Source organism: Cervus canadensis, chromosome 10 (assembly GCF_019320065.1).
Source record: "Cervus canadensis isolate Bull #8, Minnesota chromosome 10, ASM1932006v1, whole genome shotgun sequence".
NCBI classification, from domain to species: Eukaryota; Metazoa; Chordata; class Mammalia; order Artiodactyla; family Cervidae; genus Cervus; species Cervus canadensis.
Genome location: NC_057395.1, coordinates 13,283,195 through 13,427,373, shown reverse-complemented (window position 1 = coordinate 13,427,373; position 144,179 = coordinate 13,283,195). Strand labels below are relative to the sequence as shown.

Here is a 144,179-nt window from a genome sequence, read left to right as displayed (position 1 = left end):
CTCAGATAGACAGCAGGCCCCAAACCTCCATGTGTTCACCAACCCGGAAGCTCTCCGAACACGTCCCTTTTGAATCTTTGTGGAGGCTTCACCCCATAGTCATGCTTGACTGAATCAGTAGCCACTGGCCTTCCAGAGACCGGGGGGGGGGGGGGGGGGGGGGGGGGGGGGGGGGGGGGGGGGGGGTTGGGCAGGAGAGGGCTGGGACTGATAGTGCACAGCTGGCTCTTCTGGTCACCAGTCCCATCCTTGGTGTTTTCCAAAAGTTCCTTCATTAACATAACAAAAGACACCTTTGGAGCTCTCATCCTTTAGGAAATTCCAAGGGTTTGGGGGCTCTGTGCCAGGAATAGTATCCAAGATCAAATGAATGTTTCTTACTAAAAATCATAATATCACACAAGGCAAAGGGGAAATAAGATTAGAGATAGAACTAAGATTGCCAATCAACCAATTTTAAACTATCTAAAGGCTGAAAGTGAAGAGGAACTAAAGAGCCTCTTGATGAGGGTGAAAGAGAAGGGCGAAAAAAAGCAGGCTTAAAATTCAACATTCAAAAAACTAAAATCATGGAATCTGGTTCTAACACTTCATGGCAAATAGGTGGGGAAAAAGTGGAAATAGTAATAGATTTTATTTTCTTGGGCTCCAAAATCACCATGGACAGTGCCTGCAGGCATGAAATTAAAAAACACTTACTCCTTGGAAGAAGAGCTATGATAGCATGTTAAACCTAGACAGCATGGACCGACAGTCCCAACCGTCTAGTACACAGCTGGCAGAGACAGCATTCTGCTGACAAAGGTCTGCAGCGTCAAAGCTATGGTTTTTCCAGTAGTCATATATGGATGTGAGAGTTGGACCATAAAGAAGGCTGAGTGCCAAAAAACTGATGCTTTTGAACTATGGTGCTGAAGAAGGTACTCTTGGGAGTTCCTTAGACTGCAAGGAGACCAAAGCAGTCAATCCTAAAGGATATCAACCCTGAATATTCACTGGATGGACTGATGTTGAAGCCGAAGCTCCAATACTTTGGCCACCTGATGCGATGAGCTGACTCACTGGAAAAGACCCTGATGCTGGGAAAGACTGAGGACAGGAGGAGAAGGGGGGACAGGAGATGAGGTGGTTGGATGGCATTATCAACTTAATGGGCATGACTTTGAGCAAATTCCGGGAGACAGTGAAGGACAGGGAAGCCTGGCTTGCTGCAGTCCAAGGGGTTGCAAGTTCCCAGGTCACACAGATGCCACAGTTTTACGGGCCATGCTTTCGGAACTAGGGTTATCAAGAAGGGGGTTGTTGACTCTAAACAGGAGTCCCTCCGTTATGGTCTGCAGTAACAGATTCATTCATTAAAGTATTTCTACAGGAGGGTTTATATTGGAAAGATGCAGTCAAGAAGACAAAAACAGCTAACACAGCCAACCTCTGTCTTATGCTGTGTGGTCTACCAAGAGGAGAAGTCACTTCTCCCGAGGAGAAGTCACTCAGCCTAAGTCTACCTTTGCAGTCGTCAGACATGACTTAGCGACTGAACAGTGAACAACAATCGAAGGTTGCTCTGATGGGATCAATGTCATCAGTATATGGGTGCTAAGTCACTTCAGGCTTGTCCAACTCTTTTCAACACTCTGGACCATGGCCTTCCAGGCTCCTCTGTCCATGGGATTCTCCAGGCAAGAATACTGGAATGGGTTGCCAGGCTCTCCTTCAGGGGATCTTCCCAAATGTTATCAGAAGAGTTCTTGAATATGGAAAAGGGAATCAAAAGCATTAGAATAATGCTATGTGAGAAAGACTGGAATGATTATTGCTGGCTTTGAAGATGGGAAAGGGAATGGGGCTGGGGCATGAACCAAAGAGTGTGAGTCACCTCCAGAAGTAGGAAAAGGCAGGAAAACTGATTCTCCCTTAGAGCCCCCAAAACGGAACACTGCCCTGCTGACACCTTGATTTTAGCCCAATGAGACCCATTTCATACAACAGAATTGTAACATTATCAGTGTGTGCTGTTTAAAGCCACTAAGTTGTAGGAATGTGTCACAGCAACAACAGGAAACTGATAGACCATCTGCCTTCCAGGTTAAAGATGGCTTCCAAAAAAACTGCAGAACCTCCTCGGGGGCCACAGCCATAATTCTTTTCTGATTCACTCAGTTTTGACTCCCCTGCCCTGTCTTTGAAATGTCCTGCCATTCTTTCTGGCTGTCACCAGGGTCCTCTGTGTTTTCCCTGACCCTCTTTTTACTCAGATCAACTGCAGTCAGATCTCAAGTGCCATCACATTCTTCTGGACTCAATACAAAACTCACACCAACCACAGAGAATATTTTCAAGCTTAGAAGTGTTCATTTCCCTTGCATTTTACAGTTTGCTATGTCCAGCTTCCTTTTTGGCTTCCCCTTCCATTTTTATATTCTGTTTAATTTGAAATTTTGCAGACACAATGTTCCGTGATGATAGCAATAAAAAATGAAATCCAGATGGCTTTATGACGATTGGAAGAAAATTTCCAACTTCTCTGGACAAGATACATTAAGATCAAAGGCACAGAGTGATGACGTCAGTATCACCAAGGCCCCAAATAACTTCACATGCATTTACTCACATACTCATTTATTCATTTAACTGTATATTAACAAATATTGACTGCTGACCGTGTGCCAAGAACTGCTCTAGGAGCTGGGGCTTCATCTGTGATAAAGGTCTCAGCCCTTGTGAAACTTACATTCTGGTCCAGGAAGGCAAGCAGTAAACTAAACAAGTAAATAATATGATGTGATGAAGATGGAATAATCAATGAGAAAAAAAAGAGCAGGATATTTGGGATAGAGTGTGCTCAGTCGTGTCTGACTCTCTTGTGACCCTGTGGACTGTGGCCCACCAAGCTCCTCTGTCCATGGATTTTCCAGGCAAGAATACTGGAGGGGGTTGCCATTTTCTTATCCAGAGGATCTTCCCAACCCCAGAATGAAACCCACCTGTCCTGCATTAACCCGTGGATTCTTTACCACAGAAGCACCAGGGAAGCCAAAGGACTGTTTTTATCACTCAGGAAATTCCAAGTGTTTTAGGAGCTCTGTTCAGAGAGAGGACAAAGACCAAGTATATACTACTTATTAAAACTCACCATATGACAAGAGCCGTTACATGGCTTTAAGACCAAGAGTGACAGGACCTTACAATGTTTTAAATGGACTGTTCTAGTTGCTGAGGCTCAGCTACAGAGCAGTGTTGGAGGAGCAGGGACCCTATTGATGAGGCGATTTTACAAATCTCGATGAGCACTGGCGGCCACGGGTGCCGGGGCGGTGGCAGTGGACAAGGTAAAAGGTGGTCAGATTCCAGTTTTATTTTGAAGGTGGGGCCAACACAGCTTCATCTTAGAACACATGTGTGTCCTATGAGGAAAAGAAGGGTAAAAGAGGATGCCAAACTTCCTTGGAAGGATGGCATTTTCAGCCATTGACTGTGGAAGGAAGACTCTATAGGGGAGGGGAAGATCAGAAGGTCAAGTTGGGAGGGATTCGCTTTGCTCCGTCCAGTAGATATCCTGGCTTACCAGGTGGTGCTAGTGGTAAAGAACCCACCTGCCATTGCAGGAGGCATAAGAGACCCAAGTTCGCTCCCTGGGTTGGGAAGATCCCCTGAAGGAGGAAATGGCAACCCACTCCTGCCATTCTTACCTGAAGAATCCCATGGACAGAGAGCCTGGTGGGGTGCAGTCCCTGGGGTCACAAATAGTAGGTGTGACTGAGGCGACTGAGCACAGCACAGTAGATATCCAAGAGACGTTACCATCTCGGCAGTAGGGTTTACAAGTCTAGAGTTCAGGAGACACTTCTGAGCTGGAAATACATCACGGAGAGTCAAAAACATAGTTCCTACTTAAAGTCATGGGAATAAAGATGAGACCACCTATGAGAGAGGGTGAAGATAAAGGAAGCTGTCAAAACCTGAGCTTGATGGCATTCAGCATTAAAGAAGGCAAGGAGATGAGGAAGAACGCAGGAAGAAGACTGAGAAGGAGTTGATGGGCTAGGAGGAAAAGCAGTAGTGTGTGGAGACCTAAAAGCCAAGTGAGGAAATGTTCCCAGGATAGATTTAGCAGCCCCGGAGGTCCTTGGTTCACCTTGGCTGGAGCAATTTCTTGGAATGCTCGAGGCAAAGCCTAATGTGAGTTGGTCCAGAAAGAATGAAGGGATGGAGCCAAAGCAAAAACAATACCCAGTTGTGGATGGGACGGGTGATAGAAGCAAGGTCTGATGCAGAAAGAACAATATTGCATAGGAACCTGGAATATTAGGTCCATGAATCAAGGCAAATTGGAAGTGGTCAAACAGGAGATGACAAGAGTGAATGTCGACAGTCTAGGAATCAGTGAACTAAAATGGACTGGAATGGGTGAATTTAACTCAGATGACCATTATATCTACTACTGTGGGCAGGAATCCCTTAGAAGAAATGGAGTAGCCATCATGATCAACAAAAGAGTCTGAAATGCAGTACTTGGATGCAATCTAAAAAACGACAGAATGATCTCTGTTCGTTTCCAAGGCAAACCATTCAATATCACGGTAATCCAAGCCTATGCCCCAACCAGTAATGCTGAAGAAGCTGAAGTTGAATGATTCTATGAAGACCTACAAGACCTTTTAGAACTAACACCCAAAAAAGATGTCCTTTTCATTATAGGGGACTGGAATGCAAAAGTAGGAAGTCAAGAAACACCTGGAGTAACAGGCAAATTTGGCCTTGGAGTACGGAATGAAGCAGGGCAAAGGCTAATAGAGTTTTGCCAAGAGAATGCACTGGTCATAGCAAACACCCTCTTCCAACAACACAAGAAGAGACTCTATACATGGACATCACCAGATGGTCGACACCAAAATCAGATTGGTTACATTCTTTGCAGCCAAAGATGGAGAAGCTCTATTCAGTCAGCAAAAATAAGACTGGGAGCTGACTGTGGCTCAGATCATGAACTCCTTATTGCCAAATTCAGACTTAAACTGAAGAAAGTAGGGATAACCACTAGACCGTTCAAGTAAGACCTAAATCAAATCCCTTATGACTATACAGTGGAAGTGAGAAATAGATTGAAGGGACTAGATCTGCTAAATAGACAGCCTGATGAACTATGGACAGAGGTTCATGACATTGTACAGGAGACAGGGATGAAGACCATCCCCATGGAAAAGAAATGCAAAAAGGCAAACTGGTTGTCTGAGGAGGCCTTACAAGTAGCTGTGAAATGAAGAGAAGTGAAAAGCAAAGGAAAAAAGGAAAGATATTCCCATCTGAATGCAGAGTTCCAAAGAATAGCCAGGAGAGATAAGAAAGCCTTCCTCAGTGATCAATGCAAAGAAATAGAGGAAAACAACAGAATGGGAAAGACTAGAGATCTCTTCAAGAAAATTAGAGATACCAAGGGAACATTTCACGCAAAGATGGGCTCAATAAAGGACAGAAATGGTATGGACCTAACAGAAATAGAGGATATTAAGAAGAGGTGGCAAGAATACACAGAAGAACTGTACAAAAAGGATCTTCACGACCCAGATAAGTACGATGGTGTGATCACTCACCTAGAGCCAGACATGCTGGTATGTGAAGTCAAGTGGGCCTTAGAAAGCATCACTATGAACAAAGCTACCGGATGTGATGGAATTCCAGTTGAGCTATTTCAAATCCTGAAAGATGATGCTGTGAAAGAGATGCACTCAATATGCCAGCAAATTTGGAAAATTCAGCAATGGCCACAGGACTGGAAAAGGTCAGTTTTCATTCCAATCCCTAAGAAAGGCAATCCCAATGAATGCTCAAACTACCACACAATTGCACTCATCTCACACGCTAGTAAGGTAATGCTCAAAATTCTCCAAACCAGGCTTCAGCAATACGTGAACCGAGAACTTCCAGATGTTCAAGCTGGTTTTAGAAAAGGCAGAGGAACCAGAGATGAAATTGCCAACATCTGCTGGATCATTGAAAAAGCAACAGAGTTCCAGAAAAACATCTATTTCTGCTTTATTGACTACGCCAAAGCCTTCTACTGTATGGATCACAAGAAACTGTGGAAAAATTCTGAAAGAGATGGGAATACCAGACCACCTGACCTGCCTCTTGAGAAACCTGTATGCAGGTCAGGAAGCAACAGTTAGAACTGGACATGGAACAACAGACTTGTTCCAAATAGGAAAAGGAGTACGTCAAGGCTGTATATTGTCACCCTGCTTATTTAACTTATGTACAGAGTACATCATGAGAAACGCTGGGCTGGAAGAAGCACAAGCTAGAATCAAGATTGCTGGGAGAAATATCAATAACCTCAGATATGCAGATGACACAACCCTTATGGCAGAAAGTGAAGAGAAACTAAAAAGCCTCTTGATGAAAGTGAAAGAGGAGAGTGAAGAAGTTGGCTTAAAGCTTAACATTCAGAAAACTAAGATCATGGCATCTGGTCCCATCACCTCATGGGAAACAGATGGGGAGACAGTGGAAATAGTGTCAGACTTATTTTGGGGGGCTCCAAAATCACTGCAGATGCTGATTGCAGACATGAAATTAAAAGATGCTTACTTCTTGGAAGGAAAGTTATGACCAACATAGATAGCATATTAAAAAGCAGAGACATTACTTTGCCAAAAAATGTCCATCTAGTTAAGGCTATGGTTTTTCCAGTGGTCATGTATGGATGTGAGAGTTGGACTGTGAAGAAAGCTGAGCGCAGAAGAATTGATGCTTTTGAACTGTAGTGTTGGAGACGACTCTTGAGAGTCCCTTGGACTGCAAGGAGATCCAACCAGTCCATCCTAAAGGAGATCAGTCCTGGGTGTTCATTGGAAGGACTGATGTTGAAGCTGAAACTCCAATACTTTGGCCACCTGATGGGAAGAGTTGACTCATTTGAAAAGACCCTGATGCTGGGAAGGATTGGGGGCAGGAGGAGCAGGGGATGACAGAGGATGAGATGGCTGGATGGCATCACCAACTTGATGGGCATGAGTTTGAGTAAACTCCGGGAGTTTATGATGGACAGGGAGGCCTGGTGTGCTGCAATTCATGGGGTCACAAAGAGTCAGACACGACTGAGTGACTGAACTGGGAGGAAAACATGGCCAGTTCTTTAGAAAGAGTTTTGTTTATCCAAACTCAAGTGAACAAAGAAAGAAGCTATAGCAAGAGAAGTGAGGTCACAAAGATGGTGGTTTTACAGTAGGAAAAATACCAGCATGAGGAAGTGTACTGATGGGAGAGCTCCATTGGACAGGGAGAAATTGCTGGTGTCGGAGCAGAGGGCAGAACTGACGGAGCTCTGTTCTTGAACAGGAGATGCTATAGACCAGTATTTTCCAAGTTTGGGTGTGTGTCAAGATCCCCTAGAGGGCCTGTGACAATACACATTGCTGATTCACTCCCCACCCTCACAGTGTCTGATTCTGAGATGCAATCTGAGAGTTTGCATTTCTAAGTTCCCAGGTCACACTGATGCCGCAGTTTTACGGGCCATGCTTTTGGAACTAGGGTTATCAAGAAGGGGGTTGTTGACTCTAAACAGGAGTCCCTCGATTAGGCTGCAGTAACAGATTCATTCATTAAAGTATTTCTACATGAGGGTCTATATTGGAAAGATGCAGTCAAGAAGACAAAAACAGCTAACACAGCCAACCTCTGTCTTAGGCTGTGTGGCCTACCAAGAGAAGAAGTCACTCAGCCCAAGTCTACCTTTGCAGGCACACTACATTCACCTCCGCTTTTCTGATGTCCCGCCTAGTAGAAACGTTTGGTTCACAAGATCACCGCCTTGACACAATTGGAACGACTAGGCGGCCTCTTCTGGCTGAGTTTCTGCAGCATTCCTGGGAGCCCCAGGTGCCTCATGCCCCCCACCAGCTCTTTCCGATGCGTGTTCCATAACATCGCAAAGCAGTTTAACTCAGTTTGATTGTGTTGTTTTGCCGGCCAGCATTTGGAATTGCGATTAGCTGGGGGCCAAGCCAAAAAATCTCAAGATGCCAGAGTCTTGAATTTTTTTTTTTCTTTTTGTCCTGCAGTGTTGTTCATCAATTGCCAGAAACAGCCACTAGCAACTGATATTTCCATAGCGTTTTTTCTCTTTTTTCTCACTGAGGAGATGAGTATAGCAATATATGTTTAGAATGTGACAATGGCAACTTCCTTCTGTGTCCCTCTCTGGGGTTTAAAACCCTTTTGTATCCAATTTATTACACCCACTATAAACACAAGGAAATTGAGGCTCACAGAGAGTAAGCTAGGACTCCAGGTCTTTGAATTCTAATTTTTAAAAAAATACACAGCCCTTTATAAGATTAAGATGCACAACAATGATTTGACTTACTTATATTGCAAAATTATTATCACAATAAACTTAGTTAATATCCATCATCTCATAAATACAAAGGGAAAAAAGAGAGAAAGGAGAGGGGGGAAAAGTTGTTTTCCTTGTGATGAGAACTTTTAGGATTTACTCTGTTAGCCATACAAGAGTGTTAACTGTAGTTGTCATCTTGTACATTATATCCATAGCACTTATTTCTCTTATAATTAGATATCTGTACCAATTCCCCCACCCATCTCCTTATATCTCTGGTAACCAAAAATCTGATCTCTTTTCCTATGATTTAGTTTTGGGGAGTTTGTGTGTGTGTGTGTTTTATAGATTCCACAAGTATTTATCTTTGATTTATTTCACTTAGCATAATGCCCTCAAGATGCATCCATGATTTTGCAAGTGGCAGGATTTCCTTCTTTTTTGATGGCTGAATAAGAACATTTTCTTTATCCATTCACCCCTAGATGAACACAGGTTGTTCTTATGTCTTGGCTATTGTATATAATGCTGCAATTAACATAGGGGTGCAGATAGCTCTTCGACAGTGATTTCATTCCTTCAGATAAATATACAAAAGTGGAAGTCTGGATGTTACGATAGTTCTATTTAAAAATACAAAATCTTATAATCTGAATCATTAATTTTTTGAAAGTTAAAAACACAAAAATCTTATCATTTGAATCATTCCCTTGAGCACCAGTGCTGATTTTCATATTGTCCTACCCCTTACTTAAGCCAAAGAGCCCCTTATGAAGGTACACTAAACTTGTATTGAAAAATTTGGTCCCTTCTAGAGAGATAGTGCTAATGTAGGTCTACAGGAAAAAAGATTTTTCCCCCGAAATTATGAATCTTATTAACACTGTTTGTTAATATAGCTTGATTTCATTTAATGAATTATATCATTTTCAGAGGCAAAAATGCTCCCACACCTTAACAGGTTATAAAGCCTTAGAAATAAATTTAAAAGTTTGCTGTGTTTGAAAGTGACTGTATTTCAAATGAGTTGTTTGTACCAGTCAGATATTTTGGTTGCAAACAAGGGAAAGATTGAAAGCAGAAAAGAAATTCATTAGAAATTAGTTGATTGCTCATAGAATTGACAAGAAATTTGGAAAATGAGCAACAGTCAATGGAGGCTCGGCTTGCAAAATTGCAACCAAAATCTTACTGCAGGAAGAGTCTGTGGTTATGATGTCTCTCTCACTGGTCACTCCTTGCTACCACCAAAGACGTTAAATTTAAAGTTCCCCTTCTTCTCTGTATCACTGGCTCCAGATTCAAAAGTGTGAGAGAAGGATAGCACCTGACTGGCTGAGTCAGATCACGTGGCTCTGTTATTGCTATTGGGAAGGGGAGCGATCACAGAGGAATTGCTGCTGCTGCTGCTGCTAAGTCACTTCAGTCGTGTCCGACTCTGTGCGACCCCATAGACGGCAGCCCACCAGGCTCCCCCGTCCCTGGGATTCTCCAGGCAAGAACACTGGAGTGGGTTGCCATTTCCTTCTTCAATGCATGAAAGTGAAAAGTGAAAGTGAAGTCGCTCAGTCGTGTCCAGAGAGAGGAATTCAGTCAGTTAAGTTCTGTTCAGTCGCTCAGTTGTGTCCGACTCTTTGCAACCCCATGAACTACAGCACACAAGGTCTCCCTGTCCATCACCAACTCCCGGAGTCTACTCAAACCCATATCCACCTAGTCAGTGATGCCATCCAGCCATCTCATCCTCTGTCGTCCCCTGCTCCTCCTGCCCCCAATCCTTCCCAGCATCAGGGTCTTGTTCAAATGAGTCAACTCTTCCCATCAGGTGGCCAAAGTACTGGAGTTTCAGCTTCAACATCAGTCCTTCCAATGAACACCCAGGACTGATCTCCTTTAGGATGGACTGGTTGGATCTCCTTGCAGTCCAAGGGACTCTCAAGAGTCTTCACCAACACCACAGTTCAAAAGCATCAATTTTTCGGCGCTCAGCTTTCTTCACAGTCCAACTCTCACATCCATACATGACCACTGGAGAAACCATAGCCTTGACCAGACAGACCTTTGTTGGCAAAGTAATGTCTCTGCTTTTTAATATGCTGTCAAAGTTGGTCATAACTTGCCTTCCAAGGAGTAAGCGTCTTTTAATTTCATGGCTGCAGTCACCATCTGCAGTGATTTGGGAGCCCCCAAAAATAAAGTCTGCCACTGTTTCCACTGTCTCCCCATCTATTTCCCAAGAAGTGATGGGACCAGATGCCATGATTTTAGTTTTCTGAATTTCTAATTTTAGTTGGCTTTAAGCCAACTTTTTCACTGTCCTCTTTCACTTTAATCAAGAGGCTTTTTAGTTCATCTTCACTTTCTACCTCCCACCAAAATCCACACAATGACAAATTTTAGAGGTAAAATTTAAGAATGTATTCATTTCTAGGAAGAAAAGAGGCCCCTGCGTCAATCAGCTATTGTTGAAATAATGCCGTGTAACAATAACAAACCAGTCAGTCCTAAAGGAATCAACTCTGAATATTCATTGGAAGGACTGATGCTAAAGCTGAAGCTCCAAAATTTTGGCTACCTGATATAAAGAGCTCATTAGAAAAGACCCTGATGCTGGGAAAGACTGAGGGCAGGAGGAGAAGGGGACAACAGAGGATGAGATGGTTGGATGGTGTCACTGACTCAATGGACATGAATTTGAACAAACTCTGGGAGATAGTGAAGGACAGGGAAGCCTGGCGTGCTGCAGTTCATGGGGTTACAAAGCGTCAGACACAACTCAGCCACTGAACAATATAGCAACAACAAAAATTCAACAACCAAAAAATATATAATGAATACTTATTTTTCACAATCTTGGTCTGCTAATTGGGCTGGGGAAATTCTGATCCAGGTTGTGAATTTGCTTATTGTGGCCCCAGGTTGCAGGTCATGTTCAGGACTTCACATGTTTCTCATTCTAGAAACAATAGCTACCTGGGATGTACCCCATGGAGATGGCAAAAGCACAGGAGACCAAGTCAAATCATGCAAGCACATTTAAAGCCTCTGCTTGTACAAAAACAAACATAGATCAGTGAACACAATAAAAAGCCCGGAAGTAAACCCACACACTTATGACTAATCTATGACAAAGGAGGCAAAAATATACAATGGAGAAAAAGCAGTGTCTTCAAAAAATTGTGCTGGGAGAGTTGGACAGCTACCAGTAAATCAATGAAATTGGAACATTCTCTCACACTATATACAAAAATAAACTCAAAATGGATTAAAGACCTAAATATAAGACATGACACCATAACACTCCTGGAAGAAAACAAAGGCAAAACATTCTCAGACATGAATTGTAGCAATATTTTCTTAGATCAGTCTCCCAAGGCAAAAGAAATAAAAGCAAAAATAAGCAAATGGGACCTAATCAAAGTTAAAAGCTTTTGTACAGCAAAGGAAACCATTGGCAAAACAAAAAGGCAATCTATTGAATGGGAGAAAGTATTTGCATATGATGCTACCGGCTAGGGCTTAAAATCCAAAACACACAAACAGCTCATACAACTCAACACTGAAAAAGCAAACAACCCAATCAAAAAATGGTCAGAAAACCTAAATAGACATTTCTCTAAGGAAAACATACAGATGGTCAACAGGCACATAAAAAGGTGGTCAATGCAGAAAAACTAAAATGACTTTGTAAGCAATTATATTCCAATTAAAAATAAGGAAAGATGATCAACATTACTGATTATAAGAGAATTTAAATCAAAATCACAATGAGGTAGCATGTCACCCTGGTCAGAATGGCTATTTCAAAAAATCTGCAAATAATAGATGTTGGAGAGGATGTGCAAAAACGGGAAACTTTGTACACCCTTGATGTGAATATAAATTGGCCAACTTGGAAATCAGTATAGAGGTTCCTTAAAAAACTAAAAATGGGGCTACCATATGATTCAGCAATCCTACTCCTGGGTATATATCAAGAAAAAAAGAAAATTTTAATTGGAAAACATATGTGGGTGCATACTAACTCACTTCAGTTGTGTCCAACTCTTTGCAAATGTATGGACTATAGCCCACCAGTCTTCTCTCTCCATGGGATTCTCCAGGCAAGGATACTGGAGTGGATTGCCATGTTGTCCTCCAGGGGATCTCCCCGACCCAGGGATTTAACCCACGTTTCCTGGGGCTCCTGCATTGCAGGCAGATTCTTTACCACTGAGCCACCAGGGAAGCTCCAACATGAAAACATACATGCACCACAATGTAAATAGCAGCTCTATTTACAATTGCCAAGACGTGGAAACAACCCATGTCCATCAACAGATGATTGGCTTCAGAAGATGTGGTATTTACATATACAACGGAATATTGCTCAGCCATAAAAAAGAATGAACCGTTGCCATGTGCAATGACATTGATGGGCCTAAAGAATATTATAATTAGTGAAGTAAGTCAGATGTGCTAAATCGCTTCAGTGACATCTGACTGTTTTGCAACCCTATGGACTGTAGTCCATCAGGCTCCTCTGTCCTTGGGATTCTCCAGACAAGAATACTGGAGTGGGTTGCCACACCCTCCTCCAGGGGATTTTCCCGACCCAGGAATCAAACTCACATCTCTTACATCTGCTTCATTAGCAGGCAGGTTCTTTACCGTTAGCACCACCTGGGTAGCCCAGTAAGTCAGACAAAGAAAGACAAATATCCAATTATGTCACTTTTTGTTGTTCAGTCGCTCAGTCATGTCCAACTCTTTGTAACCCCATGGACTGCAGCACGCCAGGCTTCCCTGTCCTTCACCATCTCCTAGAGCTTGCTCAAACTCAGTCCATTGAGTTGGTGATGCCATCCAATCTTCTCATCCTCTGTCCCTTCAATCTTTTGTCCCTCCTCCTGCCTTCAATCTTTTCCAGCATCAGGGTCTTTTCTAATGAGTCAGCTTTTCACATCAGGTGGCCAAAGTATTGGAGCTTCAGCTTCAGCATCATATATGTCACTTATATGTGGAATTTTAAAAATAATACAAGTGAATCTATACACAAAACAGAAACTCAGAGTCACAGAAAACAAACTTATGTTTGCCAGAGGGGGGGTGGGGAGGAAGGAAGAATTAGGAGTATAGAATTAATCAATACTAACTACTATTAATAAAATAAATAAGCAATAAGAACTTATTGTATAGCACAAGGAATTATATTCAGTATTTCATAATGAGCTATAATGGAATATAACCATAAGAAACTGAATCACTGTGCTGTACATCTGAAACTAATACAGTATTTTAAGTCAACTATATTTCAATAAAAAGAAAAAATTTTAAATACCTCTGTGCCAACCTACTCCAGTATTCTTTCCTGGAAAATTCCATGAACAGAGGAACCTGGTGGGCTACGGTCCACGAGGTATCTAAGAGTTGGCCACAACTGAGCGCACACACACACACTGCAGGTATATCTGTTAACACTTCATTGGCCAAAGTCTCATGGCCAAGTTCAAAATTGATGGATGGGTGGTATACTTTGTCTATTCTGATGGGAGGCATTGGAAAGTTGCCTGGCAAATGCATCAATATAAAAAGCTTATTATAAACAGTAAAGAATGAAGAATAATGATATAACCAACCTCAGGCCCTCTAGGCTATAAAAGAAGGATCAAGACTGGTGAGGCTTTGACTTAAGCAAAGGGTGGGGCCATGTTGGAAACCATCATTGCCTTTCAAGGGAATGTTACAGATGATAATGCTTTTAGATTACGGGTTACACCAAACCCTGGATGCGACCTGCGGTTGGAGTATCCAGCAAGCCTCAGTGGGAAGAAGACTTTTAAGGCTAGTTAGTTGTCTTTTCTTTCTTTCTTTTTTCTATTCCCAACATCTTTCTTATTCCCTAGAATCATGCAAAGTCAAAGTCTACAGGTGATGGCAAAAAAGACTGAGGTCATGGACCTGAGTCAAGAGGTCATGGACTGAGAAGAGAAGAGGAGAAAGGAAGAAGGGAGGAGAATACAAGGACTAGAAGAGGAAATTTAAGGGAATTCACTATCAGAAGGTAGAAAAAAGGTAAAAGCAGAGATGATCCGTAGTATAGCCCACTGCTGAGGTGGAAATTCAAGTAGAGGCCTCACACACAAAGCTTGCATCTCTCTCCTGTAAATGTCCGGAGGGTATCTTACCCTCCACTCCTGTCAATGCCCCGTTCTGGGACAGGAAGTCCTCCAAACAAGTTTCTGAATTCAGGCTTTTTTTTTTTTGGTCATACATTGATATGAATCAGCCATAGATTTACACGTATTCCCCATCCCGATTTGCTCCTGGCCTCCTTTTCCAGTTGCGCAGTATGAATCAGAATCGTAGTCAATGGTTCTGAGAAACAAAACTTCTTATACTTCTTTTACTTGGAGAAAGAAAGAAACAGTGCAGTGATTTTTCTGATGCATTTCAGAGTAATCTTCATGTTAACTCAGTCAGAAAGTAATCTGATTTTCTCTGAGAGGAGAACATTATCTTCTGTGTTAAAGGGGAAAAAAACCACACCAAGATCAATAGATTCCAGGGTCACAAGCTACTACAAATGTTCCCATTTTTAAAAAGAATTTGTTCTGACCTCACCTCTAAGGGACTCAGCATATGTGTCTTGGGCTGATTTTCCATTTGTTAATTAAAAGTTCCTTGTCAGCAGTATTTATCATTATTATTATTGGTGAGTGAATCACCGTCTTTTCCCACCAAATCTATTTTCCATGCTCACCCATTCTAAATGCTGGCTTACAGCTCCCTCGTGGGTGCCAAAACAACCCACTCAGATGTGCCATCTGCATTTCTGGGTCAAATCTTTTTGCTCTCCAAGCTGACTTAAAGTCTTATTTGAACAACTGCCTGCTTTTAAAATATTCTGGATTGACATCTGTCTTACTCGCAAACCAAAACATTTTTTGAGTTCTTCCAAGACCAGCTCAGAGACCCTTAATGAGGCATCATAAAAGAAATAGATCTGCCTTCAGTTTGGCATCTTCTAGGGTAGAATTGTGAATTTCAAGTTTGCAAATGCATGACTTTCCAAGGCTGTGCTGTAGATCTATATCTTCTCTGTATTCATGAAATATCATGACAGTGTAAATTCTAATCAATGCATTAATAAAGTGCCACACCAAACCTCTTATTTATTTTTTAAGTAGATAAATTTTAACCCTTTTCATTTTGAAATAATTTCTAACTTTCAAAAACATTGCAGAAATATTTCAAAAATGCTTTTTTAGCCTTCATCCAGCTTCCTTAAATGTTGACAATTTATGTGACCACAAAGCAATGATCAAAATCAGAAAATTAGCATTGCTTCAATACTATAATGTATCTTATTCAGTTTTTTCTTTTTAATTTATTTTTTATTGAAGGATACTTGCTTTACAGAATTTTGTTGTTTTCTGTCAAACCTCAGCATGAATCAGGCATAGGTACACATATATCCCCTCCCTTTTGAACCTCACTCCCATCTCCCTGCTCATCCCACCCCTCTAGGTTGACACAGAGTCCTTGTTTGAGTTTCCTGAGACATACAGCAAATTCCTGTTGGCTATCTATTTTACACATGGTGATGTAAGTTTCCATGTTACTCTCTCCATACATCTCACCCTCTCCTCCCCTCTTCCCATGTCCATAAGTCTGTTCTCTATGTCTCTTTCTCCAGTGCTGCCCTGTAAATAAATTCTTCAGGACCATTTTTCTAGATTCTGTATATATGCGTTAGAACATGATATTTATCTTTCTCTTTCTGACTCACTTCATTCTGTATAATAGGTTCTAGGTTCATCCACCTCATCAGAACTGACTCTAATGCATTCCTTTTTATGACTGAGTAATATTCCATTGTGTATATGTCCCACAATGTCTTTATCCATTCATCTGTTGATGGACATCTAGGTTGCTTCTGTGTTCTAGCTGTTGTAAATAGTGCTTCAGTGAACAATGGGATACATGTGTCTTTTTCAATTTTGGTTTCCTCAGGGTATATGCCTAGGAGTGGGATTGCTGGGTCATATGGTGGTTTTATTCCTAGTTTTTAAAGGAATCTCCATACCAGATGGAGTGGCTGTATCAATTTACATTCCCACCAACAGGGCAAGAGCGTTCCCTTTTCTCCACACCCTCTCCAGCATTTATTGTTTATAGACTTTTTGATGATGGCCATTCTGACTGGTGTGAGGTGATATCTCATTGTGGTTTTGATTTGCATTTCTCTAATAGTGATGTGGAGCATCTTTTCATATGTTTGTTAGCCATCTATATGTCTTCTTTGGAGAAATGTTTGTTTAGGTCTTTTCTCCACTTTTTGATTGGGTTGTTTGTTTTTCTGGCATTGAGTTGTATGAGCTGTTTGTATATTTTGGAAATTAATCCTTGTCAGCTGTTTCATTTGCTATTATTTTCTCCCATTCTGAGGGTTGTCTTTTCACATTGCTTATAGTTTTCTTTGCTGTATAAAAGCTTTTAAGTTTAATCAGGTCCCACTTGTTTATTTTTGTTTTTATCTCCGTATAACATATCTTATTCAGTTTTGCTAATTGTCCCCCTCATCTCCTTTTTCTGGTTCAAGTTCCAGTCCAGGGCCATATTTGCATTCAGTTGTTATGTCTCCTTAGTCTGCTTCAGTTCAGAACAGTTATGAGTCTTTCTTTATCTTTCAGACAGTTACTGAATCTTTATCTTTCAGGACTTTGGCAATTTTGAAGAGTCAGTTATTTGGGGGCCAGTTAGTTTGTAGAATACCCCTCAAATCAGGAAATCTATTTTTTAATTAATTAATCTGGCAGACATTTATTAAGTGTTAGCTGGGGAACCAGCAGACACTATCCTGACTTTCAGGAGATTTGTGAAGTTTTTTATTTATTTATTATTATTATTATTTTATTTATTTATTTTTGGTTGTGTGGGGTCTTTGTTGCTGCTTGGGCTTTTCTCTAGCTGTGGCGAGTGGGGGCTACTCTCTAGCCTGTGGTTCACGAGCTTGTCATTTCAGTCGCTTCTCTTGTTGCAGAGCACAGGCTTCGGAGCACAGGCTTAGTTGCTCCGAGGCATGTGCGATCTTTCTGGATCAGGGACTGAACCCATGCCTCCTGTATTGGCAGGATGATTCTTTACCGCTGAGCCACCAGGGAAGCCTGGAAAATCTATTTTTGTGTGTTTTTTGCTTTTTTGCCTGTGCTGGGTCTTCGCTGCTGCACCCAGGCTTTCTCTAGCTGTGGTGTGAGGGCGTCTCACTGGCGGCTTCTGTTGCTGTGGAGCACAGGTTTCAGGGTGCTGGGGCTTCAGTAGTTGCAGCATGTAGGCGCAGTAGTTGTGGGGCATAGGCTTAGTTGCCCTGGGGCAAGTGGGATCTTCCCAGACCAGCGATGGAACCCACGTCCCCTGCATGGGCAAGTGGATTCTTACTCATTGGACCATCAGGGAAGTCGTTAAATCTAATCTTAAAGTACTGCCTCTCCCTTTCATACTTCTCCAACCCAGATTCTGGAAGGGTATTAGGGTTCTGCTCTTGTGAGCAAACATGTGCTAAGGGAAACTTGGTGAAACTATGCCAAATAAATATTTATTTCTTCTACTCATTAGGGACATCCTGAAATACAGAGTCTCATGCTACTGATTTCATAAAGCTTATATGATTCAGTCTGAAATTTGGTCATCATTTTCAAGGAAGCCATCAAGTAGAATTTAATTAATTGCAAACAACAGAAGAAGCAAACTCAAGTTTTTAAGGCCATAGAGAAGATGTATTGGCCCATGTAACCGAGAAAGCTGGAGCTAGGCTGAACTTCAGGCAAGAGCTTCCTGGCCCAGGACTTCTAAGGTCTTTTTCCTAAACTCTATCTCCCTCTGTTTGGGTTCATCCCAAGGCTGATTCTCTCTTTGGTCAAAGAGTGGTTACCAATAGCAACTGGTGTGACATGCTCTTTTATCTACATCCAGAAAACTACTGAACATTGTCTCTAGCTCAGTCACTCAGGCTAGAATATGGAATGCACTGATTGCCTTAAGCCAATCGTAGCTCACCTCTGGAGCTGAGAGTTAAACTGCGGTCACCATTTCACATGTGGGGTGCTGTTGGGGAGATGGAGAAATGGGCAGGGCATATGCAGGTAACTGTGTCCACCCCAAGCTGGAATCCTTAGAAGCAGAAGCGCAGTTTAGTGTCTTTATGGGGAAGGGAGACTCTGCACAGGTGTGTTCCAATAGATGCTCAATCAGTGCTAAGATAGTCTCAGTGAGAATGTCAGAAAGAACATTCTGGAAGAAAGCAGGCATGGTAACTGAGTGATACTGGTTTTCATTGCTGCTTGCATATGGTCCTATTGGCTCATTCGGTAAAGCATCCACCTGCAATGTGGGAGACTCGGGTTCAATCCCTGGGTTGGAAAGATCCCGTAGAGGAGGGCATGGCAACCCACTCCAGTGTGCTTAACTGGAGAATCCCCTTGGGCAGAAGAGACTGTCAGGCTTCAGTTCGTGGGGTCACAAAGAGTCAGACACGACTGAGTAGCTAAGCACACATGCACACACACATATAACACTCTTTCGTAGCTATTTCAACCCATGCAAGCTCAGGTGTGTTCTGCACATGGCATACGGGATAATGGTGGTCACCAAGTGAAAAATGGGATCCTTGGACAGGTAGGTTTGAGAGCTGTTTTCTGTATCAAACATACCTATGTATCCTCTCACATCTTCTTGGCCCACTATTTTATTCCAGCCATTGCCATGGCAACTCCACTGTGGGCATGTAACTCACTTCAGTCACATCGTGTGTTTTCTGCTTCATAGTTCTTTTCACCACCTGACATGACACATGTTATTTATTTACTGGTTTATGCTCTCTCCTTTCAGTAGAAGGTAAGTCCTATGATTATTTCCATGTGTGTCAGTCAGTCAGTTCAGTCGCTCAGTCATGTCCAACTCTTTGCAACCCCATGAACCACAGCACACCAGGCCTCCCTGTCCATCACCAACTCCTGGAGTCCATCCAAACCCATGTCCATCGAATCAACGATGCCATCCAACCATCTCATCCTCTGTCATCCCCTTCTCCTCCTGTCCCCAATCCTTCCCAGCATCAGGGTCTTTTCCAGTGAGTCAACTCTTCACATGAGGTGGCCAAAGCATTGGAGGTTCAGCTTCAACATCAGTCCTTCCAATGAACACCCAGAGCTGATCTCCTTTAGGATGGACTGGTTGGATCTCCTTGCAGTCCAAGGGACTCTCAAGAGTCTTCTCCAACACCACAGTTCAAAAGCATCAATTCTTTGGCACTCAGCTTTCCTTATAGTCCAACTCTCACATCCATACATGACCACTGGAAAAACCAGAGCCTTGACTAGATGGACATTTTTTGGCAAAGTAATGTCTCTGCTTTTTAATATGCTATCTAGGTTGTTCATAACTTTCCTTCCAAGAAGTAAGCGTCTTTTAATTTCATGGCTGCAATACCATCTGCATTGATTTTGGAGCCCCCCCAAAATAAAGTCTGCCTCTGTTTCCACTGTTTCCCCATCTATCTGCCATGAAGTGATGGGACCGGATGCCATGATCTTAGTTTTCTGAATGTTGAGCTTTAAGTCAACTTTTTCACTCTCCTCTTTCACTTTCATCAAGAGACTTTTTAGTTCCTCTTCACTCTCTGCCATAAGGGTGGTGTCATCTGCATATCTGAGGTTATTGACATTTCTCCCAGCAATCTTGATTCCAGGTTGTGCTTCCTCCAGCCCAGCGTTTCTCATGATGTACTCTGCATATAAGTTAAATAAGCAGGGTGACAATATACAGCCTTGACGTACTCCTTTTCCTGTTTGGAACCAGTCTGTTGTCCCACGTCCAGTTCTAACTGTTGCTTCCTGACCTGCATACAGGTTTCTCAAGAGACAGGTCAGGTGGTCTGGTATTCCCATCTCTTTCAGAATTTTTTCAGTTTCTTGTGATCCACACAGTCGAAGGCTTTGGCGTAGTCAATAAAGCAGAAATAGATGTTTTTCTGGAACTCTCTTGCTTTTTCAATGATCCAGAGGATGTTGGCAATTTGATCTCTGGTTCCTCTGCCTTTTCTAAAACCAGCTTGAACATCTGGAAGTTCTCGGTTCACGTATTGCTGAAGCCTGGCTTGGAGAATTTTGGGCATTACTTTACTAGCGTGTGAGATGAGTGCAATTGTGCGGTAGTTTGAGCATTCTTTCGTATTGCCTTTCTTTGGGATTGGAATGAAAACTGGCCTTTTCCAGTGCTCTGGCCACTGCTGAGTTTTCCAAATTTGCTGGCATATTCAGTGCAGCACTTTCACAGCATCATCTTTCAGGATTTGAAATAGCTCAACTGGAATTCCATCACCTCCACTAGCTTTGTTCATAGTGATGCTTTCTAAGGCCCACTTGACTTCACATTCCATGATGTCTGGCTCTAGGTGAGTGATCACACCATCGTGATTATCTGGGTCGTGAAAATCTTTTTTTGTATAGTTCTTCTGTGTATTCTTGCCACCTCTTCTTAATATCTTCTGCTTCTGTTAGGTCCCTACCATTTCTGTATGTAAAGTATTCCATGTATGTAAGAATGTGAATTCTGTGAATATTTATTTGAGTGTAGCTGTGTGTTAGTCACTGTTGTAATTAAATGTTTCATTCACTGCACCCCCTGTACCTACAACAGTGATTAACACATGGCAGTGCTCAATAAATATTTGTTAATTTAATCAAAACTATGCAAAGAGAGTGATCAGATTATGGACCAGAGATAGATGAACCACTTGTGGTATTCCTGGACTTTGCAGTTGCATGCTTTCATTATAAATAACTTTCATTTTTGATCGGGCTAGGAATTGGGTTTTTAGGAGGAACTGGCAACTGAAAGAATCCCAATATACTATGGAACGAAATGTCTCTAAATTTTATCCCCTTGTAGCAAAATGGGAAACCTATTACTATCTGCCCAGCCTACCTTACAGACCTGTTAACATTTGTGTACCTCAGTTGAATTACTACACATGGAAGCACCTGGCTGACTTCAACATACTTCTGCCATGTGTGATATTGTGATCCACAGTTGCTAAGTTGCTTCAGGTGTGTCCAACTGTGTGTGACCCCATAGACAGCAGCCCACCAAGCTCTCCTGTCCTGGGAGTCTCCAGGCAAGAATACCAGAGTGGGTTGCCAGTTCCTTCTCCATGTGATCCACTACTAGGTAAATAATAGAATCCTAGTATTAAAAGAAAAGTTAGACTGGGAAACTATATTACTTACAAGTTATCAGAAAATCTGTTCTGGCAGTTCAAAGTTCTCATCTAGGGACAGGATTCTACCCAGCTCCACTGAGTAAACTTACAGGGATAAAGGAGAACCAAGAATAAAACTGTTCGACAAGTTAAAAAGGAAAAGAAAAGGAGCAAATGGTGGGGGCTAAGGGGCTTGCAGATAACCATGCCCAGACCCCTTCTTTTTATAGATGAGGCCAAGAAAACATCAATGTTTTGTTCAAGGTTACATAGCTACTTCAGTGGCAGGATCAAGACCAGAAACCTAAGCCTCTTGGCTTCCAATCCCATAGTCTTTCCAATACCACAAATTCACAATTTTCTTCTTCTGAAGTTTTTCTCTGTGTTTTTCCTTCTTCTAAATTTTTGGAGATAAAGCATAGTTTTGGGGATCAAACTTGAAGTCTTCTCCATTTTAATATTTGACCAATGGAAGAATTTTCAGACAGAAGAAGGAGAGAGAGAGGAGGAAATTCTTCTTCCAGTATTCCAGAGCATTCCTGCCCAAGAAAATCTCAATAGCTGAGGCCGTTGGCTGCCACCTCTGTTCAAAGGCCTGAGACTCTTTCTTCCAAAGTCTCTTGGCTCTGAGAGCTTTAAATTACACTGGTCTTTTATTAATTCCTGAAGGTCTTTTCACAAACATTGAACTAGGTAATAAAAGAAGATCAACTTTCAAAAGGAAAGGAGAAAACATCCACACAACTCTATGAAATGTGAGGAGTGCACACACGGGAGTGGGATGTTTGAAGACGGGGTCCACTCTTTATGGAGCCACTTCTAGGATCACGATCAGCCCTCAATATAATGGTGAAAGTGTTGACACAAGCATTGGCACCTGGCCTCTGTCTCCTGTGACCTTTCTGCAGCCACCATCATGGTCTTGCTCTCTCTATTCCTACTCCTGGCTCTCAATCTCATCACACATCTTGAGATGGGAAAGAAATGTCAAGTTGGGACTTCCCTTATGGTCCAGCAGTTAGGAATTTGCCTGCCAATAAATGGGGCACAGGTTCAATCCCTGCTCTGGGAGGATCCCACATGCCACAGGTCAACTAAGCCTGTAGGCCACAACTACTGAGCCCCCTTGCTGTAACTACTGAGCCCACTTGCTGTGACTACTGAAGCTCTCATGCCCTAGAGCCTGGTGCTCTGCAACAAGAGAAGCCATTGCAAAAAAAAAAGAGAGAGAGAGATAGAGAAAGAGAGAGAGAAAAACCACCTCAGTGAGAACCTGCACACTGCAATGACGAGTAGCCCCTGCTCACTGCAACTAGAGAAAGCCCTAGCATAGCAACAAAGACCCAGCACAGCCAAAAATAAATAAATTTCTAAAATAATAAAATTTAGAAATGTCTTGTTGGCAGTGGCATGCAGAGATCTGAAGCTCAGAGATATACTTGGGGGTCACTCAAGCCTTACAGATTTTCCCAGTAGAGGAAGCTAGGTCACCCCAGCTTCTTCTAGGGGCAGCTCCCATCCAGTGACTAATGGCTGCCAGAGCACGATGGCCAGGCCATCTCAGCTTGACTCAGGACAACTCTGAAGACCCGCTCTAACTTCTGCCCTGCCTCTGGACTGGCTGAGTCTGTCATTAGCCCCACACCGCTCAACTTCTCCCTCTGTCCACATATGCTTCTTTACCTCCCTTTCCTCAGGGGTTGATACACAGGACACTCCCCAGTCAACATCCTGCCCATCAAACTACATCTCAGAGTCCACTCTACAGGGAACCCAACTTGCAGAACACTCCCTTGCCCCATTCTTGCTTCATCTGTGCTTCTGGGTTCCCTATTTCTTGACTTGCTGATGGAACCTCTTACCAATTTTTCAACAATTAGCTTGACCATGTGTTCTTCTGTTCCAGGTTTTCCAGAACCTGCCAGTTCAGCTGTTCTCTGTTGGTCTCAGCACTAGGAAACACCTTCCAGTCACTTGTTAAATCCTACTAGCTGAGGCTTTGTTTGTGGGGACCCAGATGTTCATTCCTTGGGACAGGGTGAAGACCATATCCCCTGTTTGGGATGGATGAGCAGAGAATGTACAGTGCTAGCATCCTAAAAGAGCCATTGGGTCCACTGAAGTGGGATAAAAATAACCACAATCCAAGACAGAAGATGTGACAACATGCAAGTACACAGGCACGGCTTGAAATCCTGTGATTAGACTCTGAACCATGAAGCCACGGCTGAAATACCAGAGGAAGCCCTAAAACTGTGAGGTCTCAGATGAAATTTGATAGAAAATAAAATTTTATATTTATCCCCAGGTGTCTGCTTTTTGCCTAAATTCGTTTGAATTTCTGAGCTTATCACCATTCCTCAACTTGTAGATATACATATATACTCATTGTGCTGTACTATCATTTATTTATCTTTAATATTTAATTATTTTAAATTAATTTAAAATTTGTCCGCAAGTAATTTACTTTCTCAGCTGAGTTACAATGTCTTGTCTACCACTTCTGTGGATTCGTTTCTGGAAATAAATATTTAACGTGCTTAATGAATAAATATACACAGAAGAGAATGGCCAGATCATCATGCCAATAGCATGGTTTGAGTTTCTGAATCCAGCTGAACCTGAAGACCTCCCCCCCGAGGTTTTTAGTGACAGTCATCACATGTTCCCTGTTTGGCTCGTGCCAGTTGGAGGTGTGTTTTCAATAAAAGAACTTGTAGTTAGAACTCTGGCACACCACGTGACTTTGGGGAAAGTCGTTAAATGTCCTTGAACTTGTTTCCCAAGTAGCAAAAGGGTAAAACCCTGTCTACCTCAACGGAAGTAGATGCTGTCATATTCCCTCGAGCATTACAGGTTCCCTCAAGCTACAGGTTCACCTGAATTCCAACTGCTAGCATTTCAGTATCTTTGCCAGAAGTCTTCTTAACAAGACCAGTTTCTGCCGCATCTACTCGCCGGAGCAGCAAGTATACAATTTCCCCAGCTCCCTCAGTCCTGGCGTGGGGCGGGGCCGGGGCGGGGCCGGGGCGGGGCGTGGGGAATCCCTGTGACGTAGTTTCCTGTGCTGTCCTCAGAAGTTCCCCAGAGAGGTTAAGCTTCCGCTGGACACAGAGGTAACCTGCCTAGCCACGGACTCACCCTTCCTTTTCTTCCCTGTCTCCCTTCCCTGCACGCCCATCAGCATTTCCTGTGATCTCATCCCGGATAGACTGCTAACACTCAGATTCCTGTCCCAATGTTACGCCTCAGTCGTGTCCAACTCTTTGTGACCCCAAGAACTGTAGCCCGCCAGGCTCCTCTGTCCACGGATTTCTCCAGGCAAGAATACTGGAGTGGGTAACCATTCCCTTCTCCAGGGGATCTTCCCCAGCCAGGGATTGAATCAGGGTCTCCTGAATTACAGGCAGATTCTTTACTGTCTGAACCACTAGGGAAGCTCCTCCTTTCCCAGAGAGCGTCTACATGAAGACAGTTACCTTTCCAACACTGGCAAACTCGTATCTCTCAGGGTGATTTGTCTGTGACTAGGACTCTAGTGAATTTTGATTGGCTGAAGTGGTTTGAAAGTATTAGTCACTCAGTCATGTCCGACTCTTTGAGATCCCATGCACTGTAGCCCACCAGGCTCCTCTGTCCATGGGATTCTACAGGCAGGAGTACTGGAGTGGGTTGCCATTCCCTTCTCCAGGGGATCTTTCTGACCCAGGGATTGAACCTGGCTCTCCTGAATTGCAGGCAGATTCTTTACCATCTGAGCCACCAGGGAAGTAGTTTAAGTAAACAATGAAGCACATTTGCAAACATAAAAGCTGTGATAAACACTCTCACCCTGAAGCCACGTTAAGCTCTTCATTTTATTCTATACACAATTATGTGTCTTTTAAAGATAACACTCCCAGGGAACTTCCCTCAAGGTCCAGGAGTTAAGAATTCATGCTTCCAATGAAGGGGACCTGGGTTCAATCCCTGGTGGGAGAACTAAGATCCCACATGCTGTGTGGCGTGGCCAAAAAAAATATGTCTGTATCCTAAAGATAACTCTCCAAAAGTGTCCTCTTCAATGGATTCTTAAGATAAAAGGATAAGGGAATTCTACACATGCTGTCTTACTTTAAAAACAGCTGAAAGTATGTGTACATTTATAGAATCAATTACATGCACCACATTAATGTGACTGAAGCTGGAATCTATTCCCACATGACAAGCAAGAATCCCACAGAACTGTGCTGGGTGAAAAAGTATTTACTGTGGCTTAGAGAGGCTCTTGCACAAGGTTCTCATCTTGGGAGGATGAGAAATGAAACGTCTCTTAATGAGCCAGTCCGCAAGTTTAAAAACTAACCGCACCTAACGTGAGACGGTGAGTAGCAGCTGCAGCCGTCAGAGGACTCGAGAGGTGCTCCCAGTGCGGGAAGACTGCCAGCCCCCCGGTCCTCCGGCTGGGGAGCATTACTGGTGCTGTCATCCTCAAAAGCAGAGGACAGGGAACACAGTCCAAAGAAGAACCAGAAATGCGGGCAGACAGGGCTGGTGGTTTGACTAGCAGGTTCCTCCACTTAGGGACTGGAGCAGGGCCATCACGTCCTGTTTCCTGTGCTGGTGGCCCCCAGTGCTCATCTTGGCAGTGACCCATCACTTGCAGAGCTCTTTCAGATGTCTGGGAATTTTCCTCTCTTCCCACAACCTTCTCACCCTTCCCCCATTCCATTAATCATACCCCAAACCACATCATCGAGGGTCCGCTTAACCTCTGCGTTACAATTTATGAATTGTTTCAGACCTACTTTTGCTTCTACCCCAGTTTCCACTATTATTCAGAGAATCATAGAATATCATAGTTGTAGGCCTCCTTAAAAACAAAATAGTACTGTGAATGCATATGTGTGTACGTATATAAATACACACACAGGACTTCCCGGGTGGTCCAGTGATTAAGAATCCGCCTGCCAATTTACAGCACACAGGTTCGATCCCTGGTGTGGGATGATCCCACATGCCTTGGAGCAGCTAAGCCCACGTGCCACAACTACTGAGACCCTGCTCTGGAGCCTATCCTCTGCAGCAAGAGAAGCCACTGCAATGAGAAGCCCATGCCCCACAGCAAGGAGTAGTCCCCGCTGGCCTCAACTACAGAAAGCCCACATGCAGCAATGGAGACACAGAACAGCCAAAAGTAAGCAAACACACACACATTTACCAGGTAGGTGCACGGATAACAGATAGAAGTAGATGATGGTCGATAGGCAGAAAATAAGCAAATGTGGTAAGAACTTTAAAGTGTTTTATTTTACTTTTGTCCAGTGTTATTGAGATATGATAGACATATAGCTTTCATAAGTTCAGGTGTTACAATGAATTGCTTTGATACACTTATATGCTGCAAGATGATTACCACCAAAGCTTTAGCCAACATATCCATCACATCACATACTTACCTTTTTTGTGTAAAGTGGTGAGGACATTTAAGATCTGTAGTAACTCTCCATTACACAATACAGAATTACTAACTATAGGCACCATGCTGCAGTTTAGATCCCTAGGACTTATTCACCTTATGACTGGAAGTCTATACCCTTTGACCAACATTTCCCCATTTTCCCAGCCCCTGGTAATTACCACCCTACTCTCTGAGTTCACAATTGCAGTAACATTTGAACCATTGGGGAATGTTGGTATGTGAAAGTTATTTATATTATTCTTGCAACCTTACTCTGACATTATTTCAAGGCTAAAAAATTTTTCTAAAACAAGGCAAACCAACAATAAGCACACTACTATAATTATGATTCCAGTAAGCAGTAACTTTTATTATTAAAAACCTAATTTTTAAGGTAGAACACCCAAAAGCTATTTTAAAAAGCTTTCTTTAAAAAAAAATAATTTACTTATTTGCTTTTGGCTGTGCTGCTCTTTGTGGCTTTGAAGGGCTTTCTCTAGATGCAACGAGCAGGGGTACTCTGTTGCAGTGTACGGGCTTCTCATCGCAGTGGTTTTTCTTCTTGCAGAGCATGGGCTTTAGGCACAGGTAGTTGTGGTGCACAGACTTAGTTGCTCCTAGGCATGTGGGATCTTTCTGGACCAGAATCCAAACTGTGTCCCCTGCATTGGCAGATAGATTCTTATCCACTGCACCACCAGGGAAGTCCCTTAAAAGGCTTTCTTCTCTCCTCCCCCCACTTTTTTTTTTTTCATTTTTACTGAGGTGAAATTCACATGACATGAAAATAACCATTGCAAAGTGAATAACTCAGTGGCATTTTGTACTTTGACACTGTTGTACCAGCACCACCTCTGTCCAGTTCAGAGTGCTTCATCATCCCAAAAGGAAACCCAGTGACTATTAAGCGGTAACTCTCCATCTCATCCTTCTCTTGGCCTCTGAATGCCTCTATAAATTTGCCTATTCTGGATATTTCATATAAACGAAGTCATTCAATGTGTGTCCTCTTATGTCTGGCTTACTTCATTTAGCATAATGGTTTTGAGGTTCATCCGTGTTGTGGCATGTATCAATAGGTCATTTTTATGGCTAAATAATATTCCATTGTATAGTTATATCACAATTTGTTTATCCATTCATCTGTTGAGAAATCTTTGTGCTCTTTCCACCTTTTGGCAGTTGAATAGTGCTGTTATGAACATGGATGTGTATGTGTTAATAATAGAAAACCTAAATTCTTCATGTTTTTAATGTTTATTGATAGACATTATAAGTTCATGCCTGAAGTACATCTAAGCTTAGACTTTTTGGATATACAAGTCATTTCTCTTTTGTGTGTGAGTTAGATTGGGTTTGGTTTCCGTCAACTTGGAAGAATCCTGACTGCTACAAACTTTAAAATATCTCTCAAAATGTTTTTTGGATCTATGGGGTTAGGGGGAAATCTGTTCATTAAGAATACCTTTTTGAAACATGGCCAAGTAAAATTTTCTGAAGTTCAGCACTCTTCTGTACCCAAGAAGCTTGAAATGAATAAGAATCTGAAATATTTCTGAACTAGAAGAATGATCTCAGTTTAGCACAAAACATTCCTGAACTGTATCTGCCACCGCAACAGGATAATCATAACACAGAGCTTTTGAATCAGAAGCTTTTTGCATGTGCCAGATTTAAAGAAATTCATAGCACTGTGTTCGTGAAAGAATTAGAACTTTAAAAACCATCTCTCTCTTAAATCACTGGATAATCATTTTTAGCAACTCATGTGAACAGAAGTCCTCAAACACAAATGCTGTTCTTTATTTCTTCTCTCAACATTTGCTTCCTGCCATCCATCTTTCAGCTCTTGCGGTCATAGGAACTTCAGATTTTCTTTTCAGAAGTCTTCTAGGAATTGCCTTTGACTTACTTGATGAAATCCTCACCGCATACACTTCTTCAGAAGAACATGGTTTCATCTGATTTCTGTTGAAGAAAAATTGAGCAATTGGAGAATTTATCTGCTGACAACCTTAAAAGGAGGTCTCATCACCTTCAGTTCATTTTGATCTTGGGGTTCTTGACTCACCAGGTTTATGAGGATGCAAATATGGTGTGAGTTCTGTCAGGTTCCCTCCATAACATGGTGGATCAGCAGTGGAGTTTGTATCTCCTTCTGCCCCTTGAATCTGTTTCCTCTCCTGTTCTTCCCTCAAGGCTACTCTGGATTGAGCCAATCAAATACCCAATTCCCAGAAATGTGATCATGGTAGAAGACGTTCTAATTCAGTCTGACTTGTTCACTTGAACTGAGGTGAATTGAGGAATCATCAGTCATTGGATACGGTCAGTGAACGTGAGTAAAAGGAGAGGAGAAGACAGAAAGGATGGGGAGGAGCAGGGCAAGAGGGATAGGGAGTTAAAGAGACAAAGAGAAAGAAAGGGAGGGAAGGAAGAGAGAGATTTTCTTGGTTTATATGACTGAAAAGACAGAGGAATCTATCTTCAGGTAAGGCTTGATCAAGTGGATCAATGACCTCCCCAAGGACAAGACTTTTCTGCATCTCTTCTCTATCTATGACAAGATCAAGATGATCACCACAAAGGCTCAGAGCTGTATGCTTTTTTTCTTTCACCCAAAAGGGACGAGATCCAGAATTTCTGTTTGAAAGCCCCCCGAGTCTTGCTGATTGGATGGACATAGGCCACATGTTCACCCCTGCATCAGTTACTGCAGCGAGCAGGGAGATGAGCGGGATAGACTACGTTCATTGGATGAGTCTAGGTCATGTGTCCCGCCCATAGAAACAGCAGAGATCGGCACCCCCAGATCCATGTAGGTCCCTGGTAGAAACTTGGGACTACAGGCAAATGGGCAAGTGGGCAAGAGGGAAGTGGGAATGGAATCAAATAATGTACACCATATTCCTCTTTCTGTTTGGGCAGACAACTTCACATCGTGATAATTTCTCCTTCTTAATATCCGTTGGCTTCTGCTACTTATAGCCAAAGAATGTTAACTAAAGGCATCCTCTTGGAATAGTGAAGAGAGAAAAACAGTGGCCTAACCTTCAGAGAGAGATTGGACACTTAGCTTACACAAGAGGACAGTAATAGAGTTGGGGTGGCTCTGCCCACCAGCTCACTCCCCACTGGAGATGCCAAAGTGAGCAGCTCTTCCCCCAGCCCATCTTTGTTCTGTCTTTCCTCCCAAGGTATGACTATATCACCAGGCATTATATGATTCTAGTGTACATCTCATTAAGATGGCCCCGCACCAGCCCCTGCTATAACCTGTACTCAACAAAAGGAACAGAATGGCTGGAGAAAGAACCAGCACAGCAGCGCGTATTGTGTAGGTCAGTCTCCAGTGTGGCTTGTTTCTGGAGGGTTTTCAAAGGCAACTTTGCTAAAGGACTTTCAAGGAACGTTTCTGTAAAAAACAGTTTTTCAAAAGACGTTTCGCTGGTTTATTAAACTGGACTCCATCATACCCAGGCAGATAACTATCACCCACGAGAAGCTAATGAAGCTGACCAGTGGGAGGGATAGAATATCACTGTGTCTACAAACATGACAGTTTGCTGGTTTGGCTCATATTGAGCAGTTATTAAAATGGGTCTCAGTACTTTGCGCACGGTTAGACCTTAATGAATATTGTGACATGGTATGGCTGATTTAGACAAAACAATCATGCCTGGTAATGTATCTTGGTGAGGTAGTCTAGACCCGGCATGCTTGAATGCTGTTTGGGGGCATTTCATGGTGGTTTAGTGCACAGAGAGAGGTGTCCTAACTTCTAATACCACTTCTGCCATGAACTATTTGTGTGATCTGGGGGAAATTACATAAGTTCTCCGAGTCTCAGGTTTCCCCCATGGTGAAATGGGAAGAAAAATGCTTACTCTACTTGTTTTTCAGAGTTATTAAAAATCAGTGGCCTGTGCTCTCTTGGGCAGCAGCGTGGTGTCTTTTAGGGAAGAATGGATGCTATACAGAAGGAAAACTATTCAGATGGAAAAAAATTGTTGGTGCCTCCGGAGACATTCAGTGAACAGTTTATCCTGCCTAATGCACCCTTGGATGTTGAAATAGAACCCAGTACAAAAGTACAACCCACCGGTAAGCACAAAGTCTCCAGAACTCCACAGAAATCCTAATGAAGATGGTATTTCTACTTCTGTATTGCCAACCCCCAACTTATGATCTTTGACCCAAAAAGCTCAGGAAAGGTATAAATTAAGAAAAATAGTCTCTGCTCTCCAGAGCAAAGCCTAATGCTAAATCAAACAATGAAAGAGACTTTGAGAGCCAAACACCCAGCTCCAGATTTTCCAAGCAGAAAAAGTAAATATAATGGGACCTACTTATGGTAAGTTTGGACATTGTGATATATAGTGATGTGGAATGAGGCTTAGGTTGTTCCAAGCAGAGCTGAGGTCTGCGGTTATTGAATCCCTTCTCCTGGTAAAGTTGTTTCACAATTTAAACATTAGGAAGTATCTTTTCTGCATCAGCCTAAATCCTGTCCTCAGGTTGCTTCTCTCAAGGATCTGGCAAGGCTTGTGAAGCTACAGACTTGTCTTCTGTTCATTACAGCGGTTGCTTTATCACTGTCCATTCCTCTGAAGGATGTAGCTAAAAAAAAAAAAAAAAAGGTATCTCCAGGAACCTAGCATATCCCCTCTTGGTACCTACCTAGCAGAAAGACTTCCCTGGCAGTCCAGTGGCTGAGACTCTGAGCTTTGAATGCAAGGAGAGCAGGCTCAATCCCTGGTTGGGGAACTAGGATCCCACATGCCATGGGACATGGCTGAGAAAATACTAAAAAAGAAAGATACTGTCATGCATGTCCACCACAGACAAACAAAAAGTGCTTAGAGCTGGACTGTTTGTAATAGCCCTAACGTGGAAACAGGTAGGTATTTAAATTAACTTTCCAACTTTCTTCATTATTATTTCAGCATCTGAAAACTATAGGAAATTAGATTGGTTGTACAGATCCAAGGAGACTGAGAATTCTGTCAAAGGGAAAGTTTTAACCATTCCTAGAATGACTAACAATCCGTGTGTGTGTGTGAAAAGGGGGTATTTTCAGTAAACCCACATGTGACGGGTGAATTGCCAGCAAAGTTGTTAAGAAATGACACAAGAACTTCCCAGATTGCCCAGTGGTTAAGACTCTGCACTTCCACTGCAAGGGGTGTGGGTTTGATCCCTGGTCCAGGAACTAAGATCCCACATGCTTTGAGGTGCACCTTCAAAAAATTATGGCAGGACAAAAATAAAATTATATTTTTTAAAAAGAAGTGACACCACTCAGCTGTCTCATGACACAGGGCGTAGAAGGGAACAGAAATCTCCCCAAGCTAACTCAAGGAAAGGTGGAGTTATGTAAGGATCCCAGGGAAACTTGAGGGGCTCAACTAGAGGAAAGACAATTGGCAGCCACGTTCTTCTTGTCTCCAGAGGTTCATGGTGTCTCATCATTGTCACTTTCTGTCTGTTCTGTTCTGTCTCATTTCTCTCCGATGCTCAGTTCTCTCCAATTGCTTGTTAGGTAGCCAGTCAACCCACACGATGGCTTTGGGCTGAGCCTATGTGACCTTCCAGTCTGGCTAATTAACTTTATTTCTCTCTCCCTGGAGATGCTTTTTTAGACACTCAATAAATATTAACTGACTTGGTAGACACTCAATAAAAGTAAATACCCATGAATCACTTGGTAGACACTTAATAAATATTAATTTTCTTTTCCCCTTCAGAGAATGAACACCATTGGAGTAGAAAAGAATGTTTGTTTGATAGTGAGTTCATGAAGCAATATTCTTTTCCCTGCCCTCCACATATGTAAGGTAGAGAAAATACTTCCAGTTGGGTAAAGTACCCTTCTGGAAAGACCTCAGAAATTCTGACCGATTTGGCAAATCTACAAGATTGAACCAGGTAACTATTGTTTCTTAAATCAACATACTCTGTGGCCATGAGAAGGTGTTTATTTTCATATCCCCAAAGTTGCAATTTATGATTTTATTATATAGTAAAAGAAAGAATAATAAAACCCATTCAGCCTCCACCTGGCTGTGGATGAGGGCAATGGATGACTTTTCTGTTACCTCTGCTATAAAGAAGTCTAAATCTTGATTGGGAGCTGAAGTGACACATAACCTAAATGCTCAACTCCCTTGTGATGAAGCTGGAAATAGGATCAGATCAGTGACCTTTAGCATACATTCCAGAAGTGACACATATGACAATTTCCGCTGGCCCACAGACTAGCTCTATAGGGTAAATGCCTGTAGAATCGTCTGTGTTTGTCCGCACCACACCCACTCCCATCCCATCCATTCTCCACTCTTCCCTCCCCTGTTCTGTGCCTGGCAACCTGGCCCCTGCTGACCAGAGTTCTTTGTAAGTGACATTTCTGGTTGGGTTTTGACAGAGGGAGCCCCTGGCAGTGTGGCCCTTAGACCCAGGCAACAGGGGCCAGCCCTGGGCCCGATGTTTTGTATAGCAACATAGGCCACAGACAAATGCAATAAATAAATAAGTAAATATATATATAAAGTAAATAAATAAAGTAAATATATATATATAAAGATTAAAAGACACATGGGGGACTTAACTGGTGGTCTAGTGGCTAAGACTCTGTCCTCCCACTGCAGGGGACCTGGGTTTGAGCCTTGGTCAGGGAACTGCCTCATGCCTCGGAGCAACTAGGCTTGCAGTCCACAAGATGCAACAAAAGATCCTGTATACTGCAACTAAGACCAGATGTAGCCTAATAAATACATAAATAATTATTATTTTTTAAAAAAGACACACTTTTGTGTGTGTGCACTTTTGTTTCTTGGGAGAGAACACTACCATCAGAGCAGACAATGCTCAGTGGGCAGGAGAACTTAATGGTTGAGACCTTAGGTGAGAAAAAAGACATTAGCATGCTAAATTCTTCCCCTTTCAGAAGTGCAATGGGTTTTAGAATAATGAAGTATTGTTTTCTGGTGGTGCTAGGTGTCCATTTCCTTGTTTCTTTTTTGGTTGTTTTAATTCAGGCTCTGTGTATTTAGTATTTACAACACTGTCACCTGTTGGCCAAGGAAGGCTGTGTGTATGCAGTCCAGATGTCACCTGAGTGAGCTATGAAACTGATTCTCTACATTTGGCAACTGGATGAACATCAAATGCTAAGATGGTAAATAGATTTGTGTTATAAAACTATTTTTAAAGGTTCTATTAAACTTAAAAATGCTTAGATTTTGAAATGTAATAATTTTGGAAGGTTCTAGAACAAAAAGTTTTTGAAGGAAAATATGAAAAATAATTTAAAAGTTTTTACAATTACTTTGCAAGTCTTATGAAACTTTGCTGAAATGTTAAGTACAACACAATTGTATTTTAGCTTTAATCTTTTCACCTTTATTATCAACAAAACAGGAATTATGTGATATCTAGATAATAGAACATAGTGATTTTGCTGAATCAAGATAGAATTTAATTTTATGGACTATATATAGGGAATACTTTATAAATTGATTGTGTCTTTATTATTCATCCAAACTTTGCTGGCCATAAAAAGCCAATCATATGTCATCATAATTAAATGTAGTTTTCTTTAATATTTTGTTGACTTTCAATTACATAAAAAACACAGGTTTGCGTATGTTTTCAATTATGTGGTTATAAAGGTATATTTGTTGTTTTAGAGCAAGTTGTAAACTTTGGTGTTGTGGGCCAGACAGTTTCTGTTACAACTCTTACTGAGTGGAGTGTTAAGTAGCCACAGATAACATGTGAAAGAGTGGGCAGAGGTGTGTTCCAAAAACACCAAGGCAGGCAGGCTGCTGGGTTGGGTCTGCCGGCTGTGATTTGCAGATCGCTGTGTTTTCCCAGTAGTCATGTATGGATGTGAGAGTTGGACCATAAAGAAAACTGAGTGCCAAAGAATTGATGCTTTTGAACTGTGGTGTTGGAGAAGACTCTTGAGAGTCCCTTGCAGCAAGGAGATCCAACCAGTCCATCCTAAAGGAAATCAGTCCTGAACATTCATTGGAAGGACTGATGCTGAAGCTGAAACTCCAATATTTGACCACCTGATGCGAAGAACTGACTCATTGGAAAAGAACCTGATGCTCAGAAAGATTGAAGGTGGGAGGAGAAGGGGATGACAGAGAATGAGATGGTTGGATGGCATCACCACCTCAATGGACATGAGTTTGAGCATGCTCTGGGAGTTGGTGATGGACAGGGAACTGAACTGAACTGTGTTAGAGGAAGCAGACTGTGTGAGACTCTAAAATGGAAGTTTGTGTGCAGAAAGTTTACTGCAGTGGGGTAGGACTCGGCAGGAAGAGAACTTGAACTGGGTGTAGTCACAGTAGACTCCTCAGCTGACCCATCGGGAAGCCAGCCCTCAGGGTTGGCCCTGTAGTCTTGCCCCAGCTCAGGGCAAAGCGGCCTGGCCTTTATACCTCCACATGCCCTGGGTGGAGTGGACCTCCACTGCGAAGTGTGACCCTAGACAGGGCATCTCCCTTCAACAGAGGGCAGTGCCCAGAGGGGGACCCCACTGTTGACTGTCAGTACCTCATCCTCCCAGAATCAGTGCCTCCATCTTAAGGAGAGATGTGATGGTTAATTTTCTGTGCTATTTGTTGAGTCACAGTGCCCAGACACTTTCTTGTGGAATGTTTTATTTTGTGTTGTTGGTCCCAGTACATGGCACGTGAGACCTCAAGTCCCCAACCAGGGATCAAACCCACACCCCCTGCCCTGGCAGGTGGAGTCTTAACCACTGGGCCATTGGTGTCCAGATACTAAGTCAACCTTTGTTCTGGATGTTTCTGTGAAAATGTGTGTGGATGAGGCTAACACTTAAATCGCTGGACTTTGAGTGAAGCACATGACCCCCCCACCCTCATAACATAGGTGGGCCTATGCAATCAGGTGAAGGCTTGAACAGAAGAAAAGGCTGACTCACCTGAGCAAGGGGGAAACCTGCCAGCAGACAGCCTTCAGATTTAAGTCATAGCTTCCCTGTTCCTCGGGTCTGCTGCCTGATGGCCCGCCCTGCAGACTGTGAACTTCTCAACCTCCACAGTCAAATGACTAATTCCCTAACATACATTTCTCTATTATATACATACATCCTATTGGTTCTGGAGAACCCTGGCTAAAAGAAGAGATCTCGATGATGCACCAGGATGTTTACTGTGACTGTCAAAACAGGAGGACAGAACACACGTAGTGTGTAATCTTGCTTTGCAACTTTTAAATATTCAAGTATGTGGCACGTGGGCTCTGAGAAATGGAGTATTTCCTGCCATATCAGTAAACAAGGGATGTCACAGTCATCAGTGACTGCAACCGCCGTGGAGGGTGAGTGAAGTGGTGAGCCCTGAGAGGACTCAGGAAGGAAAGAATACCCGCCATCCAGCGGCCCTCAGATGGCAGCTATTCTCCGCGGTGAGCCCCAAGGGGACTCAGGATGTGAAAACACAAGATACTGGTCCCAGATGGATTAGGTACATGTCAAAGGAATGATTTCAGTGAGCCCAGACTCTTGTATCTTCCCATACATAAAAAAGTGCTAAATTCCTTAACTTGGTATATCAGGTTTTCCTTTAATTAACGATAATCTTTTGACATTCAGATTACCTGCCCGTTTTTGCAAAACTTCTGTATAACCTGGTTATCCCCTGGGCTTCTCAGAGCAGCTACCTCAGGATTACTTGAGATGCTGCCTCCCAAGCTTAAAGTCCTAAAAATTCCTGCCAAATAAAACATAACTCTCAACTTCTAGGTCATGAATATTTTTTAAGTCTACAGCCTGATGGCATGGTCTCCTGTCCGATGGCGCTCTTGAGCAGCTCACTAAGATCTGTAACTAACTGTAGGTATCTCTTTTAAATTCCATGTTCTCTGGTATCAGTTTGGTCGCTTGAAATCATCATGATGAGGGTATTTCCAGTAGAGGAGTCAGCAAACACTACACATCCAGGCTGGTTGTGTAAATGGTTGTTAATCATGAACCTGTCTGTAAGGGGCTGGGTTCCGCAAGTGTTAGGAGCAGGCTTGCCTCTACACTAGCAGTTCACCAAAAACGGAAAGTCCCTGCTGCATGGCTTCCTCTGTCCTGAGTTCCTGTAACTCCGCTTCCTTCCCACAACCCTCCAGAAAATGGCAGGTCACAGCTCCCCACGGCTGCCCTGCTCTGAGTGCATTCCCACTCCTGACTGTCCCGTGGTGAGGAGGCCCTGCCCTGCAGACTCCTCCGCTGAACCGTCTGAGACAAATCGTTTCCTTCTGGGACCTCAGTGGCACAAAAGGGGGCCGGCAACTCTGGCCCCATGCTCACCCTAAGGTTCAATGCCATCTCTCCCGCCATTTCCAGTTTCCATCGTTTGCACCAACAGCTGATAACCTGTTCCATTTCTTATCTTCTCTCCTTTATACCTTGTCCATTCTCTACTCCTTCCAAAAGACATAGGAAATAGGGTGAAATCCCAGAATCAGTCTCCAAGTCACATGTCAAGGGACATTTCACAGCTAGGTGTTTTGTCCCTCAGTCACCTTGGTTATTAAAAATGTGTGTCAGTGTTGCTCAGTGAGGTTAATTTTGAAATCCCCAACTGTATAAAAGGAAGACAAAAGCCAACTGTCAAAATTAATTGGAAACAATGTGTTTAATTTCAGAAGGCGAGAGTGATAGAAATCACATGGAGCTGTTCATCTCTGGCTCATCTCTTTGAATTGTTTTAAGAATCAAAACCTCTTGTGGTTTTGACTCATCTCACATTTCTGCATGTCTGACATACACATTCAGTAATAGGTCTGGGCTTAGGGCAAGAGCCAGGGGCTGTGGGTGGGGAGTGGGCCTATAGACCCTGCGCCCTACCTGGACCATGGAACTGGTGGAGAGGCCTCTGTCTGGAACATACCAGATCAAGATGTTCTTGACCTTTTAAAAATATATATATAGTTTTTATGATATTTTGACCAGACCACGTGGCATGTGATATCTTTGTTCCCTAAACAGGGATTAAACTCACACCCCCTGCATTGGAAGCGTGGAGTCTTAACCATTAGATGACCAGGGACGTCCCTGTTCTTGAACTTTTTTCCTGCTATGGCCTCCTGAAGCTTATGGACCTTTCCCAGAAGAATGGTTTTAAATATAATAAAATCACTTTAAAATATATTTAAGTAAAAAAAAGGTTGGGGCGGGGGCTTCCCTGGTAACTCAGATGGTAAAGAATATGCTTGCAATGCAGGAAACCCAGGTTTGATCCTTAGGTCGGGAAGATCCCCTAGAGAAGGGAATGGCAACCCACTCCAGTATTCCTCCTTGGAGAGTTCTAGGGACAGAGGAACCAGGCAGGCTACAGTCCATGGGGTTGCAAAGAGTCAGACACGACTGAGCGACTAACACACAGACACACACAAGTACAAAAAACATCACCACAATAGCTCTGGAGTTTGGGAAGGTTTTCAGGTTGCCTCTGTGCTTCCAGCCCCTCTGGTCACACTGTTTCCCTAAGTCTGCATCAGTGACTCTACACACAACACAGTGTTGGTGAGCTTTAATCAAAAACAACATAGAATAACTGCTGTCATCTTTTTCATTTTTTTTTTAATGACCTATTCTTTTTCTCTTGGAAGGAAGGAAAGGGGGGAAGCAGAAAGAAAGAAAGAAGGAAAGAAAGTAAACCAGGGGTTATTGGTTGGTTTGCTCAGCCCTTCTTCCTTCTCCTGCTGGAAATAGACCCAAACTTCACCCACCTGCCCTCAGCCCCAGTGAGTGAGGGACAGAGCCCACGAGAGTGGAATAGATGGACCCACCTGACCCAAGCTGAACCAATCATATATTCTATTCCAGAAAATTGCCCATTGAGTTGGGTTGTCAAGATGTAGAACAGTTGCTTCTAAGACAACTAGGAGCAGCATTCTTGGGATAAATTTCCAAGCCACTGCTGACGGAGATTGCTAGAAGCACCTGGGTCCATCATTTGGAAAGTTTAGCTCTTCCTTTGAATCCACGAGCTAAGCATTATTCTGTCAATAAACCTCTTCCTTTGCTTGTAACCCAGGAACACTGACCCAGAAATGACTTCTGGCTTTGCTGAACACTAATGTGGAGGAAATCAGCATAATCTGAAGAGGGAGAAGACCAGGGGAGCGTCTCTCCAGGGTGTCAAAGTGGAAAGACAGGATCTCAGGACAGTCAATCACAGCGAATCTTTGAAGAGGCCTTCCAGCCCCAGCCATCTGTCTTCCAAGCCCCCAAGTTGCAGCAGCCAAATTGAGAATACCAAGGAGCCTGGGAAAGCTATTTTTGACATACTTTCGAAGTATTAAGTTTAACTGTAGTAGAGGCCTTGGCCATTATTTAGTCCATTTTAGTAGGTTTTAGATTTAAAATGTAAAGCTTTTTCTTTTTTTTTTAAGTTTGTCCACCCCACACAGTTTGCAGGATCTTAGTTCCCCTACCAGGAATGGAACCCAGTCCGAAGGAGTGAAAGTGCCAAGTCCTAAGCACTGAACCTCGAGGAAATCCCCATAAAGCTGCTGCTGCTTCTTTTTTCCCCTTATCTTGTACCATCTAACAATACAAAGATCTTAAATAAGTCTGACCAGCAGTTTCACATTTGGATTCACATAAAATCATTTCCAGAGGCATTGGTGTGTTTTTGTTTTGTTTCTTGATGTGGACCATTTTTAAAGTCTTTATTGAATGTTTACAATACTGCTTCTGTTTGTGTTTTGGTTTTTTGGCTGTGAGGCATGTGGGATCTTATCTCCCCAACCAGGGATCAAACTGGTGGCCCCTGAATTGAAAGGTGAAGTCTTAATCACTGGCTGACCAGGCAAACCCACAGGCATTGGTTTAAATCAATGGCAAAACCATGCTCCCAATCCAGGGAAACTCCAAGAAAAGATTTACCAAACTTATGTCAAAATGGATTGATTTGGAGAGGTGAGGGGGGTTGGTGGGGGGATGGATGGATTATTTTCTGGAATGTAATAATAATAATAAAATGAATAAGAGCTAAGACTTCCTAAACAATCAGTGTGTGTCAGGCAATGTTCAAGAGGCTATTTCAAGCATCATTTTATTTAATCCTTAAAAGCACAGTATTGTGAGTAACACTATATTGAAGCTGAAAAATCAAGACTGAAGAGGTTAAATTGCTAGCTCTAAATCACCTGTTAGTAGTAAGTGGCAGAGCTGAGATTGAAAACCAGATTTCCCGACTCTATATATACACTATTAATGCTATGTATAAAATGGATGGGCTTCCCAGGTGGTGCTAGTGGTAAAAAACCTGCTTGTCAATTCGGGAGACATAAGAGGTTTGATCCCTGGGTGGGGAAGATCCTCTGGAGGAGGGCAGAGCAACCCACTGCAGTATTCTTGCCTGGAGAACCCCATGGACAGAGGTCCACACAAATGAAGCCACTCAGCATGCACATGCACACGTAAAAATGGATAACTAACGAGAGCCTACTGTGTAGCTCAGGGAACTCTGCTCGGTGCTGTGTGAGGACCTAAGTGGGAAGGAAACCCGAAGAGGAGGGGATATGTGTGTATGTGTAGCTGGTTCACTTTGCTGAATGGCAGAAACCGACACAACCTTGTAAGCGACTGTATGCCGATAAAAAAATCAGTTAAAAAGATAAATCCTATACTCTTAACCAGGACGTTAGTTCCTACATATCCATTGCTGTGGACACCCTCATTATTTGTCTTGGGTCCTAAACCTAACTGCTGGCCTGGTCAGAGTCCTGTTTTTCCCAGCCTTTGTGCACTGCACGGCAATGATGTAGTGGTGGGAGCCCACCATAGTGTAACACAGCCCCTCATTCAAGATTGCCACAATAGGAAGGATACAGTCTGATGTGATAGCAGTAGACATCCTACAAGTAGGCCATCAAAAGAAAATAATTAATATAAACAATAATAATAAAATGTGCATAACTTTTAACATCAAGTTCGGGAGGAGGGATGAATTGGGAGATTGAGGTTGGCATATACACATTACTATAAACAAAATATATAACTAATAAAGACCTACTGTATAGCACAGGGAACTCTGCTCAATGCTCTGTAATGGCCTATATGGGAATAGAATCTTAAAAAGACTGGATTTATGTATATATATATAACTGATTCATTTTGCTGTACGGAAGAAATGAACACAGCATTATAAATCAACTATACTCCAATAAAAATTTTTTTAAATTAAATAGGCAATGCCAAAAAATTTAATTAAGTTCTCAGGGGAGGAAGAGAGTTTCCTTGCAGATACATACAAAAAGACCAGGATGAGAAAGTGTACTGAGTCACAAAGGGTGGAGGTTGGGGCAATGAAGCATCTCAGTCCAACTGGACGGGCTAGGTCACGCTGCCAAACAATTAACTCCCAGCTAGTGGCTTAAAATAAGGTTTCTTTTTCACATGAACCCTGAACATCTAAGTGCTATGAATCAATGAAGAAACATTGGTGACTTTCTCATTTTATATTAGGTTGATGCAAAAGTAATTTCGGTTTTGCAACTGTTGAACTTCGCCATTTGATATTGGAACACATTCTTAAATAAATGTGGTATGTTTACACTTCATTTTAATGCACATTTCTTTTTTTATGCACATTTCTTGCTTTATGTTTTTGTCAATGAATTGTTACTTGCTGTTTATTTTTTATGTATTTTAGACTATTGAAATGATGTTAGACAAAAGGCAAATTTGAGCAATTTTCTTATTGGAGTTTAAAATGGGTCATAAAGCAGCAGAAACAACTTGCAACCTCAGCAATGCATTTGGCCCAGGAACTGCTAGTGAACATACAGTGTGGTGGTGGTTCAAGAAGTTTTGCAAAGGAGACTAGAGACTGGAAGATGAGGCGCGCAGTGACTGGCCATTGGAAGTTGACAACAACCAACTGAGAGGATCATCAAAGCTGATCCTCTTACAGCTACTTGAGAAGTTGCCCAAGAACTCAATGCTGATCATTCTATGTTCATTTGGCGTTTGAAGCAAACTGGAAAGGTGGAAAACCTCGATAAGCGGGTGCCTCATGAGGTGACCACAAATCAAAACAATCATGGTTTTGAAGTGTAGTCTTATCTTATCCTATGAAGCAACAAAGAACCATTTGTCAACGGGATTGTGATGAGTGACAAAGTGGATTTTATATGACAACCAGTGACAACAAGCTCAGTGGTTGGACCAAGAAGCAGCTCCGAAGCACTTACCAAAGCCAAAAGCTTCCTGGTCTCTGGTGATCTACTGCTGGTCTGGTCCACGACAGCTTTCTGAACACCGGTGAAGCCACGACATCTGAGAAGCATGCTCAGCAAGTCAATGAGGTGCACCGAAACCTGCAATGCCTGCAGCCAGAACTGGTCCACAGAAAGGGCCCCGTTCTTCTCTGCAGCAATGCCTGGCCACAGGTCACACAACCAACACTTCAAAAGCTGAGTGAATTGTGCTACAAAGTTTTGCTTCATCCACCATACTCACCTGAACTCTTGCCAACCACTCCTTCAAGCATTGCAACAATTTGTTGCAGGGAAAATGCTTCCACAACCGGTAGGAGGCAGAAAATTCTTTCCAAGAGTTCATCAAATTCTGAAGCATGGATTTTTAGGCTGTGGAAATAAGCACATTTATTTCTCATTGGCAAAAATGTATTGATTATACTGGTTCCTGTTTTGATCAATAAAGATGTGTTTGAGACTAGTTCTAATGATTTAAAACTCAAGGTCCAAAACCTTGAATGATTACTTTTGCACAAATCTAGTAGTACTGAAAAACAACCCAAATAAATTTAAAAATATATATTGTACAGGAAAAATAAAATTAAACAATCTGTCAAGGTTAGTTCTTTTTTGTCCAGGACAGGGAATCGGATAAAACATCGTGGTGTCCAATGTTCAAAGCTGTACTATTTACAGTAGCCAAGACATGGATACAACCTAACTGTCCACTGAGAGATGAATGGATAAAGATGTGGCACATATACGCAATGGGATATTACTCAGCCTTAAAAAATCACCAAATAATACCATTTGCAGCAACGTGAATGCAGCTAGAGATTATCATGAAGTAACTCAGAAAGAGAAAGACAAATGCTATATGCTATCACTTACATGTGGAGTCTAAAATATGGTACAGATGAACCTATCTACAAAATAGAAACAGACTCATAAACATAGAGAACAAACATATGCTTACCAAAGGGGAAGGGGGAGGAATAAATTAGGAGTATGGGATTAACATATACACTCTACTACATAAACAGAGAATAGATAACCAACATGAACCTACTGTATTGTACAGACAACCATACCTAATATCTTGTAATAACCTATAATGGAAGAGAATGCAAAAAAAAGAGTAAATATAAATATATATGTATGTATAACTGAATCACTTTGATGTATACCTGAAATCAACACTACATTGCAAATAAAGTATATTTCAATAAAAATTAACAACAACAAAAAACATCATGGGGAAATACTGTCTATGATCATTGGAATGGGATTTTTCTGGAATGCAGCAGTCATTACACTGTCTGCAGCCTAGGGTTCCATGTTGGATACCTCTTTGAAGTCTTGGATTCTTATTGTATTTCACATATGTAGTCCCTGGCCCTCCCCACTTCCCCAAAGAGGAAAAGAGACAAATAACTAAAAGGATTAATTAAGAAATACTGATGGGTTACTAAAAAAATCCAACAGTTCAAAGTCAGTGACCCATGATGTCATTGGTACAGTGGACATCCACTGGAGCAATTCCTTAATTCTTTTTTTGGAAACTGGCTCTCATTGACCATGGTTGATGGGTGAGGAGGGAACACAAGCTGGGCCGATCACATTGTCTCTCTGGAAATTTAGAACTCAGACTATTTAAAAAATAATTTTGAAAAAATTCTTTATTTGAAACAATCTCAAACTTACAGAAAATTTTGCAAGACAGTACAAAGATATTTGTTGATCCCTAAATTGTGTGACAGCAGGCTCCTGACATGATGCCTCAACACCTAAAGTCATGCTCTTCACTGAATTTCAGTCATCGAAAGCAGGAAATTAACACTGATAACTGCTACCAGTTCATCCTCAGGCCACTCAAGTTCTTCCAACATTCCATTTCCTTTATAGTTATAGGGTCCAGTTAAGAATTATGACATTTCCCTTTATTAGAGTTTGGAATTTTAAAAGTGATATATGGCCTTCCCGGGTGGCTCAGTGGTAAAGAATCCGCCTGTAATGCAGGAGAATCCTTGGGTTGGGAAAATTCCCTGGAGAAGGAAATGGCTACCCACTCCAGTATTCTTGCCTCGGAAATACCATGGAGAGAGGAGCTTGGTGGGCTACAGTTCATGGGGATGCAAAAGAGTTGGAAAGACTGAATGACTAAAGAACAACAAAAGTGACATATAGTAAAACAAAGCCATAGACAAAGGTTTCCAGAGGAAAGTCTTCCCCAGAGGTACTTCCTGTTATCAGCATCTTGTGCATACTTCTTTTAGTCTATTAAGTTCCTCTTAGCACCTGAAAAACTAAGATCAGGTGTTGAAGTTCCTCTGTTAAGAATGTTATTTGTTTGCTTTTGGCCTTGCCTCATGGCTTGTGGGATCTTACTCTCCTAACCAGGGACTGAACCTGGGTTCCCCGCAGAGTAAGGGCAGAACCCTAACCACCAGACCGCCAGGGAATTCCAGCCCTTTAAGAATGTTGAATACCTGTTAGAACTTTCCATCAAGACAAAGGTTAAAGAAAAGAAGATTTCAGTTTTCCTTCCCTCTTTATAGGCATTGAGGATCCTTATTGTTTAGTGCTTTCAAGTGCTTGGAACTTAGAACATTTTTAGACTATCATATAAGTCATAACTGTGTAAAATTGCTTCTGTCTTCAGTTTAGTTCAGTTTACTTGCACAGTCTTGTCCGACTCTCTGCAACACCATGGACTGCAGCACGCCAAGCCTCCCTGTCCATCACCAACTCCCAGAGCATGCTTAAACTCATGTTCATCAAGTAGGTGATGCCATCCAACCATTTCATTCCCTGTCGTCCCTTCTCCTACTGACTTCAGACTTCCCCAGCATTAGAGTCTTCCAGTGAGTCAGTCCTTTGCATCAGGTGGCCAGAGTATTGGAGTTTCAGCTTCAGCATCAGTCCTTCCAATGAATATTCAGGACTGATTTCCTTTAGGATGCACTGGTTGGATCTCCTTGCTGTCCAAGGAACTCTCAAGAGTCTTCTCCAACACCACAATTCAAAAACATCAATCCTTCGGTACACAGCTTTCTTTATAGTCCAACTCTCACATGCATACATGACTACTGGAAAAACCAAAGCTTTAAGCAGACAAAGTACTTTGTTGGCAAAGTACTGTCTCTGCTTTTTAATATGCTATCTAGGTTGGTCATACTTTTCTTTGAAGGAGCAACTGTCTTTTAATTTCGTAGCTGCAGTCACCATCAAAAAATAAAGTCTGACACTGTTTCCACTGTTTCCCCATCTATTTGCCATGAAGTGATGGGACCAGATGCCATGATCTTAGTTTTCTGAATGTTGAGCTTTAAGCCAGCTTTTTCACTCTCCTCTTTCACTTTCATCAAGAGGCTCCTTAGTTCCTCTTCACTTTCTGCAAATAGGGTGGTGTCATCTGTGTATCTGAGGTTATTGATATTTCTCCCAGCAATCTTGATTCCAGCTTGTGCTTCATCCAGCATTTCACATGATGTACTCTGCATATAAGTTAAATAAGCAGGGTGATAATGTACAGCCTTGACATACTCCTTTCCCAATTTGGAAACAGTCTGGTGTCCCATGTCTGTTTCTAACTGTTGCTTCTTGACCTGAATACAGATTTCTCAAGAACCAGGTCAGGTGGTCTGGTATTCCCATCTCTTGAAGAATTTTCCACAGTTTCCTGTGATCTACACAGTCAAAGGCTTTGGCATGGTCAATAAAGCAGAAGTAGATGTTTTTCTGGAATTCTCTTGCTTTTATGATGATCCATCAGATGTTGGTAATTTGATCTCTGGTTCCTCTGCCTTTTCTAAATCCAGCTTGAGCATCTAGAAGTTCATGGTTCATGTACTGTTGAAGCCTGGTTTGGAGAAATTTGAGCATTATTTTACTAGTGTGTGAGATGAGTGCAATTGTATGGTTGTTTGAACATTCTTTGGCATTGCCTTTCTTTGGGATTGGGATGAAAACTGACCGTTTCCAGTCCTGTGGCCACTGCTGAGTTTTCCAGATTTGCTGGTATATTGAGTGCAGCACTTTCACAACATCATCTTTCAGGGTTTGAAATAGCTCAACTGGAACTCCATCACCTCCACTAGCTTTGTTCGTAGTGATGCTTTCTAAGGCCCACTTGACTTCACCTTCTAGGATGTCTGGCTCTAGGTGAGTGATCACACCATCATGGTTATCTGGGTCATGAAGATCTTTTTGGTACAGTTCTTCTGTGTATTCTTGCCACCTCTTCTTAATATCTTCTGCTTCTGTTAGGTCCATACCATTTCTGTCCTTTATTGAGCCCATCTTTGCATGAAATGTTCCCTTGGTATCTCTAATTTCCTTGAAGAGATCTCTAGTCTTTTCCATTCTTTTGCTTTCCTCTAGTTCTTTGCATTGATCACTGAGGAAGGCTTTTTAATCTCTCCTTGCTATTCTTTGGAACTCTGCATTCAAATGGGTGTATCTTTCCTTTTCTCCTTTTCCCCTTTAGCTTCTCTTCTTTTCACAGCTATTTATAAGGCTTCCTCCGACACCCATTTTGCCTTTTTGAATTTCTTTATCTTGGGGATGGTCTTGATCACTGTCTCCTGTACAATGTCACGGACTTCTGTCCATAGTTCTTCAGGCACTCTGTCTATCAGATCTCATCCCATGACTCTGTCACTTCCACCGTATAATCATAAGGGATTTGATTTAGGTCATACCTGAATGGTCTAGTGGTTTCCCCTCCTTTCTTCAATTTAAGTCTGAATTTTGCAATGAGGAGTTCATGATCTGAGCCACAGTCAGCTTCCAGTCTTGTTTTTGCTGACTGTATAGAGCTTCTCCATCTTTGGCTGCAAAGAATATAACCAATCTGATTTCAGTATTGACCATCTGGTGATGTCCATGCATAGAGTCTTTTCTTGTGTTGTTGGAAGAGGGTCTTTGCTATGACCAGTGTGTTCCCTTGGCAAAACTCTATCAGTCTTAGCCCTGCTTCATTCTGTACTCCAAGGCCAAATTTGCCTGTTACTCCAGTTATTTCTTGAATTTCTACTTTTGTATTCTAGTTCCCTATAATGAAAATTATATCTTATTTGGGTGTTAGTTCTATAAGGTCTTGTAGGTCTTCACAGAACCATCCAATTTTAGCTTCTTCAGCATTACTGGCTGGGGCATAGACTTGTATTACTGTGATATTGAATGGTTTGCCTTAGAAATGAACAGAGATCATTCTGTCATTTTTGAGGTTGCATACAAGTACTGCATTTTGGATCTTTTCTTGACGATGATGGCTACTCCATTTCTTCTAAGGGATTCATGCCACTGTAGAAGATATAATGGTCATCTGAATTAAATTCACCCATTCCAGTCCATTTTAGTTCGCTGATCCCTAAAATGTCAATGTTCACTCTTGCCATCTCCTGTTTGAGCACTTTCACTTTGCCTTGATTCATGGACCTAACATTCCAGGTTCCTATGCAATATTGCTCTTTATAGCATTGGACTTTACTTTCCTCACCAGTCACATCCACAACTGGGTGTTGCTTTTGCTTTGGCTCCATCTCTTCCTTCTTTCTGGAGTTATTTCTCCACTCTTTTCCAGTAGCATATTGGGCACCTATGGACCTGGGGAGTTCATCTTTCAGTGTCATAACTTTTTGCCATTTCATACTGTTCCTGGGGTTCTCAAGGCAAGAATACTGAAGTGGTTTGCCATTCCGTTCTCCAGTGGACCACGTTTTGTCAGAACTCTCCACCATGACCCATCCATCTTGGGTGGCCCCACATGGCATGGCTCATATTTTCATTGAGTTAGACAAAGCTGTGGTCCATGTGATCAGTATGATTAGTTTTCTGTGATTGTGATTAGTTTTCTTTAATTGTCTTGGTTGGTATATAATATTCACAAGGAGATTTACTAAGCTGTGTTTAATTTTTTACCTTACATAACTGTATATAAATATATTTTTTAATTATAATTATATAAAATGTATGTAACCAGGGCTTCCCTGGTGGCTCAGAATCTGCCTGCAACCCCAGTTTGATCTCTGGATTGGGAAGATCTTCTGGAGGACGGCATGGTAACCAGCTCCAGTATTCTTGCCTGGAAAATTCCACGGACAGAGGAGCCTGGTGGGGTACAACACATAGCATCACAAAGAGTCGGACACAACTGAGCGACTAACACTTTCACTTTTCACTTAATTCAACAGATGAGTTATCTTCGTTTTAATAGTATCACGACAAAAAGTTCCAAATTCATCCCTGAATCTTAAATATAAGGCAAAATTCTCTTCTTCTTCCACATAAAAATTGGACCTATAACTTAAAACGTGGAAACTATGATGGTGTCATCTTATTCCTCTTGTTCAGTGGGCTAAGGAGATTGGCCTATTGGTGTCAATGTGAGTAAAACAAGGCTAATAGAAGAAAACAGGAGTAAAACAGGGTTTCTGAGGACATTGCATAGTTCCTATTTGCAGCCTTTTCCTGAGAACTAACTGCCTTTTGCTTTGGATTCAGTTCTGTGAGATCCCACAGGACCTTTATCATAAAAATCCACCCTCACATCTTTTAAAGTTTTTGCTTGAGGTAGTTTGAATTGTTTTATGTTTCTTGCAACATTCCTAAGGCAATGGTCAGGGGATTGAGGTTCATTTGAATCCAAAGAAATCTGAAGGATCACAACACCTGGGTGGTTTCTGATACTGCTGGGGCCCTCCAGAAGAACCGTAAAATTGTCCTAGAACAAAGCTTTATAACAGATCCAAATGGAAGAACATACATAAATCCAGTTGTTGTTTTCAGAGTTTTTCTTTCATCAAATGATGAACTGCTGTCAGATTAAGCTTTTTCTTTTAGAGTCATTCCACTCTAACTTAAATGTCTTTCCTAACTGATTCTTGGTTCAATGATTTTTCCAAAAGGATTTAAAATATTTAATGTACTTTATTGGCCATTTCTTGCCTTATTCATCAGATGAGCTTCTTGAAACATGATAGAGTACATTATTTTTTACTAGTCTGAGAGAAAAGATACTTCTGATTAAGTTCAGATTTTAGTAAAAAGGGTTAAAAAACTCATGACCAGCTAAAGACAAGATCACGAGTAGTATGAAGGATAATGACTCAATTTTAATTTTAAAAAATTCATGGAAACAGCTCATAACCCCAAAGCTGGCATTTCTCACAACTTTCCTCAACACAATATAATCTTAGTCTATTTGCTTTGGCATTGTCATACAGCATGAAGTTCTCATCTCTACATTTTCACAAATTTTGGGTAATGTATAATCCATACTTTAGGCTGAGCACAGACTCTCATTCACACTCTCATTTTCCCGTGTGCCTGATTCTGGTTACTCTTGGCAACTCCTTTTTCATAAACTTTTCAAGGAAGTAATAATGTGAACCCATAGATGCTGAATATAGAGTTTGTAACTCTAATGTCAGTGGGGTTTGTGGAACAAAGGGTCTCAGTTGCCGTCCAAGAGTTTTGTCTAACTTCTCTTGACTCATGTCCATATCCAGAAATCTTGGAAACTTACATGATTGAGCATCCTGTTTTGGCCCTCTCAAGCTGCGAGTACTCTGACTATAATTAAATATCAAGTTTCCTTAAGAATATGGAGAAATGATCTGCAAAGCAGGGCAAAATAGTCATAAAGACTATGGCCCAGGACTGCTTGTTGTTCTGTTAAGATATAGGTAGAACAGCAAGTAACAGACTTGAGAAAATACATTATTGTTTAGTCAATCAGTCATGTCTGACTCTGTGAGCCCATGGACTGCAACATACCAGCTTCCCTGTCCTTAACTATCTCCTGGAGTTTGCTCAAACTCATGTCCATTGAGTAGATGATGCCATCTTATCCTCTGCTGTCCTCTTCTCCTGCCTTCAATATTTCCCAGCATCAGGGTCTTCTCCAGTGAGTTGGCTCTTCGCATCAGGTGGCCAAAATGTTGGAGCTTCAGCTTCAGCATCAGTCCTTTCAATGAATATTCAGGACTGATTTCCTTTAGGATTCACTGGTATGATCTCCTTGCTGTCCCAAGGATTCTCAAGAGGCTTCTCCAGCACCACAGTTCGAAAGTGTCAATTCTTCATCACTCAGCCTTCTTTATGGTCCAACTCTCATATCCATTGTTACATAGTTATCTCAAAAAAGACAGTCCATGGGTGATATGGTGGCTGTGCACCACAAAGTCCTCAGGGATCCTGGGTCCTTCCAGCTAACTATCCACTAGTTATCAGTCTACATAATGAAATTATTAGTAGTACATAATTTTATTATTATGATTAAATTATTTCTACATAATGAATTTAATATTATTTCTAAAAAATGGAGTTTTGTACTCAGGATCCAATATGGCTGCTGTAACTTAAAGCATTACATCTTCATTCCAGGCAGTCAGGTAGAAGGAGAGAAGGGAAGGGGCAAAACTAGTCTGCTAACATCAAAGGAAGGTCCCTAGAAGCTGTCATCTGCTTCCAAAAGGCTGCAAAGAAGGTTGGGTAAAATTGTTTTATTCTGGAAAGCCCTATGGTCAACATGGAAGATGGAAAGAACGCATATTTAGAAACAACCATTAGTTTTACCCACAGTCACTGAAAGTCCCTTGAGGAGCATGTATAACCTTTTTTATTGGTCTCATCTTCTTAATGATCCTATCGACTATGGTCTAACTGCTGGTATAGAGTTTTCTTCACTGATTTGGGCTGTTGCTTATACTCATGCTTGCAAAGGCTACAGACTCAGGTGATCTCAAATAATGGAGCACTTACTATAATTGCAATATATATATTACAACTAATACAATTGTATATTACAATTATATTAATGTGCAGGGGAAGGTTTTCATGAAGTGGCTGGTGAGGCAAGCCTCATTTTCCAAAAATGGCTGCGACCACATTTTTGGACATGCATACTCTTCGAAGACTTTGCCACTCTCTTCTTTAAGAGGTGGAGTTTATAACCCCTCACGTGGGAAGACCTGTTCAACCACCTCGGTGAGTTAAGTATGGATGGCAGGCATGACACTCTGTGACATCAGAGTCTAGATCAGAAAAAGTGAGAGCCTCCATCTTGATCACCTTTGGAACCCAGCTCCCATGCTCCTAATCAACAGCTGGCCCTAACTTGCAAGTCACTGAAGGAGGCATTTTGGAAGCAAATCCACTAGTTCTCAGCTAAGGGGATGTGGAGAATACACGAGCCTTCTCCATTGAGCCCTCTGGACACTGAGTATTTTTAAGAAAATAAATGATTATGGTTGTTTTAAATTGCAAAGTTTGAGGGCGATTTGTTATAAAGCAATAGGTCACCAGAATGGTCAGGATCTTCCCTTATAGCTCAGTCGGTAAAGAATCTGCCTGCAATGCAGGAGACCCGGGTTCAACTCCTGGGTCAGGAAGATCCCCTGGAGAAGGAAATGGCAACTCACTCCAGTATTCTTGCCTGGAGAATCCCATGGACAGAGGACCCTGGCAGGCTATAGTCTATGGGGTCACAAGAGTCGGACACGACTTAGTGACTAAACCACCACCACCGTGGTCAGGAATCAAGAAAATTTGCATGATCTTGGAGAGTGAAAGTTAGGCCTCATGAGCATGGGAATGTAGATTTAGGAATGGGAGGACTGGAAATTCCCTGGTGGTCCAATGATTAGGACTCCATGCCTTTGCTTTCACTGCCAAGGGTGAGGCTTCAACCAATGGTCATGGAACTGAGTTCCTACAAGTTGTGGCTAAAAAAAAAAAAAAAAAAGGAATAGAGGGATCATTCAGGACCCAATATTGTTCAGGTGAGATTCTCTTTGTATCCTTGAGTGTCAGCATCCAATCAGGAGAAAGAAAGAAAGAATTTGAACAAGGCAAGTTTAAATAATCACTGTAACAGGGTATTAGAGGAACTAGTCATTGTTGTTTAGTTGCTAAGTCATGTTTGACTCTTGCAACCCTGTGGACTGTGGCTGCCAGGCTCCTCTGTCCATAGGATTTCCCAGGCAAGAATACTGGAGTGGCTTGCCATTTCCTTCTCCAGGGGATCTTCCCATCCTAGGGATTGAACACTTGGCTCCTGCTTGACAGTGACTTCAGTTCAGTTGCTCAGTCGTGTCTGATTCTTTGTGACCCCATGAACTTCAATATGCCGGGCTACCCTGTTCATCACCAACTCCTGGAGCTTGCTCAAACTCATGTCCATCAAGTCAGTGATTCTATCCAACCATCTCATCCTCTGTCATCCCCTTCTCCAGCCTTCAATCTCCCCCAGCATCAGGGTCTTTTCCAATGAGTCAGTTTGTTGCATCAGGTGACCAAAGTATTGGGAGTTTCAGCTTCAGCATCAGTCCTTCCAATGAATATTCAGCATTGATTTCCTTTAGGATGGACTGGTTTGATCACCTTGAGGTCCAAGGGACTCTGAAGAATCTCTTTCCCTCTATTCCAAACTTTTTTTTTTTTTTAATGAGTATTAAATTTTGTCAAATACTTTCTCTCTTCTTAAACCTGTTAATACAGTGGATTACTTTGGTTGGTTGTGAAAGAACCAGTTTTACATACCTGGAATTAAACCTCCTAGGCCATATAATTAAACCCTCTTGGTGCATAATTCTTTTTATACATTGTTAGATTTAATATGCTAACATTTTGTTGAGTATTTTTATGCTTAAGTTTTAGAGACAGATGGATTCTCCAGAAGCAATCTCATCTCTACATATTAACAATAAACACCAGTGTGCAGGTATTATTTGTACTGTTTTTGGTCTTTGTATTACAGATACCATGAACAACAATCCAATCAAAATAAATGTGACCTTAAGAGTCACCCAAACTACCCTCACATTGTGGGTAGTGTGACAGTGGCCATTTTTTTATCCTGAGTTTAACTACCAGGAATTATTTATTGAGAACCTAATATTCTTGGTGTAGAATGTTTATTTAACAAAGTACCTGATAATGCCATTCTTTTTTTCTACTTAAAAAAATATCAACTTTCTGAGAAAAGGAGCCAGGGCTGTGCATCTGTTCCATTTATTTGTTATAATCAAGTGTGTGCCTGACTAGTAAAATGAGACTTACAATTAAATATAGTGACTTAACAACAAAGGGCTCAAAAACAAAAATCCAAACCAAACCAATTAAAAAACCAAAGGGCTAAAAAAAAACCCCAAAAACCAAAGGGCTAAATTTCACAGTAATTTAAAAATCAAACTGAGTAATCCCAACACTATGATTAAAGTTTAAAAGAAAAAAGCCTTTTTCCTTGCATAAATGAAATATATACAACTGTTTATAGACAATATTCAAAAATACATTAAGATTCATGATCTTTTGTGATGAGTATGTAAATACTGCTTTATTTGGCTGAACTACCTAACAATGTCAGCACTTCATGGTAAGAACACCATGCCCTGCACATACTCTGCATTTTTCTGTTATTATAAGCAATTTTAGATAGCTTCTTTTTTCCTTCCCCTTTCAGAGACTGTTTATTTGCCCTTATTATCTTGACATCATTCCGTGTCTCATATCCTTTTATTCTTGAAAACATATAGTACATTGGCGGGCTTGAGTTTTTGTACCGATAATGTAAGTTTACTGTTAATCAAAAACTTGGCCAAATTCCTACTGCCTTTTTTTCCCCCAAGTGATCATTTTGGGTTTTTTAATTTTCATTTACCTATATAGCACAACTACTTCTTCTAAGTGGTCAGTTAACAGTTTATAAAATCTAGACCAGATGAGATCGAGGAGTATTAAGGCCTCAAAGGTGTGTTTTAATTTAATTAAAAAATTAAGATTTCTTAAACTCCACAGCAGCATATCTACCATTCCAGGCATTTCAAAAATCTGAAGGGCAGACAGAAGGATTTCCTGTTACTATAATTAGAAAAATCATCACAGAGTTCACAAACATTTCAAATACAATTATGAGTAATGCAAACCTGGAACTGCCTTTTCATGGAGATGTACTCTTAAAGAGTTAGTTCGGTTTTTAGATAGTTTTCCAGAGAGTGGTTTATTCGAGGTGAATAAGATGAAATAAATCAGTGTACACAAAATAATAAAAACTTTTATTTATAAATTAAAGAACTATAATAAACATGACCAAACAACAAAGAAAGTTACTAGCTTCTATTCATTATGGCTAGAAAAATAAATTACTTAAACAAATATCTAAATCTGCCTCCTGCTTCCAGAGAAATTAATGTATTGCATATACATATTTTCAAATTGTTCCCAACTCTTACTCCAACTCAAGACTTGGGTAGTACTCTATTTTTTACATAGGAATTGTAAACAGTCTTTAAAAAAGCTAACAGAGTAAAAAATATTAAAATTTTATAAACCTTATAGTCTGGATTGATTATGATTAATTTGTGGAAATATACAGTACAAATCTTTCAACCACCCACAATTAGGTCTGTTATACATGGAAAATAAATTTTATGACTGTCAGATTTTACTAATATTCTTGAAAGGTAGACTGTTCCCAATAAGTAATCCTTCCACCACTTCTGTATACTTTCTACATTCTCAATTCAAAAAGAAACAACAAACAATTATTTGACTTTTTGCTTTTTTCTTGCTTGAAACTGCTCTGTTTTGTTTTTTACAGATTTAATCAACATTGACAAGGCAGGATCAATGGATCTCTTGTGTGATTCCTTTTGAATTTCACTCTCCTTTTTCTTTACTGCCTGAGTAAGTTCTTGCTCTTTTTGTTCTCTCTGACGGGCTTTCTCCTCAAGGATTTTTTCCATAGCTTTTGTTTTCTTGAAATTAGGATCTGAAGGATCCAAATTGAACAAGTGGGAAGTATACATTGCCTGAAACCTTGCATCCTTAACATTGACCTGCAAACCCAAAAGGAAAGTATAAATACATAAAATTAGTAAACCTAATAAGACCAGAGTTCAAAAAGTCAGTGAACTGATGATAAAAAATACAAATGTATTTTGCATTGACTCATTAGAAAGCCATTCCTCCACAGATCTTCAATGGAGTTTTTAAGTTTATTCTTGAATCACATGTGCAGGGCACACTGTTCTTATCACACAATGACAATATCCTTGGAAGGGAATTATCACAGTCTATATAGACACAGTGGTCTGTTACTACCGCAGCCTCTTAGACTGTCTGCAGGAGTGAGCAAAGGAGCCACAGGCTCACCTATGCTTACGGTGTGAAATCTCTTTCTGGCTGAGATAATTAAGCCAGTGATGGTATCTCCTATTGGAATTTTAGGCGAAGTCACTGCCTTCTTAGTACAATAAATTTTTTTTTTCAACCTTGGTGCCAAAATGAGCAGCTACTGAGAGTGAATCAAAACAGCAGATTTAAAGATCATAATGGGAAAGATGGTACCCCCAAGACTAAGATCTGACAGATACAAGCTTCAAATTTATCCTTTATCTTTCTACAAAAACACTGCATTCCCACATTTTAAGAGCATACTCTTAACTCCAGCCAGGCCTTCAAGTATTGCTGGGTACAGGAGTGACCAGACAGCAAGTGAGCATGACTCCCTCACTGCCACTCATCATTCCCCTGTGAAAAAGAGCCCACCCAGAGATGGACTGTAGAGTTATCTGTAGTAAGGACCACAGGCGTGATACTACTACCACACTCACGAGAAATGTTTTTATATGTGATGGTCATCATGCATAAGACACCATTTTCTGCATGATGATTAGTTATCATAATAGAAGATTTGACTATAAATAATTCTCTGCTTTTAACTTTTTCTAAGAAAACTAATTTACCAAAAATTGATTCAGTGGAACAGCACCATACTTGGAGCTGACTTACAGAAACCAGAGTTACACAGTGGTCTCAAAGTCCCTCTCAATGCTGCTTAGAAGTTATTTGTGTGCTTATCTCAATTCTCTAAACAAATTCAAAATCTCTCCCATCTTCTTCGGAGTCTATTCTTCCATGCCAATGGATGGAAGTCATCAAATAGTTCCTGAGAGCAGTCCGTAAGTTTTCTGTACAGTGCTCAAACTCAAGCATGGGGACTGTGTGGCCACTAGAAATATGTACTTAGCAAAAAAAGAGGGAAAAGAGGGAACAGTGGAAACAAGAGAGCAATTAAAACAGTGTGGCCTGGGACTTTCCCGGTGGTCCAGTGGTTAAGGAACTGACTGCCGACGCAGGAGATGTGGGTCTGACCCCTGGTAGAGGAAGACTTCACAAACTGGACAACTAATCCTACATGCCTCAACCGCCGAGCCCATGCACCCTAGAGCTCATGTTCCTCTGAGAAGCCATCACAACGAGAAGCCTGAGTGCCACAGCTACAGGGCAGCCCTGCTCACCAGAGCTAGAGAAAGCCTGTGCAGTGCAACAGAGAGCCCACGCAGCGAAACGCAGACCAGCGCAGCCAAAAACAAAAACATCGCACCCACGGCTCTGGCCCTTTCACAGAGTGTGATGTGAATCTGCTATTTCGTTGACAGGCTTAATGATGCAGAACTTTCCCAGTGTGAGCATCACACTGCATGTGATTCTAACGCTAAAAGCTACATATTTTGGTGCAACATAGCTACCAAAAGAGAAGCCTACTACTTCACCTGAAGCTCAGAGAACCACCCTGGGGATGAACTGGTTATACTGGACTAAAAAGATGGTAGTTTTGGCTCTACAATGGGTCCTTCCTGAGCTCAAGGGGCCAAGCTCAATTTTTATCTAAAGAGCTGACTTTAGATTCAATGCCAGCTTTTAACAGAATAATGACTTCTGTCCCTGGTTACCTCAAAGTCATCCTCCAGTAATTCCTTCTTCTTCATGAGCTGTTTTTTCTTCTTTTTGCTCAGATTCTGGTGCTCCACAATCTTGTTATAATTGAAGTGTTTCTTGCTCTCTTCCTCCTCATCCATCACAAGCAAAGCCATTTCAGCCTGTGGAGAGAAAAAAAGAGTTCAGATAAACGACAGTGCTTTTCTCTCCTCAAACAGGGGTATGGAGCACAGAAATCCCCTCAGAAAAGGAGAAGCCCGTCATCAGTGCTCTGGGGTGACACCCGTCATCCACCACTGGCTGTGGATCACTGACCCATAAAGAAATCCACAGACTGCTGACAGCACAGGTATAATTTTTTGGAGCAACATCACTGACAACAGGAGAGGAGTGCACGCTTTATTTAAAAACCAGACCATATTTCACATTATGTAACTAATCAGTAGGTGGTAGAAACAAAAGTCCTCAAGTTCCCCAAATAAAAATTCCTCATTTTCACTTTGGTCTTTTTAAGCAGACACTAAATCTCGTAAACATGTAGTAGTTTGTGATACAGACTAGACTTTCCACACATGTGCTTTAGGAACAATGAACTCCTTTTTTCTTTTGCTGTTTTTGCCTCTACTTCTTCAATATTGATATATTTCTATGAAGGCAAGATCTTAGTATTTGCTTCTGAAATCTAATATAATGCCTGTTTCCACTCAACAGGTATTTTCTACTGACCACAAGATTAAATGTAAATCTTCAAGAATCAAGTAAACAACCATGCATGCTACAGAGAAAACAATCTTCCTCCACTACCCACTTGGACTGCTTTAATTTCCTCTCCTTTCCATGACTGGTACCTACAGCTGGCTTTCCTTTTAGAATAATTTCCTACAAACAAGGATTTTCTTTGTGTTCCTTAACTCTATGAACACTATTGCATATGCAATAAAAGATGCATTAAGATGCAGAGTTTAGGTGACCAGCCTGGCTCCCTCCTAGACAGTGCTGTGAACATCAGACTCAGGAATGCTGCTGACTCCAATGCCTGTCTCAGCAAAAACACATACTACTTTGTGCTGTGGGTTATGATGAACTGCTTAAGGATAATATTCACTACACTTCCAAGAAAGGCTTTAATTCTGCACATTAATTTTCAATAATAAAAAGAGAGAAAGGAGCATTTAACAAACCATAAAGCAAACTCTATTACAGGACAGATTTAGACTGAATGTCAATATTATTTTGAGGTTTTAATATTAGTATTTTTGTCTCTTATTGTCGGTTTTGTCCTTTATTGTCAGTTATAATAAGGGTTTTAAAAGATAAGATATTTTCCTCTTAATCACAAAGGGACATGCCTTGGGTGTGAGCTAAATTTTAACTCTGTACTTGGAGAAATGTTTGGTGAAAAGGAGATATTTTAAAATAATGCTGCTAAAATATTTATAAACTTCACTGTTAAAATCAGTTATTTTTTAATTAGACATACTGGAAACTCATATGGACACTTTCACTTGAAGTGTACATATCACTTGTCCATTAAACATGTAACCATGACCATTACCTTTTGTCTTTCTATTTCAGCTTCTTCCTCTGGAGATATGTCATCTTTTGCAGATTTTGTTGATTTTTTCTTTTCTTTTATACCTGGCACAACAAACCAACATAGAAGGGTTAAAAATTATGACTATCACAAACAACAATTTGCTTATACTATTTATTTAAAAAATTTTATTTATAACAAAAATGCAAGGTATCTAAGAAATAATCTTACCAATAAATATATAGAAACTAAAGAAACAAACAAAAAAAGTATTACTGAGATGACTATGGGTATGAATAGAATAATAATGGTCTGGACATGATGAGTGAATATTATAAAAAAGGAATTTCTTCTTAAAGTAATGTATAATTCTACATCAATTAAAAAGAAAACTTGTAAGATCATTTTGGCAGAAATGGAATAAACACTAGATAGAATTCAGTATTCTCTCATATATACATTTAATAAAATTCTAAATAAAATTTTATTCAAGGAAATCTTTGCAAGGAATGAGATAGATCTGATTTACTAGTGATACAGTATGCTAAAGTGTACTACAAAGTGGAAAAAACCAAAAATGTTGTAACTATACAATGAGAAAAACAGAACAGTATGGCTTAGCATATAATAAAATGTAGCACCATACGTCACTGGAAAAAGAAGGGATTATTCAATAACTGGTACTAGGCAACTTGCTCTATTCTGCAAAGTAATCCTGAGCGATGGCTGTGTGCATGTGCTCAGTCACTCGTTCATGTCCGAGTCTGCGCAACCCCACTGACTGCAGCCCACCAGGCTCCTCTGTCCATGGGATTTCCCAGGCAAGAACACTGCAGTGGGTTGCCATTTCCTATTCCAGGGGATCTTCCCAACCTAGGAGCCATACGGCATAATGTACAGAAAAACAAAATGCAGATGTATTAAAGAGTTAAAACTAAAAAATAAACAAACAAAAAAACCTATGAAAAAATACAGGGGAACAGCTACCTGATCTTAAAGTAGAAGAAACGTTTTCTTAGAATAAGAACAATAGAAGAGATCAAAGAAAAAAAAAGTAATTTAAATATATAAACTCTTAAAACTCATCAGCAAATTGAAAAATTCATCTGTTTAGTGACAATTTGACAATAACTACCTGGAAGTAAAAGTTTAACAAAACCCTTTCTCCTTCTACAAAGACAAAGCTGATCTTTGTTTAACTTCCTGTTGTCTACTATTATTAGACAAAATTACTTATGGCAAAGGTGGCTCTTGATTAGAAAAACTTCCAAGGATGCAGGGACTTCTGGAGACCACAAGATGTCAGATGAGATGTTCCTGAAGGAGAGGTAGTAACCAATGGCGGTTAAGAGCACTTGAGTCTGGAGTGATTACCTTGGGTTTAAACTCTGGCTCAACTCCACTCAAGCTATAGCATTCATGTTTGTGTCCTCCTTTGTAAAGTGGGGCACCTACCATCTAGGGTTACTGTGAGGACTAAATAGATGTGAAGAGCTTAGTTAACATCAGGCACATGGTGCTATAAACTACCTGCTATTATTTGCTATTATTGTTATAACATTCTGGCTACATATATATGATGTTCTGGGTTCCTTGTGATCACACAGATGCTCTGTTTTATTCTTCTTTTTGTGTGTCTGTTAGGAAGAGTTCAAAGATAATTGGTGTCAAAGTATGAAGAACCAGTCTGAAGAGTAAGAAGCTTCAGAATCCACAAAGCCACCTTCCAGAATGTTATTACACCATGTCAACCTTCTCTGAGCTGCTGGACACTCTTATTTGTATTTGGATGAGCTCAGAGTTGTCCTTCCAATGCAAAGAAACCAGTGGTTACTACTTTAGAAAACAGTAACAATTTAATACTGCTACAGCACTTACTATGCATCAGGAAACAGTGCTATTTACTTCCTTTTATATATGAACTACTTTAATCCTCACAATAACACTATGAGGTAGATTCTGTTATTTATTACAATTTTCATTCTGTTGTTGACAAAACTGAAACAGAGGGAGACTGAGTAACTTGTCTCAAGCTGAGTAAGCAAAGGAACCATGAGGCAAACCCTAGCGCTCCAGTTCAGGCTCTGGTAACCCCCACACTCTACCCTGCGCTATCAAGTGTCACTCTCCCTGGAGTAGTTCTTTCCATTTACAAAGCACTCTGTTGTGAAATAATAAATTTCAGAGAACATATCATGATGGCTGAATAACCATATCTAGTGACAGATAACAGGAAGTCAAGATAAGCTTTCTTTTTAAAAAATTTATTTATTTTTAATTGGAGGACAATTGCTTTATAATATTGTTTGGTTTCTGCCATACATCAACATAAATCAGCCATAGGAATACATATGTCCCCTCCCTCTTGAACCACTTTAGAAGCTGCCTTGCGGGCATTAGCCCTCTGCATGGGGGCAGCCCTTCTCGGCTGAGAGAAGATGACGGTGTATAAAGTGTGGCCAAGTTCACCCCTCACTGCTGCCAAGGCATCTGTCTGCACTTTCAAGAAGAAAACATTATTGTATGTAGTCCTTTCTCTAAGTGAGACAGTGTTCCTTATCTCAAATGTTTCTCAGGGAATGATATATCTGTTTTAAGATTATAGCCTTTTCTCTGCTGTAAAGTACATGCACGTACGTGTCACACACATATATAAAAGTATCATCAAGGTTCCACTTTCTTAGAGTCTGACCCCCACACCCTCAGTTTACCTCTGCTCCTATACTCTTAAGGCAAGAACTCCTTTTGAAGTGAACAGACAAGTGACATATGCAGAAAGATCACGCTAGCACGGGGAAAAATCAGGCTGTCTATGATTAATACATGAAGGAGATAAAGATCTTCACATACAGCTGTGGGAAATCCTTTCAAAGAGCCCACAATGAACTGTTTCAGATTTTATAACAACCTGGTGAAAAGCCATAAAAATAAACTTGAAAGGAAGACTTCAGTAGGGAGGAAAAAAGTCTCCAAGATGGTTGGGACTAAAAATGGTATCTAATTTTAGTGTGATGAAAATTTCTTTGCTCAAGAAGAATTTACTGTGTGCTAAACTGACCTGTTTAGTCCGAAGATAAATAACGTGTAGAGACCCTTTCTGCACTGTTAACAAGACCGCAGTAAGCGGGCACATCTTTACTTATTCATTTATTTAAGAAAAAAAAAAAAAGCATTTTCCCTTTGGAAAGTTTTCAGACCTAACTTAGATGAAGACTACTGGGGAAATGAAAGTCCCTGTTCTGAAATGTTACCTTTATGATTTCATTTTCCATTACTTGTAAAGTCGAGGACTGTTCCTGTAAAAAAGTTCTCTCAGAGTGTTCAGTTGAGCACTTCTTGTGGGACAGCAGTTAAGAGAATGCACTGGAGGGCAGACTGGTCTCTGTATCCACCAGACGGGAGTGGTAAATCCCCTAATGATTCACACTTAGCAGCAAGCTCCTGCACCCAAGAGCGCTGACTCATAATCAGATACAAATATACCGCCTATGTATCTTCCTCTGAACTAAGGCATTCAGCCTTGCCTGGAAAGCCAGCAAGTCCTTGTGTCCAGCTCTGACACATATGGGTCCTGGCTCTGGTCTTTACAATGCACGTGAAGAGTTACAAAATGCTTATAAAACCATTTGTAGACTGTAAAGTAACATATGAGTAGTATACTGTAAGTACTCAGCATACTGGCTGAATGAACCAAGTACGTATACTTTACTAGATTTTTTTTTCCATCATGTTGTGTTGTCTGTGAGACCTTAGTTCCCCCTTAGTTCCCATCCAGGGATTGAACCTGTGCCCCCTGCACTGGAAATATGAAGTCTTAACCAACAGACTGCCAGGAAGTCTCACCTTATTAGGTTTTCTTGGTATTTTATCAAATATCTAAAGTTGTCAAGACAAAGGATACACTCTAATAGGGTATATTTACATGTGATATACTTTAATTCACTCCTACTTCTTAAAAAACAAAATCTTATTAGAGCTTATGCATTTAGATAGCAATAAGCACATTATCCCACCATCTCATTTCTACAAAAAAAAAAAATGTTTTAACTCATTCTAGAAGTACATTTTCAAAACTCACATCTAATATTGAGTTTGCAGCTTAGAATAAAATAGAAAGAATACAGCAAATTTAGAGTCTATAGGGAAGAAAGAGAAGGAAGAATTAAAAAAGATTTCTGGTACTCATATTGGCTCCTAACCTGAGCCAAATACCAGGTCTGGCATCAGTCAGGGAACTTGATTTCTCCATATTTTTTGAACAGTAAGTTAGCTCTGGAACTGCCTGGGGTAAAGCTGTTATAAATATACTGAAGTCCATCTGGCTTAGAATATCTCTGTCCTGCTCAACTGTGGGAACTGAACTATATACCCTTCCAAGCACAAACGCTTTTCCTATTTCACAAACGCTTTTCCTATTTCACAGCTGTTCCTTCTCAGTTTCTTAAACTTTCCTACCTCCCAGGTATACCGTCTCCAGGATACGGTACTTTATGCAGGCTCTTGATTTCAGGGCCCAAACATGCATCTTCCTCTCTCACCAACACTTCCTACCTCTCGTTCTGTGGTTTGAAATACTATTTATAAGCTAACAATTCCTAAGTATATATTTGTAATTCAGCTGATCTCCAAGGCTCATATATAAATGTTAACCTAATCCCTCCATGTAGATATCTGATTGACATCTTAGACCAATTATATACTACTGATCCTTTCCTAAGATTCTCCTTAACTCAGTAAATAGAAGAACATTATCGCAGCCACAGGACTGGAAAAGGTCAGTTTTCATTCCAATCCCGAAGAATAGCAATGCCAAAGAAAGTTCAAACTATTGCACAACTGCACTCATTTCACATGCTAGAAAAATCATGCTCAAAATACTCCAAGTTAGGCTTCAACAGTACGTGAACCAAGAACTTCCAGATGTTCAAGGTGAATTTAGAAAAGGCAGAGGAACCAGAGATCAAATTGCCAACATCCATTGGATCACAGGAAAAAGCAAGAGAATTTCAGAAAAACACCTACTTCTGCTTCATTGACTATATTAAAGCCTTTGACTGTGTGGATCACAACAAACTCTGGAAAATTCTTAAAGAGATGGGAATACCAGACCACCTGACCTGCCTGCTGAGAAACCGGTATGCAGGTCAAGAACCAACAGTTAGAACCAGACATGGGACACGAAACTGGTTCCAAATTGGGAAAGGAGTGCATCAAGGCTGTATATTGTCACCCTGCTTATTTACCTTATATGCAAAGTACATCACGAGAAATACAGTGCTGGATGAAGCACAAGTTAAAATTAAGATTGCTGGGAGAAATATAATAACCTCAGATATGCAGATGACACCACCCTTATGGCAGAAAGCAAAGAGGGACCTAAGAGCCTCTTGATGAAGGTAAAAGAGGAGAGTGAAAAAGCTGTATTAAAACACAACATTCAAAAAACTAAGATCATAGCATCAGTCCCATCACTTCATGGCAAATAGATGGGGAAACAATGGAAACAGTGACAGACTATTTTCTGAGGCTCCAAAATCACTGCAGATAGTGACTGAAGCCATGAAATTAAAAGATGCTTGCTCCTTGGAAGAAAAGCTATGACAAACTTAGACAGCATATTAAAAAGCAGAGGTATCACTTTACTGACAAAGGTAGGTTTAGTCAAAGCTATGGTTTTCCAGTAGTCATGTGTGGATGAGAGAGTTGGACTATAAAGAAGGCTGAGTGCCGAAGAATTGATGCTTTTGAACTGTGGTGCTGGAGAAGACTCTAGAGTCTCTTGGACTGCAAGATCAAACCAGTCAACCCTAAAGCAAATCAACCCTGAAAATTCACTGGAAGGACTGATGCTGAAGCTGAAGCTCCAATGCTTTGGCCACCTGATGTGAAGAGCTGATTCACTGGAAAAGACCCTGATGCTGGGAAAGATTGAAGGCAGGAGGAGAAGGGGACAACAGAGGACGAGATAGTTGGATGGCATCACCAACTTAATAAACATGACCTTGAGCAAGCTCTGGGAGATGGTGAAGGACAGGGAAACCTGGCATGCTGCAGTCCATGGGGGGGGCGGGGTCACAAAAAGTCGGACATGACTGAGTGACTAAACAACAACAATTGCAGAGATTCAAAACAAGAATCTAGGAGTCATGCTTTGAAAATATTACTAGTAAGCTGTGTAGACTAACCATCTTGTCTAGACCTCTGCAAAAGCCTGGTCTCCCAGCTCTCAGCATGCTTTCTTCAGTCTGTTCTCCACAGGACCCAGAGGAGAAGGCTTACATACACACCACACCATGTTAACATCCTTGCTTTAAGACCCGTTAGTGGCCTCCCACTGTCAGTGAGTAAAACCCAAATTTGTCGCTGCGACACAAGGCCGTGCCTCACACTAAACTGCCCTCTGCCCACGTTCCAGCCACAGTGGTGTCCTTCAATTCCACCACACATTCTTTCTCACCTCACGGCTGTTCTACCCACCTTCCCCTCATTTGCAGTGCTCTTTCCCCCAGCTCTCCGTGCCCGACTCCTCCTCACTCTGCAGGTCTCATCTCAAATGTTACCATCTCCAAGAAGCTTGCTTCACCCACCCTATATAAGAAAGCCACTCTCCTCCTTCTCTGGTACATGCTCTGTATTATCCTATTAGTTGCTTTAGAATACTGATCCTATTCTCATAACATTCTTATTTGTTACCTGTAAAGAATCTGCCTGCAGTGCAAGGGACCCAGGTTCAATCCCTGGGTTGGGAAGATCCCCTGGAGAAGGAAATGGCAACCCAGTAGCCTTACCTGGAAAATCCTATGGAAAGAGGAGCCTGGTGGGTTACAGTCCATGGGGTCACAGGAGTCGGACATGACTTGGTGACTAAACTGCCACTTCATGTCCTCCCTTCCCTAAAACCATAAACGCTGAGGGGTGTAACTTGGCTTGTATTATTAGTACTGCATCTCTAGCATACCACAGTGTTTAGCACCTGGCAGGCACTCAAAAATATTTATTGACAGAATGAATAAACAATATATGGTGAGACCATGTCTTGGTCTAATTTTTATGTAAATTTAAAAAAAAAATCACTTTTTCCTTAAAAGAAAACAAGATATAAATTATTATTCCTAGGAACTATTCTGAAATCAAAAGTATATTGAAAACAAGCAAACTTTATCTGTATTTTCCTTTGGAACTTTTGATACTAACTTTAAAGAAAACTATTCACAATTTAATGTGCTGATTCCAAGAAACAAGTTACCCTAAGCCACCACGCTACATAACTTACTCTTTGAATTCTACTCTGAGTTCTGCAGTTTGACCAGATTTCACAAGCCAAATGAAGCACTTTGGAATGAGAACAAGGAAACGATAATGCTTCACATTTCTCCGTTATAAACTTGGTTTCCTGAAATGCGAGAATAAGGCTAAAATCCATCATCTTCTAGAAATGACTGCTCAGGTATGATAAGAAGAAGAAGATGCTAAGTTTCCATTCCCCTTTCCAATTCCTAAGAATCCCACATCCTATAATAGAGTTTATTCATCTTGATCCCCTTTTTCATCAATAAAACATCAGTACTACAAGGCTATAACAACCAGGAAATAATTTTGAGCAATTTTGACTTTCCTGTAGAGAACTATTCTGGCCCACTAGTCACAAGGGACGAGAAGCAGGGAAACTTCATAAAATCCTTCTTACAATGCCAGCTTGGAGTTGCTCCAGGAGCAAGCCTTTGGGGTTCATGTGTGTGGTATGCAGAGCAGGGAAGGGCAAAATGCATGAGAACAAATGGGAAAAGCTTACAGTGGTCCTGTACTGACTTGTCCAAGTATGGTCTGAACCTTACCATACATACTTATACACACACACTTTACATGGACGAAAAGGTAAGAATGAATGCATTCAGGAGAGAACTGACTGGTGCATGTGCAATGGAAACAAGGCTCCTTGGAAATTGGAAATCAGATACCTGAGAGTTTATTTAGGGATTCAAGGAAAAAGGGGAGGAAGCTGGCTTTTCAGCTACATGAAAGCTAATCATGAAGCAGAATAAATGAAATGGGATAAAATGAAACATAGATGCTGGGTCAACTGGAGCCAAAATGTTTCCCCACCATGTACACATGTTTCACACATGCAAGCCATGTAAAAATTTTAACATATCCACATGAACACAAATGGATTTATTCCATACTTCCAATTCTTCACAGAGTTTGCAAAGAGAGACCTGGAAAGGATGTGTTATATAAAAGCAGTGAAAGCACACAAAGATATGACTTCCTTTTTTCCTCATCCTTTTATAATCAATCTACCTAGAATCCAGAAAGGAATCCTCAGTAAACTGTGAAATTAATCATGTTCACCCAAAGCTTCCCATAATGAAATTACTTCTTGTACGTACAGGGGACATGCTGACCCTCCGATCTGACCAGTGGCTACATCTAACAGGACAAACTTGCTTATAAGCCACAAGGGGGCGACACAAATTCTAGGGGTTTCGAAAGAATGCATAGCTTACATTGTTTCTACCCATGTCACCTTTTTCGCTTTAGATTCCAACTGAAAATTACAAATATGGGTTGGCTTACCTATTTTTTTAGCTTCTTCAGCAAAGTATGGGTCATTCATATCAACATCAGAGGGAACATCATCTTCACTGGCCTCTTCAGCAAGAGCCTTAAAGATGAATATAAAAAATAAATACAGTTTATTGTAAGGACCAAGACAAATAAATGTGAAGAAAAACCTAATTTCTTTTAAACCAAACAATTCAATCTAAAATTAAACTAGTTTTCAAAAATGGCTAAGTTTACAAAATAACTTCTGATTAACTCTTTTGTTTGTTCAACAAATACTTAGGGAATACTTTATAAATACAGGAACTATATAGGGCTTTTGAGAGAGACAACAGTTATCAGATATATGGTTTCTGTCTTCAAAAATTTTACGATCTATTAAAAGAAATTAGCCACATAAACAAAGGTATGGTGGTGGTTTAGTTGCTAAGTTGTGTCCGACTCTTTGCGATCCCATGGACGGTAGCCTGCCAGGTTCCTCTGTCCATGGGATTCTCCAGGCAAGAATACTGGAGTGGGTTGCCATTCCCTTCTCCAGGGGATCTTCCCGACCCAGATATTGAACCTGGGTCTCCTGCATTGCAGGCAGATTCTTTACCGACTGAGCTATGAGGGAAGCCCCAAACAACAAAGGTATATAGTAGTAATAATTAAAGATAGGAAGTTCCAGAAGAGACAAAAATAAAACACATTTGAGGAAAAGAATGCTTTTAGATGGGTGATCAGTGAAGAGAGGTAGCCTTATCTCTCAGAAAATTGAGAAACGGCAGTGATTAACAGCAGCATGAAGTAGTGCACTGTGGAAGCCTGGTAGGCTGCAGTGCATGGGTCACAAAGAATCAGACATGACTTAGCGACTGAACAAGTACACTGTGGGTTATCTTTCAAATCATATTTAATGCAATTTATCTGCTGGTTAGTTAAAGAAAATGATTCTTTGTTATGAAATTTCAAAAATACAAAAGGAGTAAGGAAGGTATAATAAACCTCCTGTTCTCATCACCCAATTTCAACAATCACTTTGTTTTATCTATAATCCATTCACGAAAACTTCTGTACTAATTTTAAGCACATCAATCGGTTACATTTTCCCTAATCAAATTCAAACAGTTTACTAAATTAGTATATTTAAGTTAAAAAAAAATCAAGTCTATAAAGTAAACAGAATATATGCAAACTAAGATCAGACTAACCAGATGGAGTTTATCCCCAGGAATCTACAATATGAGTCATTTTAAGGAAAACATCTAGAATGCACATTGCTAAACATTATCCTACATGCTGAAGAAGACCCACCAAACCCTAAAGAATGTTCATTTTGGTATTACTATCCTTTTGAAGAACAAGGACTTCTAAGAATTTTTCACCAAATTATTATAATAGGTTTAGCAGCAATATGAAGTTTATAGCAAAGATTCTAAAATACTTATATATCTAACTACATCTTTATTTACATATTTTTAAAACTGTTCTTTTAGATCTAAATTACAGCTATATCAACTATGGCAAATAAACATGTATTAATTTCTTCAGTAATAATCTCTCAGTATCAAACTGAAGTGACAAAGAGTTGGGGAAAAATATTTTTAACCTGAATTCTTCAGATTCTCCTGTATGTGGAGAATTTCATGAGATGGAAGAGATCTGCTGAATCACCAAGTCCAGCACTCAGCCTAGAACTGAGCACTCAACAAACCTATTTTTAATATCATTGATAAAATTAGTCCATTCTAAGCTCAATAAAAGCAAAAGGTAAAAGCACAAGGAAATATCAAAGTACCAACCAAATGAAAATTAAAAAAAACAGCTGCTAAATGTCTCACAGAAGAGTGACTACTTTATTGACCCCATGAAGACCCACTTCTAAGTCTTCCATTAAACTGATGGCTTAATAACTTGTGGAAATACTCTCTTTTAAAGATATTTTACTGCCTGGGAGAGGCAGAATATCAATGCAGGCAGGGCTCTGACTTCATTTCCTCATTTTTCTATCCATTTCCAGAAACACTGAGTGTTAAGAAGAGTACAAAAATCAGCCCACTGCATCATTGCATTCCGTAGCCCTCTTTCAATACTGCAGTGCTCGTATCTACAGAGAGAAGCAGTGCAGTGCGGCAGAAGGAGCCCTGGGGCAAGAGACCTGGATTCCGGCATCAGCCCGGCAGTTAACGAGGTGCATATTCTCAGATGGATCACTTCATTTTCTACAACCATCAATATAAAACATCAGGGTTGGACTAAAAGAAATCATTTAAGATTCCTCAGGTTGTAAAATTCTCTGACTAGTGATATAATCTTAAGATAATGAATGAACTGCTAGGATGCTGCATTTCACTGACAAGACAGAATATTTTTATTGGCAGGAACCCTAAGTGTCTCTGTTATTACTAAGGATTCTAACTCTGGAAAGATGTTATTTCTGAATCATGGGAGTCAAATCAGATTTTTCACAGACAACATATTAGCACAGACAAAATATCTTCAAAAAAGGGATCTAATGACAGTATGTTAAAAGATCTATATGCAAATATTGAAAAATTTCACAAAGACTGAAAAATGCATCTTGAGAAATATACAGAAAAAATTTCATTCATTCTGAAAATGTCTCTCTCTATATATATATCCCCAAGTAAAAATGCCTGTCTGTAGCTCTCTTTCTCACAAACACAGAAGAGAATCAAACTGTCTTACACCTAGAAATCACTGAACTATGCCTTTTATTGAGGTAGCACATAAATGTAAAACACTAGTGCGCAGCGGTTACCGTGGCTCTGGTCTTTCACAGGTTTTCTGCATCATTGTGTAACCCTGCAGAAAACATTTAACCTACCCCAGTGAGTGGATACGTATGAGACAATGGGTGCCAAGCACTGGCACCTTCTGATACTTAGTGGCTGTTCAATAATTATTCAATCATAATTATTGATACCTTTTGTTTCTTTTTCAGTCTTTTTTTCTCTTTCTTCTTCTCTAAAAATTGTTCCCAAGGGGTCAGTTTATCCTTTCCTTCCAATTTGTTTTTGACCATCTCTTCTGCACTTTCTTTAAGGCCTAAGGGAAAACACAAGTAGTTTAGTTTAAAATGTTGTATCTTCACTCACTTAAAAATGTAATTAACGAAAAAAGATTATTTTAATATATTTACTAGAGAAACAAAAAATGCAATACTCCAATGTCACAGAGTAACATAATATCAACCTACATCAAAGCTATTTACTAAAAACAAACAACTATAAACCTAACCAAACCAAAATAGATAAACAAACCAACTCAGCAGCTAAATATATGGTCAAGCTACTAAAGAAAACTCTTTTACTTAGGCTCAAACTTTATTTCTTGGTATGTAATTTAACCACTTGAGACTCGAAAGGTAACTGGTCTTTTAACACAGTTATGTCTACTTGCTTCTGTTGCCCAAGTAAAAGCTTATATTCCCTGGAAACTATAGGTGACCAACAAAAATTGATTAGTAAGGCCATCTCTGTGGAAATACCCCTGGAGGAAAGAATTCCTGTAATTTCTTCTCAAGGACTCATTCTGTGAGTGCACATCTTTAAGATCAAAAGGGCCATCAAGTTCAGATCCCACTTTGCACGGTTTACGTTCTTTCAGTGATGTTATTCGCTCTCATAGGGTTCTTGCTCCTTATATTCTGCGGTTCCTGAGATGTTTCTCGGTGGCTAATGCAATAACTAGAGAGGGGTGAGAAGAAAGAAAAAGCCCCAAGGCTGATCTATCAGTTCATGAAGACCTTACTACTGCCACAGTAAAGGAAATGTGAGGACTGTGTTATCACCTTTGATAAAACAAATGTTTATTTTGGAGTATTTTTGGGAGGTCATGTTCAGTTTGGAAAGAGGGGCCTTTAATATTCCAAAATTAATGGAATGATTCGAGAGATGAGGTCAATCGAGATCATCTTCCCAGATACATTCTAAATTCTAAGAAAGTCAAAACCATTCTAAGGATATAATTCCCTTCTTCCCTGATGAGTATACTGAGACTGAGGATATTCAGCAGCTTGCCTAAGAACACAGAATAAGGAAGCTATGTACCGTTAGACTTTTAACTCTTAATTATCCTCTATACTATTACCAGATACATCTGAAATGCTGGTTTGATCGAGAATAAAGAAATGCATAGTCCACAAATAAAATCTAAAGCTTTGGGTCTCAGCTTCCTTATCTGCAAAGTGAGGCTGGGCTGGATCAGAAGCATACAACTTCTTCCTCCCACATACACTGTTCTTCCTCTTAAAGAAAATATCTGGTAAAAGACCAAATGCACAAAAGAACTGAAAGTCATACTTTGGGTCCTAAGCCCCAAAGAAGAGCATGAAACAGCTGGAACAGATGATTTTCAAAGGTCCCCTCTGGCTTATAAACCAAGACTTAATTTCTAAATTTCTATAACTTAGAAAAGCATTAAGGTATAAGCATACTCAAGGTTACTCAGATTAGTTTTCATGATACACTACTGGTATGTCTGATTCATGACAATTCTCTCTGATTTATGGGATGCCAAATCAGAAACCCAACTCTCAATTCAAAAATGTTTCTTGTAAGAAAAACACAGTTCACTTTACTAAGCAGTTTTCAGGAGAAATGTGAACTGTAGAAAACATGTCCAGATCTCTGACTGAATCAACAGATACATAGCACCTTAGGAAATGTAAACACTGGTACTCACTTGGGAGAAAGCAGCAAATCCTGACAAAACAAGTTGATTTCAAATAGGAAAATAAAATAATTTATATGTTATGCCTGTGGGTCAGCACACAGTCCAGTCTCAAATTCTAAATGCACAGTACTGTTATTAAATATGTTTAAATAATAATCTTTAAGGTATTCTACTATAGTTTCCTCAAACATGAAGAAAGATTTTACTACTCCAAAATACTAAATTAAGCAATATATTTAGAGTCCCCCCACCCCCACCCCACCAAAATGTATTCTCTGGTTAATTTTAATCCTTGAAACATAAACTCTACTCCTATCTTGGCATGATGTTAAGGAAGGTGTTTCTTTTACATGACTAGACCACTGGTTTAATGGGTCTCAATCTCTATGAACTACTCCAATGTGACGACTGGGTCCTGGCATTTTTGGGGGGACATGGATATCCTTATAGTTTGGTAAGAACTATGGAATCTCTCTCTGAAACACTGTGCTAGAAAAACTTGTCTACAATGTTCAGAAGTTTATAGATCTTCAACGCCCATTTCTGTGGAAGGACCCAAAAGGCCTCAGGCAAACAGTACTACAGGGCAACAGAGGTCTCGAGGAAGGCGGGAGTCTGTCTCCCAACTTCAAGACTTACTGGCCCTGACACTTGTAGGCGCTACATGAAGGTTTCTTATTTCAGTGTGACTGTCACTTTGGACCAGATAATTCTCTGTTGTGAAGGCCATCCTGTGCGCTGCTGGATGTTAAGCAATGTATCTGGTCTCTCTACACCAGCAGCCAGTAGCCCCAGCCACGAAAATCAAAAATTTCTCCAGAACTGCCAGTGTCCTCTTGGGGAGGAAAAAGCTCAACTCAGTGGTTCTGAGTTGAGAACTACTGTTATTGACAATGATTAAAGTCACTTCTGAAAAGAAGGGCTGTATTTCAATGTTTGTGTCACATAAACTATGAATTATTTTATTTGGTACTTGATTATAATAATGTCTTTCCTACTTTAGCAATTTCAACTGAGTATGCCTTTTCTTTCAACCAGAACAAAGGCAGCTAAAGTCACCTTCTTTTGTATCCCATAATATTAAGCATAGCGCCAGACACATAGTAAGTACTTACTAAGCACTTAATTGATCTGTCTTGAAGAAAAAATTCTCATTTCAAGCCAAGTGTTTGATCTTTAATGTTTGGAACATAGTCTCTCCAACAGAAAATGAATCAAAACTTTAGGATCTAAATAAATGGCCTTCACCCCGAAACGGTTCATGCATTTTTTTTTTTTTTTTTTTTAAGGAGCTACAGCTCTAGAATAATTCATGAAATATTATTCTTGGGAAATATTTTCCTGGTATTTAGTTTGTTTGTAACAATAAAAAAATAGCATCTTTAGTTAAATCTAGTCTGAAATTTTTTGCCTGGCTCTCCCTTAATACACCAAAATAGTAGAAGGACAAACACGTTGCAATGAACTAATACACCGCCACGATAACTCAAAAATGCTTTGTTCTTGCTGTCATCATGAGGTCATTTAAATCTCTTGCCACAGATCACAGCTGTTTATATTCTAAATTCTTAAAAATATGCCCATCCCAGAAGCTTCTTGGCATAAGCACAAGAACATTCTTCAGACAGTTTTAGCCTCATTTGAGAGCAGCCACTATGTGACTGAAAAACAATTTCATTATAAATGTCTACTTTTATGCAAGTTTGTTTTTTAAAAGTTTTAAGCATATAGTCAAGGGCTGTTGACTTAGTTAAAAATAACATTAATAATCCTACAAATAAGGGGTGAGAAGCTCTTTAAAACCAACTATGAACACAGATGACTCCATTTTAACAATAATTATTTAAGTGCAATTTATTCAGAATTATTTTGGCAGTTTGCATACACACAAAAATACTTTCAAATATTCTTTCAAAAGCCACTAAAATAAGAATACACATTTCTTCTGACCTAGCTCATTTCAAATTTTGAAAAGTCTTCAAAGGGCAGGACATGAATAATAATTTATAATAACTCAACTAGGTACTATAGTTGGTTTTGTTTATAGAAATAGAATAAATATTTTAAGATTTCCGATATAGGCTGAAACTGGCACTTTTAAAAAATGTATGTGAGAACTCAGGATCCACTGAAAATATTTATGAACACTTATGGTTCAATCTTTATTTATGTATGGTGTATGTTTAAATGAGGCCATGGTAACACTCAATTCCAAAAGTAGCTTCTAAAATGTAGCTAACTACCATCACCAACTGAGCTCCCAACAAGGAATTCACTCTGGGTGTAAGGGCTTTTAGAGGAAAATAACCAACCATGACCTGAGGAACACGGACATCAAAAATATCCCTTCAAACTGGTCAGTTTTCTCCAATGGTAGGGGGAGAGAGATATTTACTTATCCTTCAAGTGTATCAGATATGCAAAACTACAAACCTTTGTAATGAGAAAGATAAAGATTTCAAGTGTTTTCAACTTGGTTCAAGATTTGCTTATCACAGGAATTTGTTTAGAACATTGTTCACAATTTGGTTCATAATCTGAACTTCTGTAACTCTTTTTCTCCTAAACTCTTATAGTATATTCTTTTATTCTGCTCTATTTAACACAGTTGCAACTTTACATTTATTTGTGTGATTTTTTTAAAAACTATTATTAATGGCTATCTCCCTTACTAGGTTGCAAGCTCCGTGACGGTAGAGGCTACAGCTTGCTTTTATTTTTACCCCAACAAAGGTAACCCTATGCTAGTGGAGGGCCTACTACATAGCACATGCTCTGTTGAATGAATGCAAATGCAATTGAAAGGATACATAAGTCAAATTTGTTCCCAACCTTACAGACAGGGAGCAATAATTCATGAAATTAAAAAGTAAAATAACAACTAGCCCTGGGAACAATAGTAAATAACAGAATTTAACAATCAGCCAGACAGAGCCAACAAAAGCTCTTTGTATGCACTTAACACTCTCAGAATACTGTTACATCTACTACATGGAAACAACACAGTTATAATAAAGATAAGAGAGTAGTATAGGTAAGCTATTTCGACTGGGAAGGCTTCTCATATAACACTTAATTCTGTTTCTCTTAAAAAAGTCAATGAGGTAGTCAAAGAAGACATTCCAAAATATGCACTAAATGAATAAATGTTAAGGCTTTTATTGTTGTTCATTGTCTAAAAGCCATTTCAGTGGGTAGCAACTGGTTTACATTTGCCTTGAATTTGAGCTTATCATCCTCTACCCTCTTCTGAAACCCCTTTTACTCTCCCATAGAAGGATGTCTTCCATTTGCAAGTATATTCATGTCACTGTGAACTGAGCTGTCCCTGCTTCTTAGAATCAAATGTTCTTACGAAGCTGACTTCAAATATAAGACATTTGGGCTTCATTAGGAAGCCATTGTTTCCTGTATTTGTCTGTACTTTATTTGTATGTTGTCTTTGCCTTTCAAGTAGCTTGTGATCACAATGTACATAATAGCAAGCTGTCCTTAATACTCACAGAGTAAAACTCTGGCCAAGTCTGATGAAGCCATTCTGCTCTTTAATTTGTGGCAAAGAAGACTGAAGAACTATTTTTCTATTGTCACTTTTTATACATAATGTTTACAGACAAGGTAGGAAATAAATGAAAACTTAAATGAATGGCTAAGACATAAGGAAGCTAAGGGAATTTTTTGGAATCTAGTCAAAATAAGAAAGCTCAAAGAGAAATGTTTAACTAGCTTAGAAGTAGGGATTTTCCTTGGGAACATATACTAATCTGCTCTGGTTCAGCATGGATCTTGGGTTTTAATGGGCTGCTAGCCAAGGAGGCAGGGGACTGAGTTTGGAGCTCGATCTGATTGCAGGGCTCAGCAGAGACCACCACCACGAGGCCAGGGTCCTTTAGGAGATGATGCTCCTCCTCCAATGGTTTAGAAGGAATACATGCCTTTCTTGGCTTTGGCCATGGGCAGAACAAAAGAAGTAAAAACATATTTTCTCCCTCAGAGAATTTATAACCACAGGCCCACACATCCATGGGTTTGTGGCTAGGATTCACACCATTTGTGCGGCTCCAAAACCCTAATCCAAAAATTTGGTTTCAATTGGTCCAGGATTGGGAGTGCCCTTAGGTACCTGGCAAATACTCTCTAAAAGAAGCATGTTTTTTTGACTCATGCCTCTGAGAATTCCCATAGGTAAAGAAAGATCCAAGAACAATGAGATCATAATCAAAATTCAATATGAACCAGAGTAAACTGAAACAAAATAAGTCAGACCTACAAAGACTAAAGGTTTTGGAATTATACAGAATATAAAGTCAGCACATTTTAGAGAAACAAAAGAAATTAAAAGATAAGATTATTAAAGGTATAAGACAGATTAGAGGAAGGAAAAAACTTCCAGAAATGAAAAGCAACTGAAATTATAAAGTCAACCAAGATAAACAGCAGACAGAGGTAAAGAAAAAATTAATGAACTGAAAGAAAGAAAAGAAATTACCTAGCACGCTGCACAACACACTCAAAGATATGGAAACTACGAGTTAGATTCAGAATGAGAACGTACCACACATATCAAATGGGATTCTCAGAAGGAGAAAATAAAGATGACGGATAGGTAATATTTTAAGAGAAAAGGGCTGAGACGTTTTTGGAATGTTTAAATGAATGGGGAGTTACTGATCTTCAGAATTCTGGGTATCCAATTAATTCTAAGCAAGATTAAAGCTACCAAGCAAAAAACGACCTAGATATATACCATAGTGAAACTCTAGAATACTAACTAAAGTATTTTAAAAGCCAGGGACAAAGACAGCACTGTGGAATAAGGTCAACTCTTTCCATGACAGGGTTCAGAAGTGGGCCCCTGGGCCCTGGGATTAAAACAGCATATTCTTTAGTTACACTGGCCTCACTTGTAAACTCACATCAAGAGGAGTCAAGGGGAAGCCCTGAATGTAAAGTAACTATGCCCCTCCCTAGAAAAGGCTTAAGAGGTGACTAGGTTGGCATATAGTCAAAGCTATGGCTTTTCCAGTAATCATGTATGGGTGTGAGAGCTGGACAATAAAAAAGGCTAAGCGCCGAAGAATTGATGCCTTCAAACTGTGGTGCTGGAGGACTCTTGAGAGTCCCTTGGACTGCAAGGACACCAAACCAGTCAATCTTAAAGGAAATCAACCCTTAATATTCATTGGAAGGCCTGATGCTGAGCTGAAGCTCCAATACTTTGGCCACCTGATGCAAAGAGCTGACTCATTGGGAAAAGCCCCAATGCTGGGAAAGACTGAAGGCAGGAGAAGGGGACAACAGAGGATGAGATGGTTGGATGGCATCACTGACTTGATGGACATGAGTTTGAGCAAACTCCAGGAGATGGTGAGGGACAGGAAGCCTGGCGTGCGCAGTCCATGGGGCCGCAGAGAGTCAGACATGACTGAGCGACTGAACAGCAAGGCTGGTGCATCCATGGCAACAGCAGACAGTCTTCCCTCCCTAAACCTCGACACTCGCAGCCTCGCCACGGTCTAATCTAGAGGTCACCCACACACCCACTCCTCTGTCACATCTCCTTCTCCCTTCAATTCTCCATCACTAAGTTCTCCGGAATCCATGTACATCATCAGCAAAAACCCACCACTGCATCTCTGAACCTTTTCTTCATCTTCCTGCCCTAACTGAAACCTGGCTCTCCCCTGAAGGGTCTGCACAAGGCAGCACTTTCAAGCACTTTCAAGTTGCTCATGGTGGTGGGGGAATTCGGTTTCTTCAGAGAACAGTCACCAGCTGGCCGAGGGCAAGGGTGGATATATGAATCAGTAAAGCTCTCTATCTGGTTTTAGAAAGTGTTAGTGGCCCAGGGTTAGGAGGAGTAACTTACTGACCAATAAATCAGGGACCCAATCAATAGATCCTTACAGGTTTGAAACTCTGGTATCTGACAGAGGTGGTACATCCGAGTTCTGGGGGTAAGGAGAGATTTATTCTATAAGAAGAATTAAAAAGCTCTGCCATGCAAAAGAAGTTGAAATTGAATTTCTACCTTATAGCATAAAAAAAAAATCAACTATTGATGAATCAAGCACTTAAAAGTAAAAAATCAGTCCCAAATGATACAAATCCACCCTCCACACCAATGTTAATAAAGTTAAGAGCTTTACCACAGAATTCAGCCATTTAAAGAATATAATTTGATGGTTGTTAGTGCATTCACAGATATGTGCAACCATCACCACAGTCAATTTTAGAACATTTAATTCTTCTCAAAAAGCAACCTTTCTCTCTTCAGGTTCCATCAGGTTGAAGTGTTCAAGTTCCTCTCTTCAGTTGAAGCATTCAAGACACTTCAACAATGCCCACCCCTCAACCACTAATCTATTTCTTTTCTCTATGGTTTGTGCTGGATATTTAATATAAAATACGTGCCATTTTGTGACTGGCTTCTTTTACTTAGCACAATACTTTCAAGGTTCATTCACTTTATAGCATGCATCAGTACTTCCTTCTTTATATGCATCCATACTTTTTAGAAATACTTAATAAATGAGATGAAAACACATACAATGGAGAGCAAAAGAGTGGATGCTGAAATCTGGATGATGGTTACTCTTAGGTAATGAGAAGCAGGAGAGATCAAATGGATGGATTTAAGTTGTTGCACAATTCTAGTTTTTGTAGCGTTTTCACTTATTATTTACTAAAAATAAATAAAAGAGAGTCATGCTGGATCAATGGTAAGAGTGTCCTAATCCAAAGACTGTAATTAATGAACTCACATGAACTAGAGGTTCATAAGAATAAAAGGACACATTTAGTATATTTGCCTATACCACTTTTGTTCTTCAAAGAACATTATAGAGGGAATAAAAAGGAAAATCACCAACTAGAAAAAGTTATGTGCAAAATATATGGCTGATAAAAGATGAGCCCAAAATATAGAAGAATGCCAAATACAGGAAGAACTCCTAAGAATCACTAAAGCACAAAGAACATTAGATTAAAAATGACATCAAAAGACATGAATAGATATTTCACAGATAAGAAAGCAGGAAAAAAATGCTTTTTTCATTAGTAATTAGCCAAATGTCTGACCAATCCTTTAAAAACATGTCAGGCCATACATCTCCATTTCCCATTACCTTTCCAGTACAAGCTAAAGACCATCAGAGGCCCTTTGTGATCCGGCCACCTCTCTGCCTTCACCTTCTACTACTCTCCACTCCCTGGCTCATTCTGCCTCATTATTCCTGAACAAATCAGAAATGCTTTCCCCTCAGGGTTTTTGCATTTACTGCTTCCCCTGCCTGAAATGTCCTTTCCCAGGATAACACAGAAGGTACCACATACTTCCCATGAGCTCTTTGTACAAATGTCATTTTCTCAATGAAGCCTTCCCTGACCGTCCTGTTTACACTGCTGCCCACTCCCACCCCTGAACTTCCTACGCCCTACCCAGGTCTTATCCTTTTGCTTCCATAGCTCTTAACCACCATCTGATTATTTTACCCATTCACTAGTTTACTAATTCCCTTGCTCCCCTCTCTCCCTCAACGCAGGCACCAGAATGGAGGACTCCACAAAGGCCTAGGTCTTCGTCCGTTTTGTTAGTGCTATTAGAGAGGAGGGCGGCACACACAGCAGGAGCCCAGCTAAGCTTGAGCCTAACATACAAACTAAAACCATAATGAAACACCGTCACTTACAGACACAACCGGCAAAAAGTCACCCGGCAATTATCAGTTAACAGCGAGGATGAAGAGCTGTGTGAACTCACACTATCAGTTAGAGTGAAATGCCACAAGCACCCAGGAAAACAACCCAGCATGACCTTGTTAAGATAATTGTGAGTGTGCTATACAACCAAGAAATCTGACACATATCCAAGAAGTTCTATATATACCTTGGTGACAAGTCCAAGAATATTCACAAAGACACTGCTTATAAGAGCAAAATACCACAACAGCCAGCAACAGAACAGATATGATATATCTATAAAGAAATTTTATGTAGCAGTGAAAATTAATGGACCATGTACTCACATATGGGTTATGGATAACTCTCAAAAATAAAATGTTAAGAGCAAAAAGAAATGACAGAAGAATACATAGAGGATACTTTTATCAACTTCAAAATTAATAAAACTAAATAAAGACTTCAGGATACATGCATGAGTGGTAAAACTATTATATAGAAAAGGGGAATGATTAACATGGAATGTAGCTTCACATTTTCTTCTGGGGGAAGGAGGAGGGTGTAACAGGGACTGCAGACATTGGTGATGTTCTTTCTTAAGCTGGGCACACAGGTATTCATTTACTTGTTTTCCTTTAAACTGTATACATACACTGTGTTTACCGTCTGTGTCTGTGTTCTTCTTCCCTACAATAAAGTGTAAAAAAAGGCTGTGCTTGTGTGAATGTTCACTCTTTGACAACTATGTGCTGATAAACTGGCTTTCACTAACCTTTGTCATCTAATTCCCCTCAAAATAATAGGTACTTAAACTCAGATTTTCTGATGTGAGCCCTCTGTGCTCTTTCCATGATCACAGTAAACTACTGTTATCCCAAACTTCATTATAAGAAGGTCCCAATCTATACACTTTCTTTAAAAACCCACCTATCAACTAGTGGCCTGAAACTCAGGTGTCTGTCTTCCTCCCTGGGAGAGACTATAGAAGCTACTAACATAAGGGCATTTTGAGACTGCAGTACAACCAAAAGAGCATCTCTAAATCAATTAAACCAAAAAACCTCGTCTTTAAGAAAAATGAAAAGAAATGAAAAGCACTTTGACCTCACTAGCATTTAACAAGCTAGATTTTTCTTGCTGCTGCACTCTTAAGAATTTTCTTCTACCATTACTGGGATGAGTTTATATAAGTAAACTGTAATCCTGACCAGACTACTGTTAAAAAGACTTCCCAAATAACTATTAGGAAAGCAGTGTATTCCCAACCTTTTCCCTATGATGATAGATATAAAAAATAACGCTGTAGGGTACAATGGAGTAAACGGAGGAGACAACCAGAGAAGGAAATGAAGCTGGGGCCTCTGGCTGGCCTCAAGGAGAAAAGGATCAATACTTGGGCAAATCAGTAACTCACAGGTGGTATGTTGGATGGGACTATCTGAAGCAGAGTATCATTTAAGGTTTACTCTTTCAAGGTTCCTAATATTTGCAATTACCCCAGATCTTACTTCACTGGCAATGTCCTCTACTGCAACATTGAAAAAATTACAGAGTAAGAGTTAACAGAGAATGAAAGTGACATTAAAATTTAGAAAATTTAGGACTTAAATTTATATCCATGGCTGCTTTTATAAGCAAGCACTGTTGCAATTCTTAGGGATTCACTATTGACAGAAATCTACTAATTTATGACAGGTCAAGCATTCTTTGGGTTCAAAAAGATATCGGAATTTTGGAACACTAATTAACAACATGTATGCCTAGAAACCTGCAGTGTTCAACAGCAAATGTGCAAAAGTTTTCCCTTGCCCCCTTTTTTTGAAACCTTCAGAACAGGTTACTAAACAGAAGAAGGCTTCTCAGAAGACAGGCTTCTTAGACATCGTCACACATGTGATCCTGGTCGTGGACCAAAATGTTCCCTCACGCTGAGAAGCCTGTGCTTCTGGCTCAAAATTATGCATCCAAATAAATTACTTTAAAAACACTTTTAAATCTATGCCTCCACATAAAGAAGGAGTAACAGTGACCTACAGCAAAATATACTTAATGACAATCTAAGCTGACGATGCTTAGATCTTGGTGAATTGTGGTGGAGAACACTGTTGAGAGTCCCTTGGACTGCAATGAGATAAAATCAGTCAATCCTAAAGGAAATCAACCCTAATTATTCATTGGAAGGACTGATGCTGACATTTTAATTATTCTGGCCACCTGACATGAAGAGCTGATTCACTGGAAAAAGACTCTGATGCTGGGAAAGATTGAGGGCAGGAAGAAAAAGGAGTGACAGAGGATGAGATGGTTGGACAGCATCAAGTCTATCAATGGATGAATTGGATAAGCAAAGCGTACGCACATACATACATGCCATGGGATATTATTCAGCCTTAAGGAAGGAAGGAAGGAAATTCAGACTTATACCACAGCACGGATGAACCTTGAGGACATTCTGCTAACTGAAATAAGCCAGTGACAGAAAGATAAATACTTTATGATTCCATTTATATGAGATATTTACAGGAGCCAAAATCAGAGAGACAGAAAGTAGAATGGTGGTTTCCAGGGGTTGGAGGAGGGCCAATGAAGAGTTGTTTAATGGATATAGAGATGTAGTTTCATAAATGCTTCTGGAAATGGATGGTCATGATGGCTGCACAATAGTATGAATGTTCTTAATACCACTGAACTATACCCTTAAACACACCTAAGATGGTAAAGTTTATGCTATGTGTATTTTATCACAAAAAAATTGGGGGAAAAACCAAATGTGTTAAAGTAGCATAAGGATATATGGCTTTTCAATTATAGGGGGAAAAAAGAAAAGAAGAGCAATAATGAAACTGCTGAAAGCAGTCTGAGTGAATTCCGTCAAAATAACATATGGAACATGTGTGAGAAAAATGACAGTTTGCTAGCCAGGCAGTTAGGATATAGAATGATGACGTGGGACAACCTCAAACAGAAAAAGCAAAAGCTCTGCTTTAAAGACCAAAGAATTCACAACTTCAAACAAATCGGCATAGCTGTGGGCTGTGGGAAAACAATACATGAAACACACTCTCTGCTCTTGAACTCTCTTCAGGCAGATTGTAAATCTAAGGCAAAGTCCAAAAAAGTACTACTGTCTGGAAGTTGTGGCTGCAGATGCAAACAGCGCAACTGACGTGATACACATGCAGAGAGGGAAGGACCACATGAAGAGCAGTGGCCGAGGTGCTGGCAACCAGAGGCCCTTACTGATTTACATACTTAACTGGGATCCTAAAATAGCAGAACAGTTAACCTGAAACTTCTAAACGTATGAGAATCTTGAGCACTTTCTGAAAATAGTGTTATTATAAAAATATCTTCAGTTTTGCTTTAGATTTTTTTTTTTAAAGCTTCCTGAAAAACTTAAAAAAAAAAAATTAAATCTTAACAGAGAAAATTATCTTTAAAATAATCCAGGAAATTCTAAGAAATTTACTGGCAACTCTACGGAGAAAATGTGCTAGCACTGCTTTTTTAGATAACTCTAGCTGCTTCTCATTTTTACGACACATTCCACAAATGATTCAAATGTTTATTGGGTTTTTTTTTCCTTTTTGCACAGTAAAAAGTTTCAGCTTATTACCTTACAAGGCCCTTACAGGCAATCTGTTAACTGATGATTTACAGGAGTGTACACCTCAGTTTTAAAATCCAAGCCATCTACTAGCTGTGGCCAAGTAACAGTGCACTGCAAACTGGTTTCCTCCCCATGACCAAAATATGAAGCAAAATGCAAACTCTTTTCAGCTTATTTGAAGTTCAGTTTTCCATTTAATGCTCTCCTCTACAATGAACTCAAAATTTTAAACATCTGGTCATTTTAAAAGTTCTGACCAAAAAAACATTTTTTTGTGACTATATCTCAAATAATGGATATACTGGCAATAAATGGAAATAGACACATAGCCAAAAGTAAATAGTGAACAGGTTTTGAGAAGTCTGAAAATAAAACTGTTTGAAGCCGGACTGCCTAGTAAAATGAATGCCCAACAATTCAAAAACATTTTATTTCTAAATAAATAATGAATAACACCATAGCTACAGTCTGTTTACGCTTCCCATTGAGTCACTGAATACAGAAAGGGAGACAGGATAAAGATGGGGAAAAGGAAGTACGAAGGATGAAGAACAGATATCAGAAACAAAGATATATGATGTACACCTTAAACTCACAAAGTAACATATGCCTATTATATCTCAATAACGTTGGGAAAAAACCCAAGTCAGATCTTACTGCTCCTTAGCTGAAAGACTCCAGTTGCTTCTCATCCCACTCGGTGAAGACGTCCAAGGCGAAAACTGGCCTGCAAGACCTTCTGACCTGGCCCTGTTACCTCTGAGCGCGCCCACTGTTCTCTCCGCACGCCCTCACTGCGGCCACACTGCTCTCCACGTGCTCCTCAAACACAACAGACAAGCCACAGCTGCAAAGCCGGGCACTTGTCACCCCTCCACATGCACACTCTCCTCTCACGGTTCACCCCCGACCTCTACTTTCTTTTGCTGCTGTTTAGCTGCTCAGTCATTTTTGACTCTTTGTGACCCCATGGTATGTAGCCCACCAGGCTCCTCTGTCTATGGGATTTCCCAGGCAAGAAACACTGGAGTGGGTTGCCATTTCCTTCTCCAAAGGATCTTCCCAACTGAAGGATCAAACCTGTGTCTCCTCCATCGGCCAGCAGATTCTTTACCGCAGAGCCCCTGGGAAGCCTTCTATTTTCTAAATATTTTCCTACTAAAGACTTACCTGTCTCCCCTTAACCAGAATCTAGGCTTTAAGAAGTCAAGGATTTGTGTGTTTTGCTCACATGGTATCTAGAATGGTTCTTGGCATATGCTTAATAAGTATTTGAAGGAAAACTCAGGCATGGAAAGATGCTGAATAGAAAAAAGATTAGATGCCCTTTCACCAGTGCACATTAATCACCAGGTAACTAAGAAACAGAGGACATTTAATCTAATCTCCTTTAGGGACTCCCAGGGGGCTCAGTGGTAAAGACTCCACCTGTCAATGCAAGAGACGCAGAAACACAGGTTTGAGCCCTTGTTTGGGAAGACTGTCTGAAGGAGGAAATGTCAACCCACTTCAGTATTTCTTGCCTGGAAAATTCTATAGACGGAGAAGCCTGGCGGGCTACAGTCGATGGGGCTGCAAAGAGTCGGATGTGACTGAGTGAGTGAGCACACACACATGCCTAGTCTTGCAAACATCTATGTCCCTGTCAATCTAGGCCAAATAAGAGTCAATGCTTAGCAACAGGTGAGCACTAATATACTGGCTTCCCAGGTGGCTCCGTGGTAAAGAAGCTGCCTGCCAATGCAACATACACAAGTTCGATCCCTGGGTCGGGAAGATCCCTTGGAGAAGCAAATGGCACCTGGAACTCGCCAGTATTCTTGCCTGGGAAATCCCATGGACAGAGGTGCCTGGCAGGCTACAGGCACCTGGGGTTGCAAAACAGTTGAACACGACTCAGCGATTAAACAACAATAACAATCTCCTTTAAGATGACAGACAAAGAAACGGGTCATTATGAACACGTCTGTTCATATTCTGGATGAAATGCCAAAGGTCAAAATATACAGCTTGCATTATCTACAACAAAAAATTATCACACAGATTAACTGAACTATTAATACAGAAGAGGTTATTATATATTTATATGAGATAAAACTCATTATGCTCCACTTATATGTATATCACATATGCCCCAATGAGGCAAGTTCATTAATGAAGCCTCAATATGCTAATTACATGTCACCTTCTCTACTCAACAAAATGAGTCAGATAGGATACTTTTCTTTTAATAGCCACACACTGAGATGGGAAACAATACCCCACATCAAAACAATGAATTACAGATTTCCCTAAAAATCTTATAATTTAACATTTTAAATTATTTATAACATTAATAACATTGTATTCTCACGTTTCCATGAGGAACTAAAATATCAACAGAAAGAATAGTTCGTTCTAGTTATTACACCCATGTACCTGTTATCTGCCTCTCTTAATCTTACTCTTAAGGAATTAAAACTCCTAATGTTACTATACTGTGTGCGTGCTAAGTCAATTCAGTTGTGTCCAACTCTTTTGCAACCCTATGCACCAGAGCCCACCATGCTCCTCTGTTCATGGGATTCTCCAGGCAAGAATACTGGAGTGGGTTGCCATGCCCTATTCCAGGGGATCTTCCTGACCTAGGGAATGAACCTGCGTGTCTTACGTCTCCTGCATTGGCACGTAGGTTCTTTACCACTAGCGCCACCTGGGAAGCCCATTATATTGTGCAATCCAATGTAAAAAGACAGGAAGTTTAAACAGTCTAAATTTTTTTTTTTTAAATCAAGCTAAGCCATACTCTAACAAGTGTTAGTGATTATTAAGAGTACTTATTATTTTTCTAAAGAGTTTAATATTTGGGAAATTCAAGTCACAGAAAAACTGATGCGTGATAAAGTACAATCTTATACTGACCCTCTGTGGTTTAATGAAGTATAACATCAAAAAAGTTCCGTGGTTCAGGGTAATTATTACTGGGAACATACATTCCTTAAGACAAAATCAACAAATACACCTATGACATGAATAGTACTGTGTGTACTACGAAAGTACATTTATAATACCTCATTAAGCCAGAAAGGTATTATTAGTCCCACTTTCCAAATAAGTATACTGAGATCCTGAAAGAGAAGTTCATTTGTCTCATCTAACATGTCAGTGTGTAACAAACAGATCCCTTACATTCACACACACACAGAAAATGCACACACTTACTTGTGTGCACAACCACACCAAGGATCTACAGGTTAATAATACCCCATATGGGGCCTTCAAAAAATACTGTAAAGACTTTAAAAAAATGCATTATACAGCAGAATATCAATTTTCCTTCATTCAACTAAGAGCAAAAATTATATTGTGAATGTTGATGATAATTCCATGAAACTGGCGCTTTCATCATTGTTGAAGGCTCTAAAAACTGGTACAACCCCTTTGGAAAGCATTTGGCAATAATCACAAGACACAAAAAGTGTCTGTGTCCTTTCCTAGTAATTCCATTTCTGGGAAGCTATCCTATGAAAATAATTCAAAATATGGAAAAAGCTATAGATTATTTATAACATTCTAGATGCTTGGCATCTGAGATTTAAATTTTGAGGCTTGGAAACTGGTAGTTCCAACAGCCTGTGAGAGAACCACAGGTTGATCCACAGCATATGTCAAGGTGCTATGTGAGTGAGGAAGCCGTGTTACTGACTGCTGAGTGAGTCTGCCTGCCAGGATTAGCTTCTCCTTGTGGCCTCTACGGGTTCTCACAGGCACTGACATTTCTAAAACAGGGGGCTGGGGAGGGAGGAGGAGCATCTTTGTTAAAAAACTGTTTTTATAAGTAAAAGACCCTAAAGGAGTAAGCCAATTACCTGGCTGGTGATGAAAGTGAAGAGATCTAAGAAAGTACTGATATTTTTGGCTTTGGGATTTGTAACAGCCTTAGATAACATTTCTTTTCAATGTCATGGGCCTACTGAAGTGAAAGATTAGAAATATGATTAAAATATGATTTAATATTCACCAATAGAGAAATGATAAATTAAACCACAATCTACCTAATCACTCAGTGGCTGAATAAGGGAAATGGAATTACAGATGATAATTTTTCATTTTGTATTTCAAAATATTTTACATGACATTAATATCACATCCACAAATAGCAAAGTCAAGATAAAAATGTACTGCTAAATATCAGAGGGAACAGTGGCTAATTTATTACATGAGGTCAGCATTACCCTGATACCAAAAGCTAAGGACACTGCAAGAAATCGAAACTATAGGCAAGTATTCCTCATTAACACAGGTGCAAAAATCTTTAACAAAACATTATTAAACCGAGTCTAGGAATAAAAAGAAGGATAATGCACCATGACTAAGTGAGTTTTATCCTAGGAAAACTGTACTGTTTAAATCTTCCTATGCATCACTTTCTGGTATTTTTCACTATATAAACTATATTAATAAACACAAAAGTTAGATCTGGTTCACTCAATATCTCTGTAAAATATTTAATAGAAAACTTTTCAATCAAATTTATTTTAAATCTTTCTTATATTGTCACCTGAATATCTCAATTTAAAACATCTTCATTCAACAAGCTCATCCTAAGGTTAGAATTAAGCTACAATTCCAACATATTTGATTTAAAAGATAGACTCCAACATTTCTTTGAATCATTAACCCAAGGACCTCAATTAAAAAATTTCTTCACACATCTCTGAGTGGTAGGTTCATACTGCCTTATTGTGAAACTTACTGACAAAGGATACTCAACCCCTTAAGGCAGCCTCTGTGTTTTTTACTGAACAATTCTAACAATACAGAGAATTCCTCTTTATACTACACTGAAACCTTTCATTCAACTTTTACCCACTGGTCAAACACTGACTTCTGAGGTAGGAACTGAGATTAAACCTTCATTTACATACTTATCATGCAAGTACTTGAAAATATTAAGTCACTTTAGATTTTTCCTCTCCAGGCTAAATTAATTGTGTTCCCTTAGCCACTGTTCATATGCTAACACTACTAAACTTCACTTTTTCTTTCCACCACTTCTCGCAAAAGCCAAACATTTAAAACACATGGGTTAAAACACAGCACCAAATTCTTACAGAACATGTAGGAGACATGGCCATCCTGATAAATTTACTATACTATAAATTTACTAGCATATCAAAATATGCTAGTCTCCCCGCTCCATGAAAACAATCTATGAAAACAGACATTTTACTCTCAGTGCAAAAACAAATGAGTTGTAAGAAACAGAAATAAATGAACACAGAACACTTAACTTTTAAGCAATGGTGTTATTAACAATATTCTTTCATTGAGACAAACTGAGGCTAAAATAATTGAATCATTGCTAAAAATCATATTTATCTTTAAGATATATATAAAAAGCAGTAATTTGCAAAAACAGTATTATTCACAAAGATACATGCTGATTTGCCCAGGACTGTTAAGAAAAAATACCTATGTTAGAAAACAACCCTCATTTATCTTCTTACCTTGGTTTAGCTTTGACAAGGTTTTAATTATTATCGTAGTAGTATTTTACTACTCTAAAAAGTTCCTGAATCCTTCAAGGCAGTTATAAAAATCATAATGCTATACTTCTTGGACTATCCAACAATATTTAAAAACTGAGTTAATTGAGATGGAAAACTACGTATTACATATTTTGTGTTAGTGAATCCTCACTAAGTAAAGTCTACTAGTGGTTAGTAGAGAAAAATCCACTTACGAATTACATATTTTGAAAAGAAGTTTAATGACTTTAGAATACATGGTGCCTGGAATCAAGTTTCTATATTCTGAGAACACTGGAATCAAGCCTAGAAAAGGCCTATTTTCATAAATGGGTAATTTATAGTGAGTAAATTAAAGAAACCAAGAATAAGCCGGCAAGAGTCTAAAACAGTAGTCCCAAAGTGAATTAAATGATGTATGCAAATATCATATTAACTTCCTCATGAAAACATTCCTGAAAATGTGATTTTTTTTTTTAAGTTAATGTTTCCAAAGAGTTGATCTTCTTTTATTATCTGATGTCCCCAAATGAAGGAAAACAGTGAACATTTGGTTAGTATCTAATTCTTACCTGGAACCCACTTAATTTCCATTTCCATATCATTTTCTTTGCCTTTCTTTTCTTTGTCTTGAATAACTTGTAAGAGTTGCCTATATTTAGCAATTTGTTCTTCATCATCCTTCTGACCTTTTTTTGTTTTCTCATCTTCTTCTACACTGACTCCATCATCACCTAACAAAAAAATCAATTTCACTTAATATACAGAAAAAATTTCACTTCTAACTTCACTGTTCAATCTTAGTCACTGCAGCACTCTTCTCAAAGCTGTCAGATACACTATAACAACAGAATATCAAAATCAGACTTAAACTTAACACAAATGAATTAAATGACTTAAATCTTATTTACAATAAAAATCAGCTGCAATGTAAGTTAGTACAGTGATAAAAGTATACTTGGGAATCTCTGTTTTTATTAAAATTCGTACTCAATATAATCCTGTAGTCATGTAACACCCTTGAATTTCTCCACCCTATAAGCAAGATAGCAGGAATGGCATTTCTTCCCCCTTTATGTCTCCTACCATCTAACACATGGATGGTCAATAAAAGGAGCTGGAGTAGTGTTGGGATGCATCTGATACATGGATTTAGCTGTTCATACTGATGACACAGATAAAGGAAGTTTCCTGTTATCTAAAACAAAGAATAACAAGTCCTTTCCACGTGATAATGAGCAAGCATGCCTACTCTCAGGGTCTCATTAGCACATAAAGAATAAAAATGAACAAATTAGAAGTTTGTGCAATTAATTTTCCCATGTGGAAAAGCTTCACATTTCCATTTCCTAATTTTATAAAAATAATCATAATACAAAGGAACAGTGTAAAATTCATGGGCAACAAATACCAAAGAAAACTAATACGTAAAAAGTTTGTTTGCTCTGTATTTCCACTGTAATTCTCCATGTCAAAAACATAAATTAAGAACTTAGGTTTTAATGCAAAACATACAGACTAACTGAATTGAGTAAATGTCCTCAGTAAAGGGAAATTTACAGAAGACCCTCTCTTCTATGAGCTATAGCTAACTGGTCACTAAATACATCCAATATTATTAAGCATTTAGCTGTGAAACATCAATGTTAATAGATTGTCCTTACATCTTCAAAAGGTGATGTGAAAAAAATTGGTTAAATAAATGTTTTTATAGGTTTTTTTCCCTCTGAATGAATAAAAAATAGTCCACAACATTCTTTCCATCCTATCACACTTTTACATTTTCACTTGAACAGCTGAAATTCATTTTTTTCCTGTTTGTGCTTTATGCCACAATAATAATGTTGGATGGAATTCTGTCATGTATCCCGTAATTCAATGGATAAAACATCAGGAACGCATTAACAAAATGGCAATGTATTTCTTTCTATTAAAAGCTTACTTCTGAAAACATAATTAGAAGCAAGCTGCTTCCAGGTTGAAATTTTAGTGGTAAGTCTCTGATGGCCTACTTTAAATTGATTTTTTCCAGTACTAAAATTTTACTTTCTGAAGCTCTAAAATGTGGGTTAACTCATGTAAGTCTGTTTTCTCCCAATTTAAGGACAATACTTTGTGAAAGACTTAATTCTATATAAGGAGTGAAAAAAAATTCTAACAGTAAGAAGCCCTGGTATAATCTCTTATAAACTACAACAGGAACATCCAGTAACTTCAAAGCATTCAAATATACTAATGCATCTATCAGAGGTACTAAATTATAGATTAAGGTAAGCTTGAAATACTGAGAAAAATGCATGTTTTTAAAAACTTAATTAGTACATTTCAAACAAAAAGCCCAATTAATCCTTAAAGTTTTAGAAGTAAAAATATATGATATGAGGTAGTATGCTAAGACTTTATATGTTATCTCAATCTTTTCAAACACGAGCAGGTATTATCATGATCCCCATTTCACAGCTATGAAAAAAAAGGCACTGGGGCAAAGAAAATCTAACCCAAGCCTCAAAGTTATTTTAAAAAGAAAAAAGAAAACTTCAAAGAACTGACAAATTTGCAAAGAATTACCAAATCAGAATTAAGGAGAAGATGATCATTAGTGAGAGGACCCCATTGCCCTGAATGCGCGTACTGGCCTACCAAACAAATAGCCCTGAGGCTAACCGACAGTTCTGGCAGTCTCTCAGGCCAATAAGACAAAAGTTAAAGAACCAACTAGTACCCCATATTTAGGAGGGACCCCGAAAGATATACTCCAGGGAAAGGATCAACCAGCAGTAGACTAGCATAGAAAGACAGTAGATAAAAAAATATAGGAGAGAAACAACATGGAAGCTACAGTGAAAAGATATAATATATATTTAATTGGAGTCCCAGAGAAGGTAAAAGAAATACCTGAATAGATAATGGCTGAGAATATTTCAAAACTGATTAAAAGATACCATGCCACAAATTCAAGAAACCCAACAAACCCCAAGCATAATAAATTTAAAAAATCTATTCTTAGTTCATATTAAAACAGCAGAAAGACAAAAGGGAAGAGAAAACTTTTAAAAACAGAGAATAAAATCCAGACACCCTTCAAAAGACTGAAGAAAGTAGAGTGACAGCTGACGTCTCAAAAACAATAAAACCAGAAGCCAGCAGAATATTATTATCAATGTGGGAACAAGAGGACTGTCCACCTAGAATTTTTTTTAATCATGAAAATATATTCATAAATAAAGGCAAAATAAGGACATTTTTAGACTAAACTAAAACTCAATTTTGGAAATTACCACAGATATACTTAAGGTAGAAAGAAAATGATCCCAAACAGAAGTATGAGATTTAGAAAAGAACAAGGAGCAAAAGAAGTAGGGAAAATGTGAGTAAATGTAAACAAAACAGTAATATTAATGTACTATGGGACTTAAAAAGTAGAGTACACAGAACAGCATGGAAGTTCTTTTAAGATTCCTTGTATTCTCTAGGAGGGTAAAAATGTTAATTAGTATTCAACTTTAATAAGGATGCAAGTCACGGTTTCTAGGATGATCACTAAATGAACAGAGAGAGTCTACTTTGTAAACTAACTGAGCAGAAAAATGGTATGTAAAAAATAATCCAAAAACTCTTAGTTTAAAAAAGGGATGGTAATAATGCATTTTACTAGTTTAGGTGATTGCATAACTGTAAGAATCATGTGTAGTCTAAAAGACCAGACCCTTTTTTTGTGAGGTTAGGATTTTAAAAAAAGTGTCTTTGGTTGAAGAAATTCAGGCTAAGAAAATATCTCTAAATAAAATATTTCAATGACTATATACCAGTATATACAATACTGCACATGTAAGCATACTTCACAGACAATTTAAGGATTAGATACTCTCTTTCAAGCTACTGCCAAAGACATATTGTCATTAGTAAGTCTAGATTAAGTATTCAAATATTTACAAAAGTAGGACACCAAAAGACAAACAAATACCTTGCGGTTCTTCTTCTATTTCCTCTTCATCTTCACTGGAAGAAGCTAAATAGGCTTGAAAATCCATGTCCAAAAGCTCTTCCTTTTTAAATTTCCTGTTGAGTGTTGTAATTCTTTCATGATCAGTCTCATCCCAAGTGATCTCCACCTTCCACCAACGAATAAGAAAAAATAACAAATAAAAATGGAAATGTCAGCAACCCAAACTTGTAAAGAACACTTATTGTTAACGTGGATGTTTAACAGTAAACTAATGAAGACACACTAAAATCAATAACATATAACATGCTTAAAGCAAAAGTTTCTACCTGTGGAAAGGGAACCATTTCAATTAACCTGTGCTGTTATCCGAACTCTCTACTATATGCAAGGCACTTCATTACTGGGAGTAAAAATTCATCAGTATATGGACTGACTGTGGTGAAAATAAGAAAGTGCACTAGTGAAAAAGTTAACATTATTATGAATGAGTCAAACATGTTTTTCACCTGGAGTTCTAGGCATTTCAAGAGGTCTAAAAACTGAAATTTCCTGATAAAGCTTTTAGAACAATCTCAGTGTGGTCCTTTTTCCAAAAGAGATTAAAAGCCACTGATTAGAAAGGCATTTACTGGTTTAAAGTACAGGAAACCCTCATGACACAGGAATTTATCTATAATATGATCAGTCTGGTGACATACTCCTGTCTTCTACAAAGCCCCCATTCTCAGAGTCTTGTTAGAGATTTAATCTCCAACACAGGGCGGGTCCCACATCCTTACTTTTTTTCCCTTCAGGCTAACCTCCCCAGATCAGAACAAAAGGAGTACTGATTAACTAAAACATCCAATCCTTAAAATAACTGCCATTGTTGGAGAAATTACAGCTAGTTCCACAATTCAGAATTATTCCCATTCTGATAATTAAGACTGAGCTGATAACCACAAAATCACTTCTGAACTGAGACAGATGTGGATGATACAGCCAGGCCATAGGAACTCCAGACTGGCTGACTGGACAGGCCTGCCTATTTTTCAGGCTTGAAAATAACACGATCCTAGGTTTGATGTGACTGAATCTTTCAGACCTCACTTACTGCACACTGGTGGGGCCTCCCTATCCTCAGTGACTAATCAAGGCCACACGGTACCCGCAGGCTGAGGGTGGCAGATACAGCAGCTCCCTGCCCCCGGGCTGGCCTCAGAGGAGCACAAGAGAGACAACGCGAGGCCCGTGTGGCTGCTGCAGGGCTCAGCTGTGGGTAAGAGGTCATGGGGCAGGGGAGCAGACCGGCGAGGCAGCTAAGTAACAAACTAATTCAATAAAAATCTTCTGGCTGTTTGTTACTAAACATTAACGTGACATTGAGTAGTCCAGAATTGTTCTACTTCAATTGTTTTTACAATTTGGGGTCATATCTGCAGAAAAAAATGTGTTCTATTTTAAATCTCCACTGCTTCTAACTACGATTTGAAGTAATGTTAGCTCGTTCCCCCTACTCTGTAGGATACTAATAACTGACATATTACTTATTAAAGAATCTGGTTAAGTAAGACTGTATAGGAAAGATAGAAGAGAGAAAAGAAACATTTGCAGGTAATTGACTCAGGCTTAAAGGCATAACAAAAATCTGGAAACAGGTTCAAATAGATGGGGTAGATAAAAATGCAAATACACTTGTGTTTCATTTCTATTTGTACTTATGCATTAAAACTTTGAATACTTTGCATTTCTAAAGATGCTATAAGCAAATAACAGTCTTTTCTTAAAGCAACGGAGTCCAGCTATACACTTTCTAAAGTGAAGAAATACCGTTGATGTTCCCATTGCAGCAGATGTGAAATATTTTGGTTTGTATGCTGTTAAATCCACTTCTGAGGCTACATCCTTGGGCTCATCATCAAAAGTAATATCATCTGGTATAAACCTAAGAAACAAAGGAAAAAAATGAATTCATTTAAACATATGCTGCAGTGATAAACAACCAGAGTTGAGATTGTCTTCTAATTAAATATGGTTTATACATACATACCACATAGAGGTTCTACAGAACACACATGCAGATGAAGTAAACAATGTTAGAAATAATCTTGGCACAAAACTTCTGAAGTTCATAAGTTATAAATCTGTAATTCCACTAAATCTAAGTGAACTCTGTAGGTAGAAACCCTGCATTAAGAGTCAGTTAATATGAGTCTGGTGTAAACACACATGACTCATGCTTCAAAAAGACCTAGATTCCTGATAACATAGTCACTGACTTGCTTCATGATATTCTGAAGATCAGACAGAATTATTAATGGGGAAGTACTCTGAAAATAAAGTATCATACGAACAAGATATCACTGAAATAATGAAAAGCTTAAGGCTGATTCTTCAACACTAAAAATCTTAATATTATCTTATAATTTGTCACAAATAATAGCAGTTAAATGTAAATTAGTTACTGTAACTGTGACAATTCTTAGCCATCAGGCTAATGAATGGGAGGAAAAAAGCAAAGAGAAATGATCCATGGTTATTATATTTAGATTTTGTCATTTTTATAAATTTTATTTCCACACACCCAAAAAAGCATGAACTATATATTGCACCAAAAATGATATTTGAGGGAAGGAATGAAAAATGAAGGTTTATTAGGTCTACAGAATATCCTCCACCACATATACTTATGCACAGAATTAGTAGAAGAAACATAAACATCTGAGATCAATATTTTAAACGCTGTCAATAGGCATGATTTTGAGGCTGATGAATAGAGTTCCCTAGATAATAGGATAGCAGCAGAAAACTCAACTTTCTTTTATGAAGTTATATATGACAAAATAAAACAGGGGATGTAAGTTTTTTCCATGGTCATTGATCTTATTTTCTAGGTACTGCCAGAGGTTATTCTAACACTGCATGGAAATGTCCCAAAAAGGAAAAGAAAGAAAATGATCCTGAGAAGAACATGTAAACATGAACTCATGACAGGCAGTTTGACATTCTAATGTTTAGTGAGTATAATGAATACATTTAAAACAAGCACCTCCTTTTGAAATTATTAAAAAGAGAAGGAAACAGCTTGTTTGATGAGATAGGCCCTTCTTGCTATATACTTAAGCATGCTAAAATCTTACCCCAAACTATCAATTCAAAAAATTTTATTTGTATTTTTCTATGAGTCAGAATGCTTTTGATGTATAAAAGTCAGTGAGTATCAACTGATGCATTTTTTTTCCCCTAAAATATTTCATCTTGACAAGAAAGCCTCTAACAAACTTGGATACCAAGAAGTGATTTCTAGCAAGAGGGAGGTTCAAGAGGTAGAGGATAAAACAAAAAAGAAAAAAAAAAAAGAGTCAATGATTGTGAAGCACGCTCTTAATATATTGATGTGTCTACGTATTAGTTGCTTAGTTGTGTCCAACTCTTTGTGACCCCACAGGCTGTAAGCTGCCAGGATCTTCTGTCCATGCAACTCTCCAGGCAAGAATACTGGAGTGGGTTGCCATTTCCTACTCCAGGGGACCTTCCTGACGCAGGGATTGAACCCAGGTCTCCTGCACTGCAAGCAGACTCTTTACTGTCTGAGCCACCAGAGAAGCCTTAATATACTGATACTTAATTTAAAATTAAAAATCTTAAAAAAAAATGATTTCTACTGACAGTGTCACAGTAGAATGGTTTACTGGGTTCAAGGAACTAGGCCAATGATAAAATGGTACAAGTTTAGCTTCCTGGTTTCCTTGGAACAGACATTCCCAACCACCTAAGGTTTTTCAGCTTGGGTCAGTGAAGCCTGAGCACATGGTGGAAATAATGCCCAAGTCTGAAGACAAGGCCAGCAGGACCATCTACTCACCAGCACTGTCCAATAGAACTTTCTATGATGATGTCATCAAAGTTCTGTTTCTGTTCTGCCCAACATGTGGCCATTAAGTACTTGAAATGTGTTTAGTGTGACTAAGCAAATGAATTTAAAAATTTTAAGTTTTTAATTAAATGTAAATAAGCCAGACATGATTACTGGCTACTGTACTAGACAGCACAGATCGAGAGACACTAGTCTATTAGCAAATTCCCTTGCCTCCATCTCAATGCTTTTGATAAAGTTATTTCACTCTGGTTCCTAGTTCTAAAAGACAGTTGCCAAGAAATATTACATAAAACCCGCCATCCTAAAAACACATCTGACATACCTGAAAGGACATAAATGTGAGGTGACTTCTAATACTTAGCATTTTCTCATTTCAGTTTTCTTAAGAGTGATGTTCTATGAGAGCACTCTGCTGAAAGCGAGAAGTCCTCTTAGAAAATGGAACAACAGCGAGCACTGCCAATTCTAACATCTCAGTTCTCACAGTCACACTGTGCTACAAGGTTACACTGGTACCACACACTAGTTACCTTAGATCTACAAACGAACAACTGCTTTCGAATTCCAGGCCATCACAATCCTCATAAATTTTAGCGGCTGTTTCAGGAGAATCACAGTCTACTACTGCATAATAGTATTTCAGTCGTTTGAATTGATAATCTCTCAGTTTTTCTCTAGAGGCCCTAAAAAGGGGGAAAAACTCATTAGGCTTACTTAAACAGGAACACAAATACCTCTCTCCTTGTAAAAAAGAAATGTAACCATTCCAAGAAAAACATATTACAAACTGGCTTTTATTATAATCCATCTTCCTTTATGAATCGCCTTCTTGCCTAACATTAAATACTTAAGCGCAATTTATTATTTTGACAAGGTACAGACTAGGGATTTTGACTGGAATTTTGTATTTAGAAAACGGAAGCAAGAATTACATGTGGCTACCTCTAATTTTAATTGCTAGATTATTTTTTGTTTGTTTTATTACCATATATGGCTTTCTCAAGTAAATCCACTGAAGAGGACCACTGTAGTATAACATATGCTAGAAAAGCACACTAGCTTTTATTATAAACAAATACCTGATCTTATAAAACTTTATTCATGTGTTGTCAAGACTAAATGGTATTTAAGTTCAACTTACTTAACTACAGCATATTCTTTGAGGGTCTTCATCAGGCAAATAAAAATTTGCCACCAATTTTTATTACATGCACATATAGCTCCACCTAGTGGACTCAAAACTACTTAAAAGTTTATTTCTCTACATTATGATGATTAAGAACTTTCTCTATTATTCTTGCATTCTTGTATTTTTCTATTTAACGAAGAAAAACTATATAACTTGGAGGTAAATAGTTTCAATGCCCTTTACATAGAAATCAACATCTAAGAAAAAAAACAAAACTTACTGATTCAGGTTTAACCATGAAGTGTTTTTCAAAACTGCAATAATTACTTTCATGAATACAGAAATATAAATATATACAGAAAATGTGTTTGGAATAGTGTGCCACTTCTGGCAGACTTTAACATTCTTTGCAACCTGTTTTAACCATGAATGGCACAAATATAAACTTTAGTTCCAACTATGAAAGTGACCAGAATTCTGAATTAGTGATACAAACTCATATGAAGTTTAGTTTTTTTTTCCAGAGTGTTTAATACCAGTCCTTTTCAGGAGCATCCTCAGGAATGCTTAATAACTCCACTGGTCCTTGAACATGCTCTTCCTTCATCCTCTCCTTTCCAAACTCCGAAGGATATATCTAAACACAAAAATATAAGATCAAAGTAATTTATAATTCCCTTTTCTCAAAATATACAGACCTTTGAAGGTCAGGAACTCTAAACAACTGGACAGAATGCAAACAGCAAGAATGGCACCCACATACATGCTCCCGTGTGTGAAAAATGACTGGATAAATAATTTGAATTAAATCTTTGGTATTTTTTTAATCCCGGCTACTTTTGAGAGTCAGGAAATATAATCATATTAACCTTCAGTGTTTTGTCACTACCAGGTTTAATATTCATTTATTAACTAATGTATGCTTTTTTTAGTTGTTTGAAATATGTAATTTATCAACTAGGGAATCCAAGTTTTTCATAAAACAGGTTTTGTTTTTTTTTTCTATGAAGCCGAGCCAGGTTTATTCTAATACATCTATAAATAATACTATATTTAAAAATAATTAATCCACAATGCATGTAAGATAGGATGATGCAGAGCAACAGATTTAAACCATAACAGCTTTCAATGTAGAAGTTTTTAGCATATATGCAGTCACATATGTTGATTCTTTGTGGTTTTTCCTCTTTATAAGTCCAGTGATTCCTACTACCCATCTCCTAAAACATATTAACAAAAACACCATTCTATTTCAATTCTGCCTATAGGTTGATTTTTAGTTTTTTCCTTACTTCATCTGGCTATCATTTGGCAAAGGTGAAAGTGAAAGTCGCTCAGTTGTGTCCGACTCTTTGCAACCCCATGGACTATACTTCTCCAGGCCCGAACACTGGAGTGGGTACTCTTTCCCTTCTCCAGAGGATTTTCCCAACCCAGGGATCGAACCCAGGTGTCCCACATTGCAGGTGGATTCTTTACGAGCTAAGCCACAAGGGAAGCCCAAGAATACCAGAGTGGGTAGCCTATCCCTTCTCCAGGGGATCTTCCCGACCCAGGAATCGAACTGAGGTCTCCTGGATTGCAGGCAGGTTCTTTACCAACTGAGCTATGAGGGAAGGCTTAGTTGTCCCCATGCTTCTACCCAAACCTGTAAACTTCTGCAAGTTTATAATGTTATAAAATGTTGTGATGTGATAACTGGTAGGGTACATCCTTTCACACTGGTATGATTTCTCAAAGACTTATGAGTCATTCTCACTTGTTTATTCTCTTAGATGACCAATGGCAACCTTTTTCTTAACTTTCATTTGCATTGAGATTTTGACTGAAACTATACTAAAACTATAGAACTGATATCTTAAATATTTAAACTGAACAACGGTAATTTAGAGTTGCTTCAGGCACTGTAGTAAATACCTCATATGATCTCCTTTTCATTGAATCCTTACCACTACCTTAAGAAATACTACTGTTGTATCTCCTTAGAGGAGAAAACACATTTGAGAAATAATCAATAAAATGCACAAAATCATATAGCATGTGTCAGAATCAAGATTTGAATACAGGTCTGTCACACTGCAAAGTCTAGAGTCTTAATCACTATGTGGGCTTTCCAGAAATACGGTATCTCAAAATTTTTCAATTATTTATCAAGTGTTATAGCTTACTTCATATAGGTCGTGTTTATAAGGTAATCTGTAAGATTTTTATATATTTCTGCTGGTAGTAAAAATAGACTTTTACTTGTTAATGTTAGTAATGAAGCATTTTTAAAAAATATTTATCTTATACCCTGTCCCTTTACTGAGCTTTATTATAATAAGCTTTTCAACTGATTATTTTGGTTTTCATAATTAAATGCAATCATATAACCGATCAATAATTTTACCTGTTCCTTTCTCACCTTCACACTTGTTTCATCAGTTTTCTGTCTAACTGTATTGGAACAACTTTCAGATTAACTATTTTCCTTAAAAGGAAAACTATGACTATTAAAAAAAGGGATTTAACTTAGAATGCTTAGAAATACTTACTTCAAAATGAAATAAATTCTCACCTTTACAGAAAATATAACACCTCCTTTAGGTTTAAATGAATTGAACAAAGCCAGCAAATCTTTTGCCTTCAATCTATCCCAATCCATGTTGCAAACTGCTAATCGACACGTAATCTAAAAAATGACAAAAATTACTTATTACATAATCTAGATCATTCCCAATGCTTGCAAAATTAATATAGTAAATATAATGCCTTCTCCCCCAATCCTGAAATCATTAATACAGTATTTATCTAAGTGATTTCTTCTCTAAGTGATTTTCTAAGATAATCACTAAGATTATCTAAGTGATTTCAGTATGTAAAAGGAAACTTCTGATGAGCCACACAACAGTAAAACTGTAAACAGAAAAGCACTTTCTCTTATTTGGTTCTTAGTTTTTGAATCAGAACATGAGGATGGGTTGATTCTTTAACTACCAAGTTTGTTAAGCTATTTTGCCACCCATAAGTGAGTAGGAAACTTTAATATATATTAATCTATAGCATTTCTAATAGGTACAGTAGGAACTGATACACACTTCTAGTTAAAACAACCATTTTCTAAAAATTTCACAACTTCTAATTATTTATATAGAAATTTACCCCTAACTGCTGGAACAGATATTAACTTTATATAGGTATATTCTGTATCAAGAAGTTTTAACTAGAATCACCATCAAGAGTATTATTTACCAATAAAGCTTTACCTTATCAATTTAATGACATTAATCCTACCATCCATAACAGCTACTTGTACTCTTGACAAAATAATCTTATTTATTCAAAAGTTTACCTCATCAGCCCGAGGAGCATCTTTATCTAATTCTCTCCAAGCATGCTCAAAACCAGATTCCTCTGGAAGTAAATCTGCCATATCGTCTTCATCTTCAGAACTGGTTTCTATATTTCCTTTGCCCCTTGCAAGATCAGGGCCACTGTCACTTTCATCATTATCCTCACTATCCTCGTCTTCCTCATCATTTTCAATTCCATCATCATCATCATCTTCTTCTTCTTCATCATGAAGATCAGCAGCAGCAGCCCTACAAATGCCTGTAATTTCATCTTCAGATTCTTCATCACTTCCTGTTTCACTAGCACTTTCTGAATCTTCCTCCAGAGCATCTTTGTCAAACATTTTACCACCTGTTGAGTCTTCATGACCATCACTGTCTCTTGCCATTATGAATGGAACCACTGCAAAAAGGTCAAAGGAGAAATTAAGAAAATGTAAACACTGAATTAAATTAAATCCAAGTTATTTTGACCTCAAATCCAGTAAAAATATAATTTCCATGAAGCAGACTAAAGGAAAATATAAATTCAACAAAATTCATGCCTAACCAAATGAAGTTTTGTTAGGAGGAAGAGTAGGAACTAAGCTTTATTTTAGTATCACAAGAGTGGGGAGTAATAAAAGATAACTAAAAAAAAGCTTAAAAAGGGCATTAACCTAAGTTCTATAAATGGGATCAGAAAACTACCACAATTATGAAGGTAAATTAGTATGAGATAAACATCAGAATTCATTTTTAAACAACTTGCTTAAAATAACACCTTGGGGACACATTCCTATCTAGTATTGCAGTATTTCTTAAGCATCAGTTATTATCATACAATTTTCATGATTTTTGCCTATCACTGACATTTTTCATGAAGTTGAATGTTTTTTTAATTAAAAATATTAGCTTGTTCTAAACAATATCCCTGAAGTCACAGATTTCATATATCTGTGATGTGGTGGTTACTTTTTTCCCCTAATATGTTGAACCACATAACTATTAATATAAAAATAGTTTAAATATCACCTGATAAGAAGACATCGTCTCACATTTAACAGTGGTACACATATCACATTTGGGGTTGTATAACAAACTGAACAAATTAAACAATCTAGTATTTTAATATTTTTGACAACATCAAGTATACTCGTAACATTTATTCATTCACTAAATATTTGTTCAAAGCCCACTGTGTACAAAACCTTATTTTAAATAATGAGGGAATACAAAGAACAAAAATAACCTAATAAATAAGTAAACAATGAGGGAATACAAAAATAACTGCCTCTGTTTCTAGATGGCAATGCTCTGGTAGTGACTGCAAATACTACTACTTACTTACCTATTTTTAAAAAATGCTTTATTATTTTTCCTCTGATTACAAAAGTAATGACTGCTCATTGCAAAAGAAAAACAAAAAAATATGGTTTGATGAAGAAAATAAAGATGACTAGTAACTTTTCATTTAGAAGTAACTGGGTGGTTATTTTGGTATGTAACTCTGAATTTGTTTCCAATGATACACCCACTAATTTGTTTTTAAGTAGCTGGTCATACCATCTACTCAATTTTGTAACCTATTTTTAAAACTTCATGTGTCACAGACATATTTGGATGTATCGTAACTCATTTAAAGGATTCCTTGACAGCTCAGTTGGTAAAGAATCCCCCTGCAATGCAGGAGACCCCAATTTGATTCCTGGTTTGGGAAGATCCACTGGAGAAGGGATAGGCTACCCACTCTAGTATTCTTGGGCTTCCCTTGTGGCTCAGCTGGTAAAGAAACTGCCTGCAGTGCAGGAGACCTGGGTTGGGAAGATCCCATGAAAGGAAAGGCTACCCATTCCAGTATTCTGGCCTGGAGAATTATACAGTCCATAAGGTCACAAAGAGTCAGGACTGAGAGACTCTCACTTTCCCTTTCTTTCACTAATGACTTATGTTACCATTTTTAAAATTTCAAAACAGGGCTACAGTCCACGTTCTTTGCACACATCTAATAACTTACTTAAATTCTTAAGCACACAAGTGCTGGGCAACATTTTAAAATGACATGTAATATCAAACTGCAGCTCCTCACATCACCTTTACCTCACAGCACTTAAAAAGCCCCTTGGGCACAGTAGTTGCTGGAATGGTAAGTGATGAATAATAATGAGCAAAAGATTGTGATATGTGGAGTCACTTAATCTCTACTTATAGATAATGCTTTTCCTGGATTGAGGAACCAATGAAAATTACAGCAAGCAACAAGGTGGGGCACAAAGACTCAAAGACTTGGGTTACAGGTCTGTGTAGCCTTACATAAATCACTTTAACCTTGTTTCCTAAGTAACGTAATTTCTCATGGTTATTGAGAAACTTAAGATAACATAAAATAAATCCAAAGGATTACTGGACATATTATATTAACCCAGTACTCTAAATCTACTGAAATTTAAAGGCAGCTAGACTAACTTAGCTCACAAACACAGCATCAGGCCAACCTTGCTACTGTTCCCAATCTGATTTTATTTTCCATTTTCAGTAACCAGACTTGCATCCCTTCTCCCTATACCTCAGTTTGCTGCCTGGTTCCTCTACAAATGGAATGAGATCTCACTCCTGACCCCTTAGTCCCTGTTATTTAGAATTCTGTCCATTGCCTGATACTTCCTACCTTCCCAATGTGACCATGGCCTGTCAAGACATTTCTCTGTCTTTTTCTTGATGGCTACCCTGCTAGGGTACTGTAACCATAACCACCCTTTGTCTGGCTTATCTGAACATCACCAGTTTTCAATTACAACACCAATGATCAGCAACACCAATATTCAAAATTTCCTGCTGCCAGACAGGACAATTCTAATTAGCTTAGAAAACTTGTAAACATGAACTAGAATTTAGACATTTCTTACTTAGTATCAAATAATCATTTCTAGCTTTATTATTCACTCACCCCTTCAGACATCTTATTATCTAATCAAACAGGAATACTGATCTCTCCTGAACAAGCCCAACCAAACATCTGCTCAAAAAGTTCTTTCCATGTAGGATACTCTGGATTCCAAACTTAATTCTTCTAAACTCCAACCAAAATAGCACTTCACCTATAAATTTTACTGATTACTGTATCTTGAGTAACCTCTTCCTCCAAATTCTCAGAGGCCTTTTCTTCTACGCTACTTAAAATTACTCTATTATGTATTATGGTTCTGATTTCTTCCACTTTATATCTGCACTATCCAATATGGTAGCCAGCAACCACATATGGTAACTGAGCACCTGAAAAACAGCTCGTCCAACTAGATATAGTAAGAAAACAGAATGTAAAATATCCTATTTTTATATTATGTATTGAAATAGTTTTTGACATATTAGGTTAAATAGAGTGTATTCATATATCTATTAATCATCGGTTTCTTACTTTTTAATGTGTCCGATAGAAAATTCAAAATTATACTTCTATTGGACAGTACTGCTTCAGATCAGGGCTACTGCACAATGTTGCAAGCAGTTATTTGCAAAAGCTGATTTGCAAAGGGTCAAGAAGGGCTGCAATCAAAGCCAAACTCCAATCACCAAGCCACACACCCTGCAGGAACAGCGTGTCTGTCTTTTCGGGAAAAAGAACCTGTGCCTCCCTCAAAGGTACTGTCCTCACCAGAGGACACAGCTCACAGAGCTGTGAGCTCTGGAAGCTCTGTGGGTCCAGAAGGGCGTATGTTTTTCTAATTTTTGCACAGGCATCACTTAAACTAGCAGTAGCCCTAAAATGGGAGGAATCATGTCTTAATGTTCTATCTGCCACATATTTGTTACTAAAAGTAGTTGAATAAATGAAGCAATACCTGAGTACCCAACTCTATTCTCTTTCTTCAGATACATCTCGTCTCACCCCGTCATGAGATCATGTGACACTTTACCTAGAGAACACAACAGTCACTCATGCCCACTACAAATCAAATCACTGGTTTAGCCTCTTTCAAGACTCATACTTTTATTTGTCTCTCTTCTAGCCATTACGGCATCAAATCAAAAATTATCTTATGGTGTATTATCTTTCATAGCTTTATACTTCCAAATAAGTATCTGACCACTCCTATACTATGAAAATAATTATACATGTTTCCTTTTTAAAAGACCAGTATAAGAATAAATAATATAATACCAAAAATTCCTTAGTTCTTTCCAACCAACCTGATTGCATTTTTCTTCTTCTTGTCTCAGAATACTTGACCTTGGGAGACTGAACAATCTCAGAGGTGCCTGAGTCTACCGTTCTTAGTTGTCCTTTGGGAAACGAGTCTGTGCTATGCTGGACTGTGTTTTTTTCCCCTTTTGTACTTTTTTGTGTAAATTCTTTGCTATCTTTCTCAGGACTTACTGAGTCTATCTTCTTAGATTTGCATGAAGTTTTCATTTTCTGAGTTCTCTCAGAGTTATCTAAATCATTCTTATTTCCAGAACCTTTTTGACAAATTGTTTTGTTTTTTTTCTTTTTATCTTCAACAAGATTTCTTGACTCTACTTCATTTATAGTCTGGGGTTTTTTCTTCCTCATTTTCTTTTGACTCAGTGTTTTATTATCCTCATCAGAGAGATCCGAATCAGAATCTGAAAGGTCGTAAAAACGTTTCAAGTCCTCTGTAGTGCTGTGGTTGATAGGACGTCCTCTTTTATCCACAGCATAATTCAATTTGAACTTTTTGTCATGAAACATTGCTCGAAATCTCTTGTCAATTTTGACTTTTCGATCCTTTTCTGGCATTTCCCAAAATCTTGGGTCCTTTGCAACACGCCTGAACCGTTGGTCACTCATGATTTCTTGTTTGGATGCCATTTTTAAATGTGTAACTGGACAAATGCCTGAAGAAATCAAATACTAAAAAATAAAATCATAATGAAAGGTTAGTAATAAAATTAAGTAAGATACTTGGAGAAAATACTAATTCACAATACTATATTCTAAGCTACATTAAGTAAAATAAAAGAGGTCTAATTTCATTTCCCAAATGAATCTTGAGTCACATGCAGAAAAGAAAAATTATCATAATATCTTCTTTTGAGAACAGCATTTGAAGAAATAAAACTTAAGGCAAAACCAAGCAGAATTCCAGGTCTTTATGGAGGGAGGCAAATGATTACTAGCCAACTGCCCTCACTTAAATATCCCATATTTCTACTTTATATTTGTATGTGTTACGAGTAAAAGCTAATATGATTAAAATATCCTTAAGTCTCAGTCGGTCTTATTGTTTCTTCACATTTTGGTCCCATTCTCTCCATTAATCCTAACTTCGTTTTGTTTGGAACAGCCTTTACTTCGACCAGGCTGTACTGAACAAAATGAATTCAGGTTTAGCTCACAAAGTTCCCCCTTTGTATACGACCACCCTTCGTGAACCAGGTAAAGCCTCTCTCTAGTTAACAAATACAAAGTAGCAGTGCTTTGTTTTTCAAAAGCAAGGTTTGGTTATGACGCACCATTAACATCTGACCCTCAGAACAGCCTTGTGGGGTAAACGTTTCATTCAACTATCAGAGGTAAAGCGTATAGATGTTCAGAACGAAAGCACTTGACCTCCGCCAGATATTCGGAGACAGGAAGGCGACCTGACCTCACCTCGGTCGCGCGCCCTCATCTCCGGTGCCCACCTGCCCCTCCTACCCACCAGGTAACGCCGGGAACACCAGGGAACGAGGACTTCCTTCCCAGCTCCCAAACCTCAGAGAGCCGCTTTGGGGCTGAAGTCCCTCAACACGACCTGGAGGAGGAACAAAGAAGCTTGAAGAGAGGGGTCGGAAAGGCAAGGAGGAAGAGCGCGGCACTCGTAAACCCGAAGGAGAATCTTTGGGATACTGGCTCTGTCCCTCTTCTTCTGGAGCCCAGTTCCACTCACTGACTCCGAATCCTCTCACGGCGTCACATTGGGCCCCCACACCCACAATCCTCTGCGAGACACACCACCGTGATGGCACGCGAACTGGGCCAAACTTCCTCCGCTTTCCCTCCGCGAAGTGCTCTGGCGTCTTTGCCTTAGCTTCGGCGCATGCGCTCGATAACGGAGCCGGCTTGGGGTGTAGGAGGTGGAGATGGCTCTGCTCATCCCGCTTCGGTTCTCGTGGCGGCAGCTGCCGGCGGCCGGGGTCCCCGTGAAGAACTTCGGCCTCAGGACGGTGGCCTCTGGCGCCTCTTTCCCGAGTGGTGGTGGCTCGGTCAAAGCCTTCAACATCTTCGATCGGGATTTGAAGAGGAAGCAAAAGAACTGGGCGGCCCGGCAGCCGGAGCCGATGAAGTTCGACTACTTGAAGGAGGAGGTGAGTCTGCGAGACGGCGCGGAGGGTGGTTCAGCGCCTGGACTTCGGGTCCCGGAGCTCCGGCTAGGACCCGAACGCCGCCACCTCGCCGTGTGACCTTGAGCGGCCGCCCTGCCTGTCTGGGCCTTTGCTGTAATCGCGCAGGGGCCGGGCGCCGGTGTTTGCAAGGTGCGATTCATTCATTCATTTATTCATGCCCTTGGCAGATAGTATTAATACTTGAGTTACAGGTATACCTGGGGCAAAGCAAGACCAATGCCCTCAAGAGATTTCATTCTTGTGAGAGACGAGACAGTAAACAGAAAAGGTAATTTCAGCTAATGAAGTAAGGCCAGGTAGTGAAGTGAAGTCGTAAAGTGACTGCACTGATCGGGGGCAGACGACGAGACAAAACTTTAATCAAACTGGGGTCTGGGGGATGTCGGGGAAGCCTTGCAGGTAAAGGGAAAGAGGAACCCAGAGGCCCTGAAGCCTTTGGGCCTTGTCAAGGCCTCCAGGAAAGCTTCAGTGGGAGGTAAGGGAGTGTCCAGGTCAGGAGGGCCTTAATGGGTAAGAACTTTGGATTTTCTTCTCTCTCTCAGCTGTACATTCCATGTGGTAATTTCTGGCCACATGCAGCTTTTGATATGTCCCTTTAAGATGTGCAGTAAGTGTAAAGTACAGTGGGTTTCAGTGAATTAATATGAAAAAAGGATGTAAAATATTTCCTTAATATATTTTTATATCAATTACACATTGAAACTCTATTTTGATGTTTTGGGTGAAGATCAACTTCTTTCCTCTTTTTAAAATGGCTACTAGAAAACCTTTGGAGAAGGGCATGGCAATCCACTTGCCTGGAGAATTCCATGGACAGAGGAGCCTGGTGAGCTACAGTCCATGGGGTCACAAAGAGCCAGACACGACTAACACTTTCAAACACTTTCGCTAGAAAATCTGAAGTTGCTCATGTGGCTCTGATTGTTTTTCTATTGGCCAACATGGCTCTAGAGTCTAGAGGAATGGGAGGCTGTTGAATGGTTTTCAGCAGTGAAGTGATGGGATCTGGTTCATCTTTTAGGAAAATTCATTAAGATGAGTTAAGATCTCTGATTTGTCTGTGCTGATTTGAGAGACCTCCTCCTCTTTACCCAGGTGGACTAGGGACTTGAGCCGGTTTCTACTCTCTGGACAGGCAGCACAGAGCTCAGGCCTATGTAAGCACTTCTTCAGGGATAGACCAAAATTGAAATCAAGTGTGATGAGCTCTTTGAAGCCATTGCAGCCACTTTCTGAGCTCCTACTTTGGGCAGAACCCTGTGCAGGTCCTGGCAGATCAGATGATTGACTCTGTTCTCAGGGTGACACATATAAATATTTAGAAGATGTGAGTTTCCAGACACTCTTTTCCAGGAAAGGCACCTGGATTACAGCTTGACTGAGGCCTCACCATTGTTTAGGACTAGAATTAATGAGACAAAGTATATGAGAGTCTGTTAAAATAATAAAAGGTTTTCATATCAGTAGTGATGCACAAAGTGGACTCCTCTGGGAGTCCACTCCCACTTCCTCCCTGCCTCACTTCCCAAAGAAAATACACATATATTCTGTTCTGAACTTTCAAGTCCTAGTAGAGACTCTGCAATGTTTACAAGGGGGTGAGTGGAATGTGGGGAATATTAGTTTCCCACATCTTTATTCCTGCTGCATGAACCTAGCCCAGCAAAAGCCTTATGACCTCTTTTAAACTGGATTGGGATTGAGGAGGTTTCTTTAGGTGTGGCAGACTTCTAATTTGCAGATGTTGCTCAGAAAAGCTATTTATCCATTTAGGAGTTCCACAAAATTTGTTAATAGTTACCAAATAATTAGTTTTTGTTAAATGATCACTTATACATTGATCTGTAATAGTCCCCAGCTAACTAATTTTTCACTTTCACGTATCTCACACTAATATCTGTGGATGATATGCTTGTTATGTTTCTGTTGCTTTTTTTTTTTAATTAGGGTATCCTGTTGCTTTTTGTCTTTGCACTCTTGCAGCACATAAACTATAAAGTTATAGATATACAGAATTTAGTCTTCTTTCCTTAAGTTGACTTCTGAGGTAATTAACTCAATGTGTTTCCTTGGTTATTTTTATTTATGATGTTCCTATTCAGAATTTTAAAAGTTGCTGAGGTCAAATTAAAAAAGGGATAAAGGGAACTCAACATGTTGAAATATAAGTAGCCTATGGATTGTTGATTACTGGGGAAAGTGTTAACTTCTCTGTTAAACATACTCATCTTTACTTTTGTACATCATTCATTGCCTCTTGTCATCTGTCAGGTTGGAAGTCGGATCGCAGATCGAGTGTATGACATAGCCAGGTAAGTGATGACTGTCATAATAAAATACAATCAATTTCCCTGGTGGCTCAAATGGTAAAGAATCTGCCTACAGTGAGGGAGAGCGGGGTTGGATCCCTGGGTTGGGAAGATCCCCTGGAGGAGGGCATGGCAACCCTCTCCAGTATTCTTGCCTGGAAAATCTCACGGACAGAGGAGCCTGGCGGGTTGCAGTCCATGGGGTCACAAAGAGTCCGACATGACCAAGCGACTAACACTTTCACTTTCAACACAACTTTTGGAGACTTAAAAAGTTAAATGCTTTCACTTTCACAGGTAGCAGAAACCCCAGTTACATAGTGGCTTTGCTCTAGAATTGCTCTGTGATATTAGCAAATCACTTTTTGTGCTTTTCTTTATGAAAGATATCCATTAAATTAGACCAATATGAGATGAATTTATTACATTTGTCTATTTTTAAAAAGGGAAATTTCGCTCTTTTGTTCGTCTGAGGGGAGGGCCGTTGGCAGGGGTCTGCGGTACGCCACTTCAGTGAGGGGGCTTGACAGTGGTCACCTGGCTTGTTGCTTTTCTGGTCGCCACTCCCCAGCTGGCTGGACAAGACCCACCAGTAGCGCGGCACCGATTCCTCTCGGGCTTGTGGGCGCTGCTCTGAGCAGCATCATCCTTTATACCAGAAAGCTGGCGGACACTATGGTGAAAAGACAAAAGAAGAAGAAAGTGGAGGAGGTGCTAGAAGAAGAGGAGGAAGAGTACGTGGTGGAGAACGTCCTAGACCGCCGAGTGGTGAAGGGCACAGTGGAGTACCTGCTGAAGGGGAAGGGGTCCTCAGGTGAGGATAACACATGGGAACCAGAAGAGAACCTGGATTGCCCTGACCTCATTGCTGAGTTTCTGCAGTCACAGAAAACAGCACACGAGACAGATAAATCAGAGGGAGGCAAGCGCAAAGCTGATTCTGATTCGGAAGATACGGGGGAGGAGAGCAAACCAAAGAAGAAAGAAGAGTCAGAAAAGCCATGAAGCTTTGCCCGGGGTTTGGAACCAGAGCGGATTATTGGAGCTACGGACTCCAGTGGAGAACTCATGTTCCTAATGGAATGGAAGAACTCTGATGAGGCTGACCTGCTTCCTGCCGAGGAAGCCAATGTCAAGTCCCCGCAGGTTGTCATATCCTTCTATGAGGAAAGGCTGACGTGGCATTCTTACCCCTCAGAGGATGATGACAAAAAAGATGATGAAAATTAACTTTCTTGAATACCAGCCCCTGTCACAGCTGACTGTGGGTTTCAAGTGGGGAAAGGAGGAGTTCTACTCATCTTGACACCATAAAGGTGGCTTGAGAAGATGTCCTTTGAAGAGCCAGTATAGTTTCTGTGCCCTACAGCAGCCCAAGTGCTTTAAAGCCGTTCCATGCTGTATAGTTTGCACACCCATCCCGGTGGAGGGGAAGGAGGGTCAGTGTTTCAAGGCAACCCGTTCCGAACTTTGCTTAAAAAAAAAAAAAAAAGCAAAGGGCCCTCTATGAAGGACAAAATGCAGAATGGGATGTGGGAGAGCAAGAGATACTGTAAATCTTCAAAGAGCATCTCCACAACCCACACAGCCTTCTTCCCGATAGTGTTAACTCTGCATTTTTACAGCGTAGCATGTGTGTAGTTTTTGGCTATTACTGGTGTATTATTTGGGGTGGGTGGGGTGGGGTGGGAAAGAAGGGAGATGGGTTGGGATCATTTTTGTTAAAATTTGGGGAAATGGTGAAACAAAAGAACAAACAACTAATGATGATTGGGTTCTGTGTCTAGAATATTGTATCCTTTCAAAAAATGTCATTGGCAACCTAAATGAGGACTGTGAGAGACTGTTTAAAAGCTGTGAATGCCTGAAACTTAGAAGCCAAGGTATTCCCTGCCTGAGCTCAATGCTATTCCCAACAAAGGACTAAGAAGCTACCAAAGTTGCCATTTGGGGGATGGAAACTGGTTGAGGAGGAAAAGTCTTGTTGGAGTGTATACACAGGCAGATCATTCTGTCTCAGAGGCGCTACTTATGAAACTGACAAGAAGACCCTTTCTTTTCCTGTTGTGAAGTTACCAATATCAGCTTCTCCATCCAAGCCACTGGTGAAGTATTTAGGGAAGGGCAGAGAGTGGTATAGGAGGTAAGTGAGTAGGGAAAGACAAGAGCTGGTGCTCATAGGGTGGAAAACTCTTGGAGCCTCTGTTTTTTGAACTTTGAAACCATTGGTGGCAGGGTTCAGTCACTGACAGCACAAGTTCAAGAGTTGAATGATTTCAAAAGCCCTGGTCTCAGGAGGAGATTTAATTTTCATACTGGGGCAGTGGTTCACTTTAAAACAAAACAAATTTTTTAATCCTAAGAATTAACTAAAATCCAAAACGCTGTCTTGAGTCATGAGATCCATCAGTTGTTGACATGGTCTTGACCCGCATCTAGAACTCCATTGTAATTTTTAGGCGTGTGATAGGTTTTTGTGGAAACTTGTTTAAATGTAAACTTCATATCAACACTGTCAGTTTTTTGTCTTAATAAAACTATATAGATTTATTAAAAAAAATAAAAATAAAAAGGGAAATTTTGTAAAATTGCAAACTCTTGCTATCATATTTTAGATATATTCCTGGCTACTTGAAAGAGTCATGGGGTGAATCAGTTTCATAAAATTAAAGAAAATTCTTCATTGTTGCAAAAACCACCTTAATTTAATCTGCTTCATTAGTTTCATTATTTTAAAAATCTGAAAAGTAGCTAATTCTTTATGGTGTAGTCATTCATTTGTCTGGAGAAGGCAATGGCACCCCACTCTGGTACTCTTGCCTAGAAAATCCCGTGGACGGAGGCTGCAGTCCATGGGATCTCGAAGAGTCGGACACGACTGAGCGACTTCACTTTCACTTTTCACTTTCATGCATTGGAGAAGGAAATGGCAACCCACTCCAGTGTTCTTGCCTGGAGAATCCCAGGGACGGGGGAGCCTGGTGGGCTGCCATCTATGGGGTTGCACAGAGTCGGACACGACTAAAGTGACTTAGCAGCAGCAGCATTCATTTGTCTGGATTTTAGGTCATTTGCGATTTAATAAATGAAACATTAAACTTTCCAAATCAGATTGAATTTTGTAATCTTTCTCTGTCATAATACTCAGCAAAACACAAGTCTGTGGAGAGGACTGTGATTGCAGCTAAAAAAGCATGTCTTAAAATAACAGTTAACTCTTTGGAATTAAATTATTAAAAATATCAATCTAAAATGTCTTACACTGATCTATTATTAGCAAGAATAGCTTATTGTCAACACTGATCTTATGTTCAGATTTTAAAACTAACACAGAAGATTATTAAATGTCTTATTTGTGCTTTCTGAGGCTCACTTAATACTGTTAGAACCCATGATAATAATATTAGTAACTCCTAACTAACTGTTGTTGAACATTTGTACTGTGCTAAATACTTTACATGCTGGATAAAATTCTCATACCAGCTGCATTTTATAGATGGGGAAACTGAGATCCAGCAAGATTAAATCTCTTGTCTGTGGTCACAGAGCCAGTAAATTGCAAGCCTAGAATTCTAACTCATGTCTTTGTGATTGCAAAGGCTGTATGCTCTCCAAGGCCACACTGCCTCTGTTCAGTCAAGACACAGGGCATTAGGTATATTAGACGTTCTCTCGCCAGTGGTTCTCCAGCTGTGTACTGGTGTTCTATACTTGTGACATAGGTTTTTAACAGAAATTGCAAAGGGACTCTCCATTCCAATAGGAAAAGTTTTATTAGTGCATGAAGTTTCTGTAAAAATTGTCACAAATTTTTCATAAACCTATGATCCACAATTGGATGTGTAAAGTGATTTAGTATGAGATGGTATGTTTGGAGGAGACAGCATAGCATAGTGGATAAGAGTTCTGGTCAGGCTTCTTTCCGACTGAATTCAAGTCTGACTGCTGCTTATTAGCTGAATGACCTTGGACTGACATACTTAACTGTACACTTAGCCCACGGCTTTGAACCTGATAAGATTTCCGTAAAAGTTAGCTGTTATTTAGTTGATGGTTTGTTTGGGTTTTAGTTTATCGTGTTATATTTCATAGTATTTTACATAGTAATTTCTAAGTTGTCTGCTGCCTCAACAAATTTGAGAAATAGGGATAAGTAGTAAGTTCTTGATAGGTATGCCACATATTTTCATGTTAATTGCATTAACTCTCTTCATTCTCTGTCTGAGTATATTATCAGGTTGAAGTTGTTGTTCAGTCGCTGAGTCGTGTCTGACTCTTTGCCACCCCATGGACTGCAGCACACCAGGCTTCCCTCTCTTCATCATCCTGGAGCTTGCTCAAACTCATGTCCCCTGAGTTAGAGATGCCACCCAACCACCTCATCCTCTATCATCATCTTCTCCCCCTGCCTTCAGTCTTTCCCAGCATCAGGGTCTTTTCTAATGAGTCAGCTCTTCACATTGGGTGGCCAAAGTATTGGAACTTCAGCTTCAGCATCAGTCCTTATAATGAATATTCAGGATTGATTTCCTTTAGGATTGACTGGTTTTATCTCCTTGCAGTCCAAGGGACTCTCAAGAGTCTTTCTCCAACACCACAGCTCAAAAGCATCAGTTCTTCAGCGTTCAGCCTTCTTAATGGTCCAATTCCTATATACATGACCACTGGAAAAAACCATAGCTTTGACTAGACAGACCTTTGTCAGCAAAGTAGTGTCTCTGCTTTTTAATACGCTGTCTACGTTTGTTATAGCTTTTCTTCCAAGGAGGAAGCATCTTTTAATTTCCTGGCTGCAGTCACTGCAGTCACTTTCAGTGATTTTGGAGCCCAAGTCTGTCACTGTTTCCATTGTTTCCCCATCTGTTTAAGTACCTGCACTAAATCAGTTCTTCAGATCCATGTCGTGGAGCACCCTTGTGGAAAGCCATTCATTGTGAGGCCCTGGGAGTGGCTTGGCCAGACAGCCTTGCCATTGCCAGTGTGTTCTCTGATGGAGACGTCTGGTGAGGTGAGGGAGCAGGCAGATGATAGGACTTTGAAAGTTGTGTTCACGAGAATCTTTTTTCTTAAGAAAAATTTGTTTTTAGTAATTACTTTATGGGCTGTATTATTATAGACAAAGCATAACTCCTGTGTCTGTTTTTCAGAGATTTCCGTCTCGCTTTGGATGTTGGTTGTGGAAGAGGTTACATAGCAGAACACTTGAATAAGGTATATTTATTCAATGACTTAATTTACTTGGAGAAATAAAATTGGCCAATTTTGAGGAAAAGCTTTCTTAATTCAGTTTGTATCATATTTCGATTTTGATGACATCAGAATTGTTCATTTGGTTTTTTTTTAATTGCTTTTTTAAGTGATAGAATCAAAGGTTGTTTTATGTCTACTCCTGTGTTTTTTCTTAAATGAGTTTTTTCTTTGAATCCATTTTATACAGTGTTCCCACTGGTAGTTTCTCTAAGTCTATATATGATACATTGTGTGTTATTCCCACTTTGTTCAATTGTTTTTTATAAATCACAATAAAAATCACATTGACATTCATTTGGGACATGTGATTAAGCTTATTTTTTTAATCTATGGAAAGTATTTACTTCATCATTTGGTTGGACATTTTTGTGTGTGATTAAAAATAAATAGTCTTTATTAATGTCTATACTATTTTATTTTTCATTTTGTAATTCAGACCAAAAAACATTCATTAATTGTTTTAGCCTCTCTATATAGGACACTATGCTGGACACAGATCAAAGTGGGATTTCTATATCAAATCTACTTAAGAAACAGTGTACACTTGAGCCAAGATAGGGGAGGGGTATGTGATGAATCTCTGAAAATACTATAACTGATAATAATAAATGCCATGGAATTGGTGCAATGATTAAACTGCAACAGGAGTCAAGGGAAAGGAAAAATCAGTGGAGTTCATATGACCAGAGACTTCTGAAAGGCACAGAATCTGACCCGAAATTTGATAGAATCTGGATTGGTGCTCATAGCGACTGGAATTTAAGGCATGGCTGGAGGGAAGGCGGAAGTGGAAAGCTGTCGGCTGTGATCAGCGATGCTTAAGGAAGGTTAGTTTGGGGATGGTGTGCAGGAGGGATTGAAGAAGACAGAGTATAGAGAAATGGACCAATTAGAGGGCTGTGTCAAAGGCAAGTGTAGGCGTGAGAGAGAAAGGCCAGCCACCAATGTGGAGACAGCAGGATATAAAGGAAGGGATGTAGAGAAGACCTGGTAGAATCTACAGACCTTGGTGGAATAGGTAAGCTCTCTGGGGCCAGTGTATAAAAAGGAATCTTCCACACTTGTGTTTAGGGGTGGAGGAATGAGGAGGAGCTAGCAAAGATGCCTGGAAAAGTAAGATATGCTTGCATGCTAAGTTGCCTCAGGGTGTCTGACTCTTTATGACCTTACGGACTGTAGCCCGCCAGACTTCTCTGTCCGTGGGACTCTCCAGGCAGGAATACTGGAGTGGGTTGCCATGTCCACCTTCAGGGGATCTTCCCGACCCAGGGATCGAACCCACATCTCTTATATCTCCTGCATTGGCTGTTGAGTTCTTTACCACTCGCGCCACCTGGGAAGCCCAGTAAGATGGCAAGTGTCTTAAGACAGTGGCTTGTAAGACGAAGCAGAAATCCACTGAAGCCAGTTCGAATACTAGGACATTCATTGCGTAGAGGCTCTTGCACCCCTCAAGGATCTGGAAGCACAGCCAGGCCTCACAAGGGTGGGGACTTCGACACATCAGAGTGGAGGTCCTGTTCACGTACTGCACGGCTGGCTTCTCCCTCTGCCCGCCCCCCGCCCCGAGGTCTGTCCCTGGTGTCCTTCAGGCAGAGCATGAGATCGGAATGTGAGACCCGGATACTGAGTGTGCTGTGCCTGCCTCCTCCTGACTGGTGAGCACTGGCTGTTAGCATCTTTTCCCCACTCTGTGTTAGGGACATTGCTTCAACAGCTTCAAGTCAGCCATGGTGGGAGTTATACATTAGGGAGGTTGGCAAATGCTACAAAGCAGGGCCTAACCAAAGCCAGTTGTTACACATTTGCCAGCCTTCCCCTGAGGTCTACACGCTCCACCAAGTCTGGGAGCGGCTGCCCCATCTCCCAGTCTCTTAGTTGAAATTTTCAAGTGAGAGGCAAGCAGAGATGATCTGACCCACCTAATGTTCACCCCTCGCGCTGATGTGCTGGAGCTGGCTTTCGAGACAGACCATTGTGCACCTCTCTTCCCAGTGCCCCGCTGACAGCTTGTCTTGGTAGCATGAAACCCACCATTGTCGGGCTGGTTGCACTGTGGAAATCATCAGACCCTGCAGCTCTGGGCACTTTTTTTTTTTTTTTTTTGAGGGCCATGGTTAAACACGTACCGCATACTAGTTTCCCTCTGCTCATCAGCAGCCTCCACATAGTGGTGGGGTGTTGAGGTAAGGTAGCCTTTCCACGCTGTGGGCAGGCACCTTCTTCTCGAAGTGGGTAGGGTGAAGTAGAGAGGACTGGCGTTTCTCACAGAGAAGGGAAAGCAGGGCAGAACAGTGCTGGGGGTTTCTAGGAGGTCGTCAGGAGTGCTGAGCCTCTCAGAGGTCAAGTGCAGTAGGACTGGGAACAGGGGGAACAGCGGCCGTAGCTGGTGGGTCGGTTATGAGTGATTTTTACGAAGCATGTGAATAGGGCAGTGAGGGTGGAAATAGATCACTGAGAATCTAGGGGCACTCCGCGAGAAGTAGTGCTGTGGCTTACAAACAGGACAGCCGTAAGGGGGGTGGAGGTGAGGAGAGTTTCCAAGATTGGGAAGCTTATTCCCATTGTAAGGTGAGGGAAGGAGAAGCAGGAGAGAGAGACTGAAGACTGGAGAGGTAGGGGAGGAAAGAGCAGCTTCCTGGGGAAGCGAGAGCACGGTGGAAAGTGGCCATCTCAGCGAGAAGTATCTTGGTGCCCTTTGCTTTGGGAGGGAGGAAAGGACGTGTGAAACAGAGGGGAGTGTAGCCACTGAGGCCGCCCAAGCATCTGTGTTTGTTAGGGCTTTCTTTACTCTTTGCAATCTCTTTGACTAACAACCAAAGGCAGGAAAACCATTCCAGATCTTCTGTGTCACAAGAATGAGGACTAGCTCCTAGCGTATTATGGAAAAGTTACCACGTAAAACCTGAACCCAAAGATGGTGATTATTCACACCTATGTTCTCTATTTTATTAAATACTGTTAAATATGTTACATATAGGGTTGGCTGCATAGATTTAATTCCATGTGACATAATATATGTTATTAAAGGTGTTTGTCTACCATACTAATTATATGCAGAAAAATACCCTTACAGAGCTGAAAATTAATCAAATTATCACTTTTTCCTTCAGCAGTTTCAACAGTTGTTTTATTTGTTACTGGGTTCTTTTGGTTGCCCGTCTTTTTGTATTATCTAATCAACTTTATTGCATTGCAGGAAACTGTTGGAAAGTTTTTCCAAACAGACATTGCAGAAAATGCTTTGGTAGGTAGCTTTTCAATACTATTGATTTCTGATCACCTGGTTTGGTTTTTAGTTCTTTACTTTTTATTTTTATTTCCTTCAGAATGAAGTGAGTTCTTTTTTTTTTATTTTTTTTTCTGATTATACTACAAATGAAGAATTGAACAGTGTAGGAAATCTAGAGGGAAAGGAAAAATCACCATTAACCCCACCACTCAGAGATAACTGCAGGTGACATTTTCGTCTGTGTCTTTGTAGATAGACAGCTGTGTCCCCGTCACAGCTCTGTGCAGACAGTGTTATGCTAACACGCCATGCTTTTGTATCAGGGATAGATGCACACACACACAGTATTCCAGTGTGGGAATATTCCATGCTTTATTTACTAAATTTCTAGCTTCTCAATAACCAGCACTGTGGTGAGCATCTTTATATCAAGCAACTTTCTGTGTTTGATTTATTTTTCTCCCTGGGAATACACTCCCAAGAGTGGAGTATATGGATCCATTGATGTTCACCTTTCAGTTTTTAATATCCATCTCTAGACTGCCCTTTGAAGACAGAACAACAGCTTTAAATGAAGGCCCTCCTTTCCTCCTCCTCGTTGGCAACACCAGGCCAGTTATTTTGTCTTTGTCAGTCTAATAGGTGGGAAGTAGAGTTTCGTCCTTTTTATTTGCATTTCTCCGATTGCTGAGAGCAACCAAACAGCTGTTGATATGTTTTGGCTGTGGGTATTTTTTAATCTGTGAATTTTGTCAGCAGTTTTGTGATGTGCCTGTCCCTTGCTCCTTTCTCTACCTGGCTGTTCTTATGCTAGGTGGTTTGTAAGAACTTGTCTTCTGGGATGTTCATTTTTCTTTGTGTATTTTGTAAATTTTTTCCCAAATATGTTATTTACATTGTTTATTGCTCTTTAGAAGTTTTTTACTGGTTTATCATTAAGCATATCGCTCTTTCCTCTTATAGTTTCTGGTTTTTGAGTCATGTTTACGTTGGCATTTTCATCTAAGAGTCTAAAGTGTGCTTTAGACTCGTACCATATTTTCCTTGTACTTTTTTGGCTTCGATTATTCCACTGAGACTTTCAGCTTTCTGAGGTTTGGTTTGGTGTGATGTGGTTATCCCATTTGTTTTTCCAAACAGCTAGCCATTTTTTCTGGCCAATCTTAAGTGCCATTTAAGATATATTTTTTTAGTGCTTTCTCTTTGGCTGCTTTTTTAATTTTTAAGAACTAGAAACTTTCAAGTAAATATAACATAACTTATGTTTAACAAACAATGATTGTGTTAATAATTAAGATGTTATATAAATGTGTTTTTGAACTTTTATTTTTAACCTTTAGAAAAATGCCTTAGAAACAGAAATTCCTACTGTCAGTGTTTTAGCTGATGAAGAATTTCTTCCCTTCAGAGAAAATACATTTGACCTGGTGGTTAGCAGTTTAAGGTTGGTAATCCATTTGTACTTTTAAAAATATATGTATGTTAAAAATAGATACACATGTGTGTGTGTGCCAAGTCGTTTTAGTCATGTCTGACTCTTCGTGACCCCATGGATGGTAGCCTGCTAGGCTCCTCTGTCCATGGGATTCTCTGGGCAAGAATACTGGAGTGGGTTGCCATGCCCTCTTCCAGGGGATCTTCTGACTCAGGGATCGAACCTGCATCTCTTCTGCATTGGCAGCTGGGTTCTTTACCACTAGTGCCGCCTGGGAAACCCTCAAAATAGGTATATTATTCTCTAAAGTTATAAAGTAATATTAAAGGTTTCTCCTATAACAAAAGGAGGGTTATCCCCTAATATTTTTATTTTAAAACTTATATGAAAACAGCCAGTGAATTTTTTTTCTTAAGGAGTTTATTTTTTGGCCACTGAATTCAGGATCTTAGTTCCCTGAGCAGAGATTGAACCCGGGCCCCCTGCACTGGGAGCATAGAGCCTTAACCACTGGACTCTACCAGGGAAGTCCCAACAGTCAGTGAATTTTGACGTGCAGTTTCAAACATGCAAATTTACACCTTTTCTGTGGCTTGCTATATTAGTGATTCTTGTGCTAATTGACTATACAGATTAAGTTAAAACAGATATGTGTTTTCGTATTTTAGTTTGCACTGGGTGAATGACCTTCCTAGAGCACTTGGACAGGTAAGACACTTGGTGCTGTTTCTAATAGCCTGTGTTATTTTGTTTATTATTAGCAATTTTAGACGTGCCTATTTTTACACAGAAACTTAGAGATGGTTTCTGTTTCACATTTTTGACAATTGGAAATGGAAGTAAATCAAAAATTTATTATCTTCTGTGGGCTGGATACACTTGGTACCCTTTGGCGTGTTAGGAAGTATATGGGTGACTCCCCGCTCCCAGAGAATTCTATAAATGTAACGATGGAGATGTTACTAAAGTTTTCACAAATATTTAAAACTTATTCAAAATAGTATTGCTATCATAAGAAATTTTATGTGTGGCTTTCTTTTCTGCCTTAATTGTCTATAAATTTTTTGTGAGTAGGAACCCACTTGTACTTCGCCCATGCTTTATACTAAGACATTGCTGATAAATGTCTGTTGGTTGATATTTATCAGCAAACAGGTAAAGAAGGGGTGGGTAAAAAGCATTCTGTTCAGAGGAGAGAAGGCGATCACTGTGGCTTGGAGTGGCCTAGGAAAGCTTCGAGAGGAAGACATTTCTTGAACAAGGCCTCAAAGGACAGGTCATATTTGGAGTGGGCATGCATTCCAGGAAGGCAGGATCCTGGGATAGATGGGATGTGTGAGCGACTGAGAAGCCCAAAAGGACAGAGAGGAAGCCTGGGGGAGGAGAGTTTCGTGCCAGGTGTAGATGAGGGATATCGGGACCAACTTTAGAGGACCCAGTGACGGGGTAAGCAATTGAGAGTTTATTCTTTATGCAGTTCAGAACCACTAGCGCATTTTGAAGAGGAAAGTGACATGACTAAAAAGCTGGTAGGCAGGAGAATAACTACCATATCTTACGCAGGTACGGTTTGCCAGTCACTCTGCTCTGTTCCATGTATATGTGAAATAACTCTGCAAGGCAGCTTCATCTTGCTGATTAGAAAAATGATGCGGAAAGTCGGTTAAGCTGGAGAGAGACTGTGTCTGTGGTCCAGGCATGAAATAAACTGAACCCAGGTGGCAGCTGTTCAGTCGCTCAGTCGTGCCTGACTCTCTGCAACCCTGCAGACTGGAGATAAAAGGAAGAGAGGGGTCCTCAGGACTCTGCAAAGTAGGAATCAACAGTTTGGTGGCTGGTTAGAGCTGAAGATCGAAGAGAGGTCAGGAGTGAAAACTTGCCTTCAAGTTTTGAGTCTGGATGACTGGAGATAATTAGTAAGAGTAGGGGAAAAGAAAACCCACTCCAGTACTCTTGCCTGGAAAATCCTATGGATGGAGGAGCCTGGTAGGCTGCAGTCCATGGAGTCACTAGGAGTCGGACACGACTGAGTGACTTCACTTTCACTTTTCACTTTCATGCATTGGAGAGGGAAATGGCAACCCACTCCACTGTTCTTTCCTGGAGAATCCCAGCGACAGCAGAGCCTGGTGGGCTGCTGTCTATGGGATCGCACAGAGTCGGACACAACTGAAGTGACTTGGCAGCAGCAGGGGAAAGAATGGTAACGATCAGATAAAGGGACTAGAAGATGGTAATTAACAGAAATATAGCAGCTGGAAAGTGGAGTTGGTTTGAGAATATGTGTTCTGTGTATGTTGGATGCCGTGGGGAAGAGCAGCGGGTACGTTTGCCAAGAGACAAATGTCTATGGCACTGCCAGCCAAAAGATAAATATAGGATCCTGGGAAGCTGTCCAGGCTCAAGGTAGAGATTGGGAAGTCATTCTTGTGAAACCTACGGGAACTGATAAGCCCTCTGAGGTAGAAACAAACTGATCATTTTAGGTACTTTAGTTCTATGAGAGTTTGGTGCCAAGAGAAGGAAGTAACACTGAAGGGACTGAAGGAAAAAGATTTTTATAGTCAGTTTGCTTATACACTGTTTTATATAAAATTGCTTCATAATAATTTAAATATACATTCAAGATATATAGAGTAGCCTACCATGATGTGCTGGAAGAAGGACAAGCTGGAATCAAGATTGCTGGGAGAAATATCAATAACCTCAGATATGCAGATGACACCACCCTTACGGCAGAATGTGAAGAGGAACTAAAATGCCTCCTGATGAAAGTGAAAGAGGAGAGTGAAAAAGTTGGCTTAAAGCTCAGCATTCAGAAAACTAAGATCATGGTATCTGGTCCCATCACTTCATGGGAAATAGATGGGGAAACGGTGGAAACAGTGTCAGACTTTATTTTTTGGGGCTCCAAAATCACTGCAGATGGTGATTGCAGCCATAAAATTAAAAGACGCTTACTCCTTGGAAGGAAAGTTATGACTAACCTAGATAGCATACTAAAAAGCAGAGACATTACTTTGCCAACAAAGGTCCGTCTAGTCAAGGCTGTGGTTTTTCCAGTGGTCATGTATGGATGTGAGAATTGGACTGTGAAGAAAGCTGAGTGCCGAAAAATTGATGCTTTTGAACAGTGGTGTTGAAGAAGACTCTTGAGAGTCCCTTGGACTGCAAGGAGATCCAACCAGTCCATCCTAAAGGAGATCAATCCTGGGTGTTCATTGGAAGGACTGATGCTGAAGCTGAAACTCTAGTACTTTGGCCACCTCATGCGAAGAGTTGACTCATTTGTAAAGACTATGATGCTGGGAGGGATTGGGGGCAGGAGGAGAAGGGGAAGACAGAGGATGAGATGGCTGGATGGCATCACCGACTCGATGGACATGGGTTTGAGTAGACTCCGGGAGTTGGTGATGGACAGGGAGGCCTGGTGTGCTGCGGTTCATGGGGTCGCAAAGAGTCGGACACGACTGAGCGACTGAACTGAACCATGATGTGGGTTCGGATTTACTTCAGAGTTCACCTTGCCCTATATGAAAGTAAAGTCAAAACTAGTTACAGACTGTAGTTCCAAGAGTCATTGAGTAAACATCTGTGATTCTGGAATTGTGTCGCTACTGTTTTGTTTAAGTTACCAATTAAAAATTGTTTTTGTTTTACAGCTGAAAAATAAGTTGGTTACTTCTCCTTAACTCTGGGTGTAACTAAATTAATTGATATGTTAATATTTAACTAAAATGTTACTGGGCATTTTAGTTGTGAATCATAATGGCTTCCCTATAAATCAGCCTTTTCTGCTTAATAAGCCACCTCAACTTCGTGTTTTAAAAAAGTAAGTCACGATTTTGTGAGTTAGGGATTTGGGCTGGACTTAGGAGACTCTTCTGGGTCTGGCTTGGTTCACCCGCATGTCTGACCTGGGGGTGGCTTGTCCCGGAGCTGTCAGATGGCTTCAGCTGGACTCCTGGCTGATCCCTGCATCTCTTCTTGTCATCCTTCAGCAGGCCGGCTCAGGCTTGTTCACAGCGGGGCCCGAACATGGGGCTCCTGGAGAGCAGGTGGAAGCAGCAAGGCCATCGAGCCCACTGCCATGCTGTGACTTGCTCTGCATTCTTTGGGTCAGAGCAAGTCGTGGGGCTGGTCCAGATTCTCCTCATGGGGGCTGTTACAAAGTGACATGTCTAAGGGCACAGATGCAGGGAAGACAGTGATTTCTGTAACCTACCACACTTAAAAATCTTGTTCTTTCAATATTTTACTGATGGAAAAAGTAAGTTTTATCTATTATTAGAAAATTTGAGCGCATATAATGTATTTTATAGATATTAACACTATCAGTGAATGTTTATCTGTCTTTACAATAATATCCTGCAGAGCTTTTCTGATAGTTGGTTGTCTTAAGTATTATTGATTAAATTATCTGGTTTTTAACTTGACAAAATAAGAATGGTAATCATGAAATATTGATCTAGATTCCATGTATTTATTCTTTTAACATTTTTGTGTCTGAAATTTTGAATCATGTTGTTGTTTGTATTTATTACAGATTCATTATGTTTTGAAACCAGATGGAGTGTTCATTGGTGCAATGTTTGGAGGTGACACGCTCTTTGAACTCCGGTGTTCCTTACAGTTAGCGGAAACAGAAAGGGAAGGGGGCTTTTCTCCGCACGTCTCCCCTTTCACTGCAGTCAATGACTTAGGACATCTGCTTGGGAGAGCTGGCTTTAATACTCTGACTGTGGTAACTATCAAGAGAATCGAGTAACCCATTAAGCACACGGTTCAGAAATACTCTGTCTCTTTTTATCTTGATTGACACAAGGTAGGAATGTAAAATTTTTAGTATTTATTACCTAAATAAGTAACTCAAAAAGAGAAAGTACCTCAGTTAGCAGGGAGGCTATTTTCTAAGACATGCTTGTCCTTGAGCCCCTTACATCCAGAGTGGGTGTACCACGAGAGACAGAGCTTCCCCGACGGGCGGAAGGAGGTATCAGGAGCGTTCACAGCACGGCCTCTCCCACCAGCTCTCAAGGAAAGTGGTGTCGTGTGAGGCGGAAGTGAGGGAATGTGCCTTCGTGAGGCCCAGGGTTAGATCAGGTTAGACAGGCTTAAAATTAAAATAGCTTTTTAAGGAGGTGTAGTGTGAGTATATGTCATAAAATCAGCCCACCAAAATGGCTTTCATGCCCATCCATGACAGAAAGCAAGGGGCACAGGCTAGCAGGGCCCCTGATGTTGGGAAGGGGCTGTGAGGGGAGGGGAGAGACACCAGACTAGGAGGCGGCACAGCCCCCGTGGCGTGATGCGAGGAGCTCGTGCCTGGTCAGACGGCTCGGTAGGAGTATTAGAGGACTTAAAGGTTGTCGCCCGTGAGGAGAGAAATGAAACTTCTATCCTGAGTCATCAAAAGAAGGCTAAATTATGCTAACAACATGCAGTTTTCTAAGTTGTAAAGTGGGTTATGTGTTCTGGAAAGATTCCCATTGGTGCATGATCTTCTCTATAGTTTATAAAGTTAGAGGGTAATTTAATAATAAATTTATGCAAATTTGTTCCTGGAGACATATACATTGTCTCCAAAGTGCTATTTTAACATTGTATCCTGACTAATTTTCAAAAACTTCTATACAAAAAAGCTTTCATATAATCAATTATGCAGGTTTATGTTGCATATAACATTAGATATATTACTTTTATACTGCAATGGATTTTTATTTTTAAAGTGAAATCAAGTTAAATTAATATCATATAATTATATTTACATATATGACCCTCTTAATGAATTTTTTTTTTAATTAGTTGGCATTCTAACTGAAACTCATCTCCTTTTAGAATCATTTCCAGACTAGTATATTGGGAGAAAACTGTGAATATTATCCTCCATCTTGATTTGAATAAGACCTTTGACAAGGCTATTTTGGTACTCTTTTGATTGATAAGGAGATGGTGCTTTTAGTTGGTTTCATTGAAATGTTTTCACAGGATATTGTTTAATGGTAGGCATCAGCCTAGAAGGAATCCTTTTTTTTTTTTCATCTTAAAATCTCTTTTTAAAAATAGTTTCCCAATGTAGAAAAATATATAGAAGAAATGGACTATCCAGAGATGATCTTATTAAAAAGTGCATATACAAGTTAATCCATGCATGTGTTTAAAGGAAAAAGAAAAACACTCAGAGAGAGTAACACAGCGGGTCTAAAATGAGTGGAGGTCTCCTCCTGCCTTCTGACACCTCACCCCCTGCCGTCCCTCTCCACATGGATGCCTTTTGTCAACTGTCTTGTTTGTCCTTTCAGACATACTTCCTCACAGAGTGGAGTGCAGTTATATCGCTTAAACATACATATACAACAGTACATATACTCTTTTTCTTTTTTCTATATGCAGTCTTCTTTTTCCCCCTGTCAATAACATGGAGATCTTCCACTACAAACATATACCTACCACATTCTTTTTTGACAGCTATATAGTATTTCAGGCTTCCCTTGTGGCTCAGCTGGTAAAGAATCTGCCTGCAATGTGGGAGACCTGGATTTGATCCCTGGATTAGGAAGATCCCCTGGAGAAGGGAAAGGCTACCCACTCCAGTATTCTGGCCTGGAGAATTCCATGGACTGTAAAGTCCTTGGGGTCGCAAAGTGTCGGACACAACTGAGCAACTTTCACTTTCACTTTTTGTCTAGTATTTCATTGAATAGGTACACTTTATTTAACCTCTTCTCTGTTAATGGACATTTAGATTGTTTCCAGTTTGTTTTTTATATTCTTTCAAACAATGTTGCCATGAATTTTCTTTTACACATAATCTCGGCAGGTCTGTCAAATTGCTGAGTCAAAGAATATGCATTTCAGATTTTGACACATAAAATTACTGTCTATAAGGTAGCATTAATTGACATGCCTCATCAACAGAATATGTTAATTTCCTGCTTCTAAGTAATTTTATGTCTCTAATGTTAAAAAAAAATGGTAGCTGATCATTTTGTTTTACGTTTCTTTAGGAATTAAAATGGATATTTTTGATAACTGTTCTTTAGGGTTTTGTACTTGATTCTGTGCAACATTAAGTCCAAAATTGAACAATTATTAGATAAAGCTAAGACCACAAAAAGATCTGGATGCTTCAAAAGTAGTGCCAATAAAATAAAGTTTGAGATACATGCAGCATTTTGATAGCACAGTTAGGGGAGAAAAGGAAGTGTCGTATATTCAGGGTTAGTTTCCATTGTTGACAGACTCCTACATCTGAGTGGCTAACACACAGTTTTTATCAATTCCAGCCATTCTACTTGGGCAGCTCATGTCCATTCTGTAGTTGTGCCATAGGGGCCTTGTGTCCCCTAAGGTCACTGACCCAGACGTGCCCTGGAAAAAGCTCCCTAGCTGTTTATTACCTGCCTCCACCTCACTTCTCTTTTGCCAGAAGAAAGATGTGGGGCTGCGAAATGTCCAGGAGTACCTGGGTATTTGGGGAGCATCAGTGCTCTCTGCCGCTGTCCCAAAGGTGAACTCCTGCATCGAACTTCAGAAAGAGCGGGACACCATTGCTCACCAGGTCACTCAAGAAATAAACTTTGTGTGTCCAGCTGTGAGTCCATTCCTGAACTAGTCCTTGCAATGCTGCTGCAGCACTGGGAGTAGGATGGAAGCATCTTGGGAGGTGACCCTATTTGACTCTGGGTGTCACATTTAGAGAGAGAGAGATTAATATAGACTATGTAGAGAAAAACAAAGTTGGCATGTGTAAGGATCTACAGATTTTGTCTAGAAGCCTAACCCTTCCCCTAAAAAGTTATAGTGTCCTGGAAGACTTTTCAAAGACTGGAAGAAAAGGGTAGTTTACAGGGTACAGAACAGACTTTATTTGTGTGAATCCCAAGGAGAGAATGAGAGGCAGTCGATGGCATTATAGGATGGTTACTGTTATAATGGCAAGCATTTACCCTGCAATTTGAAATCTTTGTAAATCAAGTGTAAGCGAGATAATACCTGCGAAGAGGATCGCAAAGATTCCTGCTTACTGTGAGAGATTGGTCTGGGGAATTTCTGCAACTTCTCTAATCTAGATTCCTGGTAATGAATGCCAAATGAAGATTCTGCTTTCTTTTTAAATAGGACACTGATGAAATTCAAGTTAACTATCCTGGGATGTTTGAGTTGATGGAAGATTTACAAGGTAAGACACTTTAAGGAATTTTTAGGCCCCTTTTGAGAGTCATATTTTGCGAGCTGACTATGGCAGGCACTGGGGCCAAGCCCTGGAGATACGCTGGGTAAGGAAAAAGTGGACTGTCTTGATGAGTTTTTAATACAAGCTGGGTGCAGCCGACCTGAGGCAGCAGCCACAAAGATAAATGTTAAACTAGACTTGTGGTAGGTGCTGTGCAGTAGGGGCACTTGGTGACTGCCCACGAAAGGCTGCAGGACTTCCCTGAAGGAGCGTGTGAGGATGGCGGGACACCTCAGTGACTTTCTTGAGCAGCGCTTGGCAGCTCGGATCCAGGCACAAGAAAGCAAGTGTTGGCTTGCTGAAGGACTGGGGGTTGCCAGAGGGTTAAGTGGGCTAGGTCCCGATCTGGCAGAGTCAGTGAAGTCCTGTCTGAGGAACCGATGTCTGTGCCCTCAAAAATGAAGTGAGGCCACTGGGCGAAGCAGGAAGAGCAACATGTGCAAAGGCCCTGTTGCAGGAAAGAACATGCAAGAACTGAAAGAGGGGCATTTTGGCCAGAATATAGGGAGTAAAAAGAGAGGACTGGAAAAAAAAAAAAAAAGAGAGGACTGATTAAATTGGCAGGATAACGGGGGCCTTGTAGCCTTTGTTAAGATGTGTGTCTTTTTCTTAAAATGCCCCGTGAGATATTTTATTGGGGGAGGGGTCATGATGTCAGATTTGTATTTTTTAAGTGGATTGGCAGATAAATGAGTAGGGAGATGTTGCTGTGAAGCTTCCTGAGAAATGACGGTGCTTTGGACTCAGGTGGTGACGGTAGAGATGCTGAGAAGTGAATGGATTCGATTCAGGAGACGTTTAGGAGATAAACGTGATAGTTCCTGCTGATGCATTACATGTGGGCTGATAAGGAGAGAGGCGTTTCAAACATGGCACTGAGTTTCTAGCTCTGACAGGCAGACAGATGGTACCCTTCATTGATAGAGAAACAGTGGAAGACTGTTGAATTCACGCCTGGGCATGTTGGGTTGGAAATGCCTCTGAAATCCCTGCGATGAGACATCAGGCAGGTGGTTGAATGTGTATGTGTAGCTAAGAGGAGGCAAGTGGACCAGGTAAACGTTGCAAGTCACTGTGAATAGCTGGTATTAGAAGCAGTTGCTTGAAGCGAGAAGAGAAAGTGGCCTGGTCCGGAGCCTTTAGGAACCTAACGTGCAGTGACTGCGTCAGAAGAGGATGAGCCTGCAGACACTGAGAATGTGTAGCTAGCAGGGTGCTAGGGAGAAACAGCAGAAAGGGATCGTATTACCTAGACTAAGAGACCCTAAAGAGTTAAAGACAAAGGAAGTGTCAAACGCTGCTGGAAGCATGGTGTGGACTGAAAGGAAAGCCCGCTGACGGAGGATGAGGAAGCTTCGGTGACCGCGGGGAGCGCTCTGCTGTCCACGTGGGCGTGGTGGGAGAGGCGGAGGGAAGGGGATAGGTTGACACGTGTGGAGGGGGCTGGTTCGGGCAGCATGCATCTGTCTTCTCAAGAAACTTGATTATTCGAAGAAGAGGGGAGAGAGGGCAAAGTTTCAGGTGTGAGTTGGGGAGAGGAATGGGAGATGGGGTGAAGTTTTTTTATGTTTCGTCTCAAGACTTGCATTTATTGAACAGTTGATTAGAAGAACCTAAGTGCTTCCATAGAAGAGGTGACTCTAGAAGAGACAGAGAGGACAATTAATCAGGTCAGGTACCCGAGAAGGTGGAAGGGGGTGAGATAAAAGGGGACAGGCCCACATGGAAGGGAAGAGGGACAGTGCAGTGGTCATGGGTGTTTGGTTTGATAGCAGTAGGTCCCCATCTGATGCATCGATGCTTTCCATCAAGCAGAGTGTAAAGTCGTATACTGAGATTCAAAGGGTCAGAGGTTTGCAAATGAGTAGAGATTTGATATAGTCACTGTAGAGAATAGGAAGGTGAATGGATCAGAGAGAGTTATCAAGTTTGAAGGGCGCATTTGAAGTTGGTCGAATGCATCTGTGACTTTCTCTGACAATAGCTGGCAGCCGGGGACCTGGTACAAACGGAGCCATATCAGTCTGGCTTGGGTCTTTACTAATTGAGAGTAACAAGAAGACAAAGGCAAAAGAGAATTCCAAGAGTGTAACCGAGGTCATAGGGCAGAAATCTAAGCTGGAAGAAAAAGGAAGTAGTTAAAAAAAAGAAGGGGGAGGAGGAGCTGATGGACTGGAAGAAAGTAGAGGAGGTCAGAGGATGATCGTAGTTGAAATACATGAAGACGCTTGAAGGAAGGAGGATATGGTCAGAAAATGGGATGTTTGGACTGGTGATTTTAGAAGTGAAGCAGTTACAAGTGCTGACTCGTCCAGGACACATTACAGGTGTGATGGCAGAGGTGGCGTGATGGAGAATCCCGCTGCTGGTAAGGAGACTCAGAAGTCTTAGAGGCCGTGGTACTTGCCAGTTAACCTTGGAGTCCTCCAGGGTGGTAGCACCACCTGGGGTACAGAGGGAAGCTGAGCCAGGTGCCAGACCGTTCGCTGAATCAGAGGAGGGCCTGGGAGCCTGATGTCCCACAGCAGGAGTGGGAGAGGGGGCTAGCCAAATGGTCTGGGTCTTCACGGAGCATAGGTGTTCGCCGAGGTGTTCAGTAAAATGCACCAATTGTAACTGTACAGATGCCTGTATTGTCAAGTATTATATAAACCACGGACTAGTACCTTTTCAGCCCCTCAAAGATTGCTTCATGCCCCTTTCCAGTTGATAACCCCTCCCCTTCCCTCCCCCTGATGGTTTCAGTCATATATTTTGAGGAACTGTTGCATAATATTCACCTTTAATATTGGCTTTGCCAGTGTTTCTCTTTACTGTAAAGCCTTTTACACAAATCATGTCTTTTAGTCTTTAATGTTTCTTATTCTTAAGAGGATTAAGAGGAATTATCTAAAGATAACTTGTGAAAATAATATTTATCAAAGTTGATAGAAACATTACCTGGTTGATTTTATATTCGTTCACTCACTGTTTATTGAGCATCTACCATGTGCAGCCGACTGAGCCAGTGTTGAAATAACAGCTTCTGATCATAGGGAACGTATGCTTTAGTAGAGAAAGAGACACACAGAGATAGACATGTGCTATTAACTGTAAAGTGGGATAATTCTTTTTACAAAGTGCAGGGAGAAACACAGAGAAAAGTCCCTAAGTCTGCTTAGGGAATCAGGGATGCTTCTGCAGAAGAGGCAGCACCTAAGCTAAAATGAGTTCATGATAGAAGGAAGGGGTGGGTGCCCCTCTGGGGGTCGGGCCTTGCATTCCAGGCCAAGAGAGAGGCCTGTGTAAAATCATGGAGACTCCAGAGGGGACTCTCAGCCTCCACTTTCCTAACTGGGAAACTGCATCTTAATTCAGCATTGCTCAAATATGTAGAATGGGAGGCTGATGGGAAGTGACATAGGTGAGTCCAGCAGAGGCTTTTCTAGACTTTATTAGGGGAGTGCTGCAGTCTGTTGGGAGAATTTTGTGCTGAGGAGGGACAGTCAGATTGATGTGTGAGCAAGCTCACCCTCCAGCATCGTTTATGAGGCCTATCTGTGAGGAAGGGGAGACCGGCTAGCATGGCTAACCCCTCCTGTGTGGCATGAGGAGACTGGGCACAGAGAAGTGACTAGCCCAAGGTGAGGTGCTTGCTTAAGTGCTCGAGCCGCATCCTGAGATGTCGGCCACTGTCCCCTGGAGAGCCCCGAGGCAGCTGGCGTGGGAGGAAGGGCAGTCGAGGGGCGAGTGCTGGAGGGGGCGCTCGGCAACTCCCAGGGGTGCTGCTCTGCCGAGCGGAAGACGGTGCTACCTCCCCGTGGGTTTTCGGCATGTTACATCACGTTACACTTTTTTCTTGGCGGTGGTCCTGTTTCTCATTTAAGCTGCTATTATTAATTCACAGAAGAAAGTCCAGAACATTGACCTAATTTTGCAAAACAAGTTGCGTATCCGCCAAGGAACACATGAGAAGTTTTGGAGGCTTTCACAGTAGTTTTAAGGTAAGTTCAGTTGTTATTTTTTTTTAGACAATACTCAGTATTGTTCCTAGTAAACCATAATATATTAGACCTTTTTTTAAATAAGCAATTGAACTTGACCTTAAAAACACTTTGAGAGTCTTAAACAGTTACCTGTTTCCCAAATCCTTCTGTTATCCCAAAGCCCAGAGCCAGTCAGAAGACCCCAGATGTGTTTCCTGGGTAGTCTCCAGGAAAGGTCTACCAGGCTGTGTTATAAAGGTGTTAAAACTTGAGTTTAATAGAGCTAAAATGACTTTGCCCCAGGTTATTTAAGGGCCACAGCTGGAATTATGATCCCAAAGTCTAGACTTCGTGTGCCACATGACACTGCTTCTCTAGAGAGAAGATTCTCATGTGAGGGAAGGGTAGGTGTCCCCAGCAACAGTAACACATTAGTGTCTTTGAGTTTCTGTATCAGAAAGCATCGTGCCTAATAATCTTAATTAGTATGTCCTTATACCAGTTCTTTGCACTTCCCAGGTGGCGCTAGTGGTCAAGAAGCCACCTGCCAATGCAGGAGACGTAAGAGACATGGGTTCAATCTCTGTCTGGGTCGGGAAGATCCCCTGGAGGAGGGAATGGCTACCCACTCCAGTGTTCTTGCCTGGAGAATCCCCGTGGACAGAGGAGCCTGGCGGGCTACAGTCCGTAGGGTCACAAAGGGGTCGGGCACGACGAAGCGACTTAGCACGGCACAATACCAGTTATTTAGAAGGCATTTAGAATTTCTGGTGCGTTAAGTACTTCCGTTAAAATAATTAAACCTTTTTTTCACTGGTGTGGCCTCTTACTGTGTCAGTCGTAGCAGACGGGAAGTTAAGGAGAAGGGAAAGCTCCACAGCACCATTGACTGTCAGCAGCAATGATCCTTCCAGCACCGGTCCCAGTATGCCTCTGGTCTCTTGTTGCGGTTGATGGTCATTATGTGGGAGAATTTTTTTATATTGGATTGTGTCATGGGTTAAAATGTTAGTGTTGGGAGCCTTTAGAGATCATCTAGCCTGGCCACCTTGAGGCCCCAGAGCGATGGGTCTAAGGTCATCTAGCTACTTCATGACCGCAAGAATAAGATCCACCCTCTTCTTCATAGTGATTCCTCTATTAATGCTAGTTTGTACACTATGTCTCTTGTTCTTAATGAATTGGGACTGTTTTACTCACAGGATATGGGACATGGCTTTTAGTATCAGAGTTTCATTATTTTAGGGAATAATAAGGACATCTAGGGATTGGAGAAAGCCAACAGATTTACTCATTCCATCTAATCTGTTGATTGTTTTTCATAAGGCCATTGGAAACCTGGGAAACTATTACTTTTAAACAACTAAAGAACATTGACATTGGGAATTTTATTGGTATCTCTTCTGAAAGTAGAAAAACAAAACTAAGAAAATGCTTTTTGATCATATAATATATAGAGAATAAATGTAAAGGGTTTTTAATTTTGATTCTTTTAATTTTGCAAGCTAGTTTAAAATGTGGGCTTTAAAAGTAATTTCATTTGTATGCATTAAAAATATTAAATATATAACATTAAATTTTAGTGAACAAGAAGAGAACATAATCCTCACTTTTAGCTATCAATTTGAAGGAAAGAAATCTAAAAATAAGTGTTAAAACATTAAGAAAAGTGCCCCTGAAAAGAATGCACATAATTGTTTCCTAATCTGGGATCAGTAAAATGTTGTAAAATCTGAAAACACGTTTTGGTACGACTTGAGTCTTCAGGCTTCCTTGGTAGCTCAGCTGGTTGGTAAAGAATCCACCTGCAATGCAGGAGACCCCAGTTCAATGAGTCTTCAAACCCTCTTCCAGGTTTCACGTTCATACTTAACATTTATGGCTTAGAAGGAGTGAGGTGTTGCACCAATGTCCTGTCCTCCTTCAAAGAGCCGCTGAAAAGGGCGTGAAACGTGGCATCACTAGAGAGACCCTTGCCGGCTCCTGATGACCCACCCGGGGGGCTTGTGGCCTTGCTTTGGCCCAGCTGGCTTACCATAGTCCATTGCTGCCACATAGAGTGTGCTTATGGGGCTTGCCTCCTGAAATTTGACTTGTCTCACTACCCAGAAGCTTCAAGTAGCTTTGTCTGAGGGTCACTAACTATGATCTGAGAGCAAAATGAGGTTATTTATCTTACATGACTGTCAGAGATGAGGGACAGGTATTCCGTTGGATGAGAGAAGATTAAATCTGTGCTATTGAGCGGCTCAGGTATTTGCTGAATCATCTCAAACCTCTAGTGTGTTTTTAGGGATGGGTGAGAGTAACTGTGCTTGGAACAGAAAGGCCCTCCTGCACCGAGACACGATGCTGGCAGCTGCCGCGGTGTACCAAGGTAAGGAGGCCGCCCGTCCTCCCAGCCGGGCCTCGCTGACCTGCCCGTGCCCGTCGTCTCTATCCCCTAAAATCGCACTGCTCTTTGTAAGGCACCTTCAGACTTCTTGTCCTTCTCTCAAACACAGATCCTGTGGCTGTGTATCCTTTTCCCCCAAGGCCCTATTTCTTTACTGTCAGCTTCTCAGTGTTAAGGACTTTTTCACAAGAGCCTTTCTCAGAATCCCATGAGTATTCTAATGGTCATTTCTCTTTTGGAGAACATACTTTTTTGGAACAGATTTTTTTTTTCCCCCTACTTGCATTTTTTTCAGACTTTAACCATGATTTGTTTTTATAGAAATGTACAGAAATGAGGATGGTTCTGTGCCTGCCACATATCAGATCTATTACATGATAGGATGGAAATACCATGATTCACAGGTATTATTATTAATAGTGATCACTTTTCTTCCTGGGTTGATGTTTCCATTTTCTTTTTATTTATTTACTTAGGGTGGGGGATTTTTTTTTTTATATAAGATAGCATTAAAGGGTTTAATTAGAGCTATAGATATTTATTCATAATGTCCTTCATGTTTATTATTTTCAGGCGAGACCAGCTGAAAGAGGTTCAGCAACTGTATCATTTGGAGAGCTTGGAAAAATAAATGATCTTATGTCACAGGGGAAGAAGTCACAATAAATATTTTATTCAATGTTAATGTAGTCCAGACTTTTCATCAGTGATTGGTAACTTTCACATCTAAAATTACTGCATTCTGAAGCAAGAAGCAATATATAAGCTATTTACCATCAGACTTTTCTAATAATTAGAATCGCCTAATACTCCATCTATATTTAGTAGTGATTTCAATTGCACATGTTTTCTATTTTAATATGGATATTGTTATCTAGTAATTTGAGAGACTTGTTTGTAGAATCAGCCTAAAAGCAAGAATATATTTATTTCTCTGAAAAATCCAAAGATGTTCACGTATGTAAATGCTGGACCTGATAGAAAAACACCACTCATGCTAACGTTTTGTACTTTTCCCTCCATCTGAGCTTTTGTTATTTCTTCGAGAAGACATTAGCAATGGAGATGAGGGGATGAGGGGAAGGACAAGTTGGTAGATTCTTTAGTTTTCTGGTTCTTTGGCATAAAACTGTAGACTTTTATAACAACTACTCTAAGATACTTAAGCCAGAATTATTTGTGATACTGTCTTCCTTGCTCTTTAAAGAGGAACAGAGGATGATGAACCTCTTAAGAGCTATTAAGTAGTTTTGTACTTTGGAAGAGCATCTTCTTGAATCCTTCCTCGCCTTTTTATAACCATCAGAATTCTAATCTTGTTCCTTTTTCACCTCCACCATTTGGGTGAGAGTCCCATCGTTTCACACGCTACCTTAGTTAGGAGGGGAACTTGACTAAGTCCTTTTTTTAGAGGATTTTCAAGGATTACAAAGGCAAAATCACATGTCAGGTACCTGCAGAGCGATGAACAGGGCTGTCTGACTTTGTCCTTTCCGGCCTCTGGCACTGCTATTCTAATGTAAGTCCACCATCCCGTTGTCATGATCAAAGTGATCTGGAAGCAGCGTTGAACAGGTGGAAGAAGGGGTTGCAAGGCCGCGGGGCAGGGTGGGGGGCGATGCTGGGAGGCACCCAGGAGGGACTTCAGGCGTGTCGTCACCGGTCAGCGCCAAGTCGTTTGCTGTGCTTTTTCATGCAGGGGCGCGGCCCACCGCCCCTCTGCCGTGGGGGTATTACCGGGTGGGCTTGCCTCTGTGTCTCTGTCCCCCCGCCTGCCCTCACTCTACCAGTAAGCACCAAGCCCTCCCTCAGCCCGCGCTGGGTCTCACACGGTAGCTATTCAGCTCCATTTTGAGTCAAATTAAACTATGTGAAGTCAGAAAGAAAAACGCCAATACAGTATATTAACGCACATGTATGGAATTTAGAAAGATGGTAACGATGACCCTATATGTGACACAGCAAAAGATACATAGAGATTAAGAACAGACCTTTTTTTTAAATTAATTTATTTATTTTAAGTGGAGGCTAATTACTTTACAATATTGTAAAGAAATTTAAGGAAAACAACTATGTGGATAATGTGCCCTTTCATAGACTGAGTTACAGTTAAAAGCAGAATTTTGTAGGAGAAAAAGAAATTACTGTTCTTGCTCTCTTTAGTTGGGACATTCATTGATATTAGAAGTTGGGATACTCTTGATAGCCTTTTTTTTTTTTAATAAGAGGAAAAGAATACCTAGGAAGCAGAATTTGGGAAAGTTTTTTTTTTTTTTTGGGGGTTTGTTTGTTTGTTGAGCTTGTTTTTTTTCTTTTAAGTTCAATTTTCAGATTTGAAGGGAGAAGAGAACAGTGAAACCCCCCTGCATGATGCCTGAGGAAAGGATACACTCCACAGTGTCTGTTCCTAAATGACGCGTGTTTATATGTTTATTACTTGTTTTTGAAGAATGCATGCAGAACTGTCCATGCTGAGGACAGGGACTGAGGAACCAGGTGTGTCTGCACCTGTCCTGGTGTTTGAACACCCGTCAGAGGTGCATGAAGTGGGCAGAAGCAAGGAGGGAGGCCTGTACTTTCACTTTTTAATCTTTCTGTAAATATTGAGGTTTCTTGCCAAGGGTATTAACTTTCGTTTATTTCATGCCAACAGAGAATATGTGGATGGTGGGGTGGGGCTGGGGAGGAATCTACCTTGAGCTATCTTAGAAATGAGCTACAAAAATAAAGAGGAATTAACACAACGAATTGAGGACACTTGCTGTTTAATGTGAGTGACCATTGTAGAATTGTTTTTTAGTTCATGTCTGCTTGAAGTATCTATTAAGGTTTAATTGTTTGGAACCCTCAGAAAATACATTTTTCTGAATAGCTATGTTTTCCAAATGATTAAGGACATCCTTTTAGGTCACAAAACTTTTAAAAATGTCTTATTAGACGTATTTCCAAAATAGTTTCATTCTTAAACAGTGTACAGGAACATAAGCATTTCTTTATAACTTTTTTCTTAATAACTTTGTAACTTTTTGTCTTTATAACTGACCCTAAGAAAAATGTGGTTTGTCTCTTTCCCTGCACTTTTCTTGCTTGCTGTCAATCTCAGTAGCCTGACAGAAATGAACTTGCTGGCTCAGTTTTTCTTGCCTTTTCTGATGTGTAAGATTAGAGTTTAGATTGGAAGTTTTGAGGACAGTGTTTAAGGTAGGAAAGAGGAAGGGGGTTCTACAAGAAGGACTCCCCTTTGGAATAAAATGCATGGGCTTTATTGGTTCCCTCAACAAATCCCCGCTGAGGCCCACGAGCCAGGCTCCCGACTCTTCTCTGCACTTAGTTGTCACTCCAACAGGGCTCTCGGGGTGTGGACCTGGGACACCTGTTTACTCCTGCGAGACTTTCTGGATTATTTCTTGGTTCTTAGCAGTATACCAGGTTGTTAGCCTAGAGAATTCCAGAAGTGGCTAGCATACATGAGAAAAAAAAATATTTTGAAAACAAAGGATTTCTGCAGGATTTGTTGAGATGGAAGCTACCCATAGACCCTCAAGTCTATATGAATGTAAAAAGTTATAACTACAGAAAGATGCATCTCATGAAGTAGCTATGAAGCCAGTTTTGTTTTTCATACCCTTTTAGTACCATGTTTATCCACTAGGTGGAAACAGTTACAGTACAGCCCTTACGAAAGACAAACATCTGGTGGCTTGGATGGTAAAGAATCTGCCTGCAATGCGGGAGACCTGAGTTCAATCCCTGGGTGGGAAGGCCCTCTGGAGAAGGGAATGGCTACCCACTCCAGTATTCTTGCCTGGAGAATTCCATAGACAGGAGCCTGGCGGGCTACAGTCCATAGGGTTGCAAAGAGCCAGACATGACTGAGTGACTCACATTATACTGAAGACATAATTTTTATAACTCAGTATATATCCCTTAAATAAGGATAAAATTAGCTATTTAACCATCAGTTGGCTTCTGCATAAGAAAGAAATGAACATGTAAAAAAAGATATTTGGGGAAAGGTATAGTTGGCATAGTAGTTATATTTTATTTCTTCATAAATTATTATTTTAGCCTCTTGCCTAAGAAATGTTTTGAGCATTTTTTTAATAGAGGGGGTCTCAAGGTGGGCTGGTTGTTGTTGTGGTTGTTAATAATGTGAAGTTTATTAGTTTAGAAAGCTAATAAACAGATTATTTTTCACAAATGTTATTGTGTAGCTAACTCTGCGACCCATGGACTGTAGCCCTCCAGGCTCTTCTGTCCATGGGATTTTCCAGGCAAGGATACTGGAGTGAGTTGCCATTTCCTTCTCCAGGGGATCTTCCCGATTCAGGGATCAAATCCACTTCTCCTGCATTGGCAGGTGGATTCTTTACCACTGAGCTTCCACAAGTTGGTATACTTTAATTCTCTGCCTGGAAATTTGCTGCTTTAAAAAAATTAATTTGAAGATAACAGAAGGTACTGCTGTTAACAAATAGGGAAATAGTGCTTTGTGTCTATGAGGTTTTAAAATCTGCCTGCAGATTCTTCAATACCCTTTCCTCCGAGAGGTGGAGCATCATCCTCCTCCCTGTGAGTTTGGGTTGAATTCAGGGATTCTCTTCCAACAAATAGAATATGGCAGTGCTGTGTGTCCCTCTGAGGAGGCAGTCAGAGGCCCCGCTTCCTCCTCGCCTTGTCTGGGATCCCTTCCCTGGGAGACCAGTGCTGTTCATGGGGACATCGACCAGCGCTTGGAGAGGACTCAGATCTGCCAGCAAGTGAGTCAACTCGGAAGACATCTTCCACCCCATTCAGACTCCCAGGTGACACCTTGATGGCAGCCTCATGACAGACTCAGAACCAGCCAGCTAAGCCACTCCCAAATTCCTGATCCTCACAAACAGATAACTGTCAGTGTGTGGAGTTATACATTAAGGCAGTGGTGGGTAACTAATATGCTGTCTTTGGAGATGCCCAGGGTGTGCCACGATGTTCCTTAAAGCATAGAACATAGCCTGCTTATTTGAAATTGTGTAAAGTCAGCATAAACTACATTACCTTTGTCCTCAGGGAAACCTGGGCCTGAGCTGTGCTTACCTTGAGGTTTGAGTCCATGGTATCTGGAAGTAGAACTAACCTCCCAAGGTGACTGGGCTTCAAATTTAGCTTGGAAATTTAGTAGGCTTCAACTTTTATTTCCTAGGAATACTGTCCTGGGATCAGTTTTCTAGCAACCTGATGGGGTGAGTCCATAATGAACAAGAGAGTGTGAGGCGGCTCTGGCCTTGGGAGTTCAGTGAGGCGACGGCAGCCGTGGTTTTCTCAGTCCCTCCTGCCTCAGCTGTTGAGTTGCTCACGGCTTGTTATCAGGATGGGCTGTTGATGCTGTGGGTTTGTTATAGGCTCTCAGGTGAGCACAATTCTGTGGAAATGGTTCAGCTCAGTTCAGTTGCTCGGTCATGTCCGACTCTGTGACCCCATGGACTGCAGCATGCCAGGCCTCCCTGTCTATCACCAACTCCCGGAGTCTACCCAAACTCCTGTCCATTGAGTCCATGATGCCATCCAACCATCTCATCCTCTGTCATCCCCTTCTCCTCCTGCTCTCAATCTTTCCCAGCATCAGGATCTTTTCAAATGAGTCAGCTCTTCGCATCAGGTAGCCAAAGTATTGGAGCTTCAGCTTCAGCATCAGTCCTTTCAATGAATATTCAAGACTGATTTCCTTTAGGATGGGCTGGTTGGACCTCCTTGCAGTCCAAGTGACTCTCAAGAGTCTTCTCCAACACCACAGTTCAAAAGCATCAATTCTTTGGTGCTCAGCTTTCATTATAGTCCAACTTTCACATCCATACATGACCACTGGAAAAACCATAGCCTTGACTATATGGACCTTTGTTGGCAAAGTAATGTCTCTGCTTTTTAATATGCTATGTTGGTCATAAATTTTCATCCAAGGAGTAAGGGTCTTTTAATTTCATGGCTGCAGTCACCATCTGCAGTGATTTTGGAGCCCCCAAAAATAAAGTCAGCCACTGTTTCCACTGCTTCTCCATCTATTTGCCATGAAGTGATGGGACCGGATGCCATGATCTTAGTTGTCTTGGTCTTGGCTGGCCTTTGCCAAAACCAGGCAAAGATAAACTGTGTGTAGTCCGAACGCAGTCTGACCCATCTCTGGAATTCTTGTCGAGTCTCGTGCGGGTGCTTAGGACCCCCAGTGCTGGCTGTGTCAGAGCCAGGCCTGCAGAACAAGAATCAGGAGTGGCTCCAGGCCCCAGGGTCAGGAACCTGTGCTGAGACTGGGAGTGGGAGGAGGGGAGGAGGAGAATTCCAGAGGAGGACTTGATAGCCTTGCCAAGAAACAGGAAGTGGAGGGAAGGGCAGGGAGTGGAAGCCGGGGATCTGGCTTTGGTCCTGGTGTTCTGGTTCCTGACACGTGGGCCAGCAGCATCTCTGACCTCAGAATGTTCACCTGTGGAATAAAGGTCTGGCTCTCAATCTCAAGGGAGGCCACAGGCCTGCCTCCCAAGTCCTTGAGGGGATTCTTCAAACAATATTTTTTTCCACGTTCCTCCTATTGGTTGAGAGTCCAAGCCATAAGGATTCCCGTCCCTGAGGGGAGCAGGAGGCATCGTCATTATGGTGGGAAGATGGCTGTGAGCCCTCTAGCAGGGTGAGCTCAGAAACATTCAGCTTGGTTGAGGACCTGGGGCCCAAGACAGGAGGAGTCAGGATCGCCCTCTCACCCTTGCAGTTTCTCAGTCTTCATGTTGATGGTTGGGGACTTGTCTCTTCAACGTTAACTTGGATTTCAACTGAAGCCAGCTTAACTTCTCAACAAAAACAGCTTCATTTAACCCATACCAAGGTGCCATGGGTTGGCAGAGCCCTCCTTTTAAACCGGAGTGTATTACGCCTCTGCCAGGCAATGTGCTGAGGCTCTGATAAGCATGCTCAATTCTCCTTTCATTTCCTCAGCTCTCTGGCAGGTAGATGCTAGTACCATTGCCCCATATTTCAGATGAGGAAACAGGTTCAGAGAGGCTGTGATGACTTCCCCAAGGTCACATGCATGGAAGAGCCAATGTGACTTTGGTTTTGTATGGGACGAAGCATTTAATTTTATCACACTGTCTTCTTTTGGAGGTTGGAGCCTTCTGTGTGATGTCCCAGTCATTTGTCTCTACATCTCTTCTCCCCTTTTAAGTGTAGTATGTGTCAGCCCGCGTCTTGGAACCTCCTCCGTCTCCAACACATGCCCAGTCCTGCACTGGAATCCGCCCCTGTGGGACCCCCTGCCCTTCAAACTCTTCCGGGGCCCTTCCACTCTAAACTCGCTTTCATCCAGTTCAACTTCATCCTGCCTTCTTCTCCTGGGCCATCCTGAACTTCTCTGAGTTCCATCTCCGTTAGCCCTTTATTTGATGTTCTTTGTCTACAACTTCTGCCTTTCAGCTAAGTGTTCAACCCTTTAAGCAGTGGCACTGCTATAATCAGGGTTCATCAGCCACGGAGATGGTCCAGATGGACTCGCTGCCAGGCAGACAACAGGGGGATCCCCATGAGCACAAGAGGCAACGGGACCCTGGAAATACAGACAGTGGGGGCACCAGGCAAGTTCAGCTTCAAATTTCAGGGATCAGCTCCTTGGTTGGGGTTCCAGTGGTGTCGAGTATCTCACAGAGCAGGGGGATTCAGATTGCAGGGGCCAGGTGAACTGGGAACAGGGAAGGGCTTGGTGCTGGAAAATAAGACCCTGATGTGAGGTCACAGCAAGGCCCGCGTCAGGATGACTGGGAATGATAGTCTCTGGTTCAGGCAAGATGTCCGGCTGTCATTAGATACCCAGGGGCCTAGGAGAGTGATCAGCATGAATTCTGAAATCAGAGCTGCCTGTCAAATCCATCACTAACAAGCTTATCTTGTGTTGGTTACTCACCTGTTGACATGCACCGTTCTTAGATTGTATGATGCCCAGCAGAGAATAAGTGCCAAGCTTGGAAAGCCAAGCTAATAAGATAACTTACATGTGCAGTGCAATAGCCCTCAAATTACAGTGTTACTAGGTCCTACAAAAGAAGATAAGGGTTGGAACAGGGGGGAGAGGAAGAGTTTCCAGAGGTAAATATGGTTGGAAAAGCTGAGTCACACAAGATTCAGTGGGTATTTTTCCTATAAGATGCTTCAGAGTCTTTACTATGCCCACATTGTTGTGAATCTCCCACAAGAGGCTATGTGTGCATGCCTGGTAAGTCACTTCAGTCATGTCCAACTCTTTGCGACCCTATGGACAGTAGCCCACCAGGCTCTTCTGTTCTTGGGATTCTCCAGGCAAGAATACTGAAGTGGGTTGCCATTTCCCCCTCCAGGGGATCTGCCTAATCCAGGGATCAAACCCAGGTCTCTTATGTCTCCTGCATTGGCTGGCAGGTTCTTTACTGCTAGTGCCACCTGGGAAGCCCCACAGAAGGCTATACTTTATGGCATCTTCCAGACTTAATGACCCAATAACCCCTTTATCAAGGGGTACCCTGCAAGACTGTGAACATGTTTGGGGAAATACAGCCTAGCACAACTCCTGGCATTGTGAAGACTTTTTGAATAATTTGAATAGTTGCAGGAAAACTTATGATCAGCCATGAGAATGCAGTCACTTGCAAGAGTTGTTTATGAACTTTCTCAAGGCAGTCCAGTGCGGGGATTAAAAGCACAGACTCTGGACCTGGTTGTTCTGGCTGTGTGGCCTTCGACAAGTTACTTGACCCCAGTTTCCTCTTCTGGAAAAGAGGGAAGATGATACATTATCCTCCAGGAAAGGTAGTTGTAAAGATCTAATGAGTTAATAACACATTCAGTTAGAACAGTGCCTGGCACATTATAAGCATGATATGTTGGCTATTATTATCCCAGACAGAATGAATTTTAGAGAAGCTTTCAAGAACAAATTATTGACTGCTATTACGATGCTAGCTTACCATTTGTCTTACATAAAATTTCCTCTTGCTCATACAAAAAGACTGATTAATAAACAGATACTGCTTAAAGTCATTATTCCTTTTTTAAAAAAGAATGTCATAGGCCCTCAGACAGCTGTCTTGCATCTATGGCAAAATCCAAACCTGAAATATAAGAGATTTGCTCTAATATTCTATCAGGTGAAGATTGAACATTCCTTTTTTTCAGAGGCACTTTATCTTCACCTAGAAATTATTTTCTAATTAATAAAACACAAATTAGGATAAATCATTTCACACAAGCACACACCACAAAATAATGTTTCCATATCAAAACACATGCACAAATGCTGAATGAAATTAATTAGGTGGCAGGAAAAAAAAAAAAAAGAAAGCTAAAACAACCTAAAAAATCATTCTTGCCATACATGGAAAGATTTTAAGACATTTTCTGATATAGATCTTAATGTTATATTGAGAGTCTGGATTGGAATTATAAAACTTTGGAGCTGTAAGACATTAGAGAAATCTTAGTTTGCAGTTGAGGAAACTGAGTCCCATAGAGAGACTCATTTGCCTGAGGTCACTAGCCGGCCCTGGAGAGACAGGCTTGGAACGAAGATGTTCCAGAGTCTTGTCCAGCCACCTGAGGCAGGCCTGGTCATTCACGCAACCCCAGCAGAGCCAAGGCCCAGCCATCGCCCCCACCTGGCCGGAGGCGCATTTGTGAATGTCCCCAGCACAGCTCTCCATCCAAGCACCGAGTCTAGCGAAACCCAGAGTCACCGCCTTACACGGAATCGTTTATAGCACACTTCCGTGTTGTGGGTTACAGTAGACCTCGACCTAGGCTCTGCTGCCTGGCTCCCACCCGCAGAGATTTTTGTTTAATTCAGCCTTGGGAGTTTTAAAAGTTATAGAGCATCAGCTTTCCTAAGGTGAGAAAACTGTGTGAATCACAGATAAACTCCACTGTAACCTCCCTTGTGTTGCAGCTGGGAACTAAAGGACCAGCTGCTGTGCTGGGTGTAAAAACGTGAGTCACTGTGCACTTCGTGACAGGCTTGTGCTGAAAGAAGGGGGTGAGCTGGCCCGGGCTGGGGTGAGGAAGGCGGGTGTGGACCAGTTGGTCACCCAGTGCTGGCTGAGGACCTTCTGTAGGTGGAGGCCTGAGCACTCAGAGACGAGAAGGCCCACCCCGCGCCCTCCCAGGGCTCACGTGCAGCTGGACTGGCCGCGGACCACAGGGAAG

General features: G+C 40.4%; 2 protein-coding genes and 1 pseudogene across 3 annotated transcripts; 2 read left to right on the top strand and 1 right to left on the bottom strand.

Moving 5' to 3' along the window:
• Positions 1 to 54,305: 54,305 nt before the first annotated feature.
• On the bottom strand, positions 54,306 to 106,735 carry ESF1 (ESF1 nucleolar pre-rRNA processing protein homolog). The gene is made up of 14 exons (XM_043478966.1): positions 106,482 to 106,735; positions 105,007 to 105,691; positions 100,839 to 101,242; positions 100,065 to 100,178; positions 98,044 to 98,144; positions 96,909 to 97,061; positions 94,329 to 94,443; positions 92,538 to 92,685; positions 89,146 to 89,307; positions 70,023 to 70,144; positions 67,106 to 67,193; positions 58,550 to 58,632; positions 57,009 to 57,155; positions 54,306 to 55,109 (listed from the first exon to the last, which is right to left on the bottom strand). Exons 2-14 carry the CDS (start codon positions 105,647 to 105,649, stop codon positions 54,816 to 54,818), a joined length of 2,574 nt encoding a protein of 857 aa, XP_043334901.1. The 5' UTR covers positions 105,650 to 105,691; positions 106,482 to 106,735; the 3' UTR covers positions 54,306 to 54,815.
• Positions 106,736 to 106,847: 112 nt separating this feature from the next.
• NDUFAF5 (NADH:ubiquinone oxidoreductase complex assembly factor 5) lies at positions 106,848 to 134,677 on the top strand. 2 transcript variants are annotated; one of them, XM_043478967.1, is made up of 11 exons: positions 106,848 to 107,127; positions 109,438 to 109,478; positions 114,623 to 114,686; positions 117,925 to 117,972; positions 119,298 to 119,401; positions 120,061 to 120,100; positions 123,939 to 124,136; positions 127,514 to 127,574; positions 133,887 to 133,970; positions 134,310 to 134,392; positions 134,562 to 134,677. In XM_043478967.1, exons 1-11 carry the CDS (start codon positions 106,903 to 106,905, stop codon positions 134,652 to 134,654), a joined length of 1,041 nt encoding a protein of 346 aa, XP_043334902.1. In that variant the 5' UTR covers positions 106,848 to 106,902; the 3' UTR covers positions 134,655 to 134,677. The 2 variants fall into 2 exon arrangements, with proteins under 2 accessions (XP_043334902.1, XP_043334904.1); XM_043478969.1 differs by lacking the exons at positions 106,848 to 107,127; positions 109,438 to 109,478; positions 114,623 to 114,686; positions 117,925 to 117,972; positions 120,061 to 120,100 and having other exon boundaries at positions 119,299 to 119,401.
• LOC122448056 lies at positions 109,681 to 111,177 on the top strand (annotated as a pseudogene).
• Positions 134,678 to 144,179: the final 9,502 nt, after the last annotated feature.

Excerpts from the sequence above, each read along its gene's own strand:
- NDUFAF5 (XM_043478967.1), top strand. The coding sequence starts at position 106,903 with ATGGCTCTGCTCATCCCGCTTCGGTTCTCGTGGCGGCAGCTGCCGGCG. Across the intron at positions 114,687-117,924 it reads TAGCAGAACACTTGAATAAG|GAAACTGTTGGAAAGTTTTT; the intron begins GTATATTTATTC and ends ATTGCATTGCAG. Across the intron at positions 117,973-119,297 it reads ACATTGCAGAAAATGCTTTG|AAAAATGCCTTAGAAACAGA; the intron begins GTAGGTAGCTTT and ends TTTAACCTTTAG.
- ESF1 (XM_043478966.1), bottom strand. The coding sequence starts at position 105,649 with ATGGCATCCAAACAAGAAATCATGAGTGACCAACGGTTCAGGCGTGTT. Across the intron at positions 100,179-100,838 it reads ATGCTCCTCGGGCTGATGAG|ATTACGTGTCGATTAGCAGT; the intron begins GTAAACTTTTGA and ends GTCATTTTTTAG. Across the intron at positions 98,145-100,064 it reads GTGTTATATTTTCTGTAAAG|ATATATCCTTCGGAGTTTGG; the intron begins GTGAGAATTTAT and ends TTTTGTGTTTAG.